The 144,179-nt window shown below is 40.1% G+C and overlaps 1 protein-coding gene across 13 annotated transcripts; it reads left to right on the plus strand.

Annotated features, from left to right (window-relative positions):
- The first annotated feature begins 24,264 nt into the window (after positions 1–24,264).
- Positions 24,265–94,140, plus strand: chl1b (cell adhesion molecule L1-like b). 13 transcript variants are annotated; one of them, XM_044168558.1, is made up of 33 exons: positions 24,270–24,403; positions 47,087–47,252; positions 61,887–62,077; positions 63,666–63,683; positions 64,568–64,676; positions 64,882–65,072; positions 65,664–65,786; positions 67,047–67,217; positions 67,506–67,532; positions 67,712–67,823; positions 68,017–68,198; positions 69,364–69,495; positions 71,095–71,235; positions 72,171–72,282; positions 72,565–72,731; positions 72,812–72,977; positions 73,093–73,217; positions 73,568–73,669; positions 74,117–74,314; positions 74,535–74,605; positions 75,405–75,627; positions 79,443–79,558; positions 79,819–80,023; positions 80,143–80,265; positions 84,466–84,645; positions 85,859–85,888; positions 86,787–86,858; positions 88,954–89,061; positions 89,270–89,431; positions 89,808–89,939; positions 90,925–90,997; positions 91,127–91,206; positions 93,160–93,288. In XM_044168558.1, the coding sequence occupies exons 3-32, from the start codon at positions 61,978–61,980 to the stop codon at positions 91,185–91,187; spliced, it is 3,732 nt and encodes a 1,243-aa protein (XP_044024493.1). In that variant the 5' UTR covers positions 24,270–24,403; positions 47,087–47,252; positions 61,887–61,977; the 3' UTR covers positions 91,188–91,206; positions 93,160–93,288. The 13 variants fall into 13 exon arrangements, with proteins under 13 accessions (XP_044024429.1, XP_044024493.1, XP_044024421.1 ...); XM_044168486.1 differs by lacking the exon at positions 91,127–91,206 and having other exon boundaries at positions 24,273–24,403; positions 93,160–94,140; XM_044168494.1 differs by lacking the exons at positions 47,087–47,252; positions 91,127–91,206 and having other exon boundaries at positions 24,265–24,403; positions 93,160–94,140.
- The last annotated feature ends 50,039 nt before the right edge of the window (positions 94,141–144,179 follow it).

The raw sequence follows: 144,179 nt of genomic DNA on the forward strand, positions 1-144,179 counted from the left end.
GAACAGTGAGGATGCATGATAGATAATGACTGTCTATTGTAACCTTTGCATGATTACAGTATGCATTAGCCATTAGAGCCTGTTAACCCTCATAAACCACATGTTTCTGCAAATGTACGTTTTATAAATGCCACTTAGTGATGGTGTGTACACTGTGTGTGCATTGAGCAAGCTATAAATGGAAATACTGTATGTTGTGGTATTTAAGCTCTGTTAGGGAAGCACTGAGCCTCTGTGAGGTTTGTGTTCAGCTCTTAAAGAGATGTGATCTGACCTTATGGCTCGGGATTGATCTGCGGTAAAAGGATTTTATAGTGATCTCAAATTTGACTGAGTCAGGCAGTCTGTATCATATTTTCAAAATGACATTGCTGTACTTCTCCGCCTTAATACATATTCTGTTGCCGCTTTATTTCATTATTTCAACATCGTATTGACTGGCTGATATTTAAAGCTTGTGAGTGGCTTAGCCATCGGCATATACCAAGAAGGGACTCAATCACAGATTTCAGTGGGATATCATACGTTTGTCCTCAATCTTTCTTGTTCTCTGTGCACCAATGATGTTGTCAATCTATCTGTCTCAAGATGTCCCCTTCTCTTTGGTGTTCATCTGAAGTTAAATTTGCATGGGCCTTTAATTTATTGAAATATTCTTTTAAACCTACCAGATGTCATCCAGTCTTGGTAAACCCAAAGCACGATTAAATATTCATGGTGTAATATTAAGCTAGAAATACACTGTGCCACCAAAGTATGTATGTGGGATGCTGCTGCTTCTTTGCAGGCAGGCAGGCCTTGGGAGTATTTTATAACCATGCCAGGGGAATCTACAGCGCTACAATAAATCAAATGTGTTGGCCAGTAATTATTGCCTCTGCTCTCTCTCAGGGATCGAGGGATTTCACTCATGAGCTTCCTCTCATTGGGCTTTGGAGCACTAGCCCTTGTGTGTTTTGAAAGACAAGTGAGCAGAAAGCTGAATGTCAGTTTAATTGGTGTGTTTGCGGCTCCCGTTGCACGCGCCTCACCAGCTGCAAATTAGTTCCAGGGTGCAACTAAAGGACAAAGGGCTTGACACATTGATATGTGCACACAACCATGATCAGATACTGTGAGAGCAATGTCTGAAGAACGTTGAGTGCTGCTGTGAAAGGGAACGGCTGTCTAGTGATACTCTGTTAAGATATTACTTGCATGATCCTGAGGTGCATGTTTTTCTGCAGTACAGTATGTACACTCATGTACCTGTGGTAGAGTAATAATATAGAGCAATGATGCTAATAATGCTGTTTCCATCAATAGTAAATCATAAGACCTAAGCCAAGGGCATCATGGGATGCTGATATTGCTCCAGAGCAATATCCCTGGTTGAGTGTAACAAGTACAGTACAGTCTTATACCTCAGTCTCTTTGTTCATTGTGGTGCAGTGCAGTGATGTAGGTGCACTTTCACACTCCAGACTTTTGACAGCCATAGCTGGAAAACCTCGTTCAAACATCGATGTGCAGCATCAAGTCTCCAGGAGGCCCCCATCTTTGTCTATTCTCTTTGTGTTTCTTGGACCAGCAAAACACAGTGAGGTGGAAGAGGCTGTTGGACAGAGAGACACAGACACAAAAATCCTGTCCAACTGTGTTGTACTGAATCAGTTAAGCAGAACTTTTCCTGTTATTTTTAAGGTGATTCCAAATACTCTAATCTGTGATTATGTGATAATCAGCTACAAAACGTGTCCTTTCGCTGTCACCATGAAGGGGAAATATTAATAAAAATATTAAGCTCTTTAGCTGCTAAAGCCTCCACGTTCACCAGCTAGTTGCTAACTTTGTCCGTCTGCTGTTTTTCCTTGAATACAGATTCCTCCTTCAGATGGAAATGAGGTTGATGAGAGCGGTGTTAACCAGAACCAAAACAATGAGCTAAAAAAGGTTAAAATACTCAGTAGAGCTAAGGGGAACTGTAAAGTTGGATAATAATTATCTGTTGATTTGTTATAAGTAATATCAGAGGAAGTTTCCAAACGAGTGTTGGTCCGGTTTGAAATCCGGGAGCAGACAGCACACAAGTGAAAGCGTTCGTCCAATCAGGTGCAGCCAGGAAGTGTTTCCTGTTGTGTTTCAGGGAAGGAGAGCGCCTGTCAATCATCTATTGTGACATCTTGAGTTTGCTCAACTTTGAATTCTTACATCTGATAACTCAACCCCTCTAATTTTACATTGTAACAACTTTATAGTCTCATTTGTCAACTTTAATCCAATTTAGAATAAATTAAATCTGTACATTGTACCCACTTAATTTCAGTTGAGTTAATTTAGTGGAATAAGTTATGGTTAATATTTGTTATATATATACTTGTTCATGTTGTCATGCTACCAATTGGAGTTCATTGTTTTTATACACCTCTACATCACTGGTATGATGCTGTGATGTTCATGCAGCAGTGAAGAGGCTGTGGAGAGCAGTTTGCTGTAACTGCCACGCTGCCTCTGCATGTCGCCCTGCTCTGATAATTGGGCCTTGCATTGCAATCGCTTTGGCCCCAGATCCCATCGGCGGGTGACACAGGTTGTTTTTCAAGCTGCTTCTTGGGACAGAGCAGGGCTGTAAATAGTGTAATGTTTCTCTCTCCAGGGAGCACTGAAGTATTGTTGTATTCGCTCTTGCAATCTGGGAGCATCACAACACTATTTTTCACTTGAAAAAACAAAAAGAATGAACCCCCGGCTTGCTTCGTTTTTACATTACTTTCATCCTGCAACAGGTTATTCACCGGTGATATGTCTTCTCTCAGGTCAAGCTGCATTAATTTGTTTTGCTGCAGTTGAACAGAAGATATGAGGTAGGCGTGGCTGACTCTGCGATAAATAAGTACCCAAGTGCCGCTTTCACCACCCCGTTTGCTCCTCTGGATTTACCTCGCTCCCATTGCAGCCGTTTACGTAGGGTAGAAATGTTATTGCTCTGTCAATTTTATCTCACATTACCTGAGCTGCAGGATCTTAACAGCGGTGCAGAGTCTCAACCCAGTTCTGGGACACTGGAGCCATGCCACTGTTCTTCAGTACAGCTGCTAATTAATGTCTGTTTTGCTCAGACATTCATTTTTCTAAACCCTTTTTAAAGGGATGCGTCAATCTGCATTGCATCACTGCATGAATACTAGCAGGATCTGCACTTGGCTGGTGAAGATACTGTTGCATTACATACTGTAGATATTTTATAGACATATTTTGACACATATATTAAATCAAACCGGTCAAGGCAGATGGCTGCCCACTTAGAGCCTAGGTTCTGTTCAAGGTTTCTGTTAAAAGGGAGTTTTATCTTGCCTCCGTCGCCAAGCTTGCCCATGGTGGGAATTGTTGGGTCTCTGTAAATAATATTATAAAGAGTACGGTCTAAACCTGCTATATTTGAAAAGTGCAATGAGATAACTTTGCGCTATACATTTTTTTAAAATTCGCACTATACATTTTTTTTAAATTTAACTGAAAATTATGCAACCCAAAGACAAAGGGTGTCTTGACAGGGAAATAGGACAACAAAACTTCCAGAGATAGACAAAAATGCCTAGCCCCTACATAAAAATAATTCCAAGCAACATCTTACAACTAACATCGGAAGACCGCATACAGCAAGTTCTCAATAGCTGGCTATGAGCTCCTGCCTGCAGGCTGTGGGAGGATAATTAATGTCAAAACAGCACAGTGGTACAAACAGACTTTGGCTCCACTCTCGGCCTGACATGGCTACAACGCATCAGCAGGTTTCAGAGCCCTTCCAGTGTTTCAGTAGAGACACATTCCAGCAGACTGCACTGCAGCAAGCCGCCTCTGACTAGCCCTCTAATGAGGTTGGCGACTGTCAACAGCTAGTGTTTCGGGGTGCTTGCTCCCTACCCACTGCCCTGCTCCCTCTGGGCCTGCCACACACTTTACACTGGCTGCACCGATTAATCAAATAAGGCCTTCTGCTGCTCACTTTAGCATTTTTTTTTTATTTTAAAGCTTGTAGCCCTTGAGAAGTGATCTTGACGGTTGTAATAATTGGGAACTCTGCTGGCCTTGTTAGCGAGACTAAAGTAGGGTGGCGAATGTGCTCCAATGCTGTAATTAAATATTTGCAGCAGCAGCAGTGTTTGTGCACATGCAGATTATGGACACATGCTGTTATCAAGACACATTTATTTTACAAGGCTGACTGAGCCATCTTTCGTTACAGACCACATCCTACAGCCTACATCCTCCTAGTTGCGTGTATGCTTAACACTAAGAGCCAGACTTCTGTACGAGCAATTTTGTTAAATTCCATTTGTTCCTGGATGAAGCGAGGACCAAGAAGTTCTCACTGCATGTTAAATGTATAGATTTGAATTCAAAACATGTCTTTATAATAAGTATTGTTATTTACTGTAGCTGTATTTTGTCTGAGAATGATCCAAGACTGGTGACAAGCGTTCATTTTACTCACATTTAATCCCAGTGCAGTTAATCTTATCCACCATGAAAAAGCCCGATTTCTTCTGTATTGGCCCTATAGCTCCAACTGAACAACAACTGATTGATTTTTCAAATAATTTGAGGTATGTGGTTACAGCACAAATATTTTAGCTGCCAGTCACTACTGACTGTACAGATTTTACAAATAACCCTCCAGCCAAACAAGCTGTTTTCAATTAGTCCAAAGGAACAGATGCTCTCATTCTCACATGGCCTCAGCGCACAAGCAAGTTAAGTCAATCTCATAAAGCCAGAATATGCGTGTCTAGTTTTCTGTTCACAATTCACACGAGTCCACTTGGACCATAAGATGATATATTTTTTATGTTTCCTGCTGCAGAAACAGTAATAAGTAATTTATTTGTAATAAGCACCACCAACACCATCTCAAACTGCACCAACAGAAAATCCAAGGAAAAAGATATCACCGTGCAGATAATTGATCTCTTAACTGCAATCCACTTAAAAGGTGATGATGGGGCACCCCGGCAGTTCACCTAGTAGAGTGCACGCCCCATGTACAAAGCTGAGTCCTTACTGCAGTGGCCGGGGCCCTTTGCTGCATGTCATTCCCTCTCTCAATTCAATTCAATTCAATTTTATTTATATAGCACTAATTCATAACAGAAGTTATCTCATTGTGCTTTTCCTATAGAGCAGGTCTAGACCGTACTCTTTATAATATTAAGAGAGAGGACCACGTAGAATTTTTATATATATATTTATATTAGAAGAGTAATTGTCGTTTTAATATTAATAAATTAGTAATAATAAGAATGACAGCTACAGGAAGAATAATGTCAGCATCAGTAACAGAGCCAATAACAACAACTGTAGCAGTTGTTGAGCAGGAACACAGGGGCAGCAGGTGGCCCCAACCACAGATCCAGTCTCTGCAGCTCTGGAAGCAGAAATACCTGCTGAAAGTGACAGAAGGAGAGAGGAGAGAAACGAGAAAGCACAAAACTACGGGAGAGAGAAGATGTTGAGTTAGTAACATGCAGTAATATCTCCATCTGTATGCATAAAAATGCATACGGATGGAGAGGGAGAGAAGGAGAGAGAAAAGAGGTGCATCATGTAAAGTCTCCCGGCAGTCTAGGCCTATTGCAGCATAACTAAGGGATGGTTCAGGGCTCACCCAAGCCAGCCCTAACTATAAGTGTTATCAAAGCGGAAAGTCTTTAGCCTACTCTTAAATGTGGAGATGGTGTCTGCCTCCCGAACCCAAACTGGGACCTGATTCCACAGGAGAGGAGCTTGATAACTGAAGGCTCTGGCTCCCATTCCCCCACTCTCTCTCCCACATTCCTGTCTGTCTTCATTTTGCAACATTTTTAGATTTAGGTTACTTTATGTGGTGATGTTTCATGTAACGTTATCTTTGGTAATCTAAGGATATGGCTAGCTAGCTTTAGGTAACCCTTTTTCCCCCATCATTTAATAATGATAGGGGCCCTATATTGCAACACTTACTTAAAATGACATTTAAATCATCCTTACACTATAAGGCATTAGATAAATATTTACATTTTAATCTAATCAAAGAGTACTTTACGGTACATTGTAGGGATGCTATTAAAACCCACAGTGCTCGACATTAGACAGACAGCTATAGTAAAAGTTGACATTAGCTAGCGTTAGTGTTAGCGTAGTGTTGACTTAACATTAGTGTTTTTTTGCTGAAAACAAATCTCATAGAGCTCTGATTATAAAAAAATTGCTGAGCGCTACACAGCAACAATGGCTACAGGGAGAAAGGACGACTGTATGATCATGTCAGTATTTTCACATTTTTATATTAATGAGAGTAGCTGTTGAGCACAACGCAGCTGGCTACATGGCTAGCTAGCCACAAGTACCTCAGCAAAATGTTTCATAATAGGGCTAACGTTAGACTGCTATATGAGATGACACCCTCAATAACAGTCACATTTTGGGTCTAAACAGTATAATGAGCAGATTTACAGTAGTTCTGAACTTTAATTTACCTTTGACATGACACATTGGTAATATATTGGGATCCCATGTCGGTAGTTGCTGTTTATTTTGTTTAAATATGCAGAACTGTAATTTTGTGGGTTATTGTTGTTCGGACTATTAAACTAAGATGGCTAATATGTGCTAACGTGAGGGTCTGTTTTTTCCACACTAACTGGCAACTATACCAAGTGATACCAACGTTGTTATACTGTTGGCTCACAAGCCTTGTCAGAAACAGGAACCAAACGTCAGACATCTCACACAGAGATAACCAAAACATAAATTTTGGACCCGTCAAATTTATTTAAATGATTATTTCATAATCATAATATTTTGGGGGAAAAGTTATACTTTTACTCTGCACCTTTTTAAAAGCTCTGTGGATGTTTTTTTTTATATTGGTCTACATAAAAATGTTATCAATATAACCTTTAAGTGCAATGCAAAATACAGCATGGGCTGCATGGCAGGCAGACACAGTTAGTGACTAGCTGGTGAACATGGTGGAGTGTTTAGTAAAGAGCCTGATATTTCCCTCAGGAGTTGTAGAGACCAAAAACAGAGCTAAAATTGAATATTGGACTTTTGTTTTCTTTAGGTGGCCAGAAACACAACTCCAAATGAATAATGTTGCTCCATAACTGCTGGATGTGTAAATGAAAAAATCTTACTATTTGCTAACACGTTAGCCATCTCAACTTAAAAGGAGACGGTATGTCAATGTTGTGTTCACAACTTGTTTTTACTTGAAATGGAGGACAACACAACTGCATTTCCTTCTGTTGGTCATTAACGAAAAACCTAAACAGCTAACAACGCTAGCAATAAAGAGAAGTTATTGGGGTGGAGAAATGTATTGCACTGTAGGACTTTCCATGGATGTTTTGATTCGTTTTGACACATTTCTTTCAGACCCACCTTTCAAGCCTACAGGCAGTGAGAGTTTATTACTCAACTCAGTGGAGTGTTTCTTTAGAGCTATATCCCCCACTCAATTAATTCCACTTCAACAACATAAGCTGTTGTACTCAGCAAAAATAATGCCATCAAAAATCCCATATCAAAAATATCATATTAGTAGCCACGCATTTTGTTTCTGTGGATACCTGTGATACCGGGTAACTGCATGTTGGCTAAATCAATTGTGTCTTCACTATATATCATTAAAGCATTCACTTGAAATTAAGTTCTATTCACTTTCACGGTTTAACTCCAGTGCTGATTAGATTGTGAGTGTCACTGAGGAACTAAGAATTATAGCCAATGGTTTATTAGTACTAGTAGATTGAAACATATGGGTATAAAACAATTTCATAATTACACATACAAATAATACAACAAATAATTACATACAAATGACTAAAGTTGTGGTAGTCTACCGCTACTGTTAGGTTAAAATGGCTGTTTGCACAAAATACAAAATTCCAACAAGGTAAAGTCTATGCATCGACACTAAAAGTGCAGCGTCAACAACTCCTTAAGCAAGTGGTTAATGGTTCACGACCACAGTGTGAGAGTGAGGACAGCACTGTCTGTTGGTCTGTTCAAACCACTTTGGCAACACAGGGTGTAAAGAGCAACACAGTCTCTAGGGCTGATAGTGGGAGCCAGTGTGTGTCTTAATTTTGAAGAAGCACAACTACAAATAGAGAAAAAGAGCAACAGATCTAGAAAAGCTGCTGAAAAAAGGCAAGTATTACAAACAATATAGTTTCTGTCATATACAGTCAGAATGGGCACATACCAGGTCAAACCGGATCTACCAAAATAATATGAAACCTCTTTGGTCAAAACATTTATGCTGTGCCGCTTAACTCATTAATTCATGATAGCCATAAGAGCTTTAAAGCTTTATAGTCTGGTGGTTTTTTTGTAAGAAGAGCTGCCTGTGTCTTGGTTGATAACCTGGATGCTCCAGTCAGCATCAGTAAAAGTGGTCAATATGTGCAGAGGCGTGAATTACATGTTTGGTCTCTCCCTGCAGAGCGAGGGATGCCAAATTGGGGGGCTGGCGGCAGATGGTGTGGGGTGTGAGATTAGACTGGCATTGACACATGGCAGGAGGCTGTGTTGGTGTGAAGTTGCTGTGGGTGAGAGTGGAGTTCAGAGATCTTCTCCATGGGAATTAGCAGTAGCGTTGAGGAGGAGTAGATTTACATACGTGTCTGTATCACCAGCTCAGCTTCAGACAGTGTTTCTCCGGCACCTCAGGGAAAGAATGTTAAATGCAGCATTTTTTTTCTCTTAAAAGAATCCAAACAGTCAGCACAGAATACTGTATGCTTTTTATGCTCCATTTCTCCCTCTGGACTGAACTGTGTGCCAGAAGTTTATATATAACAGAATGAATTACTAAGTAATCACTGACCAGCCCTACTTTGCATATGACTGCGCTGGGAAAAATACACTTCTTTATGTTATTGCTACCATAAAGTAGGATGATGCTGCTGCTGGAGTTCATTAATAATAAGCCCTGCCCATAACTCTTTAAGAAATATGATGTGCTTTATACATACATTGGAACAACTGTATTTTTACTGGGGCAATTAAGGACAAGAACCTTGCTCAAGGGCATGAATAAGAGTGGCTCTTTGGATTCATCTCTCCGGTGTTAAATCACTAGGTTATTGACCTTGTATAATACTCCCTGCTGACACAGTAGAAAAGGACTTTAATTATATATTCAAGAGAAAATGGTTGGGGAAATAATGGGATACCCCAGTGGCAAGGGGATCTCAAAGTCAAGAGGAGCTTGAAAAGAATATTGAATCAAACATCATATTTTTTGATGGTGAGGTACCCTCTACCCCTCTGTGGGCAGGTGTTAAATTATGATGCTTGATCATTTTCAGGGATTTGACCAAATTGACACTGGGTGATATAATTTTGCATGATGAGATGTGGATGTTAAAGAGAACTGTAAAAACAGCCATTTCAACACTGTGAGTACATATAAAATTTAATCCCATGGGTTTTGAAGATGCTGGATTTGCAAGAGGACTGGTTTCAACTGTGTAGGAACAAATACAGCCATAGGAGGGCGACTGAGACATCAACAATGAAAGGTAAGTAGGTTTTGCTGCAAATTCTTGATACAACCAACAGAGGGAAGCAGAGCACAACTTTTACCAGCAGGCTTATGTTGCCAAAAATTGCCTGCACTTTGACATCTTTGATAGTTTCAGTGGATCTTAGTCCATGAATCCAATTTGTGTCAGTCACTGACCACTGAGGAGACATGTGGGGGTATTTTTTCACAGCAATTCACCTTCAAATTCCCATTATCTTCTAAGGATTAAGATGATGTTTGACAAAGTAGACTGCTAAACATTAATCCCTAAGCACATCACTGATCTAACCACTGATGCAAGGTCACACTGTGACACAAAATATTAGCACAGGGTGGATACAAATCCACTTATCAAAGTTTGCAACTTGTTACATCAGCCTATCAACTATTCAACACACCAGAGCACATGTCTAAGTAAAAAAAGCAACAAAAAAAAGATCTAAAAAGAGCACGAAAAGTCATTTTTTTCTGTTTTGAAAGTGACTCCCAGGCCACATCTATGGAACCCCAAAGTGTTCAGCATTACATTAATAAAAAAGACATTACAAAATAAATAAGCATATGAATACATTTTGTAAAATATATAAATAAATGAACAATTTGTGAAACAGTTTGCCTCATAATGACATTTTCCCTTTATTTCATGTCACTTTTCATGACAGTGATCGTCACAGCCCCCTCACCTTTCAGTCAATCACATCAAATTTAGTCAGCTTGCTCCTCTTAGCTAGAACAAGAACAATCCCAAAGTTATTGTTAACAGCAGCTGGTTAATTACTTCCGCTACATTTTGAATCTAAAGATCTTCTTCAGAGAAAGACACACAACAGCAAAAAGCTCTAACCAAAATGAGCTAGCTAACAACGCTAACACTTTCTCTTCACTTTGATGCTGAGTAATAATCCAAGCTCACAATCCTGGATAGGCTTGTTAGGCAGCTCGGTAGGTAGCATGTCCAGCCTTGTTAAGCAAAGTAAATAAAAGGAGATGTTAGTTTCTGTGTGTGTATACTATGTTTATTTACAGCAGCAGCTAGATAGTTGATTCAGGATTACTTTGACATTATTGTTGCTCTAGCTAACAGGTGCTAACTGGCTAAATCTCGTAGCAGTTGATCTTGCTTGTTTAAGAGGCAGAGGGCATGTGATTGACTGAAAGGTGAGAGGCCAGATTGAATCGTGATTATTACACATACTGAAAATTAAAATTGTACTTTTGACTGATAGAAATATGTAGGTTACCTAAACCCATTAGTAAATTAAATAAACATGCTCATAATTAAATATTCAGAATTTACATGATTTTATTGGGAAAATAGTCCAGCCAGCTTTGCAAATACAAGGATTCTAACTGCTAAGTTTTGTAATAATTATTCATTATGTGTACTGAAGTGGGAAATAAGTAGACACAAACACAGGGGGGTGGTTTTCTATACGGAGAAGGGGGGACGAGGTTTTGTGGAGGGCGGACTTCATCAGATTTTCATCTGAACACAAAGAGATGAGAAAGAAACTCGATTACCGGGAGATGGAAGTCTCCTGTCGTGTGACAGTGACAGTGTGGGGTGACTACGACTCAGAGGTGATACCATCAAAGTCCTCCTTTATTTTGCTTGATGAGGAAGAGATGCTGCATCCCCAATGCTGCCCGAGGGCATACTGATGTCATCTGCCTGTCAGACACAATGACAGGAAGCCTCGCTGCTGCCGGGAGCTGTCTGTAAATGAACAAATGAATGGACTGCTGCTGCTGGTGGATTCATCAGGTCCTAAAATGAAATTGGTCAAGGTTGTGATAATGGACAGAGAATGCATTAGCATTTTCCCAGACAGGGCCTACTTGTGACCTGATATGTGCTGTGATATATCCTGTGCTGACAATAAGCTCTGCACTGCCTTCAAATCCATATTGCTTTTCATTAGTGCTGGTGTGATGCTGTTTGGAATTCACATTGCATTATCAGAAGCTGCTCTTCAGTGCATCTGGAGGTTGGTTTGGTGGTGGTGTTGCTCATTGCTTTTGCTCCACCCTTGATCCTCAGAGACACAATGGAGCTGCAAAACAGAAAAGCAGGCAACTTCTTCAGAGTTACGTTTTTGGAGGCTCATGCAAATCACACCAGGCTAAGTGTGTGTGTGTGTCTTTTGAGGACTTTGTTGCAAAGACAGATTTATCAGCAGGGCCTTTTGTGACCGTCCCCAGCCTCCAGCACCTTTTGCTCCAGCAGAGGGAGTGGAGACAAATACGTGGTCTATCCAGATTATACCTCATTTGAGATCTACAATAGCCGCATTAGAGCATTTAAATGGAGTCCTGAGTCGTCAACCTTCACACCGGTGACAGGTCACAGATGCAAGGATTGTTAACTGCCCGCTGCTCGTTAAAGTAAACCGCATGAATGCTTATGAGAGAAATTCTCCCTGATAAAAATAAATCCAAAACACAACCACTCACCGCTGCCAGACAACATTTAATGAGATGCAGCCAGATTGCTAATTGACTTCCTGAATTCCATGTACCCAATATCTCCATGGCAACTAAACCAGCCATCTCTTTTCATACTCGTAGGAAATAGAGAAAAGTTTTTTTAAGCCTCCATTCATTCTGTTCTCTTTTCTTTGCCGAATAATACATTGATGATTACATTTCAACTCTATACTCATTCCAAACTATTAACTGCTAATGTTACGAGAGAAATAATGAGGTTTAATCAGTGCAACACATGATTACACAGATTAGGATCTGTTAGGAGCATGAGTATTAATGACTCAGATGTACAAGGCAGGGCTGTGAAAGGAAGAGACTGTGAGGCAAGGCCATTAAAAGAGAGATAGCAGTGGAGGGAGAGGGAGGAGGAGGAGGGCTCGTCATAGTGTCTGGCTCCCCGCTAACACCAACATGACCCCCTCTGTTCTCTGTCAAAGTGACATGAACCAGTACTGAATCACTACTGCCGGCCTCCTGGTGGCGCCTCTGTGAATCCCTCTCCCTCACTGACACACTGACCCCCCATAGCTCAGATCATGTGTCCACATCAGACGGGTAACAAGATCCAGGATGTCTCGTCCTACTAGAGGGACACAGGAAATAAGCTTTGCAGAAACATGCTGTAAATTGCACAAGAACACGCTGCAGACACCAGCTCCTCCAAACAAACTCTTGATTTGTTTTTGGTTTGCTAAGCTTGGCTTCCTCTGCTCATGTTGGATGATGACATCAGTGTAAACTTGTATTTTAAAAATACATATTATATTTCATGCAAAGTTTTTCAACCCTGGTGTCTGAACCCTCTGTAGGGTCAAAACATTTAAGCAGTTGGGTTTTTAGAAGATTAAAGACGTATATATATTATTGGGGGACTGACAAACTACACATTAAAATAAGAATGATCAAATGATCAAAATTGAATCAGGAAAAGTTAAGATATCCTGACTTTTAGTCAGAGTACGAGTCAAGCTCCAAAAATGTTGGATCCTACTTTTCCTATATTACAACTGTTTTTTATTACAACAACGTCTACTAGTAGTAGACGCTAAAGTAGTTTCTGAAGGCGTCTCCTACAGATGCTAAAGAGTACCATGTGCGTCTGTACATGAAAAATGCAACAGGGTTGTGGTCGAATAGTCTTTTTTGCTTAGGAAGGTTCCTAACTGACTGAAATGACCCGGAAGTGTATAAGTGGCAGCCATGATAAGAGCTGTTTGAATTCTCTAAATGCTAAGGAAAGGTGCTTCAATGCTTCCTTTCGTCTCTCCTTTAGCATAGGATTCACTGGACCACGAAAGGAAAGGAGGTAATGCCGTCCCACGATTCCTTGCGGTAGCAACATTTAAAGCGATACACCATTTGGCCCTTAGCGTAAAGCAGACTTGCAGCAGAGAAAGAGCGAGTGAATATGGATAGAAGTGTGGACGTGATATGAAAACTTTCTTTTATCATGAAGCCAAATGTTACTATACAGTTCTGTGGTTTATCAGTGAAGTGTATGAACTACACTGCAGACTGGAGTCTGGGTAGTTGCTGTGGCTGTTTGACATACAGTATGTTGGTGTTCAAGTTTACTGTCTGCTGTAGTGTAAAACGTTCTCACATTGTTGTAAATTGTTGTTAAAAACTATTAGATATAAGTTATCCTGGTATTCAAATTAATACAAAAAACATGAATATCGCTCACCATTTAGTATGATGTCATTATATAGACTGACCTTTTCTCATTACCCCCAACTGTGACTGACCTCCAGCATCCATGCCTGTATTTCTGTTTATATTTCCATTCCAACCTTATTAATGCAGTAACATTTTTCTCCGGGTTATCAGGTATATTGCTTGCATAAAAAAACACGTAAGAATGTACAAGGCGAAATAAGACATGCTTTTTGTAGTCCTTCGGAACATTGTAGTTTCACCATGGCAGACCCATGTCGATAACATCCACCATTGCATAATTACGTCGCACTAATGTAGGCTTTTCCTAAGTCCTCATGAATTCTCCTACACATCTCAATAAAAAATATCATTGGTTCAAGGAGAAGTGCTTAGGAAAAGACATAGGAGGGACTTCTTGACACAGAACTTTCACCCAGGAGACAGGGATTCTTGTCCTGTGTGAAAACAAGTTAAGGCTATCTTTCATGTTTATATGCTAATAGAAATGAATGCAGGATAAATGTAGGTTGTCAACCACTTAAATCTTCCACTAAATGTTGGCTAGAGTCGCATTACTGCATTAAAGTTACCTGTTAGTTAGCTGTTTGTCTCATGCTAAACCCAGACAGTGAACAATATTTCAGTAAAGTGAATCCAGTTCTTGAATGACTACTGGTAAACAGGTAAAGAACTACACTTGTAGCCATGTTAACTATACACATCATAGATGGCAACAGCTGTAGCCTCAGAATGCGTAGAAGACAGAAAATTAAAAAATGCTTGACAAAAATTTGACAAAAATTTCACTGATGAAAACTAAGCTAAAATGTCTTTAGTTTTTGTTGACTAAAACTGGACTAAAACAAACAATAGTCAAATGACTAAAATGTGACTAAAACTAACCACTAACCAAAAAACTAACAAAATCAGGGGTCAAAATTAACACAAGCTGAGTAGTACTCCCCATGACTAGTAAACTCACTTTAAAATGGGTTTACCATAGAGCACCATGTTAATATACAGGAAATGTATATGGAGCTTCTTCCATGCTGTTATGGAATGGAATACAAAAGATGTCTTAAATTCACATGACAACCCTTTAACTGTGGGGGTCTTTTGGGGAATTTTGGAACGTAAAACAGGGTCATTGTCCAGAAAAGGCAGATGCAATGTCTTCTAATTGCTGAATTTATTTTGCCACTGGCTGAAAATGTTACTTGTCACACTTATAATGTCAGGATAACACAATGATCATTATGTCATGTCATGTGCAATATCTAATGCCAATGTATTCACATAACATACAGACAGCTGCATGTGATTACAAACAGATGAGGAGGAAATACTTGAGCAAATATAAAGTGCATGTGTATTTATGCCAACATGTTCTGTATTTATTTGTTTTATTATCTTAGCAGATAATAAGAGATTGTGTGAATTTTTACTCTTGATTAATGCTCCAGATATTGTAAATATGTGTGGAAAAGTGTGAAGACACTGAAGTAAATGTGAAGGATTATTTCTATTGATTTCCATTGTTTCTTTTTAATTAGCCCCAGGGCTTAAGCCTTGATTAGATGGGGTTCTGGATCTAAAGTTATTGATTTGTTGGTAGACTCCTTTAAAGCCACTCTGCTGGTTATTACCAATCCTTCCCGCTCCCCTGTGGGCAGTCTTTGTCACTCTTCAGAACATGTAGTCACCCCCTTGCATGGCTCCCGAAGACATTTAATTGAAACAGACAAAATAACACCCCTGTTATCCCGTGGGCCCAATTCTATTACCTTCTTATGCACCTCCCCTGAGAGCAGCCGCAAACCAACACCGGTGCGTCATTCACACCTTTAAATCTCATCTTGGAATGATCATACTGCCTGCAGAGCTGGTCAGAGCATGAGAGATGTTTTCCCATTGTAATAAAGCTGCTGTATGACATCTTCCTTATCAGAAACCTAATGATGTTGTTTATCCTCACCATCCATTCACACAATAATGAATTAATATACAAACATCGCTGTGTGTAAATGTGAGCTCCCGATTGTGTTTCCAGAGATCTGATATGGCCATGCCTGTCGACCTATCTGCCTGAGTACAAGCGGAAAGGCAATTATTTGCATGATCACACAGTCATTGTGTTGCATCCAACCACACAGAAATTTAATTATCTCATGGTAAATTCTTTCACAGGAGAAGAGTGGTGACTCTGGCCCATCTTTTCTTGCTGCAGTGCTTTATTTCTTTCACCGCACAGCATGGTCAGTTGGATTTCCAAATCCTGTGTATGAAGATAAGCTGCTCCACGTGTGAAATTCAGGCTGGAAACTCGGGTCTTAGCTTGGTGGTTAAATTGTATTAATGTTTAGTGCACAGCTTTGAAGTGCTCAGCTTCTCCTGTGCTGAGTTGTCTCTGATTTTCAACAATAAAGGATAATACATTTGATAATAGATATGCATTACGGACCCTGGACCACAGTCAAATCAATAGTCCCATTTCAGTGGTCACAAAAATGTTAAGCTGCAACAAACAACCACACTCATGCATGCTCGTAAAAACCACACATGCTTACATACAATGATTACACTCCATCTTTATCAAGTCATCCAGCAGTTATATTACTGTAGGAAGAGAGGGAAAACTTATTCCCCATTTCCTCCTTTGTTAAATGATTGACAGCCGGTTGGCACCAGTCTCCCATTTCAGCTCAGATTTCATAGCAGTAATATTTGGATTGCTATGGAAACAGCTTTCATACTGTGAGCCCCCACCTCCCCCACCCCCCTACATCCAGACACCACGGTATCTCCCAGTCTTTATTGGGTGAGAGGATGCTCCTTGACGCTCTCATAAAGAGTAAATGATTCCACGAAGGCATATGATGAAGCTCTACAAGCACAGCAATACATTGTCTCTGGGGAGAGCGCCTACGCACAAAGCAATCTGCCACAGGAAAACGCCTTCTCCCAACCTGCTGCTGATATTAATTACGAATCGAAAGCTACGGCTGTGCCTCCAGTGCTTCCTGTGTGATGCTGGGAGGGGCTATGAGGCTGGCATCCACAGGGAAGCTACAGATGTTGCTCACACATTCTTATAGTAGAAAGTGGGAGAGGCTCTTGCTTTATGCTGATCTCTTTGCTGCAGGTGGATTGGCAAGAGCCGAGCCTCTGGAAGTCTGGACAGAAAGCCTTCGTGCAATAAATCACAGCTGCCCTCGATGATCATACAGCATGTGCTCAGGCAAATTCATCTGTGTCGACTCCCATGATGTATTCCTGCAATATAGCCTACAGCATACTGTAAATTAAAAACATTGCTCAAATCCTTCATCAGTTGTACGACTGGTTCCTGTAGGAGCATCTTTACAGTGTGTGTGCAATAGCACAGTCTAATGCCTACAAGGTTAAAATTGCCAGATATGATCATATGTCATATGATCAGTATTCATGTGTTTCAGTAAGCCGTGACAGTGAACCAGCATGCACAATACCAGGACCCTAAAATTGAGGCAGCTAAATGGAATTCACCCATCATTATTTTTATTATTTACACCTGCACTTTTCCTACTGTGACGTGTTAAGTGTCTTCTGTGAAAAAAGGACTTTAGTGGTGGTAAGCATTCTGTATGATGGATTGAAGACATGTTTTGATTCTCAAAATATAGGCTACAGTTATACAGAATTTTTTTTATACACAACGCCTACAACATAAGTCAGCACATAAATTATCATTAACTACCTTTTACTTCAACCTAATTAACCATTGAAAGCCCTTTTTTATTTATCTGTGTGCGTAAGTGATTGAACAACTACATTTTTCTGCATGTTTTTATCAGTGCAGTATACATATTTGTATTTGTGGACCAGCAGCTGTGGGTAAACAACTTGCAGCTCGACGCACACACATTTGATAACACAATCTTTCAAAAAGAGATTTGGTTTCCTCTCCAGTGGCTCCAGAGCTGACAAGCGGCGTGTGCATTTTGGCCTGTGCTATGTTGTTCGGTTTAAATTTTTATGGAGAAAGCTGAGAATTTATTTTGTGTTTGGAGTTTGTAGTCAGACTAACAGAGCAACGCATAATGTCATAACTCTTTGCCTTCATGATATTCATGAATATTTCAAGGGTGGGGTCTTGTGTTGAATTTACTGTAAATTTTCCACTTTGCATTGCCTTCACAGGAGAAACTGATGACTTAAAAAGTGCCTGTGTGGCCAGTCATATAATGAAGCCACAAAATGTGCTACAAGAGGCTAGGGGAGGAGCAACTGAAGGAGTTGATGATTCACATCAGTAGACCACCACAGCTGTACAAGGTTCAGTACCGTTGCCTCCATTGTGAAAAAAAAAAAAACGCGTTAACTGTTTGTTTGTGTGAAATGACACTGCAAATGCAAATTAACATATTGGATCATCACCATCTTATTCTCTTAAAGTAAATATTAGCAACAAGGATAAAAACATATAAACTAATGTTCCAAGTGGGAATTAATGTACATGTTAAAACCTTTGAAATGGCCTTTGTATTCCGCTTTAGATAAATAAAACACTGTGCAGCATTGTTATGGGCTGCTGGCAACACAATCCATCTTAATTTTTGATGAAAGCCTATGGCTTGACTGGTATAGAGGGGCAAACAGCACACAGCCTGCATATTTACTTCCAGCTCATTTATTCTCATTATGCAGCCCTGCAGACGTCAATGAGGGGATTTCTGCCCCACAGTGATATTCCACAGAAGGAGAGAAGTAGAGAGAGATGGGGCAACACATGAGGAAAAACAAGACGGAAGCGGGGCGATGGGGGGGGTGCATTCATTCATGCTCTGCCTATGAACTTTGACACCTTTGACAACGTAGGGTCTGTTTTCAGACCCTACGTTGACGGCACCAGCTCATTCTTTCCCCCCGCTCAGTCTCCATTGGAAATTTCACTTTCACTGTGATGTAATGAGGCCCTGCCCTGTCTAGCTGGGGAGCTGCCATGATTTCATATCTTGGGTTTACTTCCCTCCAGTAATTATGGTTTATATGGCCAACAACATGTCACCTGAGAAATAATGAAGTCTGAACATATTATTTCTATAGGAAGGAAAATATCGGAAGAGAGAAACTATTTTTACAGGGTATTTTATAACATGCATTACAAAAGTGTGGGTTGTCCTCCAACCATAATGTGTATGCATAACAATTTAATAGATGTGTGAAAAGCTTAAAAAAAATAACATGTGAGACCTTTCTTTTTAGCTGGTACCGGCTGAAAAATAAGCAGTGTAGTAGAACAATTTTTCTTTACCCATACTGCCATGAGCTCACTGATCAGAAATCACAAATTTGTTTTAATATAGTTTGCATTACAGCTGCTAAAAACATGGTTTCAAATCTTAAGTATTTGTCTGCTTAAAGTTGTAATCCTTACGATTTAAGTCCTGGCTGATTTGGCAACACTTGTGGTTACATTCAATTCCGTTTAATACTGTAGCATATAGCATAATACTCCTTGAGAAGCTACTTTGTCAGAAACACAACAGAGGATGTATGTGTTTACAGTGCAACCAAACAAACTCATGTTGTTTTAATAAAGAAATCGGTCAATAATAATTGCAAATGCGATGTGAAGTACTTTTCCTCACAACAACCTTGCTGAGCAGTTGGAGGTTTACCCTGTCGCCAGCAACTCTTCATCCATCAGCTCACATAGCTGCTCCTTCTTGTTCCAGTACTCCTTTGTAAAATTTTTAAATTAACACTGTCTTGTTTTGTAGATGCATTTTTGATGAATGATCGCTTTCGCATCAAGTTTCCTATGACTGCTTCACAATAAAAGCTGTCCCCGTGTTTCATTAGTTGAATGTATTTAACGTCACGCAGCGGCAGGTTGCATTAGCAGTGACTTATTGCAGTTCTGATACGGCTGTAAAGAGTGAACAGAAAACTGTGACACTGATAACAATGTGATCAAATTATGCTGGATTGTCTGCATGCCTGGTTTCCTGTGAATCTAGCGCAGGAATGGCCACTAACAATTTATAAAGAAGTAATTACAGAATTTAAATACACTGACTGGCTATTGCTGAAACATGCAGACCATAAAAAATGGTTTGATGTCTTGAAAATCTTGAAGATTGTAACTTTAACTTTGTAAAAATCTTCTTAGGCATTATTTATTTAGAGGTCAACACTCCAAGCACTCAGCTAACTTGCTCAGTCAAGATTGTGTGGGTGTGGTTTGATTAGATTTGATTGACAGGGACCTGGCAACATGAGCAAACAACCCATCAATTGTCATCAGATTCTGATTCCTGATTGGTGGAAGGAAGGAAGGAAGTATGTGACAAGCCCACCCACTTAGAACCTGTGAGCGCAGTTAAAGATAAAAGACAATAATATAGAAATCTCTCACGTGTAATAACTAAAACTAGTTTTGGTAGAAAATTGTGTGTAGGACAACATCATGAATGCCCCATCAGAGTAAGAATTGAGATAAATAGGTTTTCGGGGCCTTTAAGAAAGAATTTTCAGGATGGCACCATCTGTAAAATAGGTACACAGTGAATCAATTTACACATAATTCTTTTAACCTGGGCCTCTGCAGGGTCAGCTGAGAACTGGGCCTTAAGCTACGGCATCACATTTACCGCTTAAAGATGAGGCACATCCTGCTGAAAAAAGTGAGGCAGATGTTCCACCAAATCTAATTTGATTTGATAAGAGCACTCACTGTAACACGGAGCACCTCACAAAGATATCTTGTTACATTTATTGCTCAGTCAAGCCATTGTGTAATCTGTTCAGTGTGATTATAATACCCTAAATCAGGTTATTTGGATTCAAGTCAATCTGTTCATTTCCCTTGTTTGTCTAACAGAGAGGTCTTAGTCTTTCCTCTGTGGTGCCAGTTGGATGAAGATGAATCCACTGCAGACAGAACAGGAAAACGACCTGGCTCTGTACTCTATGACTCTGTTACCCGTAGCCCTATTATGACCCCTCCCTGTTCAGGTGTCCTGCATATGTGACCCAGTTAACCATGGGAGAGACCCTGTTCTTTTTGTTTTTGGGAGATATTTGCAAGGAAAACTCTTTCACCTGAGCTACAGTATATTCAACTCCAAACTGTTTAGAATGAAACCATCTCAAGGCATGTATTCAGGGCCGTCAGCAAGGTTATGTACTCAGTATGGTTTTAGCAACTTGGAGAGAGTTTACATTATACAATTAAAAACATACCAGCCCTGTATCCTCGGAATTACGTTCATATTCGTCCATATTGGATGATTCCTCACAATTTCGGTCAAATGCCAAAGTTTAGTGAAAATGCAAGTAGTGTGCTTTAATTGTAGCAAGGTGGAATGTAAGGGTGTCCGAGCTTTCAGGAGAGTTTGCGTCCTGTCACAGAATGTTATAATGTTTGCCTTTTTTTTTAACCGTCACCACAATCTTGTGTTTTACTTGCCTAACCAAAATTTCCTTTTCCTAAGCTTAACCATACCGTAGTTGCTATGAGCAGATGTTGTGCAAAGTGAGAATTTGAAAAATGTTGGCTTTGGACGTGAGAAAATGTTAGCATTAGACATAATCCAAGGTTATGCAAAATCATTAAAAGGTTGGTATTTCATAGTATTAGTAGTATTTCATAGTATTCAGTAGTATTTTTGGACTCAAAACATTTGAATTTGACTACTTGTAGGCCAGCAAATATAACAAACTAATCAACTAACTAAACAATCAATCAATTATTTCTCTACCAAAACTTTATTACTGGCAGTGTGGAGAAGGCTCATTATTTCTAAAATCCTGGCTACGGCCCTGCATAGATTATAAGAAGCAGTAGTGTACTCAAATTAAAAATTAACAGTCGAATAAATTATACCACAATGTAGCTCTGTGGGATGAAAACAAGGCTGGACAGACTGAAACGCTTCACAGACCACAGCACAAGCGAAAGCTGTCTGCTGACACTATTAATTTTTGACCCTCAATCCAGTCACTTGGTACCTCAGTTATCTGACAGATTCAAATTCAAAATGACCCAATGAGTCAGAAATGACTGAATGTGAGTCTCTGAACATGACTGTAAATGGTCAAAGGCCCTTTCCACCTCGTCATTTCCACGTTGGAAATCCACTCTATTTCTGTCTGTGGGTCTGATGTTACTGGATAAATTGATTTCTAGCTGACCTTTACTGCCCGCTCCTCTGATGCAAAGAGTTCTTAATGATCTTGTGCTGTCAGAGGTGCTGAAATCACAGATCCCTACAGAGACTATTAGTCTCTAATACACAGGCTGACATTATGATGAAAGGAGAGAACAGTGTTGATATACAAGTGGTTGACACAACAATATAAACACTTGTTAATGTAATCCAATACAACAGCCATGCAGTGAATACTATGTTGGTGAAGCTTGAAATGTTCAGTTTTGTATAGACCTCAGAATGATGTTGATTAATCCTTATGAACCTTTGAAGTTGTAATTTTTAATGTTGTCTACATTACATTGTAAGATGTTTCTACTGTTCATGGACATGAACATGTTCATGTTTTTTTTTTTTTGGTAATGTAATCTAATACAACATCACCATAAACTATGGCCTCAAAAATGTGTATAGAGTGGAAATTTTATTGGCCAATTTCAGCTTCTCACAGATATAAAGGTATGGCAACAGATAAGTAACAAGAAACTGGAGTACATAGAGATATGTTAATAACACAGGCTTCTCTACTAATCAGTTTACCATAATTTATTATAGTTATGATTTTTGAGAGATTTATAGGCTTCATTTCTATATATCAAAAACACATTTTACTCATTTCATCTTTTGTTAATATTTTTGTAATATCTGTGTTGTTTTAATCAAAACATTATTTGCAGTGAAGTTTACTCTTTAAAATGAAATGTTTTACACTGTTAGTGTTGGTGTGTTTTTGCCAAGTTTATTTTTCAGTTCAAGGTCAGTACATATCTCTGTCACAACTCTTATGTGTCCAAATTCAAGGGATCCCTGTAAAAAAATGTTTAAAGATCACCTTGGAAACATGTCTCTGACTCCCGGACCACCGGTTCCCCCCAAGGCTGCTCTTCTCCCTGTGCACCAACAGCTGCACCTCCAGTCACCAGTCCATCAAGCTCCCGAAGTTTGCGGATGACTCCACCCTCATTTGGCTCATCTCTGATGGAGATGAGTCTGTCTACAGGTGGGAGATTGACCACCTGGTGACCTGGCGCAATCAGAACAACCTGGAGCTCCACGCTCTCAAAACAGTGGAGATGGTTGTGGATTACAGGAAGAATCCAGACGCGCCTGCCCCCATCACCCTGTGTGACTCCCTAGTCGACACTGTGGAGTCCTTCCGCTTCCTGGGCACCATCATCATCCAGGATGTACTTCCTGCGGCAGCTGAAGAAATTTAACCTGCCAAAGGGAATGATGGTGCACTTCTACACCGCCATCATTGAGTCCATCCTCACCTCCTCCATCACCATCTGGCTCGCTGCTGCCACTGCCAAGGACATGGGCAGACTGCTGTGTATCATTCGCTCCGCAGAGAAGGTGATTGGCTGCAATCTACCATCCCTCCAGGAGCTGTACGCATCCAGGACCCTGAGGTGTGCAGGAAAGATTGTGGCTGATTCCTCCCACCCCGGACACAAACTCTTTCAGACACTCCCCTCCGGCAGGAGGCTGTGGTCCATCAGGACCAAAATATACAATATATATAAATGTATAAACACTCATCTGTGTCTGATTTGTATCAACAAAAAAGTTGCAGAGAGAGATTCTTAAAAGTCCGCTCTTACTACTGGACCCAAGATGTCTACTACTTCAATGTAAAGTCCATTCTCAGTGTATGTGCACTGGAGGTTTCAAGTTTCGGAATCACACTTGTGTAAGATGCCTACTGGACCACAATAGGCCTTAGACAGGATAGTGCTTTGGTTGACTTTTCCTAGTAAAATAAATAAATACATTGTAATACAATCTAAATATTGAATAGAAATAACAGAAATTAAAAAATAACTTAAACCAAAACTAATAATAAATTAATAACCAGCCTATAGGCTTCCCCCCAATAGGCATAGGCCTATTACAGAGTATTAGGCTACTACACCACACAAGATCAACAACATCAGCTAGGATCTCAAGTTCACTACTGAGAATAACTAAACACGTGTACATCACGCCAACAATCTACTGGACACACAAGAAATATACATGTTATTTCCTCTCATCCATACTTGAACAGCATCCTCACCAGTGGAGTAGTTTAGTGCTCCCTTCTCCTCCGCCTCCCACTAAAACCTGCTCATTCTGAAGCTTGGGAATAATGTCGCTGTCACTGCTTTGGGGGCTGGGAAGCGCTTTAACCCGATCACAACGTGGGGAAGTTGCTCACAGTTTTTCTGCGTTGCCATGGGGTTATGTAAAACCTATTGACTGCGATAGGGTCCCTTCTTTTCTTTGAGTCTGTCTTTGTGGAGGAGGAGGAAGAAACCGCTATTACTTTTTCTTTACAGAGGCGGAGGGTGGGGGGTGGGGGGGAGCAATAGTAGCATCCAAGGGAGGAGGGAGGTACTCCGGTTCAGACCCACTGCTAAGGAAAGCGGCGTTACGTTAACAGTAAACCTCCCTCTGCCCTCTTCCAGCGGTGGAGAAAATTCAACTTTCTGCACGGTTGCCGCGACATGAGTCGCACCTGAAGGTGAGTTTCCACAATTTCTGTGTGTTTATATCGCTTGAGAAAAAAAAAAAGTCTGTTTTCACATCTCCTCCCTGTGTGAGTTGTTAATTGTTGCACTTGTTACAAATTTTAGTTGGCTTTGAACACAGAGCTCTCATGATTTGAGCCGGTGTTACCGACACCTGTACGGCAGGTGGTTTAGAATTGAAATTAAAAAAAGGGGGTGAAAAGAGGGGAATTTGGTACAAGGAAATGTAGTCACGACTGCTGTTCGAATGTCTTAAGTTCTTCACGTGTGGAATACTAACTAGATGTACAGTTTAGTCATAACCAGTGATGTGGGAAATGAACCAGTGGAGGGCTAACCTAGCTTAACCAGGTTTACCCACCTTGCAGAGGCAGAATTATCCCACTCTTTAGCAGAACAGGTTATCATGATGGTTTCAGACTGTTTTAAATTAACTACACGATGTATTAGAGTTGATAAGTATGAATTAATGTCATTCTGATAAAATAGTTAATTTTTCCTTTTTATATGACTGCCTGTGATGCCTGATAATAATCACAGACTGGAGATCACACTCTTCCATCCTTATTTATCACTACACTCAGCCTGCTTATCACTGGCTCTCATGCTGAATACTGAACCGCAGAACTGAATCACACCTTGTCTTCCAATGTGGTGAAAAGCATTGTATTATTCTCTATGCATACATTTCATCTTGCATGTGATGTGACAGGCAGAGGGATTATTATGAGAGATATCTGTGTAAAAGACCTGCTGATGGTTGAACTGCAGTAATATTTTGTGTGCAGACTGTAATGTACAGAAACTGCAAATGCCATTTCAGCAGATTTATTCTTGTACTGTGAAAAGGTAAGTGGTGTCATGTGGCACTAGAAACAGCCTTGAAAGTCTGTGAAAGGTTGTTTTGCTCTAGAGAATAAGTAAAAGAGAATTTTTGATACATTTTTTTCCATCTCAGCTGACACCTCTGACAAAGCACTAACAATGCATTTTAGAGAGAAAAAATGTGTTTGTTTTCACAGACAAATTACATCCTCTTTCTTTAATCCTTCTCCACACTGCTCTTTATTACATGCATTTCTGTAGCACAAGAGTAAAGCATGCATGACACAAGATTAGAATGATTGATGAGGCTTCAATAAGTGCAATTAAAATTACATTATAGTGACATTTAAAGTTTGGTATTGTGGTTGTTACCTATAGCTTTGGTAATTGATGGGGATGTGGATGGAATAGTTGTGCACTACACTTATGTGCTTGATGTGTTGTATTTATACACCAGATATATCTCACACGGTTAGTGATTCCCTCAATATGAATATTTACAAGCTATGCAAATTTTTCACACACTATTTGGAAGTGCTGCAAATTCAAATGCTGGTTTCCTCAGTGTTGTTGTGTAGTGTCTCATTACATATTATGCCTTTGAGGGAATCCCAAGAAAACAGAAATGTTTCATAGTTTACCCATAATTTGATATTTGTATTCCTTTTGATGCTTTTCTTATTGTTCACAACACAATCAACTTGGCCTATATTGTCTGTAACACAGTTTGTGGTACATTTTCTAAAAATGAAGATTGTGGTAAACACACTCCCACTACCACTCCTAATAGTACTTCTGTTAGTACTAGCAGTGCTGCTACTCCTAATACTGATCCTGCTGTTGCCTAATGTTAAACACAAAGACCTTCTGAAGGTCAGGCTGCCATTAGTGAATGTAATCAACTCAAGCTGCTCTTCAAGAAGAGCAGATCCTATTTATGTTGCCTCCTGTACATCCCATCAATCCAAGCCATGAGCACATAGGTTCTCCAGTGTTCATAGCCAAAATTATCCCATATCAGGTAAGTTGCCTGATATTAATTTCTCGGCCAAAGACAAAAGCCTCTAATGGCACTTGTCATCACATGTGGTCCCCAGCCTCTCTGTATTCAGGGCAGTGGGGCTTTGTGTCCAGAAGTAGGTCGAATGCTTCTCACCAAACAATTTGAGTGAGAGCCAGTAATTGGACAAGCAAAGTGTCGACCATCTCCCAGCCGGTCCATGTCAGCCAGCCCTCTCACCACTTAATATGCAGCTCCGACCTGACGCATTTCATGGACCTTTTTCATTCTTTTAATCATTTAGATTACAAAATGCAGTAAACAGAACATCCTTTGTAGCTGCAGACAGACTCATTCTTCATATGTTAGTGGCTGGCATACTCAGCCACTAACAAATGTTTGCTCATATGTTGAGAACCATCTAGTTAAGGTAACTGTAACTGTTTAGCCAAGTCAGTTTTGTGATACTCAATATCACAAGTTTGCCTCAAGGGGCTTTACAATCTGAACAGCATACGACACCCACTATCCTTCGCCCCTCGGTTCAGATAAGGCAGAGAGAAGCCTGAGTGAAAAAGAGGACAAGGATGAGAAACTAAGGAGAGAGAGAAGGAGAAGAGATAGAAAGAGAGAGAGAGAGAGAGGGAGAGAGAGAGAGAGAGACACACAGCTGTGCTTGTGGGACAACAAACAAACAGAGAGATGCAGTGGTTGTCAGAAGGTTTACAGTGTTTTCGTCGGTCGGACAAAAATGGACTATAAATACTAGGGGTGTAAATCACAAGTTTCATCACGATACGATATTATATCGATACGATATTTGATATATCGATATGAGACGATATATGCCCAATTAACAGTTACATTTATATCTTAGTAATTTGATTTCCCATTTTTTATACATTAAAGCAGGATTTTTGTGTATACCTTCACTCATATTTAGTGTCTCATAAGCAATATATTTTTAACATTAACTCGTTTTTGTCAGTTAGAACTTAGTAATAAGGTCATCACTAACCTATACTTTTAAGTGCAAATGCAGTACAGTCTTCCTGCATCAAAGCTATGGGATATACATTTTTCTAATCCACATCAAAATAAGATATTTCAGTTGTTTGAACAAAGCAAATGTAAACACATACTTCTTTCAAAACTGTCCCAAGATTTGCTCCTGTGTGTGTGCATCATTCAAAATACGTGTCTGAAGAACATAATTCTGCTGTCTCATATTTCGGCTCCAGAGTATGCAGTAGTTCAGGAAAACCGCCGTTCTTGACAACACTGTAGGTCTGTCTTTGGAAATGAAATATGAAATGGCAGCTGTGATACTCATCGCTCTTTTAGAGTTGTGGATCAGTTTTTGCGGAAAAAAGCTGGTCAAAGCTGGTGAGCAGGCAGCATCTGACACATTTCTGCTAGAATGAAGGTCAATAGGTCAATTTAGGTGCCTGGCTAGGTTCGTCGTTGCTGATTTATTCCTGAGAGGAGAGTAAATATCCTCATCGTCTTTTTCTTGGCTGCTTGCCATTATCTGCCTGGTGCTAGCACTGTTTGAAGGAGGTGCGCTTGGACAGAAACGGTGACACAGACATGCAATGGAAATTTTGTTTTCACTTTGCATTGATGATAATGGGTCGTTGATCACTGAATCGATACATTGATGGATCATTACACCCATAACAAATTGTTGTGCTGGGAGAGTACCTACTCTGAAGTTGAAGTAGGAGTTCCAGTTTTTCACAGCAAATTTAATAATTTGGGAATGATCATCCGCCTTTACACGCACATACAGCTGAGTATCATCAGCGAAGCAGTGGAAATTTTTAGCCAAGAGGTGAACTATAAGAAAGAAAAGCAGAGGGCCGAGAACAGAGTCCTGAGGTACTCCATATTTTACATCAGAATATTTTGATGTAGTATTACTATAGGAAACACACTGTGCTCTTTCAGATAAGTAAGACTTTAATCACGCAAGAGCTAGAAGTATACACTGAGCTATACTGTCAAAAGCTGCACTAAGATACAGTAATAGAAGCACGAGGTGGAATCCAAATCCATAGTAAGCAGAAGATCATTTACCACTTTAGTAAGTGCAGTTTCAGTGGAGTGACAGGCCCTGAAAGCAGACTGAAAAAGTTCAAAAAGATTACTGTTATGCGGGGCAAAAGTTGCTGAGACACAACTCTTTCTAGTACTTTTGAAAAGAATGGAAGGTTAGACACTAGTCGGTAATTATTTAGAGACCCTGGATCAATGTCTCGTTTCTTAAGTAGAGGTTTAACAATAGCAGTCTTAAAGATAGTGGGGACAGTGTCAGTCACTAGTGATAAATTCACAATATCTTGGAACTACAATGTTGAGATCCAGCTTCCATATTCCACACTGTTGAGATCAAACTCCCACCAGCACATCAATGAGGCATTACGCAGTAAGGTATCTGGCTCTCTTTACAGCACACAGATTGAAACTCAGTTACACAGACAAGTGATAAAAACACCTGAGCTTACACCTTGCTGTGTTGTTTTCATCTTCTGTGCAAGCATCACAAACTGGCAATATGTTCAGAGGTTGGAAGTGCATTGAAGATATGAAAGATAGAGGCAGACTGATTTCATCTTTACCTGTTCATTGGTGTGTGTTTGCCTTGCAACAGACATGTTTGCACTTACAGTATGTGTGTGCACTCTATTGTCTTGTCTACATGAGAAAGGTAGGGGTTGAGAGTGAAAAAGAGAGACACAGAGAGCCCTTTCTTTGTGCCTGTGCTGTATACACCTGGCCTTTAACAGTGCAGACAGAAAGATGTATCAAGATTCAGTGTGGCGGAGGCCCCCAGCCTCAGTGATACGTGAGTGCAAGTTGAGTCAGGGAAGACTGGAACCTGAATTTTCCATGTTTGATATAGAAGGTATCTGATACATTCTGTCTGCAAATTTGTGCATTTAAACCACTCTAAATTGTTTGTCTGTGTCTTATACCTGCATCTGTAGTAGATGCATCTCTTATCAGCATTAGCAATGTAATTTCTGGCTGTAATTCTGTCTGTTGGATGGAATCTGGAGTATCAGATGGCTATTGGAGATTAGAAAAAGCAGCCGAACAACAGTGAGCAGAACTGTAGCAGACTAAATGTCCATATAAGCTGCTCTGTTATCACCCTGTTTAGAGTGTATTGTTAGTGGTGATCTCTAGGAAGAGTCTCTTACAGTTGTGTGAACAGGTAGGCTAATCCATGGATACAAAGTGTAAACCTATACTCTGATAATGACAAACATTGCACATGTGTTGAGATGTGTGTGTGTGTGTGAGGGTGTTTCCCGGAGTGGCTTGCAGATTCGACGGGAAGGTGTGGAGCCTAACAAGTACCCAGGCCCTAATTGAGGTTCAGCTCAGGCTCCAGCACTACAAGCAATTACAGTGACAACTCATGCTCCCCATGCTGCAGGCAGAGTTGAGAGAGCTGCAGCGCCGCAGTACCTGAGCCCTCCTCTTTCATGTTTGTCACAATGACAACCGGAAAGGCACATTCTAGCCAGTATGTTCTGGAAATGTGTTTGGTTACATGAAATATTAATTTCCTTGCCTGCTCTCTGGCAGTGTGCATATTTATTTACCAGATTTTTTATGATACCTGTGATCAGTTCAGAGAAAAGATAGAGTGGAGTGTTGGAAATGATTCCCTCCATGCAGCCTCTGATGGGGGATGGAGGAGGAGAGGAGATGCAAAGATAAGAGCTGATCGTCAGAATTAAGGCTTACTTCTTATTTAACAGGCCACAGCATTATTGGGGCCACTGGGAGAACATGATCAATGGCTTCTCGTGCTGCACGGACAAATAATCAGTAATGGACAAACCTGCAGTGAGCTCAGTGTTATCTCAAATGTTCAGTGTGTCTTTTCCCAGCAGGAGGGGATGAGAGGTCAGTAGCCAACACTGCCGATGTGCTATGCACACGTCCCCACCTGAAGGTATAGATTGGCCTGTCATTGTCCTTTTTCTGTGGTACCGAGGCTGTTTTCTCAAAGCTGGAACATTTTACCTAGACATGTTGTTATTTTCTGCCAGCTACAGGACTTGCAAGCTTTTCATGTCTTATGATGTCTTGTGTTTACATGTCATCATTCAGAAAAAATAAGAATGTCTCATTATTATGTCCAAGCGACAACATTTACAGACATCTTCCGCTTGTTGTGTTATCCGTTCCTCCAGACTGTTTGTGAAGGTGTTTTTCATGGGAATTTTATATCCTCTTTTGGATTCATTGCAAAGACATTGATATGTACTGTTATTCTGCCTCATATGGCTTTAGAATTGTAATTTTTATGTTTAATTAATCAGTTTAGATTATTCTCGCATGAAAACCATAACCAATAAAGAGAATGAATATGGGGATATTTGATGAGAAGAATTCTAATCCAACTGTGCATTGCTGTCAGCTTCAAACTCATTTTCCAATTGATATTGTCCTGATTCTTGCATGCCCATTCAGATTTATAATACTATAATGCTTATAATGTTAAATCACAGGGTACATATCCTTTAAATTCAATGTTTATGTTAAAAACCTTGGTGAAAAGGGCAACACAACCATAAGATTCTCCGAGGAACAACAAACATGACAGCTATGCCTCAAAGAGTAAAAAGTTATTATAGCGGTGAAATTGCAGTTTGCAACCATTGGAATACCGCTCGCATCACCCTCCCCTTACTAACATACTTTATATATTATATTCCGTTACTGCCAATAGCTCCTCCTAAATGTTACACATTGGACCTTTAAATCACTGGGATACAGGGATGATTTCCATTTCAATCGCGTGCTCAATTTGGGATAACTCATGCATACAGAGGTAAGACGAACAAAGAATGTAGGAATAAAAGTGACAAATGTAGAGAATGGAACAGAGGAGCGCAGTATCATTGCCTTTGTGTCCCATGAAGGGTATTGTGTTTGGCTGCATGGATAAGGTTGCAAGGGGACCCCTGGGACATTGAAGTGAAGGGCACAGAGGATGAGGGAGGACACATGTGACAAGCAGGGGACACAGAGGACGTACCGGGACAGAAGTGAAACACGCCTCATACTATGATGCTGCGATGCTGGTACTATTTACCAGTTAATTTGATGGAATTGTCCATCTCAGTTTCTCACACCCCAAATTGCTTGTTTTGTCCAAATAGCAGTTCAAACCTCATTCAATTTACTATCATATAAAACAGCAGCAGATTCTCATGTTTGATAAGCTGGAACCAGTAAATGTTTTGCATCTTGACTTGATGAATGACTTAGATGTTAATAGATTCTCAAAATTCTTATTGATGAATTTAAGGTCAGTTGATTAATTGATTAATAGATCTGGGAGGACGTTGAGCAAACAGATAAGACCTGAGCTACACAACCTCGTCTCCACCATGGAAACCCGGAAGAGGACAGACTACACAAACACAAAGGAGGCAAAACCCAAGCACACCATTCACACAGGTAACAGACACACACAAGGGGGAGAGAGACAAGAGGAGAGGCTGAATCTCCTGGAAGATGCAGATCCAGATCCAAAACATCTGGAAAGAGGCACCAACAGCCAGGAGAGAGGGAGGTCCTAGGATGCTGATGGTCCAGCACAGAGAAGCCTGAGTAAAAAAGAAAGGATAATAGTAACAGGTACAAGGTAATCAAAAATAAGCAGCTAACTGAAAGTTAAGGGGAAAAGTTGAGTTCTAAGTTACGATTTAAAGGCCCCAACACTATCACACTGTCTAATGTCAACAGGGAAGTTATTCCAGAGGAGGGGGCACAATAAGAAAAGGCCCTGCAGTTAGCTGACTTAGGATAGGACGGAATATAAGGTATAAGGAGATCGGACAGATATGAAGGGGCTTGACCATTTACAATTTTATAAGTCATCAGAAGCACCTTAAAGTATGATCTGACATGGATAAGGAGCCAATGCAGATAATCTAAAATTGGAGTGATATGATCAAATGTTGTAGTTTTAATTATTCTCGCTGCAGCATTCAGAACCATTTGTAGCCTTTTAGTACTGGCATGCAGCAGGCCTGACAACAAGACGTTACAATAATGACATCTGGATGAAACAAAGGCGTGAATTAGGATATCTGCATGAGTCAAGGACAGAAAATACCTAATTTTAGCTATGTTGTGAAGGTGGAAAAAGGCCATCTTGTTGATTTCTTTCATGTGGTGGACAAAAGAGAGAGTAGGATCAAATTGGTGCTAGAGGAAAAGTCAGGGGATCAGGGATGTCAGTAGGCTTTATCATCTGGGGACCATCAATGTCTATTCATCAAATTTCAGTCTGGACCAAAGTGGTGGACCGACAGACTGACATTGCCATCCACTGAGCCACTCTGCTAGCAAGGCTGAAATATACTGTATATGTAATGAATCGGAATTGGTACTTAAAGTTGGATGGCAAATAGACCTTTTTCACAATGGAAATTTTTACTTGAACTCGCTCACCTAAATAGATTGATCGATTGCAGTCATGCAGTGTTATTAATTACACCTGTGCTCTCTGTGTTATGACATGTCAAAATGTCTGCAAAATTATTGCTTGTCAATTAAAGCCACTGACATGTACGGTTTAAAAAATGTGATGTGGTACTGTACAAATCTGTACTTGAGATAATGTATCCCTTAAGTGCTGGGGGGGATATGACGGTAAATACTGTGCAACAGTAGAAATGTGTTCACCAGTAAAGATTTGGCAATACCGTTTCCACCGCAGGAGCTATCCCTTAGTGTCTCTGCTATTTATTCGGACAGGCCATGTAACAAATCAGGGCTTTATTTTCGTGTGATCTCCTGATATTGCGATTCTCCTGTGATCTCGCGAATCCACCTGCCTCACAAGGTAACGTGATTTGGGCAGCAGGACTGCTTACCACGTTCTCACGTGACGTGAGAGCAACAGTTGGTGGTGGTAATGCACCTCTAAGCTGGTTTGCCAACCGTTGGAGAAGAAGACAGTGGCAAGAAAACATGGAGGAGGAGAGTGAAATTGAAAATTACAGAGCAGGAGGAGTTGTTTTTGTTTGTATGGAAGTACCAAATAAGCGAAGAAAATAATCAAATGTGATGAAGTATGGTACGGTATGATTATTTTAAACCATTTCTTAATTGAATTTATAGAACAATCACTGTATTGTACCTAAAGTGCTGTAGTAGTCTGTCTAGAAGTAGGCGAGTAGTATGTGTCAGTGTGACAGAATATGCAGTGAGGGCAGCAGTGCTCTATGTCCAGAGGCTTCCTCTGGGACCTCATTACACCGTGTTGGGCTCCGTTGGGTGCTTTAAGTGGACTGCTGGGAGCCCCAACAAGCCAGTGCAGCTCCATGTATGTTGATTTGGTGTGAACATGCGAGCCTGTCTGCTTTGCATAGTAAGAGCCTGTTTACTGGCTCAGCGAGGCCTGGCGTCAAGCACAGCACTATCCTCCAAATAGAAGATTAGAGAGCAGATCAAGCATGATTAGAATCATGAAACAAAGAGGATGTGCTGCTGAGTGGTCAATTTGCTAAGTGGGCTAACACATGAGCAAGAAGTATAGCCCTTTTTTGTTTTCTGTTGCAGCAGTACCATTGATGCATTTGTCCCAATTTGTCATTTAGGATCCATCATAGCTGGAGAATGTGCAGACAACAAATTACCTTTTCATCCTAATGGGGATACAAGATTTTATTCACAGTATAAAACTTGACAAGAGATTTGCGTATTTTGCTGCAAGTACATAGCGGCCCTTTTTTATGTGTCAGAACTTAATTATTTTCCTCATAATTAACATTTTCAGCAGTTTTTTAATGTTGTGATAGTTTGTGAAAGGCTTTGCAGTCGTCCTTTAGGGTCTTCTACAAAGAGCCAGAACTCAGCATGTCTATTTCTTATTGTACTCACCCCCAGATAGAGCAAATGTTGAGTGAAAGAATCTTGCCAAGCTGGTACGTATCCAAATTAATTCATCAGCTTGGGGGAGCTCCACTCTCCATTTTTACAAGCGTGACCCGCAGATCACCAGCTATGAACTACAGACCTTCTTGACCTCATTATTGTTACAGCTTCAGATTTTTTTGGTAGAAACCAAGACTTCTTTCAGAGCACGTCTTTATGGCCTCATATCAGATTGCAAATGATCTCACCTTGTAACATTTTCTTTCGGTTTACAGCAGAGTTCTACTGAGTATCGGGGGATGGTTTTTCTGGCAAAACGAGACCAGTCATGATGTTTCATTCTGGTTAGGTAGAGCTATTATGATGTTGAGGCTAAAAAAAAATAGCTTGGTGCTAAATTGCTAAGCATTTTAGTCACAAATTGACTCATTCGAACACACAAGAGGGCAGTGGTAGGGGTAAATACTGTTTAATTGCATTAGCTAATCAGTGTAATGCAGGCTCTCCTGAACACAACTAATAGAGGAAGGCTAAATCTGAGTGTAGTGCTCATTATGAAACGCCAACCATTTTAGCATCCATTTTAATTATTTTCCTTTTAGAAAATAACATGCAAACACTGTAACGTAGCATCTTGGTGTAGTAGGTAGATTACAATATGCTTTTACTTTGTATTTGTGAATGTTGTATATGCCCTTGTTTGTTTGAACCTTGTTTTTCTTTTGTTGTATAGTAGAAAATAGATTACAATAGTAAAATGTTTAGTTTCACAGTTAGACTGACCCAAAGTTCTTCCTACAAGTCTTTCAAGGTTTTCTCGAAATAGCATCCATGCTTTGTTCCTTTACAGAAATACAGCTGCAGGGTCTTTCTATCGGCCATGATCCCAAGAGTGAGAAAACATTTTTGTACATTGTGTGTTGTGCAAACTATGTGTTTCTCCACAGCAGAAAGACAAATAGAGAATATTGGTAATAAACTAGTACATAAAACTTAACAAAATGCACAACCTAAGAAGAAAATCTCCTAAAGGGAGGGGTGCAGGAAAATAATGATGACATTGTTCTGTCGTAGAGGCAATGTATGATTAACAGCCAAATGCTAATTTGCTATGTTGGATAATTACAGATATGTTGGGGGGAAGTAATAGATGTTTGTTTCAGTTTAATCCTGCTGATATTACTCTATACGTAAAAATAGTGCCCTGCAGCTCAGTAATAAGTTCTTACATTCATCAGTGTAGAATCCTCTTATCTAGGGTTGCACTTCCTTTCTTCCTTTCAAATTGTTTTAGGGAGACTTTACACTTATTTTATGCTTAGAAAACATTAACAAAGAGCTTGACGAAAATGTCAAAACAACAAATAAGAATAGGACAGACTGATTTTTCCTCAGCAGAGAAAATAAAATTACCTCTGGTGCTTGTACAACAGCCGACATCTAGTTTGGGCTCATTACATTCTGCAGTAGTTCACGCTCTGGTCAGGTTAAAACAGAATTCACATCGGTCTGAGCCAGAATTTTTGAGCCAAAATTCTTAAGTCTGTGTGTGAACAAACCCTACACCATTTCAGTTTGAGAGCTTTGCCAATTTGAAATGGCTTAAAGGCTTGAAGCAATGGCTTTGAGAAACAAAAACAGATCAATAGAGGTGATCCTAGAGAAATCCTACTTTGATATCCTGGGCTTCAGCCTGGAAATGCTCCCATCAGTCTTCATGTGACATGTAACAGGCTTTTTTTTGTCTGGAAGGATGCTCACTTCTCTGTAGCTTTCTGCTGACCCTTTCGGTTTCCTGTGGTGTGTCACAAGCCAGAGGCAGTGTGTCATCTTCCCGGTAAGGACGTCAGGGTGGCCTTCCATTGTATGATTCAACTTCAGCACCACAAGTCCTTGAGATACAGCACTGTAGACAGTTTGTTGTCTCAAACATTGACATTTGCATTTAAATTGACTTCTTGATTTATTTTCTTGAGAGTGACAAGAGTTTTGTCGACGGCTTTGCCTCTAATTCTCTTGCATCTGCCACAAGTACGATAACAGAAGCAGGATTATTATTCAGTGAAATGGTAGTCTAACTTTGTTTCATAGTGTACTATAGCCACACACCAGCCACGGACCACTTGTGTCTCACAAATTCTCTCAAAACTGCAGATTAAATTCTAGTCAGTCATGCGTGATGGCTTTTCTCATGAATTAATTGTAGTAAAGAAAAAAATATTTCTTCATAGTGGAGAGAAAATTAAACAAAGAAAATACAGAATGTGTACCTTTTGAATTTTGAACATTTTACTTACATTTCTACAACCAAGGTGAATACCTCACTACAATAGAGCTCTGACACTATACAGTATGGGGCCCTTTTGACGCTAGATTGCAGACTGACTTTTAATGCAGGCTGACAATTTTTTACATGTGCTCCTACACTAAGATGGGCTTCAATATACCCTGTAGCTCCAGTGTCACTAAAAGGGAATAACACCTGTTTAGTGCTATGTTTTCATTTGAAAAATACATTTATTAATCTGAAGCTCTTTCAAGTCATGTTGATGTCACTTCTGTGATTTATCCACGTAACAAAAATAGTCGAACAAGAGACTGCCAGCTCTGCACGGGTCATGATAATTTAAGGGGCCATGGTGCTCATGCGATGACAGTTTGACACAGGATGTTCGCAGAGATCACCTCAGAAAGCACGTCTAATTGACACCATTAGCCTTGAGGTCTGTCAGTTTCCTGACAGCTGACGAATTCACGTGTGCCTTCCCTCGACTGTAGATAACAAATTCATACCTCCTGTTTTTAAACCATTTTACACCTCAGTAATCCCTTTTATTACAGCTTCTTGCCCCAGCTGAGCCACAGTTTGCACCCTGTGTCATGGATTTGTGATTACCCTTTTCAGAGTGTGAAGTGGGTGAAGCACTCGCCAACATGCCCTCATGAAAGTCTGTCCACAAATCTGATTCCCCCAGGGTGTGTATCCTTGTGTTCTTGTTGAACCGGTGCTGTATAGGCCCCTTGGCTCTGCTGTGTGGTGTAACTCACCTGCTGTTGAAACATTTGGATCATATCCCTGAGCAGTGAGCAGTCCCTTTGCAGTCAAACCAAAGTTACAGATGGCTTTGCTTCCTCCTGTGGTTCACCAGTGGAAGAGGTGTGGAGAGTTTGAAGGTTACGGGCAGGTCTTTCTCTGTTGTTCCGTGTCGAATGTCATTACTAACACACGAAGGCCTCTTTAATACTTATATAATAGCCCCTCTTTTTATTTACCACCTGTAGTGTGATGGGATTTTAGCTTGGGGTCGAAAGTGTGCCTGAAGCACTGCTATTAACCCTGTGCATTATGCCTTTCTATGAAGGGCAGTCCACTGGCAGACATTTCCCCTGTTCATAATAGAACAAACTGCATTCCTTCCAGTGAGCATGGACATACTTTGCTGGCTCTCAAAGAACCTTCATGCTGATTTTGCAACAGTGGACACTCTTTCTTCCCATTTACACAACCCTAATTTTTCAACCCTGTTTAGACCAAAGCTTCCCCTCCTTTGGGTTGGGTTCAGCTATCTCAGTCATGAAGTAAACACCATCCTTCCTCTTATTCGCTACATGACCAGAGTGTAAAGAACTATTCAAATAGAATGGAAAAACAATGAGTCTTCTCAAAGAGAGACTGATGCTCAGTTTGTAAATAGACAGAGGGATTAGCATCACAGTGAAGAGAGGAGGATTTTCCAACAATCACAGCAGTGGTATTTTGATCTGCTACATCAGGGAGATGTAAAGCTGTGCTATTCAGATATAGATTTTTTTCCTCAACATCTTTTCTTAACTTGAGGGTTTTTATGAGGTTAGTTAATGACTCCCCCCACCCCCACAATATTAGTCTAATTTATACATACTTGCTGGTGTTGGAGCTGTAATCTATATTCTCTTCATGGGTTTCACAGATGGTAGAACAGCTGTGGTTGAAAGAATTAGTCAAAAAATAATAATAATAATCTACTAGGTCTGGACCCTCCTACATCGTTTTGTGACTGCATGCTTACTACACCGGAGAGATGGAAAAACACTCTGTATGTGGTGTGAGTAATGGATATTCATCTACTGTATAAAGACTGTCTGTGAGGTGATTCATATTGTATGTAGGTGGAGGAGCATACTGTTGGTGGGAGTGTGTGTATTGCCAGTGGAGTCACGTCTATCTGTCTGTGTCTCTTTTCTGTGAATTGTGAAATGGGGGCCAATACTGATCAAGCCAACCGTAAGCATAGCCCTAGGTGGGGGATTCCATTATGATGCTCAGCCTGAAGAGACCCCACACTGGCTCCCACCAGAACCAGAGGGGGATTTGTTTTGCTCAATAAGGTATAAAAATGTTTTTACCCCCCACACAGAGGCTGATTTATAAGTCTGCATGTCACCGGTTTCCTGCTGCTGTGTTAAAGTAGGAGGTGGGGCCATTAAACTGATGGCATAGCTTTGCTTCTCTGTCACTATCAGTAAACAGCACCCAGTTTGAAGGCTGGGGTTGGCCACTGGAGTCTGCTTAATTTGTAGATGTTTTTTTTTTTCTTTGCACAGACTGCTTACTTTTACAACAAGAGATATAAGGCTGAGGACTTAAACAGCAGTGTAAAACATTCACATGAAAGAGAGAGAGAGCGAAACGGAAAAAAACGGGTTTGATCAAAGCTGTATGTGCTTAAGTGCATCAAAGGGATGTTGTTCTGAACCATTTGGTTCTTGTCTTGGCCCAGTAAATGCAGAAAGGCTGCGATCTACAGAAGAGCATGCTGGAGAATCCTTCCTTGTCTGACCAGAGCCAGGAGCTCCGGTGCCCAGAATGCAGAGCACAGCAAGTCCACAGCCATCATCATTAGAGCTGTACTGCTGTGGACACTAATGGCCGTCCTCGTTCTGCTGCCTCGGCACATTCAGAGGGCTCATCTGAGACTTGAGGGTGTGAACACATGAATTAATTCTAGAGAGATGAATTCACTGTTCCCGCTTTAAAGCAGGATGCAGGATGTAGAAACCTTTGTAGCTAAGAGTGCATTAGTGGTGACTCTCCTCTTTTAAACACACTTCAAAGGAGGCTAATTGTGGAGTTTGTCCTCGTTTATCTTCATTTAAAGGCTGGAAAAGATGGCCTTGTTTACTCGTTTCAATATTGTGAAGGGAGGAGCGGGGATGAGAGACAAACAGTGGTGGCAGTGTTAAGCTGGGGGATGGGGCTGGTAAAATAGATGTGCTATGGATGTGCTATCCCTGGAATCTTAATTTGTTAATAGCCACATAAGCATCTTCAAATGGAAAATATTTCAGCATTAAAAGGTGGGGTAGTAAATGTCTCCAAGCATATTTCAGTAGAATGAAGATTTATCACCTCTATTTCTCAAGAAAGTATTAAATGCAATATTTGAAAATCAATGCAGGGTCATGACAAGGCACATTCATCAAGTTTGTTTATTTCTTCAGTCATGGTGAAAAGCTTCACATGGCCATCTTTTTCCAATTACATGCAAAGACGGACATAGTCTAACCCCCTTTCTGTTGTTTTTGTAGTGGCAGTATAGATTTTCAGCCATCCAAATGAACTCTTTACAGAAAAGCCTGCAGTCATTTTGGTTGGCCCATTCTCTGGTTTTAAGCACAATCATCCTCCAAATGTACACTTTACAAATCAATACGCTTTCACAATAATTTAACTGTGTGCTCCTGAGAGCTTGCGGTAAATTCACTGTATATCATAAGTAGAATTAAATCAGTGTGGATCCTTGTTGTCCTTGCCACTGAACAGGCTGGTTAATTGATGTCATGGCAGAGACTGTATGTGTTGTTATTATTTATTTTATTCTGTGTAAGCCACTTATAGGGTTAACCAAATAGAATGCAGAAATGTACTTGGGTTTCTGCTTGGTTTCACTGGATTTATCAGGATTTTGCCCCAGATAGTATATGATTTATGATTTGGCTTCTGAATCTAATGTGATTCTGGCAAACTGGGTGTCATTGATGATGATTAGCCCAATGGCTGTGCTCTCTCCTACCGATCAATACTCATATTGCAGGAGATCAATCCCCCATATAGAGCAGAGGCTGGGATCCCCAGTGCTGCTTTTTGGCTGGAGCCTGACCAAAACTGGACTTCTAATGGCCAGGAGAAAAATATTTTAAAAACTAAAAATATTAAATATAAATTAAATTAAATAGAAAAATATTTCTTTAGTTTTGATTATCAAGGTGTATAAAGATGGTTGAAAAGCAGGGTATTTTACAGCTAAAGAATAAACATATTCGTCATGTTCTCATCTGCAATATGCTGCTCTGCCAACTTGCATGTATTGTTATACCAATCTGTCCAATAATATCAGCCCTCTGATATACCAGCCTGGCTCTAATGTTTGGTTTTAATCTTATTACCTTTGATTCCTGACCAATGAGGGTAATTCATTAGTCTTATGGAAATGGCAAAACCAAAAACACAAAATTGGGTATGCTGGCAGAAGGCTACAGTCACTTGTCCAAGGTAGTTACATTTTTGTTTAATCTCTTGAATGTCCTCTGAAAAATGTGTCCTTTGATAGTCTTGCTATTTACAAATGCAGCCTCAAAACGGTTGCCAAGATACAGATTCAATGTGTTTTTAGGCATGCTAGGATTTGTTATTAGGGTACGGAAATAAAAGTAGAAGGTTGTTCTATGGGAACATAATCTTTTTCTCTTGATGACACTTAAACAACACTTTCTTACCCCCCTGCTATCAATCAGCACAAGTATCAGAATTGAATGTGCTTCTTGTAAAATAGAAAAATATCACAAATTTCATACAAAACATAACAAAACATCTCCAAAACTAAATGTATTGACATGGGTTTACAATTGCTTGTAAGCGAGGTATACTGTTTGTAGTTCACTTGCATTTTGATCAATTCTGTTTTTCAATAACCTCATTGTGGATTAGCAGCTGAGCAATCGGGCACTGCAGACAAGTGGTGATAGAAAATCTCTCTATTGAGAGGTGTACGCATGTTGCTAAGATGCAGTGTACCAACCATTGTTTATCATTAGATGGGGCTGAGGAGGAATATGCATTATGGATGATGTAGTCCTTCTAAATGTAACACATAAACTGTTAAAGGCTGAAAGCTATATGTCAGACAGTGAAGAGCCTGCCTCTGACTGACCACAGATCCTGCTGTGACCACAGCATGAGATAGAATCAGAGATAAATCAAAGCCTTCGTTAATGGAGCCAACAGTGGAGAGGCATTCTGCTGTCTATCACCAGCTTCCTAAAAAGCAACAAGGTGGAATCAGTTAAGCACTTTTGTCTTTATGATATCTTACTGCTGTAAGACAGTGCCACTTAAAGTGTATTTAGGGTCTGTTAAAGGAACATATATTTTCTTTTGGATATGTGGTCGATTTTGTCCTCTGTGGCAGCTAGAAAAGGTCATAAATGAGGCACAGTCTGCTCTTATTGACTTGTTCTATTTGTCACACAGTAACCTTCTAGTAAGCAAACAACATTTAGCATACAGTATTTGTAGCTACCATTCCATGTTTCAAACTTTGACAGGCACCGGCAGCAAAAACACATCAGTGTTTCTTGAAACTTTGTGAAAAGACAGGAAAAGGGTGAATATTTTTACTATATATTTTTTTATTTTATCAGTGGCATTTTTATGTCTACATACTAATAACTATAAAAGTAAAAAAATTGCATAATTACTGAATAAAAACAAAATGTTTTCTAGGAAAATCTACTGTCAAATGCTCTCTCCATGCTGTCCCAAATGTCCAAAACAGAGCAATTCCTAAACCTCCCTTTAATAGAGTCTTTCAGGGAGGCACAGGAAGAGGAACAAATGCCCCTATTCAGTAGCGTCCAAAATGCTAATGCCTCCGGCTCTTAACACGTTTATAAGGGTTCCCATGTCACGACATGGCATAGTCCTCCCTAATGGTGGCTGTGGCTGGGGAAAAAGCCAGACACATTACAGAACATGACAAATATGACAACAAGACTGCTGGTTTCCTGGGGAACAGGGCATCTGAATCCCCTGTTTTCCTTCTGGAAGATGCACACAAGCGAGTTATATCACACTGAACATTGACGTTTCTTTTCTTCACAATGACTACAGTCACTGAAACCTCTGTTTTGTACCGAGCATGGCCCTTGACATTTAAAATGTCTATAAAAAGTTTCTGCCATTGTGTGGTTTTGTTACAGCCCTCACATACTCTTTGTGGATTTGTTAAAGGGAAAAAAGAGGCAATAAAGTGACCGATACCACAGGTGCTGTCATTGGAACAGTTGGCTATTCCAGTGGGTGATATTGAATTCCAGTAACTATGTGCTCCCATATGTAAATGATGGTAACACAAGGTTCTGTATTGGAGAAACTTTCTGTAATCAAATAAATGAAGGGCAGGCATGGGCTTAGTGATTGCTTTGGAAAGTAATTACTCCTTATCTGTATGGGTGCTGGAAGGCATTCTGCAGAGCCAGGCTCCAGCCTCCACGCCAGTTTGGATTGATATTATGTCAATTGCTCAAAAGGTATTCCTTGAGTGATATTCTGGTCATCCTGTGGAACTGGTTCAATGTTGTATTGACCAGTTTGAATGATTAGACAACAGAGTACATCAAACTTTTCTCTCAACTCTTAATTCCATTTTCAATATGTAATTTCATGATCCAAAGCATACAGCCGTTTGTTGACAAGACAAACACTGGATTGACATTATTGAACTATTCAGAGAATGAGATGGAATCTCAAAAGACTACACTCTCAATAGCTATTGATGTTTTGATAGCAAGTACATGATAAACATTAGCGTAAATTGACAGTGCAATGCTAGGAAAACAGAGTGACAAGCTGCCATCAAGGCTACTTTTTGGCTAATGTGAAAACGCCTGTCACGGTCGGGTGCCCACTTTGTTTCTACTGCCACAGTAATCCCTGCCTCATGTTACCTTACATAAAAATGATTCCAATCGTAGTAAAACATACAGATTCAAAATTTGGGAAAAACAGCACTAGTATTGGATTGTTACTCAGTATCAGGAGATACCACGAGTTAAGGTATTGTAATCGGAGAGAAAAAGTTGGATCGATGCATCCCTAGTTTTTTTATTTTTTTATTCGTCATTTTAAATGTATTTTCCAATATTCTAAATGAATTCCAATAAATGTTAGTATTTGTTTTATAAAACCAGCCAGTATGCATTAGGAATTCTGAATTTAAGACAGTAGTGCACATGTTTTCCACCCTGTCTAAATGCTGCTGTTCAAAGCAATCTTTTAGAACTATTTAGTCAAATAATGAAGCATTCTGCCATGAACAAATGGACTGCTATTATGCCATGACAAAGATTGCTTACCATTGCTTAGTCAATGCTGCATCCTTTTTGATGAACCACCTTTGTTGTCATTGATCCACAGTTCTTTTCTTATGTAATACTGAGTGTACACATCATCTTTACCATTGCATCATTGACATTGCTTTTAATGTACTGACATGTGCATCAAAATAAATAATAAGATTGAGGTTGTTGCTACCTTTTAGTCAAATAGAGCTCTTCACTTTTGTGGTGTTTGCCTTTGTATGGCCTGTTGTGGAGCTCACAATGTTGTGTGTTCAATCATCAGTTAACCTGATTATCCAACCAACACACGGAGGTCAGCTGCGTGCCCGGCTCGCCATCGGCTAACCTGTTACTGGGGTCCAAACCACAAAACAAATCTATATTGCACCAGTGTTTGCATGCATGATTACAATACACCTTTATTTTAGAGATACAAATAGCATGCCAACACTAATGATTTTTAACTACATTTCCTTTGGTCACACTGTCCTGTTGTACATTCGATTTTATGATTACGCAAATTAGATTCTAATCCCACTCAGTGCAGATGCTAGACTGCAGCTAAACGCTGTAGTTGCATCAGTACTTGAACATATACACCAGAACATGAGGACACCAGTCTCCTTTTGCTCTAACCACTTGATACCTCTCGAGACTTGAATTAACTCCCTCTTTGCTCAAATGTAGAGCTTTTTACTGTTATTACCTCTCAGCCACCCACAGCTTAACCCTTTATGCAACATCAAACATTGAAAACTAAATGCATGTTTTGCCTGTATTTTTCAAAGCTCCATAGCTTAATTTGTTTGTATGCTCTGGACTGTCAAAACTTGCTTGAACAAAATTAATGTTTGATAAATGGAAAAATTAGAACTGCAGCTAATGTCACCACTCATGACTCATAATCTGGACACAAATTGTATTGATTGGTCTACAGAGGGGTGCTATAATTGACTCCTCCAGAGCTCAACCTCACTGTGCTGTTAGTTATTGAGCTATAAGCTGATGTTGTGTGCTAACAAGATGTTATTTTTTTTATAATGAGGGGGGAAAACATTATAAGATTTTCTAATAAGGATGTGCTAAACAATTCTTTTTGCCCCAAATTCTTATCTGAGCTCTCTAATATTGAGTAAATTGTGCTTTTATTTTTCAAAAAACAATCTGGGGGTTTATCTATATGTATTTTGAATATAGAAACCGGTGAAAACCATTGCAAAAAACATTTAATTTTAATGTATTTTAATGTTTGTTAAAAAGCTTTGTACTTACTACCTTATTATTCTCCTTTCTTTTACGTGAAGAATATTCTGAGCTGTCCTCGCTACAAGAGGACCAACATTTGGATGTGCAGGGACATCAAATCTCGATGAAAATCTGTTTAAAACAATCTCTATACTGTAACACTGGAAATGGATTTTAAAAAATGGTTGTCAAGCTAAGTCACAAATTGGTGTAATAATAAATGCCAATATGTGGGAAAAATGCAGCAGTTAGTTCTCCTCTATGTGACTTTTAGTACAACAAAGAGCAGACCTCCACCCACACACAGAAAACACAAAGCTATATTCTGTCTTCTGGCAGCGCTTTTGATGTTAGCTTGACAAAGGCACCAACTCCAAAAGCCCCTTTCACTGGATTTTTTATGCCCCATGTGTCCTTTCAAGTTGTGAAAAGATAACTTTCTGGGTGTGCCTCATGTTTTAGTTTGAAGCAGGCATTTGTTTCATTTGTTCGAGCATCCTTTCAAGTGGCACCAGCTCTTAGAAACATTGTGAGCTTTAAGCTCTTGATTTGGTGAGACACTCCACATTTGTCATAATGGTTTGATGTTGGGTAGATATATCGGCATATCTACATTGTCCTGTGATTACATTTTCTGTTCTATGATTTGTTCCACAGTTATATCATTGTACTTAACAGTAAAATAATGATGGAAACCAGCCATTTTTATGATTGGCCATTCAATATTACACCCAATAAGAAAACTGTACCTGTTTTGCCTAAAGTCACCAGGTGCTGCTTTATGCTCATCCATAAATTTCTCAGGTACTCTAAGCTGTCCATGTTTTCCCAGAACATGCCTTTCCAGACACAGTGGATAATTTATATTGATTGATTGAAGTTTTATGAACCACTACTACCCTGAGCCCCAAGTATCCCGTGCTGTGCTTGATTTTCCTGCAACATATGTAGCAAAAAAATTAGGGATGCACAGATTGTGAAATTCTGGGCCGATACAGATACGATGTTTAAAATTCTTATTATTATTTCAATTTGGCCGATAGCCAATGCCGATATCAATCTTTTTTTGATGTTGTTTATATCGTTTTTGTTGTTATTTATTTCCCCTTTTGCGCCAGGGAAACAAAGAAATGTTCATTATAAAAAAATAATTGAACTGTTTTAAAGTTATTCAGCCCATTACACTATCTTATCAAATTTAAACAACCTTTAATATAACCTTCGTACGCATGAAAAATATTCTTTGAAAAAAAAAAGAACTGCTTCAAAATCCTTTTAGCCTGCTATACAGCAAATACAAATAACCAACACAAAATTTAACCAACTCAAAATTTTGCCAGCACAAAACTGCCATCGGTGAATGTCATCATATTTGCCAATATGCTGATAGCAGTCAACAAGGTGCATATCGGCCGATACGTTCGGCTGATATATTGGTGCATCCCTAATAAAAATATAACTAGACACTGATCCATCAAGTGAAGGCAGAAGGGATATTTGCCTAGTAGTACGGTTCCTGGTGTGATTTACAGAATTGCGCCTGTGGGCTTCTACATGGGCTAATTGGCTATCAAGAGAGGCTCTTAGAATAATAGGGCTACGGGTTTCCCACCACTGCATGCTTCCCATAGTCAAAAGTAAAGACAACTAAGAAATGTGTGGTACTGTTGCATGGTAGCACATTTTATCAAGGATTTTCCACTGTTGCTAAGGCAAAGTATCATCTAGACAATATTGTCAGCCCACACACACACTGAAGTAGACCTGCCAGTGTTCTTTTTATGTGCTCAGTGAATGGCCATGAGCATGAAGCTTGAAAAGTTGTGTAGCCAGCCTATTGACGAGCATGTCTGTGTAAAAACACACACACACACAGACGAGGCCTTGCCCTTAACTTCCCCAACCCTCCACACACACACACACACACATCTTTAATTCGCCTCAAATATTGGTCTGCCTCCTCATCTTTAGCTGTGCGTCCATGTGAGATGGATCCCACCGACATTTTCCACCACAGGATTAACAGTGTAGCGCGACGGGCTGCTCTGCCTCAGTGCTCCTGAAGGGCTGACCCCGAGATGTGTGTGTGAAGAGTGGGCAGCAGGACACTCCTTAGAAGGCTATTAGCTCTTTACTGCTTATTATGAGTGGGCGTGCAACTAAATTATCTGCCCTGCTTTCTCTTGTCATAGGACTATAGGTGGAAAAAAAGCTTGTTTTCCGGAAATAATTAATCCTACTTGTTGGCATAATAATATTGAGGAGAGCATGTTGCTAGTGCCTTGAGTGTTTCCTCATGAAACCTTTTCTCTGACAGGTGGGCTGCTACTGATACTAAAGGATACTAAAAGACAAAACCCTCCCCAGCCACAGCCTGTTCACCCTGCTGCCGTCAGGAAAGAGATGCAGAAGTATCCGCTGCCGGACCACCAGACTTCCCTCAGGCTGTGAGACTGCAAAATTCATCCCCAGCACTCCCCCATGTAAAATACTATTATTTCTAAGACTTATTATTTATTCACCGATCTACTGTATATCATATTTATTTATAACGTTTTTTTTGTTTTTGTGAGTAGCAAAAAAGGGAACTTCAACTAAATCTCGTTTTACACCCCTGTGCTGTAAAATGATGAATAAATCAACCTTGTATCCTTGTATATAGATCATCATCTTCTCATTTAGCTTCCTGCCTGCAGGACCTTTCAATCTCATTACAACTGAGCTAACCTCTCTGGAGAAGGGGATTTGATTCAGGCAAGAGTGTGCATTCGTGTGAGCAGGTCTGTGCATGTGTGAGTGTATGTGTGTATGTTTGCGCACATTGTGTGCCAATGTGTGTATGCTGATCCCTCCAACCATTTGGAAGGCTGTGTGTCCAGGGTGTATCTCAAAACAGAGCCAAGCCTGGTTACCATGCCTACACATTTTACTAAGAGACACTGCATTTATCTTAATGAATTCATTTTCAAGCTTATGTTTGCCTCTGTATTCTCTGTCAGCTGTGTACACACTTTAAATAGCTATAGAGTAGAGGCCTTTTCCATTGGTAAAAGTGACCTGGGGGACCTAGCTTATTGATTCTTGGGTGAAACATGATTAAATTGAGGTCTAAGTGGACACTTCATCTGAACTTGTCTACATGAGAGAAGATAAGAAAGTATAGGGGCCAGTCTGCTTTTGTCCAGGCTCTGAGGTGGTTAAATTAATTGCTTTTTTTAATTTTTTAGAAATAGGTTGACACATTTTTGTTGATGTTTCCAGTAGCTGTAAGTGAAAAATGGGGCTAGACAATTTTGGTTAAACATATAATCTTGAAACTCTTGTCACAGTGAACAATGGTTATTAGTCTTGAAGATTAAACATATTTTACTGCACTTTTGACATCTTGCAAAATTTGGAACTTTAATCATGTCAAATTACAAGGACATGCTTTTACTGACATGCAAATGTTCTTAATAGTTCTAAATTAAATCAAGAATATTTTACATGATGATTTGTGCAGCTTGTGTGACAGAGTGCTTGCTTAATTTCACTGTTTGTTATATGTTGTGTTTGCTTGCTTACTTTAGGTGTTGTGCAGCGCAGAGATGGAACAGACGTTGTTGTGCACATTGTGTTCAGTAGGTGTGCTAATCACGAGTAGAGATCCCCTGATCACTGCCATGATCACTGAGTGCACCATCTGTGATACTCTGATGGCCGGCAGTCTGGCTGAGAGAGCTGGATAACAGTCTGGTACAGTCTCTCCTGTGCTCTCCCTGTCCTCAGAGGGCTGCAGTCAGCCCTCCCTTCACACTCTCCTCTTTTACTTGTCATGAAAGACCTGGAACCTCTTAACACTTGCTTGCAGACAATTCTTAATCTACACCACTATGACAATATTAAACAATTTGTATAGTTCAGATAAACCACAGAATGTGTGCAGCCCCCCTTGGATGTTTTTGATTTATCTGTTTTTAGAGATCTGTTGTTTGATCAGTTTCTCTGTAGTGTGCCGCACTGAATAAATCAGCTGTCAGCGCGGATCTGGAAATAATTGAGGAGACTGTTAAAGTGCCACGGATAATGGAGAATTGCACATAAATGTGGGCAATTTCATTGCTGGAATTTTGTCTGTTTTTTATTTGCAGACACAGGTCATAAACAGTACCAGTCACATCTCTGGCAATAATCCACGGGTTCTTGCTGAGTTCAAATAAATTTTTGTGATGGAATTCCCAAACTGTGACCTGAAGTATAAACACGCTCATGTAGCATGCACTACACAGCTCTACAGTGCATCAACCCAGGACAACTTTTCATCAGTGCCTAAGTGATCGGTTTGAAGATAGGGACACCTGTTACCATGACAACTTATAAGAAAACCATACACAGAAATGCACTGGTTTTCATACTGATTCAGAGCTCAGAGTAAAAAGCACATGGTAGCAGCCCACGACAGGTTGCCCTGCTTTTCTCTGCCAGTGCCAGGTTAGAGGCTTATTGACCGTTTTTGACAGATTGAGTAACAGACGACTTTTTGGTGAAATGGGCTGTGTGCCCAAAGTTCAATTAAAAGCCTCACACTGTGTGTAGCCAGCATATTTGCCAATTGGTGGAAAACGTGTAAATGAGTCTTCATGCCACCTCAGCAATCTACATTAGTTGTCCTTAAGGGAGATTGATGGCTCTACCTTAAAAAATCCTTTTAATGTTTAACAGTTATCTTTTCTGAACAGGTTGAAGGAGATTTTTAGGCATCACGTGAGCACACGCTTTGGAAACACATAGCTACATTTTGAGGTTTTAGTTGGGGCAACATGGCTTTAGTTTTGAATGGCCTGGTGTTGTTTGTGCTTTCCTCTCATTTGGTCTTGTCTTGCCCAAGAGGGGCAGCAGGTCAAGAGAGCATTATTTTTGTTCCCTGACACAATACGGCTCTAGACCTCCGTCTTGTAGCGGTCAGATAACATTTAGCGATTGCTGCTTGAGTGAGATAGGAGATGTGTCATAAATTAAAGATGTTGTAAACATTTGCCGTGAAAACGCAATGGATTATCTCGTTTTAAATTGAATTTCTGAATGAGTCCCACCCAAGTGAATTCAGAGTGCATGCTCAAACCATATCAGACTGGGAAATGTGACAAATGACATATCAGGTGCCAGTGAAGCATGGTGACAGCAGAAAATAAGCCGTTAAAATTTATGAGAGTTTATTGAGTTGCACGATCTGCTTACACTTTCTCCCTGACTTCCTTTATGGCATTTTAACAATTGGTTCAAAGTGTGAATAAATGTTTGCTTTCTTGCCTCTGTAAGTCATGTCCAAATCAGTGAATCAACTGGGCTGGAAGTGTGAACGAGCCAGAGTAGCGGAGAGAAAGGGGAAGAGGCTTTCCCCCGGGGCAGTGCCCAGGACAATGTCAGGTTTGTCTGGCCCGAGTGCATGAACACTAAGCTTTTCGGAACTGGCAGCCCGCCCCGGTACCTACCCATCTCCCCCGGCTTCCAGAGCTGTCCAGCCCCGGAGCACTAAGCATTTGTGCAAAGTTCATAAGGCTTCCCTCTGTTTGTGTGGCCATAATGGCAGCTCCATCCTGTTGTAGCTCAAAGAGTGCTTATGGGCTCTAAGGGCCTTGCGCTGGCACTGCAGAGGCGTGTGAGTGTTCTCAGTTACTGACTTTGGCTGACTGCTCTCATTATGAAAAGACCAGTGTCTCCCCGACACAGCTCCAAATCTCAGTCTTCAGTATCAGCATTTTCTTCATCGTTTTCTCCGTCTGCCTTTTAAATCCAATTTGCTAAATGAAAACCTCAAGCTAGATAAAATTAAAAGTCAGTCCATTCACTTCAGTCCAATAATAGCAAATCTGCAAGTTAAATCAAGATGATTTATATTCAATATAAGAGAAAAGGCAGGCAATGTAATTAGTTGTCGTTGGCTGAAATACATTTTTTTTCCCAGTCAAATTAATATATTTAAATTGCCCATAACAAGCTGCTAAATGACTAAATATATCTGTCCAGTCCTATAAAAGGTACACAATCTCACCTCCACCATTTCCCAACTGTCAGCATTTGTGAGGCTTGACTGATAATAACCTTGTTATTTGTGGCTGCAAGTTCCGTTGAAGCAGCCATGCCTTTGGTTGGTTTTTCACTGCGGTTACAACCCACATCAGCATAATTCAAGCATGACCCTCCTCCCCCCTTTCATTTTCTGCCTTTCTCCCGTTAAAACCCAAGTCTCAGACTAGAGTCCACACCATACATCATCCAGACTGGAGGTGCTTCCTCCCATCCCCCTCGTGTGTCGTGGGAGAGAGACTGTGTTTTTTTTTTGTTGGGCTGGTGGAAGGGTCTTAATGACAGCCTCAGCACTCTCTGTGCACTGAGCTTTCTCCTGACATGTCACCCAGCCTCTACTCAAGTCCATCTGTAAAGTCGTGGAGTGTGGTCCCTGTTCACCAGCGTGGAACAATAAGGTCCAAATGAATCCAGTCACATACCAAAAAAAAAAAATCTAACAACGATTCATTAAATCAAATGTCGTTTTACAGTAGTAAGAGAGGAGCATGCTTCAAAGATCCAACAATGCTGGACTAATGCTGGGTGATCTTCAGTGGTATTAGCAATTAAGGAGATTGTCACTGGCTGACAGAGGAAGATTGCAGCAGGAGCAAAACTCAACAGATTTTCACACAGCAGGTGATCTGTGATCCCACCTAGTATAATTTTCATAGTTTTCCTTCAGTTGATCATTGCAAATAAACACTTTTCATTGAGCTTTCAGGTGCAGCAAACATCTTTCATGACATTGAAGGGGGCTAGATGGAACTTGCATTCCTCCACTCTCCTTTGTACACACCCGGTGAATAGCCTTTAGATTGGGCTTTGTGAGAATGATTGTCAGTGGCTTAATGAGCGTCTTTGCCAAGCTAGAGGCTTTGGCAACATATGTGACTACAGTGCCTCTGTTCCTCTGTGTCTCTAGTCTGTATGACACAACACAGTATGGGCTCAACACTCCATTTTTCTGTGAATCAGATTTTTTTTACTCTTGGTTTCCTTTTCTTGTGGATGTTATTACCTGGAACGGAATAGCTACTCATCTCATGGGGACCAGAGCTGAGAATGAAGTAAAATCTTGTAAGTATCGGATAGTATCAAGGGATGTCTATAAAGCTGTTGCAGCACATTTGGGTTAAGCATGTTTTGGTCTTTCCATGTGCAGGAGATACTCTGGGAGACATTCAGTAGATTTTCTTTCTACAAAAACGCTGACGAAAATCACGGGCTTATGAGTCACATTGTGAATGAGTTGACTTGCCATAGCTACATTAGGTTGTTTTCTTGCATTTTCTAAATGTAATCTACTTTAATGTGAAAACTGAGCTTTGTAGCATATAGTAGAACAATCTGCTATTACAGGTTTTTATTAATAATTGTTTTATTATTAGTAGAAATGACAATATTTTACGATGTCTGATACACATCTGAGTATGTTGATACTTGAATTGTGGAACATTCACAAGTGTTTCATGGGAGATAGAGTATGTGACAAGTTAAAAGTAGCATTTGTAGTATTTTCAGCCGTAAATTTGGAATTCTGCCAATTAAATAAGACTGAATGTAAGGAGTATGCAAAGCATGCTAAAATAATAGTTCCTTTAGTAAGTAAGTTATAATAATAAATAAGGTACTTCTGTATATTGACTAAACAAACAAACATACAAAATAAATACACCAGTTCAGTGATCTCAAAGCTCTAAAGCTCATCTTTTGTTTCACAGGATGAATCAGGGTTTAGATCAGATTCAAAAAAATTCTAAAGTCATGTTCAACTGGACTGGGTGTATTGCACTGTACAACAGACTAAACATACAATACAGTACAGTATGTCAGGATAATTTCTGGAACACTCACTAAACAAATACAGACTATATCCATGTTTACTTAAATACATTCTGCCTCTTGCCAAAGCAAATTTACTGACACTGAACAGTAACAGTACATTTATTTTGGACTGAATATTTATAGTATGATGATATATAAAATGTATAATATTTTTATTATGAGATAACTTATTTCAGAGTCATTAATGTTAATGTTAGATAGTTTCTAAGCTATGAGCTACTATAGCTTTGAATTGTACTGTAGTTACTGTATCTGTAAGTGTAACCAAATTAATTTGTTTCAGTTAGAAATGTTGGTCTTGGAATTGGCATTTTGCTTTCATTGGTTTACTGCCTTAAGAGAATTGTGTCAAAGTTAGCTGTTAGTTAAACATTTTATTAGTTTTAATTTAGAGAGGAAAACACAGAGAAGCAGAAAGCAGAAGAATGATGCCCCATGTCACCTGTCTTGTCTGAGATTGATGATGTTATCAACCAGTGAGTGAACTTTATTATGTACACCTAACTGCATCCTCCAAAATAAAGGTTTATGATGTTCAGTTTTTGTTGAAACTGTTTTAGAGAGGTGTTGATTCAACTGTGTGATCATTTTGGAGGCTGTTGATATAAATGATGATAATAGAAACACCTGTCAGTATAACACAATGCAATTCAACAGCACCTCAAACTCCAGCCTCCAAAACAATCATATATTTGAATCAGCACCTGTCTAAAACAATTTAAACAAAAACAGAACATTACAACCTTAATGAAGGTAGGGTTTATTGCAGGACTGTTGTATTAGACTGCACTAGTTTTGGCTAGGTGTACCTAATAAACTGGCAACTGAGTCTATACGTTTTTAACCTGGTAGCATGTGATGCAACTTTGATAAGCATCATTTTGAGTCATTGACACTGGATTCTAGAAATTACTCTAAACAATAGCTTTAAAATTGTTACAATTGGCAGTTATATCACATTTTAAGAAAAACACCATTAGACTAGTACAGGGGTTCCCAAACTTTTTCAGCTCGAGACACAAAAGAGAGATTTGGTGTCTCCCCGGGACCCAGACTTACAAAAATACATCATGAATTGCCATAACATCTACATTTATAAACTACTGATAAAGAACACACCAAACTGTGAATATAAAATTCATTATAAAAGTACATCACAGCAAAAATCGAATTTGCTGAGTGTAATGTTAAGTTTTTCACCACCTCTTAATGAACCCGCACTGTCCACTGAAACGCTAAAGGGCTTTTAATTTGAAACGGATACAGGTGTTGAGTTTGTATTAACAGCTTAATGCAGTAACTTTTAACAAGGCAAACGGGAGTGGATCAAAACTAGGCTTCGTACTAAAATGTTGTAGTGACGGCCCACATTTCCCATCATGCCATCATGTTTGTTAAGTTAGCTGTTTTATGTTGCAAATGCTACTTTTTGTGAGTGTTTGTAATGTGTCTATTCAACATGGTGGTTTATGTTTATGTTGTCATTTTCATGCTGGTTAATAGTTTTAACCAATAGTGAGGTGGCTGGTACATTTCCTGACCCCAGTTGTAATTTTTCTATTGTGTTTAAAAGTTTTGTAGCCACATGTATTGAATGGTGATGGGAAAGAGCTGAGTCCTTTCTTTTCTCAGTATTGGCTCTTTTGGCTCCCATGCTGCCCTTAATTAACGTCACTTCTACTGGTCGTTGCTTAAATTACTTTTTTATTTTTAGCAAGACATATATATGTGAGATCCTTCATCTGCAATACATTGAAATTTTCTGTCACATGAGTGTTAAAAAGTGGGATATGTCAAGAGTAACTACTACTAATGAAATAGTATGGTTAATAAATAATTGCACAACTCGATACAGACACATACAGTATATTTCAATTAAATTTGTATGATGTTGAATATCATTAAATGGTTGACGTCACAGAGAGCTGCTTTCTCTTTCTCATTCTGCCTGCCACAATATGATAGGGGTGGGCAATACAGGTTTGGTTTCGATCTGATACCAAGTAATACAGGGCCAGAATCACCAATATCAATACCAATATCAATACTTTTTACTAAAAGCGGCTATGTACTTTCATGTAGGGGAGAGCAGTGTGTCATGATTTATGAGTTGAATGCATCATCAATAGGCTAAAACTGAATACATTTTCATGACCACTAAATGATTTGCCAGCTTAGGTTAGCAATAATTGTAAGGTCATTTTTATTATTAACTTTAAGGTTATTAACTTATTAATTTTACGATTACCACTACAATTACATTACATTATTATTCTTTTAAAATTCTAGGTGGTATTTGCATTATGCTTCCCTCTCACCTCCCCCCTTCCCTCTCCCCCACCCCCCTTCTCTCTCTCTTTCTCTCTCTCTCTCCCTCTCTCTCTCAAAACCTAACACAGCAGCGGCAGATGGCTGCCCACCATTGAGTCTGGTTCTGCTCAAGGTTTCTGCCTCTTAAAAAGGAAGTTTTTCGCCAAGTGCTTGCTCATGGTGGGATTTGTTGGATCTCTGTAAATAATATTATAAAGAGTACGGTCTAGATCTGCTCTATAGGAAAAGTGCAATGTGATAACTTCTGTTATGAATTGGCGCTATATAAATAAAATTAAACTGAACTGAATTGAAGGTTAGCTGAGTGGAAGAATTTTCACCTGCCACCTGTGAGACCCGGGTTTGGTACACACATTGCAGTTAGCAACATTTTCATTCACAGCTGTGAAATAGCGCCAAACAATGATCGTCTTTTGTTCAGCCATCTCTGCAATTATATGATTAAACTAGTCACGGCACACTGCAGGTGCGCGGTATGTATGTTGTTAGAGTGCACACAATACGACAGCAGAGGAGAAGCAAAGAATCCATGCACTAAGATAAAAAACGGAATGTTGTTTGCAAAGACAGTTCTACACTTGATTAAATGCAAGAGAAAAACTTTTTTACTAGTTTTTATTATACCTATATGGTATATAAATACCATAGTCAATAGTAACTAGAATCGATCTTCAAAACGAGACGTAGTATCTGTAGTATCGATATTTTGGTATTGATCCACCCACCCCTACAATATGACCAATTACACTTATCAAACAGAGGTAATTAGAAATAAATGCCTGCCTCCAATACAAGCCTGCTTCAAATAAAGGCCTTCTGCAGTTGTGGTAAATAAAAGCCCTATCTGAGGAAATACGGTATGCATTTACCAATTGGCAACCCAATAAAAACAGGTCCGTGACCCATTTTGGTAAACACTGCTCTAGTAGATTAAATGACTTATTATGATGGGTTTATTCTTATTGTGTGTAGACTGTGAGCATCCAATGTGAATAGTGAGATTCTGCCTTGTCATATTTTAAAATCTTAAATCTAGAGTTTTGGTCTTGAGCTCATTCCATTCGATTTGTCTCAACACAATGTCAGCTCAACCCTATTAAGTGATGGAGAGGCACAGGAACTGGGCCACATATCCGACAGCTGTGTCAAACAGCTTACCCAGAGTAACACTGTCCAGATGCTCGGCTCGAGCACGGAACAGGAAATTCAAATGCTGAATTACAGTCAGCAGAGAACCCCTCATTTCACAGGCTGAAATTATGATTTTGACTATATGTATATTGAACACCTGAAGGGATTAAAAAATGGATGAAGCAGCAAAGGTATTACTGTAAAAATGTGGTTTTGCTGCTGCTCTTTGTGCTGTAGGGACATCAGAAATTCTTGGTTGTTGACAGAAATAAATTGCTTTGGGGTCTGATGGAGGTAAGGATTTGGGATATAAGAGCCATCGATCATGTCTTGCTGTGGCACAGTTTCGTCTGGGGAAATTGCCAGCATCAGTCAGACGAAGTGAATGAATGTGGAGAGGAGCACGCTGTGTTAGTTCACACAAAATAATATTCCAGTCCCTGCAGTCTAACTTGTGAATTCATCTCTCTGCCGGCTACTCTGCAAGGATCACACACTAATGTGATTATTGTCCTGGGCAAGCCGCACGCCTGTGGGACTTCAAAGAGAGCAGATCAGAGGGAAAATGAAAAAAAAATTTGTAAGCTGTGATGCACACAGGTGCAGTGCACTTTTTGAAACCTTTTCTTTTGCACTAAACATATTAACAGGTTCAAAGTGAGGACTCTGACAGCATTGGTTGTATAGTTTTAGTTTACATAACACATACATTCTGTACGATTTATTGTCATCTCATGTGCTCTGGTTGATCAGTTTAAGAGTTTTCATTCAGCATTTACATGAGGCAACAGACTAGAATTAAAAGTCATAATCCAAAGCAAAAATAATGGTTAGCTTTTATAGGGAGGTACTACTTAAGGTTTTATTCAGTACAGTTTTTATTCTTGTTTTGCCTGAATATTCTGAGTAGAACTTCATATTTCACTGAGACAAACAGCTTTCAGACACACAAAAGAGCAGCTAATTAGATGCTGGGGAAAGCCTTCACGCTCTTTGTTCATGAAAAAATTGAAAGCTTTTAGAAAAATGCACATCACTGACAAGATGAAAACCTCTAGTGGTTGGAAACCTCTTCAATTTTTTCTTTTTTCAAATGAATTACATCATACATACACATACAAGTGCATCAAAACTTACATTCATATACAATTCGAAGCCAGTCAACACTGTACATACATTTAGATACAATACTAATTAAAAATCAATTTATAGATGAAGAATGAGAAGTATACAACTCATTCACTTGTTCCAGGATGTCCAATCCCAGGTGGGGACATTATCATCCTGCTGTAGTACTGTATGTAGTTACATATCGCTCTGCAGGGTCACTGCAGGTTATATGTGGAGTATCCCACTCTCTCCCAGGTGAGGAGAGTTCATGAGGGTCATTCTTCATTATTTCATATAGACCACAGGGGGTTACAAACAACACAGTTCATCAGTGCATCCGCTCTGTATCTTGATCAAATTGAGCTCCATTCCTCCACACTTGAGAGCCTCTCCTTATTCCTCCACCCTCAGCCTCCTCCATCCTTCTCCTGTCACTCCTCTGCCCAGCTCTAGCCTCCAGTCCCCTCATCCTGCTAAAGCAACAGACCCCTGAAATATTAATGGCGGGATAATTGAACTGTCATGCTTTCTGAAGTGCAGTAAAATCGAGCCAAATCTCAATTAGACAAGCATATTATCCAATATTGCTCCCACTTCCTAATCTCATTTAGTGTCTTTTTTCTACTGCTACTAACATATTAATAATAAATGAATTGCATGGCAAAGATTGTAGTAGAATACGGATAGTCATTGTCAAAGGTCAGAATACAATGTATTTCAAATTGTAAAGAGCAAAGAGGAAAAACAAAATCTCTGAACACAGAGGAAAAGTAATTCCACATAAAAAAGTTATACCACTTATACAAGCTTTGTTTTTCACCAAGAGCTTGACAGAGTGTTAGATTTGCAAACTAAATTAGCAACTGATAGGACAAAAAGAATAAAACTGCAACAGAAAAAGCTGAACACTCATTACACACATCAGAAGCAACGCGAGTCAATTGCCGCTTAGTGTTAATCAGCTCGGCCTTTGTTTTAATTGTTCTTGAATGATCAAATGGGAATCAGTGTGGAGGCATTATCAGGACTGTGAGAGGGGAGTGTGGAGCTGCTGTCTTCCCGTCTCAGGTCTTTAGTGAAGAGAATATTTTAATCCAGCCTGACAAGACGAGGATCTGCTTAATCCTATTACAGGCTTGTATATAAACTACAGTAGGCCCACACTTCCCTGCCTGTTGTCTTTGTGTGAGAAAGAAGCAGATGGTGCCAGCTCAAGAGCCTACTGTAGTGAACTTTGAATGGTTGCGCTTGGACCCCACCACGTTACTAAACAACGCACCCACAAGTGTGGAGAATGCTCTAGGAAACTACTTGTTGTTGTGGTACTTTTTTCCTTGAAATTTTACTCATATGATCCTTACAGCGTGGGATTATATTTTGGTATTTTTTATTCACTGTTCGCCATAGAGAATTTTCTTGATAAGAAACTTAGAAAAATGCCAGTTAAAGTTACATTCTTAACAACATACAAACAACCTATCACATCCTATCACTCAGAAATGAAGCTATTTCCAACCAATTAAATGGCATTTTTTTAGGAACTGACAGCCCACTTCCCCAAATAAACACAGCGTGGTTGGTTTAGTCAGCTAAACACACCACATACTATTGTTCCGGTATCAAAAATCTGACACGGGAGAGAGATGAGATTAGAGTTGTCCTATAGCTTAAATATAGTTTGTTTGATCTTGTAAATATTTAAATAGTTCGTTTGATCTTCTCCCGCCCTGTGTAGATTTTTCAAAAACTTCTTTACAAATATACAATGTCCCTGTAGTGAGTTTGTGATTATTTTGCTAATAATTTCTCTACCTTATCTCTCCATTGCTGCAACCAACAACCCCTATGCTTTATGCAAATCAATGCGATGGAATGCGATGCAAATCAATGCCCTTAAAATTACTATAAAATAGTTTATCGCAATTATTGCTGTGACAATATATCGTCCAACAAAAGTAGTTATCGTGACAGGCCTAACAATGTGCTTTCACCTCTAATGGACACATCAAACGTTTCTGCTGTTTTAATGGCAAATGACATGGTGCCGATAGATACTGTAGAAAATGAGGGATTTTAACTGATGCAAAACTCTCCCAAGATACAAGCTTCCTGGCTGTAAACATATCACACTGTGGGTTTCAGACTGACAAGATTAAGAAAATATTTAAGCTCAACATAAATAGCGATTGAATTTATGTCATGATGTACTGTGTGGATATTTTTAAAACTTTGCATGTAGCTCCTGAACTCCTGAAACTCCTGAATACTGGCTGGGTGAATTAATGATGATGGGAAGAATTAGGTTGCAATGTCTTTGTATGAAATTGGTCTATATTAAAGTGATTTGGTCTTGTTGACAAGGAGAAAGTTTGTCAGAGTGTGCTCTACATCTGTCACTCAGAGAGAGCTTTAAAGTACAGAGGCAGATTTCACTTGGCCCACATCTCTTCATTTCCCTGTCCGTACCCCCTCCACCGCGGAGCTTCTCTCCCCTCTGAGCCTTGGCTAAGTAAGGTTAGGGTTCATATTGGCCTTCCCACAGTGAGCAGCTTTTAACCTCCTGCCAGCTTCATCAATCTCAGGCTGGTGTGATCGCTGCTGAAAGGGGCGGGGATTAAGAACAGCCTGCGGTCTGTAAATCAGACGAGCTTGAGGGGGCCCCTCTCATGTGCACCATATAGGTCCAATAGGCACCATACCCTATAACTTCAGTGTAGACATCAACCCTCCCAGCAATTAAGCCCTAAGAGCGGACCTCCCTCAACCAGATGGTCAAGCTGGTTCTCAATAAATGTTTAACGAGGGGAGAACAAATTAAATCAGAAGGCAAATGATCAAGCACAGTTTGAACAAAGTGTAATCCATCTAAGGTGGTGTTAGTAAAGGATTTTGGCCAGCACAATAGGACGATGGGAATACATTGTCTTGTGGGGATTGTAACCCCCCTCCCTTTCCTCTTAACCAGGCCAATCAACCTACCAACAAAGCACAAGCCAATTAGCACAAATCCCTTACCTTTTGATTTTAATCTGTGTTTTGCAACATAAATCAGCATGTCTGGGAAAGACTGAAACAAAGGATCCTAAGGCATTTTTGCTGGATGACTTATAACTCTTAAACACCAGTCTTCAGTTGGATATAAAATCAATAGGCCTGAATTGGGATTGAGTGGGGTGGATGTATAGCACACTCTTGAACCATGTTACTGATGCTGTAGGTGGGTGGGGCAGGGGTCACAAGTTGGTTCAGAAAGGCCAGTATTGAGTCACAGGCAGAGTTAATACCATTACCATGTGACATGGTTGAAAAGATCAAAGTGCACGTTCATCTGAAAACAGACCGTGCCGAATGAATGAAATGGACTCTTTTGTTCCCTGATCGGTTATTCAATTACATCACTTGAACAAGAGTTTGACCTAAGTGTTTCCTATAGAATTTGTTAAGGCAGCAAGAAGATTACAAAAGAGCCAGAGTTGGATTCAAGCAAGATTGTGAAAAGTGAGCTATTTTCTAGACATTGCACAGCTGGTTGAGCATTCACTAGTTACTGTACACCTCATGTCTTGGTTACTACTGCCTAACAACACACACACACCTCCTTTGACATCAATTGGATGCCCTATCAACACTGATGCAGTAATTGCAATTACTGGAGCTCATTGCTTGTTAAACCAGTTCTGTTTTACATAAACACCAGCAAACTCCCAGTAGATCAATGGCCTTATGATTTCACATTTCTCTAAAACTCTAATGTTTTGCTGTTATTTTTGATTTTGTTATGGCGTGTGTTAGTTGTTCAGCTAATTACTCCAGCATGACCTACCGAGTTGGGTGACAGCCAACACGAGAAAGACTAATGAACTGATCCCCCAGAGGGTTTACAGAGCACTGCTACAGACACTAAAATTCCAATACATCGCTCTTTTCCTTCCTCCTTCTGCACTCTGGACTGATGTGCTCATTATGGTCCAGACTCTGGTCTGTTAGCTGGAAAATGATCCAGTGCCCTGTACTCTGCAGCCTGTTACTGTGTGAGTGCAGACAGCTTACTCTCTCTGACTGTTAACTATGTCTGCTATTCATGCCTAACACCCCTCAGGCAGCAATATTTGCTGCAATAATAGATAAACGTGTAGCTGCATTGTTAATCTCTTTGCGTCATTGTTATCAGAAACATGCAGGCACAGATTAAAACAGCACAGTGATTAAATCGGCTAAATAGTATAACTTTGATGATAATTTTGATTTCAATCTTGGCTTAGTTTTGGAATAAATGCCTTTTCTTCCAGTAATTCTGAACATCTGCCATGCATTAATAAATCTGCAGGCTTATTTCCATTGTCACATGCAAAATACACTTTCTGCTACACACTTCCACAGACATCAAACTATAAAACAATTTGAATCCCAGGGGGAGGGGATGATAGGAGGCTTTAATGTGAATATTTCTCTGTCACACCAAAATTTGAACTAGCTATCAACTCTGTTGATGCAAATGAAAAAGTGCAGTGTGCCTGGTTATGCCTGGCTGAGCAGAGAGTAGTCGGCCTCCCAGTCACGGGGGATTTGTTGTGTTTGGGGTTTGCCTTTCTGTCTGCCAGCGCGTGGGTGGATTCACGGGGCCTTCTCTGTCTGTGCTGCTTTCACAGGTACTGCATCTTCAGCGCGGCAGAGAAATGAACTGAGGACGCAGGAGAGAGCACTCGTTTCTTGAGGACGTCCAAGATTTACCGTGAAGCCATGAGGTTGCAGAGGAGCCTAGGATTAGTCGCCGTGCTATGCTTGATCACCTGTATTTGTGCCTTTTATATGACTACAGCCCTTGACATCCCCCTGGAGGGTGAGTGCTGATTTGTACTATGCAGGAGGGTACACAGTTGTTTCAATGTTGCTGCTGTCAGCATTTCTCATAACGACTACTTTCCCAACTAAGTCCCTATTAAAACAAGAATGACACCATTTTGTTGAATATCCAGAGAAACAGGGACATTGTTTCTGAAAAGACAACTTTACTGTATAGGTTTTAAATGGAAATTTTCAATGCTGTAAGCACCACAAACAAAATTAACTTCCATTATGTTACGGTGGAGGCATCAATCTCAAAATCTGGGTAAATTAAACCAAAACTATCTGGATAGATGGAGTGATACTGTTAGAGGTATGTATGAAACAGAGTGAACCAGCCCTTTAAATCATTGCCCTTTAAAACATTGTAAACTAGTTCAACTTAAAAATGTAAGCTCCCTCCCTGCCTTCAAAATGTGTTAACTGAACTTGAATAACTTGTTCACTCAGCTCATGAGTTGTGAAAATGTTAAAACCAACTGAATTAAATTTACTGAACTTGAGAAAAACACGTTCTAGTAACTTAACACGTCTTTTAATACACGCACTTGTATGTATATACATGTATTAAAAGACACACGCCAAGTTTCCATCATGTATGTTTCCTTTAAATTACAAGATACATAAAGAAGGTTTCTGGAGAATTTTAACCCTCAAACAATGCATGCTAGGAAGCCTGCTAATATGCTGATCAGGTTTGTTTAGAAACTAAATTTGACGAGTTTAGTGAACAGAACTCAACAGTACGTTCTTTCAAATCCTCATTTCACAGTCACAAGACTCAAGTCAGAAGACCTCATGTTTAAAAGTTCTCATATTAAAATGGCTCTGAAAATGTAATTAAATTAAAATAAAGTAGTAAGTAAATTCTAAACTTGAAATAAGTAAAACCTGTGTATTTATATAAAGATTAGTTGTATCCACTGAATTGCTGTTTGATGTTTTACAGTCAATTCAACACGAATGGGCTAAATTTTGACATAATAGACACTTAACTGTACTTACTGTTCTTCAGGACAGTTGTAGATGAAGCAAGAAGACACAGCAGGGTATATAAACAAGGAGATGTTATGTATAAACAGTCTTACAATTGTTTATGCTCATCTACAGAGAACTTGTCCTTGGTTTAACTTGAAGTGCATTTATCAGAAAAAAGTGTGAATAATTTAGAGGCTAATAAATCACACCATAGAGAACTGTTACAATCATCAAGCATTCTGTGACTGGAATATATTTACAGCTATTATCTTGTTTGAATCAGATTTATTGTTTCTTTTGTGTTGGATCTGCGTGTATCCCAGTTTCCTTGGAAACGCATATCAAACCTCTCCCTCTAAATTATTCAGAAATATCTCTTAAGGGCTTGATAAAGAACACTTCAAACAGGTTTTATGAAAAGGCAAAAGCATTTTTGGGCTCACTGATGTCAGAATATCTTTTTGATTGAATCTTCTGTTTTGCATTACTCATGTGTATTTATAAGGGATTGTATAGAAATGGCTTGTGACATTAAAGGGATTATTCCCAAACTGCTGACTGTTTTTGTTTTGTTTATTTTCCCCTGGCTGCCATGGATTTTGTAGTTTTAGGTCATGTAAACAGTAAGTTCACTCTGCCATACTGTAGCTGGTATTAGTAACATCCTCGGCTCTCTTCTGTTAATCTCCTGGCTCGCTGTTGAGCACAGCAGCAGCTTTACTTACAGCCATATGTGTTGGATCTGAATCTCATGTGTCATCAGGCATGACTCCATAATACTGGTATTCTAGCTTTTAGGATTCACGGCATGTCCTCATTTTCCTTTACACTTGGTCACTCAGTACTATTAATACTCATTGTATTGTGTTTTTCCATGCTTAGCACATGTCACAACTCTGTCATCATACGATCATACGAGACCAAATGAAAGAGAGTTTTATGCCAAAATAAAACCAATCTAACAAAATGATTGATTCATTTAAATGGTAAACCAACTCTATAGACAAAATAATTAAATGTAGTTATTTTGTCAATATTTTAATATTGTTTTGGGATAGAACTCTTCATATAGAGACATTCAATAAGTAACATCATAGTGCAGTAGTTCCCAACCTGGGGGTCAAGACCCCAAAGGGCCCCAAGATGACTCTTGGTGGTCACAAGATGATTAAAGGGATAAGAAAGAAAGACATTTTTTTTGCTTTTTTCTTTTGAAATACTGCACACTTTTAATACTTCAGGCTTCTTAAAATCCTTCAAATGAAACAATCTGAGAAGTAAAAACTACTCGTGAGTTGAACTTCTCACAGGTACAGTATGTAAGGTCATATAACCTGCGATGAGGGGTCAGAAGTAGACATTGCTTTGTTTGAAGGGGTCATAAGCCACAAAGGTTGGGAACCACTGCCTTAGTATGATGTTTAATATGTGATACTTCTGAATAAAGCTCTGTATTAAGGCCTCTGTTGTGTTCTCACATTTTCATGCTTGTTCGTTTGTTGCCCAGTTGAGCAGCTGCCCACCATCACAGCACAGTCGCCCAGCTCTCTCATCGCCTTCCCTTTTGATGAAAGCTTCCCCCTGACGTGTGAAGCCAAAGGGAATCCCGAGCCAGAGTGAGTACCGAGCCTTGCTGCATCACTTCAGATGGGAGGAGGAGAGGATGGAGAGCTTGTTTGCAGCCAGACAAGACACCAGTAACAAACAACAACAACAGTTTGCCATTAACATGTGGTGCTTTGGTTTAGAACTTTGGAAAATGTGCATGTTGCAGTCTTAGCTGAAGGACCTGACATTTTAATACTGGCTTTCTTTATGTAGATTCAGATGGACGAAGAATGGCCAGGAATTCGACCCCTTTCTAGACCCCCGGCTCATGAAAGAGGAGAATTCTGGGACCTTTGTGATACCCAATAATGGGAACCTTACAGAATACCAGGGGACCTATCGCTGTTACGCCTCAAACAAACTGGGGACCGCCATATCGAAGGAGATTGAGTTCATTGTGCCCTGTGAGTAACATACATCTGTGAGTGTGTGCATGTGTGTGTGGGGTGCTCTGTTACATTGCTTTCAGAGTGATTCAGGGCCAGCAGTCCTATGTAATGACTGCACCTCTCCATTATGAGCTTTTTCATTGTATTGGACGTGGCAGAAAGTCATTGAGGCTCCCGAACACTGCACCCTTCGCAGCATCACATCTATAGCTCTGTATTGGAGAAAGCATCGAATGTGATCTAGCCTTTCCATCATTTCCTTCGCTGCATTTTTCATTTTGTTCCCAAACACAGTACATAAATTCTCAGAGAAAATCCTCTCCAACGTGGACTTAAATTTGGCTAGGCTTCAACCACTCAGCAGTGGTGACAAGCCACACACAATTGTAGTAGTAGTGATGTCTGTTTTGTTTCTGCAGGCCAAGAACTGAAAAAAAAATCCCATAGAATTCAATCAGAGCTCAGAAAGCACATGCTATGCCTACCACGAAATTCAGAAATAATATTACTGCCATCTTCTGGAGAGGAAGAGAACTGCATCATTTATTTTTTTCATTCATGTCTGGCTTCATTTACTCACTGTAGGTTCTGACTTTTTTTTTCTAGATGTTCCAAAGTTTCCTAAAGAGACACTTGAGCCTGTTGTGGTGGAGGAAGGCCAGCCTTTTACCTTAAAATGTGACCCACCTAAAGGAATACCTCCTCTGCAGATCTACTGGATGACTATCAGTAAGTGATACCTCTTATTTATGATAAATTAATATGCAGTTAAGTTCAAAATACAAATGTAAACATATTTTAACAATACAACTTTTATTCTCACCCATGAAATGCTGTATATAGGTATATTTAGAATTCTCCTCACCTCCTGAACTGATTAACCCCTTAAACCTCACTGATCTGAAGGTGGGTCGGCCATTACAAACTCATTCTGTGCAGACAAACATTGTTCAGACCCACATAACTTAATTTTAAATTCAGTTGAAGATCCCAAAGTTCCCACAGGTACTAAATATATCAGGCTGAATTCTGTGGAAATGTGTATAACGTGAAGTCTTGGTTTTGAATATTTCACTCTTAAACATCATATAGCTTCAATGAAGAGCTGGAACAAGCTGAAACAAAATATACTGTATATGTGCGGAATACCGTTTTTTCCAAATGTAAAGCCACCTAATGGCAGTGATGGAAGAAGTATTCAAATCCTTTACTTAAGTAAAAGTATTATACAACAATGTACTCCATTACAAGTAAAAGTCCTTCATTCAAAAACATACTTAAGTAAAAGTGTGGATGTATTATCAGCAAAATGTACTTAAAGTATCAAAGTAAACATACCCTTTCTGCAGAAAACTGTCCCCTATGACTGATATGTATTATATGTGACATTATTAGATCTATACTGATGCAACGATGTTATAGCAGGTTGAGATGGAGCCAGTTTGAACAACTTTATATACACAAAGGTAATTTAGTCCAACGATTTTCAACCTTGTGACCCCCTCCAAATGGTCACAAGATTAATGTGAGGGGTCGTGAGATCATTAAGGTACGAAAGAAGAAAAAGCTAAATTCTGCTACACAAATTCATATATTTGTTTGAACAAATTGACTGTTTTATGAACAGTCACAAGCCATAAAGATTGGGAAAGGTTTAATATATAAAAATGCATTGTATTTTATAAACTTAGCTATTAATATAACTATTCGTATGTAAAATCTTAATCTGAAAAGTAACTGGTACCTATAGTTGTCAGATAAATGTAGTGGAGTAAAAATTACTTGAAAATTGTACTATAGTACTTGTGTAAATGTACTTAGTAGTTGTAGTTACATTCTACCACTGTTTAATTGGGAAAAAAAACTTTATGTTAAGGTGTTAAAAAAGAGGTCAGTTATGTCAGACTTTCTCATGGCTCAGAAATGTTTGGTTTTAAGACAAATTACCAAAAACAGAGGCTATGATCTATATGCTCTTTCTGTGCTCAGATCTTCAGCACATAGAACAGGATGAGAGGGTGTCTATGGGCTTGAACGGAGACCTTTACTTCTCTCACGCGGTGGAGAGGGACAGCAGGAGAGACTACTGCTGTTTCGCTGCCTTCCCAAGAATAAGAACCATCGTTCAGAAGACCGCCATGTCTGTCATTGTCAAGACAAGTAGGTGTCACTCCAGCTTTCTTTGTCTTCACTTACGTGCTGTTGTCCTTCTTCAAATCAGCATGGTGTAAATTTTGATTTGTTTTCAGAACATGTTGATCATTTCCAACATGTTCATTGATGTCCATATTCATAGCTGCACTTCAAAAGCCATCCAAGTGTCATGCTGTCTTGTTTATGTGCATCTCCTTGGTTTTGTGTTGTGATTTTGATCTTGGTGATGTTTGTCACGTTTTCATACTGTTCTCATGTTCATTTTTTTTTTTGTTTCAACCACCTCCATTTCAGAAAAAAGTGACATGAGTCCTGAAACCGGTAAGTTTTAAGTTTTTAGAGTAAAACACAATTGTGCTGTGCATCATCTATAAACAGCTGTGGGTACAAGGCAGACGTGTGAATATAAATGTATAAAATATATAAGTGCAGCCTTTGGGAAACTGCATTACATGTCTGATTTCTATTATGTTGTCTAATTCTCTGCTATACTTCCTTAGCTAATGCAATCCCTGAGAGAAGACCCTCTCTTCTGACGCCCTCTGGTGACAGATCAGAGACACAGCTGGTCAAAGGAGAGGACTTGAAATTGGAGTGTATTGCTGAGGGATTGTAAGTAATACTGCCTGAGTTTCTTATACATTTTAGGATTTTGACTATTTTTAAAACTGACGTGAATGTAAAGCTAATTTGCTTTCAACTTTGTAGATTTTAGATTTACTCTATTCATAAAAAAAAACATTTTCTGTCATTTATAGTCAATAACGTCCTTTTTTAGACTCACTCTTTGTCCCCTTTCCGATAGTCCAACTCCACAGGTTGAGTGGGTGAAGATTGGTCATCGACTTCCCATTAAAGCAAAACTGGAGAATCATGGGAAATTGCTGATTGTTCCGAGAGTTGAACAGGAAGACAGTGGGAAGTACATGTGCAAGGCAAAGAACGCGCTTGGAGAAACTGTACATTACTTCACAGTGACAGTAGAAGGTAACTACAGCGTGCTGTGACGTTACAGTGGTGTTATCACATCTAACTTATTTGAGATCATTTAATAGTTGTCATTTGAATAATAGACTGATCCTTCACTTTTTTTTAAAGAAACATATAGAGCAGAATTAGTAGCTCTAATAAAATGGTATTTGACTATCCTTTAAAAGGAGCAAGATTCAGTTCAGTGGTGAAAGAAGTACTCAGATCCTTTACTTCAGTAAAATTACAAATACAACAATGTAAGTATTGTCAGCTAAATGTACAATTTAAAGTACTCATCCTGCATAAAATGTGAGTGATATATAAGAAAGAAGAAAAAAAACATTTTGATACACAAATTTGTATTCATATTTTGGACTTTCCTTTATTTGCTTTTGTATGAAATACTGGATAATTTGGGCCTCAAAAAGTTATTTAATCATTAACAATGTGTTGCATTTTATAAGCTTATCCAAGGTGTTGTATGTAAAATCTTAATTTCTAGTAACTAAATATAGTACAATATTTCCTTTTGGAATGTAATGGAAGTACACAATGTCCTTAAATACAGTACTTGAGTAAATGTACTTTCTATTTATTTTAAACTTTAAATGCACTTCACTTTCCACCACTAATTAAGTTTAGAACACATTGTATGTGTACTGTAGCTGTTAAATAGGATGTTCTGTCAATAAATAGAAAGGACCATAGTTATATGCACATCACTACAGATGCAAAGCTATTATAAATCATCATTTGATGAAACATAGTGCCTAATACACACCTCCAGTACCTGATGATGATGCAGCTAGGAGTGAAACATTGTCTCCTGAGTAAACTTGGAGTCATTGTGCAGGTGTTTAGTTTTCTTATCAGATATCTACATATATATACATGCATGTGAATAATCACAATGTTATACAAATGTATAATATATATATAATAATGCCTATTATATGCCAACAATGATTCTGGTGAGACAGTAGGCTAGTGTCTCTTGTACCTCAATGTCTGTCTGTCATGGGTAGACCTGTAAATGTAGCATTTATTGTAGCAGGACTCTTGTCTTGAATACACATATATTGCATAGCTGTGATTGTGTCCACTCTCTGTAAATATTTAGCGTCTTTCTTATAATGACACTCATCAGTTTGATAATACCATGCTGACTGTGTCTTCGCAGAGCCTCCAGAGTGGGTCTCTGAGCCTGAGAGTCAGCTCAGTATGATCGGCTCAGACGTGCTCATCAGGTGCTCTGCCAGTGGGACTCCTCAGCCGACTATAACATGGAGGGTGAACGGGGTACCTCTGCGGGGTCAGTCCGAAAAGTCCACTTCGCTATTTGAAACCTTTCTCCTGAGGGCTAGTCCTGATGACTGGGCTATTTTAAATTAACACAAAGGCTAAATGTTGTTTTGCCTTGCTTGTCTTTTTGTAATACAACATATTACATAACTTATAACATGGGGAGAGTGCGTTTAAAAGTGGGTGGGAGAGATAGCCCTAGCTTGTTGGACTAGGGGTATTATTCTTCAGCTGTGAGAGGTCCTGGGTTCAAATTCTAGAGGAGGGCTGTTAGTGTGAATTCTCCTACTAGTGATCAATAAAGTCTTATCTGAAAGTAGATTTTGATGTAAAATTATGAAGAGAAAAATACTTTTAGCATATTTTATTAAAGAGGAACTCTTTGTTTACAGGTCTTGAAGAATACTACTGCTACTATTTGAAACAAGTTGTACAAAACCTTTCGTGGCTCCCGAGGGAGTCAGCGTCGGTTAGGGCAAAGTTTGAAAAATAATAAATAAATATAATAAATAAAATAAAAAAAAATAGGCATCAGATTTTGAGGAAGAATGCATGGAATACAATTAACTTTATCTCTTGTTCTGCTGCATCGACTTTGATCCTTTTTTATTAAAACTATCCATCGTGAGTCCGACAATGTTATAGTATTACAATGCTAAATCGGTGGAGTACTCTTTTAAACATAAAACACGATATGGAGTATTAGCTTCAGCAACAAGCTTGAAAAGATTCAGTTCTCTGTGATTAAGACTGTGAGAGGGGATAAAATACAGTTTACAGTTTAGATATTTAGCAGACAACCTGCAACTGCAACATTCAGTAAGTGCACTGTAGATGGACTGTTCTTCACTATTGACAGGCTAAATAATCAGACAGTTTAGATTGTTGTGAAAACATCATTCAACAAGTTATTAAATGAACTATAATAGAGTAACAACCCCAGCAGCTGCCTTTATTGTGTGTGTTTTGGGGAATATCTCTCTGTCTCTCCCCACTCTCTCTTTCTCTCTCAACCCAACCGGTTGTGGCAGATGGCCGCCCACCCAGAGCCTGTTTCTGCTCGAGGTTTCTGCCTGTTAAAAGGGAGTTTTTCCTTGCCACTGTCGCCAAGTCCTTGCTCATGGTGGGAATTGTTGGGTCTCTGTAAATAATATTATAAAGAGTACGGTCTAGACATAGTCTGCTCTATATGAAAAGTGCCCTGAGATAACTTCTGTTATGATTTGGTGATATATAAAAAAAATTGAATTGAATTGAATATGCAAGATACAAACTCTCAGGGGAAAATTGAACAGTCAGGACAATTACTCCACCATGTGCGTGTCAGGAGGGCGAAGAGTCAGTACGGGGCAGAGAGATGGCCAGACTGACGCAGGCAAGGGAGTGGCAGTTGACCAGCAGTTGCCAAGTGTGGGGTTGAATGATCTGAAGATGACTGAACCACTGGTAGCCAGTGAAGTATAGATAAGAAGAGGGGAATTTAAACTGAGATTTTGAGTTCAGTTACCCTTAACTATTACCTGTCTTTAATCTACATACAGTGTTGCAACATGAATGGTGATGATCTAAAACTTTTGTGTTTGCTGAATGCATCTTTGTTCTATTACAGAGGCCCCTGCAGCCAACAGGAAGGTGTTAGATGATACCATAGTTTTACATAATGCCAAAGCCTCTGACAGTGCAGTCTATCAGTGTGAGGCCTCCAACAGACATGGAACCCTTCTGTCCAATGCAAACATCATGATTATGAGTAAGTACGACAGCTTTTAGTTCCGTGAGCCACTGTTTTCATCAGTTTAGTTTCCCCTTGTTTTTATCAAGCACATGACACAACACAATCTAAATATTTTTTTATAAAAAGTGTTTGTGACTAAGTGTCAGACCTTGCAGTGAGTCATTGGGAGACTGCCGACTGATATGTCAAGCTAGAGAGCTGGTGCTGATGTTGGCATATGCCCATAAAGCAGTTAGAAGCCCAGGGAAGGAGGGCTGTCGACAAGCTGTACTCCTTCATTCTGGCTAGTGGTTCTCCCTGTGGAGCAACAAGCCCAGTTCCCTGCCATTTATATGCTAACAAGTTCCCCCGCAATTCCATACTGATTTCAGGGCCATAAGACAAACATGTGCTGGTTTACAAGTGCAGATAAAAAAACGAAAAGACAGAATGTTGTGGGGAGTTTGTTCTCGGTGACACAGGAGTTAATAAAGCTGGACAGTCTCTGAATGCTAAGTCCCAGCTGCTGCCTTTGTAAACAATTAGGAGAGACAGACCATTTTAATGGGAGGCTTTGGCTACAACTGATAAGGTACATGCGCTCGGCTAACTCATTATTCCATTGTTTTCTTCTTTGATTTCATTTTCACATTGACACATGTCTGACAACCTGACAGCTGAAGAATTTTTTGACACAAAGGAGCCTACAATTAATGCATAGGGAAGGCAACAGTGTTGTCGCCTCATTTCACCAGCCCTGCCTCATTCCTTCCTGTTTTGTCTGTTTTTTAAATCTGCTAAACTCCAAACCTGATCTTACTCAGTGTTGTATTTACTGCCTTAAAGTCCTGAAAGTACAGTAGTTAAGGGCCACACCTAAGTTCCTCCATGGTGGAATATCCAAAATAGGGCATCCTGATTTTCTATCAGCTGTAGATTGATGATTAGATTCTGCTGCATGGTCTTTACAGATCTGCCCCCCATGATTTTGACCAAGGAGGGGGAGGATTACTCTGCTGTGGAGGGGAAGGGAGTGATGATGCACTGCAAGGTCTTCAGCTCTCCTCCTTCTACTATCACTTGGTAAGTGTGCAGTTTGCTCTTGTCTCCCATACACCAGCAGAGAGCAGTACGTCTCAACTGGTTGATAGATAGAGTCCTGTATGCAGTGTGTTTCTTTATGAGTGACCTGCTGTTTCTTTAAAACACGCCAAAGTAACCCTGTCAATCTAATCAGCAACTTTTATGTCTTCTTTGCTGCCACAGTGCAGTATTTATCCTTTTAAACTGCTGCGGTGTCCATGTTTAATTTGGCCTGAGAGAACTTTGAGACTTTATTCTGTGTTTGTTCTGAATGTTTTCCAGGAGCAAAGACGACTCCTCTGAGTCTGTGGAGGGACTGAGGTTTACCGTTCATGACAATGGGTCGATGGAGATCTACAGCGTAGAGAAAGACGACATTGGGCAGTACACATGTTTAGCTAAAAACACAGAGGGATCATCTGCCATCGATGCCATGCTCTATGTGAAAGGTAAAAAGTTTTACCTGTAAAAGTGTTTGCAGTGGCTCCCAGTCCTTGAAATGTAATTAATACGGTTGTGTCTATGGAAGATCCCACTACAATAGTTGTAGCCCCGGAGGACATGCAGATCTTAATAGGTACCACGGCACAGCTCTCATGCCTCGCAGAGTACGACAAGTCCTTCAGCAACGACTTTGAGCTCCTGTGGGAAAAAGATGATATGGAGATAGCCCTCAACTACACTGAGAATTCAAGGTAGCATACTGAATGAAATGTTTTTTACAGCATTGCAGACTTTATCCCAGCTGGAAAGTCATTTTACGTTTCAGTTTTGTCAATCAATATTGTGTCTCCATCTTCCTGTCAACAGATACTTTATGGAGGATGGTATTCTTCAGATTATCAATGTAAGCCATAGGGACCAGGGTGTGTACACATGTGTGGCACGAACTCCAGTGGACCAACACACGGCCTCAGCGCTGCTCATGGTGTTAGGTGAGCTAACATATTAACAATATTTCTTCGCCAGGCCAAAGGATCAGAGACCCCTACTGCTGCATTAATATATGACACATTTATGAACGGATCAGTATGTCAGGAGGCCAAAGCAGAGCATTAACATGCAGATCGTGGCTTTGTTAGTGCAGTGCTGTGTCTGACAATCACCCTTGTTGACATCTTAAAGTCAAAAAGAAAGAGTGGTGGCCTATGCAGCGATGCAGCTCATTCCACATCCTCTGGGTCTCAGGATGATTTGATTGAACATTAGTTCCCTTGGTCTTTTTTGCTGCAGAGATTGATGTGCCTGTGATTTTCTAAAGCCATGTTGTTGTGATGGTTTTCAGATGTCCCTGATGCACCTGAGTACTTGGTACTGTCTGAACACAAGAGCAAAAGTGTGAAACTGAAATGGATCCCTGGGGATGATCACAACAGCTCAACCACAGGTAAAATGAGCATCTGTGTGTACAGTTCAGTTCAATCCAAATCAATTTTGTTTATATAGCACCAATTCATAACATTAGTTATCTCATTGCACTTTTCATATAGAGCAGGTCATATAGAGCAGGTCTAGACCGTACTCTACAGGTGTCAGTACATACAGTATAGTACATACTGAATCAGTGTCTCTCTCAGTGAACAATATTAATATGACATACACACTTTTTGGGCATCATTCTGTATGGAAATTATTTGTTTGATACCATCTTCTACAATATGAATCTATTATTGATTCATCCAAGCATGAATTATGATTAGTCTCCCTGAGGAATACACAAGCTCAGAGCAGGGTTTGGGGAGTTTTCTGCACAGCTGGTGGTTAGATAAGCAATCCTTTGGCACGAACCATAGCAGTGAGGGACCGCTCTGATTGTCTTTCTGCCTGTCAACAGAGTTTATTATCGAGTACGAGGAAAGCCAGTGGGAGCCGGGAAACTGGAAGGAGCTGCTCCGAGTACCTGGGAACCACAACTCGGCTGTCCTCAAACTCCATGGCCACGTCGACTATCGCTTCCGTGTCTCTGGTGTTAACACTGTGGGGAGGGGTCCTCACAGCAAGTCCACAGAGAGATACAAAACTCCCCCAACAGGTCTGAGGCATCCTCCTTTCATTGTTTATTATACTTTTTGATAAGGTCATCCAGGCCACTTGAGCTGCCAACACTGCTGCTCTGTGAACTATAAAACACTCAGACCTGCTACATAATTGATTCCATTTTTGTTGAAAATCTGCTCTCTTGTGTGCTTATTTCACTGAAGATTTCTTCCACTAACAATGTCGACAAAATCTATATTCCTTCTTTTCTACAGCCCCTGACAAGAACCCTGAAAATATCAAAATCGAAGGTCATTTGCCACATGAAATGGATATCAACTGGGGGGTAAGACATAGAGTTTGGTCTTTATTGTCCTCTTACTGCAAATGATGTAATGTTGGCAACCTTTACATACTGAATTTTTCACATTTGTTTCAGTTTTTTAAAGAGAACAGAGATGAGCTTTTATCAGTGTTTCATAGGCAATTACCAATAGGAATTTACTTAATTTATTTATTTAATAGGAAATGGCCCACTTTTGATATTTCATTCTTTAGTTCAGATCTTTAGAAAAGCCATTTTCTGGGATCACTCTGAATGATCTTCCATTGAAAGCTGCTCCTTTTCTTTGATTAGAAAAAGAAAGGAGAGCTATGACAAAGAATTTGTCTTGGCGTATACAGTAATATATTCAGCTTTATTGTAGAAAGAGAAATCTCACCTTCACTTATTATCTGGTTGCTCTGTCATGGTAACATAGCCCCTGAATACTGCATTCATGAGTTCTCCCACTGTTAATGATTTGCTTTTGTGGATAATGGTATCTCATTCTATTTCTCACCGTCCAACTTCTGTGAAGAGATAAATCTTTTCATCTATGATGTCTTAGCAAGCACTTTATCAAAGAAGAGCCATGCTGCTGGAACAGGTCAATTGTTCCATTGTTTTATTAGATAGCAGGATAAAACACCAGTGTTCCAAGCACAGTTCACTGGGCTAGCTTGTCATTTTAATCCCACGGAGGCAGTGACATTGAGCGGTGAAATACAAGAAGCGTCTTATGCAACTGTGGAAGTCTCTATGAAACCCTTCACACCATTGTTATTCCTTTTTATTTTTGGTTTCTTTTCCTTCCATTATTCAGCCCTTGTTACCCATTGAGCACAATGGTCCCGGTCTGGAGTATAAGGTGAGTTACAGGAGACAGGATGTAGAGGAGGACTGGAAGGAACACATGGTGAAGAGACACTCGTTTGTGGTGAAGAACACTCCTACCTTTGTGCCCTATGAGATCAAGATCCAAGCCAGGAACCATCAGGGCTGGGGCCCCGAGCCCAAGATAGTCACTGGCTACTCAGGAGAGGACTGTGAGTAGTGATGTTTGTTGACCTGATGTGATTTTATGTAAAGCTGCACTAGTTAATATTTTTTATATTAGCAATGGATCAAATGGCTATGAGAAATGTGAAAGGCGTCGCTCATAGTGATGAACCAGCAAAGAAATATAACTGAAGTTATTAGTTATATATATATATATATATATATATATATATATATATATATAACTTTGTCCTTCACCCCCCGCGGGTGGTCTCGTCCTTCGAGCTCGGGTCCTCTACCAGAGGCCTGGGAGCTTGAGGGTTCTGCGCAGTATCTTTGCTGTTCCCAGTACTGCGCTCTTCTGGACCGAGATGTCTGGTGTTCTTCCAGGGATCTGCTGTAGCCACTCCTCCAGTTTGGGGGTCACTGCCCCGAGTGCTCCGATGACCACGGGCACCACTGTTGCCTTCACCTTCCAGGCCTTCTCCAGCTCTTCTCTAAGCCCTTGGTACTTCTCTAGTTTCTCATGTTCCTTTTTCCTGATGTTGCCATCGCTTGGTATCGCCACATCAACCACAACGGCTTTCCTCTGTTGTTTGTCAACCACCACGATGTCAGGCTGGTTCGCCATTACCATTCTGTCAGTCTGGATCTGGAAGTCCCACAGGATCTTGGCTCGGTCATTCTCTACCACCTTTGGAGGTGTTTCCCACTTTGACCTCGGGGTTTCCAGTCCATACTCAGTGCAGATGTTCCTGTACACTATGCCAGCTACTTGGTTATGGCGCTCCATGTATGCTTTTCCTGCCAGCATCTTACACCCTGCAGTTATGTGCTGGATTGTCTCAGGGGCCTCTTTGCACAGCCTACACCTTGGGTCTTGTCTGGTGCGGTAGATCTGGGCCTCTATTGCTCTGGTGCTCAGGGCCTGCTCCTGTGCAGCCATGATGAGTGCCTCTGTGCTGTCCTTCAATCCAGCCCGCTCTAGCCATTGGTAGGACTTCTTGATATCAGCCACTTCAGTTATGTTCGGTGGTACATCCCATGTAGGGGTTTGTCCTCCCATGATGGTCCTTCCTCCAGCACGTCTTCCTCTGTTCCCCATTGCCTGAGACATTCACTGAGCACGTCATCTGTTGGGGCCTTATCTTTGATGTACTTGTGGATCTTGGATGTTTCATCCTGGATAGTGGCTCTCACACTCACTAGTCCACGGCCGCCTTCCTTACGGCTAGCGTACAGTCTCAGGGTGCTGGATTTGGGATGGAACCCTCCATGCATGGTGAGGAGCTTTCGCGTCTTAACGTCTGTGGTCTGTATCTCCTCCTTTGGCCACCTTATTATTCCTGCAGGGTATCTGATCACTGGCAGGGCGTAGCTGTTTATTGCCTGGGCTTTGTTCTTGCCATTGAGCTGACTTCTTAGGACTTGCCTTACTCGTTGAAGGTATTTGGCCGTTGCCGTCTTCCTTGTTGCCTCTTCGAGGTTGCCATTTGCCTGTGGTATTCCAAGGTACTTGTAACCATCCTCAATGTCTGCTATTGTTCCTTCTGGGAGTGAGACCCCTTCTGTGTGGACTACCTTCCCTCTCTTTGTCACCATTCGACTGCACTTCTCAAGCCCGAATGACATCCCAATGTCAGAGCTGTAGATCCTGGTGGTGTGGATCAGTGAGTCGATGTCCCGCTCGCTCTTAGCGTATAGCTTGATGTCATCCATGTAGAGGAGGTGACTGATGGTGGCCCCGTTCCTGAGTCGGTATCCATAGCCAGTCTTGTTGATTATTTGGCTGAGGGGGTTCAGACCTATGCAGAACAGCAGTGGGGACAGAGCATCTCCTTGGTATATGCCACATTTGATGGATACTTGTGCAAGTGGCTTACCATTGGCCTCAAGGGTGGTTTTCCACAGCCTCATCGAGTTCGCAATGAAGTCCCTTAGAGTCCTGTTCGCATCGAAATGGGCGAGGTGCGATATATATATATATATATATATATATATATATATATATATATATATATACAGTTTTTAGCATCTTTCAACTCATTGTTTTGTTTTCCCATCAGCAACGCTGCTCTCATCAACCTCATTTCCAGCCACAGAGGTTGATGAGAGCAGAGTGGCGGATGGGAAAACAACACGAGAGACGCTAAAGCGCAACTATTTTCAGCAAAAAAGCTCTTATAAACCCATTACCAGCCAAGCACCGAGTGGCAGACAAAGTTAGCGACTAGCTGGTGAACATAGTGGAGCATTTTGCATCTAAAGAGCCAGATATTTTCCACAGAAGCTGGAATAGACTCAAACTAAAAGGAGAGTGAATATTGGACTTACATTCATCAGATGCCAAGAAACACAACTCCAAATGAATATTAAAGTGAGACAATGTAACTTGTGAAAAAATAAATAACACAATTTTCCACTAAAAATGACTTGCTCTGTTATGACCAATAGCTTATGATGGCCAACGTTGACATCATCACGCAAATATATATATATATATATACACAGGATTTTAAAACAATTAAAGAAACAAATAAGTCAACCTAAACTTAACTGATTGTAGCTTTTTCATTAGCTATAATTATTATTATCATTGTTATTATTATTCAAGCTGCTATCATCTCATCAATATGCATCCAAATCTACCTCTGATTTGAAAAACCTTTAATGAAGGCTTTTGTCTAGACAGCTGAACTTAAGTGTCATGAATAGAGAGGACCCAGACACTGGAATAAGCTTTCTCTTGTAAACTTTGTGTATTTTGAGAAAAAATAATAATACTAAGTCTTTACGGACTTTATGGTCTTCTGTAAAAGTTGCCTGGATTTGTCGCCAGGTGTTTTAAACAAGAAAGTCGCTAAGTAGGCAACATTGGCCATAACAACTTTTTAATAATATAACATTGTTCTTTAGGAATGTAATTAAAATACATTTGACAAAAGATGCACTAAAAGATGCCTGTATATCAAATCAAGTTAAAATACAAAGTGTTTCCTGAAGAGCAAGTGCACCGTCTAGAGAAAGCTAGACCTTTGAATATTTGAATCTTTTTTCTTGTTGCCATTTTCAGTGAAAAGAGATTACAGATAGTCCTGGTGGATTATGCGTCTAGAGTTTACTGACTTGAACTTGCATGGTTTCTGGGTATTGAAGTTTACAAACTTTCCACTCACCTCTTGCTGCCATTTGTATCTGCCAGTAGCAAGTGTAGCTTTAGGATATGTGAAATTATGGAGAAAGATGTGGTTTGTGGAGAAAGATTTTTTCCCCTCTCTTTCTGCTTAACTCGATATTTTCAGCTGCAGTATTCAGGTGGACTTTGTGAAATTATTTATTTATAAGCTTTGTAATTTTGTTGAAATATTTTAGACTTGGAGTTTGACTTTCAGTTTCACGGTTGTGTACTATAGCAATTACAGCTTCTCAAGAGAAAAGCGGTCTGTACAGAAGTTTACTGTATTTCCTGTGTTTAGCTTTCTTCTGGACTTGCCCCCAGGAAGTCACCTCAGGTCATGACCCTTCCCTTGTTGTGTCCTCACTCAAATGTGGTGTTATTAAATGCAGTATTTATGCCCTTTATCTCAGTGGTTTAATTATTGAATTAGCTTATGTGAGTGTAGGTAGAGTCCACTGATCTCAGTCCTTAATAGGTGTTCCTGTAAATAGGTGATCACTAAATGTAGCTAGTAGTTGTATAGTATTTTTTGTCTTTTGTTCGTTCATTTCTGATGTAGCTTTTAGTTGTTTTTAGGATAACTCAAACTCATTTATCATTGTTACAGGTCTTCCCTGACTGCTCTGTTTTTCCTTGACTTACTTTCAGCTTACTGTAGATTTTAATGTGCGTTTGCCTTTGCAGTTCCCTCTGCTGCGCCTGATGATGTAGCTGTGGAGGTGATGAACAGCTCAGTGGTCAAGGTTAGCTGGACACGTGTACACAAGGACAAGTTACATGGACATCTGGGAGGCTACAGGGTAATACCTCAAATACACACCTTTGCTTTTAGACACAGCTTAAAAGGAATGGCCCTGACCTTGCTCTAAACGTTTGCTTCTCTCACCCTACTCTGTCTCCTTTACTTGGCCAGCTCAGTGTTTTCCTGCACAGACCACCAGAAAAAAACACAATATCTTATTCGGCATTTTTTCACACATATGCATATGTATGATGTACAAAGTTTGATGTCTTGCAGCCGCTGCTGAGGATGGCTCTGTGTGTCTCTTTCCCAATTTAGATAAACTGGTGGCGTCTGCGCAGTCTGAGGGACTCAAAGAAAAGCCACGGAGACAAACACACACTAACATTCCCCGGGGACCGAAACAATGCTTCAGTACCGGGACTAACACCCTTCTCTGAGTACAGCCTCATCGTCATGACCTTCAACGGGCGTGGCAACGGCCCCGGCAGCCATCCCGTCAACTTCAAAACCCCAGAGGGAGGTAGGATTGTGGAAAAACAGCATGGAGTGTATTGATTCACAACTACTGAAGGGAAAATCTAATAATAGCCAAGGAAACTGGGTTGCTTACTATGTGTATTACCTTCTTTGCCCCCACAGTCCCAGAGAAAAATCCTGTTTTCAGGGTCACAGATGTACAGAAGCATACTGTCTCTCTGGTCTGGGCCCCGCCATTGGAGCCTAATGGGATTCTCACCGGGTATCTCCTCGAGTATCAGCTCAGTATGTATCCCTACACCTCATGCTTATACTTAAAGGTCCAGTGTGTAACATTTAGGAGGATCTATTGGCAGAATTGGAATATAATATTCATAAGTATGTTTTCATTAGTGTATAATCACCTGAAAATAAGAATGTTGTGTTTTCATTACCTTAGAATAAGCAATTTTTATCTACAGAGTGGAGCGGGTCCCCTTCCACGGAGTCCACCATGTTGCACTGCCATGTTTCTACAGTAGCCCAGAATGGACAAACCAAACACTGGCTCTAGATAGGTCCACCGTAGTTTCTTCTACATGCTTGGAAGGGGAGAGTGAGGCGAGGAGTATTCAAATGGTTGTAAACTACAATTCCATCGCTAGATGCCACTAAATCCTACACACTGCTCCTTTAACTAGTCTCTATAGACAAATATCTGCACATAAATGCTAAATCGTCGTCAGACGATAGCCAATGGCTTCTGAGATTGATATTTAACTAACTCAGATAAAATGTTGATGAAACGTTTTTTCCTTGTGTTTGATCCCTCGGTTCCCTTTCAGCTTGTATCCTCTTATGAAAAAATAAATTGAGTATATACAAAAACACACAGGCCATATATTTCAATTTGGAAACAGTGACTGCATATCAGAGACCTCACTGTTTTAAATGCAGAGCCTCTACCTCCATATTGTATTGTATTGATACAGACAAGTATGTACAGTACAGGAGTGTATTGGTAAAAGAAGGGAGGATCTTTGGCTTGCTGGTGATTGTCTAACCTATGATTCTCAGCAAGGAAAGTAAAATCATTGTGCTGCTCTAATGGGGCCAGGGTCATAGTGAGATCAGAGTGTGTGTATAGGAAACATGTCAGGGTGATGACCTGTGTGTCACAATCATGGCTCAGCTAGTGCTGACCAAAGCCACTGTGTCATAGTCTGTTAAGGTCCAGTTTTACTGACCCCCATCCTCTCCGCAGGGGACATTTTCACCATAGCTCACAGTCCCACGGGATGCCATCACTGAACACATCCCACGTGTGCACACACTTTGCTGTCCTTAAACAAAAGTCATAACGAAGCCAATGAGTAACTTCCAACAACATCTTAGTGCCCCATTTCCCGGCCAATTGAGTTTGATTTTGCAGCTGCACAAGAGGGCCAAGTGTCATACACTATTTCAAGAGAGGACGTTTTCATCGTGCCACAGCAATAAAGCTGATGGACTTTGAAGTGTGACTTTTTTTTGAAGTTCCCTCGAAGGAAGTCATGTGCGAAATGTTGAGGATAATGTAGCCAGCTGTCAGGGTATCATCAGTGACACAAAGGGAATCTCAAGCTGCAGCGCAGTCTGTAATAGCTTCACATCTCACAGGTTTCACAGGAAGGCCTGTTGTAACAACATTTAACACACTGAGCATGCAGGAATACGAGGGTGTTTAAATGGTTAAACTAACTGGCTTTGAAATGGCACATTTGAGCGAAACCTCATTTGATCATTGCATTAGTGAGTTTATCAGTACACCGGCCTGCTGATAGATGGGGAGCAATCCGTCTAGTAGATGTGAACACGATAGAGGTGTGTCCTTTAACAGTACATTTTGTAGTGATGATAGCTGTTCATAGAAAACTTTTGTCAGTATTCTTTTCTAAATCACTAAATAAATTCCATTAATGTTTTACTTGAGTTTTAATTTTCTTTAATTGTCTTTTACTTACTTAAAAATGGGAAGAGTAGGCCAGTAGACACTAAACAACTACAAGCCTGCCTCTCAGGAAGCTAGTCACACCACTTGACGAGGCAAAGATAAGTGTGTCACAAATGTGAAGTGAGGGCTCACACTCGATCCATTCGGTCACAAATATTTCCTATTTGTTCAGATGAGTTTACTGTTATACACTTAAATTACATGTTGCATTATTTTTTGCTGTGTGGCAGAGTTGCTACAGTTTACATTTACACTACAAATGTATTTTAAAATGAAACACTGAAGAATGAATGTAAGGATTCTTCATTTGCAATAGTATATTTGTGCAGATTGATCTCAACACATTTCTTGGCACATTGGGCTTGCTTGTTCTAGAGTTACTGTAGAGCAACTTATTAAGAGTGGGCCAAGTGAAGTTTGCACTCCAGTTATCTGAAATATCTACATGAGTGGGAGTTAAAAATGACCTTGACTTCAATTCATTCTGTTTTTCTTCCCATTTGAGCTGAACTCATTAACTGTCGGGTCATTCTCAGATTTCAGTGATGGTCTGTTTCATACTACTCAAGGCCAACTATATTTGGCCCAATAGGGCTGAAGAATATTTGGAAATATTGTTGTCTGAAGTCAGTGAAAGAACCAAAGTCTGCAGCCTTCAGCCATTTCAATCCATAAGATCATGTGCACCAGCTGTCAGGCCTGAGTGTTTCCGGATAAGTGAGAAACTATCCATCCACAGGATAGAAACATGATGCTTATGCTTCTCTGTAACAGTCTGGATTGAATAATTTACCAAAAATGGACCGTTTTTTTATCCCTAGAGACAAAACAAAACAAAAAAAAAATAAATAAATTGTCATGTCAGATAACAGTGGGCGGTGTCCTGGCAAAAAGAGAAGCAGACCAATACATTCTTGTCATTGTTTCTGTTGCCTCCTACCAGAGAGATGTAGCACCTCTTTCACAGCAAAGGTCACATCAACACCTGCCGTGTTTGTTTTTGTTACAAAGAACATAAATGCCACCTCCCTACCTACTGAGCTGCTTTACGTAGTGAAAAATGAGATCTCATCACAATGTAGACAGACACAACACAAATACATTCTAGATGTGCATGCACAGGACAACAATCTGTTTGTTAAATGCAAATAACATTTTAAAGGGGGTATTAAGTCAAACAAGCAAATGACAAGTTGTCTTTTTCTAAAGCCAAAAAAGCAAATGCGCAAGCCAAAATGACAAGTGATATTTGCTGTCTTTGGCATCGCTGAAATGTCGTGCGATTGTCAGTATTTTAGTTTTAGTTTTTTGCTCCAAAACAGAATGCAAGCTGAAAGTTCAATATCTCAGTGTGTACAGGAATCACTCAGTCACTAGTAAAAAATAATTTACAACAACCTCATACTGTACCAACAAAACTTTGTAGGTACAAAGGATGAAGACAACAGGTTAGGGTATAAGGGAGTGACAATTTTATGGTGTCATTTATTTCGAAATTTTCTTTTCTTTTCAAAAAATAACTTTGGGAAATGACATTGTAAAACATTTTTAAATATGCAATAATTACTGATTAAATAAAGTTTACAGTATTATTGTTACTGGGGAATAAAATAGTATAAAACTGGAAGGGTGTTCCTTGATAGCTGTAACTATGTTGCTGTTAGGTGTATATTTGTGAAATGATGATAAAATACTGGCAAACAGAAATTTAGTCTTGGAATCCATTAATAAAAACCGATGTTAGAATAGAACCAGCTTTAATGTCCTGTCATATCATTATATCATGAACGATAAAGAAGTCAAACACATTATTGACATTTATTGGACAACATGCAGCATAAAGAATAGTGTAGCGAGCTATTCATCACTTACAAATCACATGTCAAGTTTCTCTCTGTTTTTATCAACCTTTTTTGAAAAGCATGTATGAGTAATTCTAGCTGAGCTAAAGGCCGTTACCTCTTAAATAACTTCTATTGCAATAAACACTATAAAATGGGACCAGGATCAATAGATAGTGTAATAAAGTGACTATACATGGAATTTACTAACTCAAGTGGATTTAATGTTACTCTTTAAGGACAAGGGGTTGAAAACAAGGGAGGAAGTTCCCTTATTACAATGTGTACGGGATATGCAGTGTGTAAAATGAAACAGTCCCTTCTTTTCCCCTTTTTCAATGTATTTACAATCTAGTAACAGGGTATGAGCTAGGGTAGGAGCCAATAGGCGCTCCCTTTCAGTGACAGTAAAGTGACAGAGAAGGCTCCCTTTTTACAGTATAAGAACGGTTATAAGGACTGTAAAATGTTCCTTGTTTTTCAATGTAATTACAAAGTAAGTTCTAGGTCCTTCCTAAATGCAATTTGTTACCCCCTTGATCCCTGTACTTCTTCCTTTACCTACCGGTAGGTTCCCAGTATGATACCCCTTACGTACAAAATATTTACACGGGTATTTATGGACTGTAATCTAAAGCATTAACTCTTTTTTTTACTATGTTTTACATCTAGTCAATGACACAGAGGAAGTGGGGCCACTGCAGACAGTAGACATCAGCAAACCTGATACCACCAAGTGGATCCTGCGCGACTTGGAACCTGTGAGCAAATACAAGTTCTACCTGCGCTCCTGCACCACGGTGGGCTGCGGGCCTGTTGTCAGCGAGGAGTGCACCACTACCCTGGAAACAAGTGAGTAATGGAGGGTTCAGAAAGCAATTGACTAGGTGGTGTATGTGTGGAAAAGCTTGTGGGTGTGGGTGAGTGGGAGGGTGAGTGTGTTGCTTCCTGTTAGAGACAATGAGAACATAGACGAGCTTTGAGGTGCAGAATTGGCTGGGCAGAATTCTGGTGACAAAGCCATTCCACTATTTCAAATGGCATTGAACTAGTGGAGTATGATATATGCCTGGGCAGCCAAGCTTTTCATATCTCCATGTAAGTAATTTTTGTGGATAAACAATTTCATATGGGTGTAGTGGAGGTTTTCATTTGTCACTGTCATGAGAGAGCAAGTGCTTATTGACTGGACGGAGAGCGTGAGCTATGAAACAATCAGCTAAGAAACAAAATTGCTATGAGCAGGAGGGAAACTGAAGGTTTTGATTCTGAATTGTGTAATCATGAAAGAGTTGGTGGGTAAGTAATCATAATGAGCCGGCTTGTAGCATGTAATCTTTTCTTTTCAATTACATATCATTTGTTGAGGACAGCATGCCATACTTCAGCTGGCTCAAACTCAAGTCAAGCTTCTGTGAGATTACGGGCGGTGGTATGAATGATTGGATGGGAAATTAAACAGGAAACTGTACTTGGATTCACCTGAGTGTCAGTAAAAATGGACTGCAGCAACAGATACTGTCAGCATAAATAATTGGGTGGCGTTTTTAATACAAATGCACCCCAAAGAAATGAATGTCATTCAAGTTGTGTTATGCAAAAACACACTGAAAGACACTGCAGGTGTTGATTATGCAAGCTATTACTTAGCATTTACTTGAAGAATCCTTACAATCACAGAAAGAAACTTAATTGGCTCTTAGGTGTTGTTTATTTGCATGCTGAAAAGCCAGGGAGAAGGACACATTTTTTATGTATTGAATTGCAATTTTGTAAGCTTTTGTAAGCTATTACATACGTGTGTGGGAGACTCTAATGATTTGAGCATGTAAGTTATTTGTGGCAATTGTACTATCACTGTGTGTATATATCAGTGTCGTTTCTGTTAATTATCCTCTGCCTGCTTTCTCTTATGCCACTAAACAGTGCATTGCATTGAGTGTTACCTTTGATCATGCTGTGTGTATTGTTAATGTGAATGACTGTGTAAACGTCTGCTTGCCGATACATTGCTTGCCCCTTCTGTCTTTTTCTTTCTTTCTTTTCTTTTTTTTTTCCCCTGCAGCTTCCACTTTGGCTCCCACTGTTGGCCTCAGTATGTAGATCTGTGTTAATGTAGAAACTGTGACACGTCATACCTACACATACAATCTCACACTGCTCTGACATACTGTTGATAACATTAATACTTCATTTTGGAATTATATATTTCTAAATTTGCTGTATGTTGGTATGACATGTTTAACAGTCATGATTATTATTTTAGGTAGTGGATGCATGCTTTAGATTTAGAAATGTGGACAGGTGTGGATGTTACAGGCCTGAATAAATCATCAGGTTTTGAGTCTCAAACTGTTCGACACATTTTATTTTGCCTGTACAGAATCAAAAAGCTCCAAACACTCGGCTCCTCTGCACATAATTGACCTTGTCTGTTGTTTGCCCTTGCCATTAGCAGAGAGCACGCTGATGTCTCCTTTCATTAGAAAAATGTCAACTTCTTCTTAGATAAAGTTTGTGGCTTCCTCTCAAATAGCAATGATAATAAGTAACCTAATTATAAATTCATATTAATCTCGGCTCATTAGTGACTGTAAACGAATATTGACTTTTATCCTAGCAACAGGAGAGTCAGTGCAACTTGTCTAACTCAAGCTGAGAAAATAAATGATGCTTTAAGAGCCAAACCCAGGAAGAGCATCAGACACGCCACGCATTCATCTTTCTTCCTTTTTAATGATGTGCACAAAGAAAATGAATTCACTTTTCACCTTTAAAAGGCAAGATCAAGTCAAATTAAAAATCACAACACCTCACCTTGTGTATATTGTGTATGTATTGATTCTACATTATGTTTCACTGTAGACATGTAGTCATCATGATTAGTTACTCATTTTAGAGTTTAGCTGAAAATAACATGCGTGCTAACAGTAGAACGTAGCGCCCCGAGCACTATCCCAATTGATAACCACAAGGTCTGTCTTTCTTTTCAGGCAAGTCAGCTTCCCCCTCACCTCCAAGCACTCCAAAGTCCCCAGTGACCAAACCCACTCGTTCCACCATAGGTAGAGCTGCAGCACATTCTGACACAACAAGCATCAAACCACAGAGACAAACAAAAACTGTGAGATAAATATGTAAAACTATGAAACCAAATACATGTTCATGTTTTGTCAGGACATTTTGCTGTCGCTAGGTGACGGTTCTGTCGTTTCCTCAAAGTAAAGTGATAACACTAAAACAAAAAAACATACAAAACGGCTCTATATTATGTAGACTAATTAGCTATTTCAGGGTTGTTGTTTTTCTGTAGTTTGTATTGTTTCCAGTGGAAACGAGGGTTGGAATGTAGAGTAACAGCCCCATTTTATTGTTTGTTATAAGCTATGTGCATACTGATGAAAAAGCTGGTTTTAATTTCTATTCTGTACCACAGGGGAAATTTAGGATACTAGATCTATATCCAGACCCAACAGTGGTGCTGTAGAGCGCAGTCACTCGAAGGGGACAAATATGTCTAATTGTCAGTGATTGATTTGTTGGGCCCCAGCCACCCCCAGAACACGTCAGTGTATTGACCCAACAGTCACCTGACATTTCCATGTAATCTTCAACTGGGTAAATAGCAACACCGCTCTGGGTCAAGAAGTTGTCCGGAGCAGCATGTGAGCTGAGAGAAAATAGTGAGGAGAAACATCCTCCTGGGCGATGCCGAGGAGGTGTGAGCTCATACTGGGAGGGTGATATTTACAGGACACTGAGATAAGTAGATAAGCGGAAGCTGTTGAAAGCTCCTATATCAGAATATTTTCTGGCCTCTCCTTATAAAAAAGCCTCCTGACTTTGAAGGGGCATCTTCCAGGGCATCAGCTCCCTGCTGGGTTAGCAGCTGCTTTCTGCAGCATTTAATAGCAAGCTGAGGAGCGCGGTGACAACACACGGCAGCCAGCCTTGAGATATTTTTAGTTCAGGGGCCTATCTCATTTGAAGTCATCGCGCAGTCCCAATGACTGGAATTACCATAGTTGCAGACTAATCCATCAACATTAGTCAGAGAGTGTCATTTGCAGTGGTTGGGATGGGCAGCACAGACACAGGTGTCCTTGTCTGCTAAATTATCACCTGAGCAAATAATGCACCTGAGCTGGAGACACAGCAGAAGATTTGCATGTTTGCCATGGGGAAATGAAGTGGATTGTGCTTTGTTGACTAGCTTAGACAGCTGCTGTCAAAGAATACTTTTCCCACTAATGATACACATCTCTCACTACATTATTAGAAATGTCTAATATAAGGCTACATTACATGATATGTCTAAAGCTAAGGTACAGATTAAATTTGCTCTTGCTTTCAAAGCAAATAACATAGACAAAATGATTATTAAAGACCACTTATAATTAGATAACTCAAAGAAAAAGAGTAAAACCAGGGCTGCAGCTACAGTACCGCTGAGACTGAGGTAACGTCCTCTGTGTTGCTTCTGGGAATTAAATTACATATTGTTGGTTTCAAGGGCTGATTCTGATTTTTTGTTGTTTTTTGTTTTATTTTTTTTGTTGTAAATATTAGAGCTGTAATCGTTTAGTAATTAGTAACATTTTCTGGTTTCAGCTTCTCAAATGTAACGATTTGTTGCTTTTATCTATTTTATATCATTATGGATAGTAGATACTGTATATATATATATATATATATATATATATATATATATATATATACACGTTTTTGAGTTCAGTTGGACAAAACAAGACATTTGTAGGCCTGACCTTTGGACCTGGGAACAGGTGCTGGGCATTTTTCACTATATTCTGACATTTCATAGACTAAATGATTAATCAGTTCATCTCCTTTAAGATCTCTGTAGATCTCCATTTAGCTTTGCGGGCTCCACCTGTGATTCCATTTCCATATCCACATTACTCTTATTATTTTTGCTGTTGAGGTATTCACCCTATGTCCCTCTCTGGCAGATGTTTGATGCCTCCTTACACTAGTGTTAGGAAACATAAGAGCACGCTCGCTTCTTTCATAGACGGTGAAGAGCAACATCCTTCATCGCATAATGACAACACTCATGATTTTGCTTTGATCTGCATTGTCCTTTACTAATCCTTCTCTGCCATTTCTGTTTTTTCTCATCTTCTCTCATTTCTCTGTCAGTCCCGGCCCTGTTGAATGTTAGCTCAGCTGTTAGTGACAACTTTGCAAATATCAGCTGGATATGTGGAGGAGAGCACACTGAGTTTTATATTGCATATATGAACAACCGTAAGCTCATATTACCCTTTTTCTCTGTTAGTTTCTGGACGTTGTTAGAGGGATTTTAAGTAGACTTTGTAGGTGAAACATTTAATAATTTTAGATGTGGTGTGTCTGAAATGGTCATTCATGTATTTTCATTCATATCTTCACTAAATTCAATAGTTGTTTTTTTTCATGAGTACTAACCCATCCTGATCATTCACCCTCTGCACAGGTGAGGGTTTCTGGAAGATATCAGAGCCCTTAAACACCTCTAAGACTTTCCACATCATTGACGGGCTCGAACCTGGGACTGAGTACACTGTGCGCCTTATTCCTAACAGCTGGGTTGATAATTCTAGTATATTTGAAGATGTTTTCACGACCGGGTCTACAGGTGAGGAGGGAAACCAAAATAACTCGAAAAAAGAAAGAAAAGCAGGCGAAACTATTTGACCTCTCATTTATAGAGTGCAGGTGCACCCAGCGTGTCCTTGAGCAGTGACTCAAGACATAATGTGTGGTCCTTTGCAGTGTCACTAGGATTTCATTTAGCCACACGGACTCACTGAGAGGAATTACATTTGTACAGCGTTCCCTACTTGATTAATTAGACAAGCAAGATTAGCTGTTTAGTATTAATATTGGACCGTTTCCATCAGCAGTGTGCCCTGCCTTTGCATCAGATAGGCTTTGTCAATGTAAACATTCAATCAAGTGTCCTGATGAAAAGGCCAAGGGGTGTCAAAGTCACTGCGTATTGTTCTCCTCAGGTCTGGCCAGCATCCACGGAGGAATATCCACCCAGGGCTGGTTTATCGGCCTAATGTGTGCCATTGCTCTCCTCACACTCATTGTGTTGATCGCCTGCTTTGTCAACAGAAATAAAGGAGGGAAGTATTCCGGTAGGTGCTCACTTACATGCACACACGTCCTTGTTTGAATACTAATTGCCGCTTTGAGCATCATTGTATTTCCATTTGGTTGTTTGTTGCTACGAAAGAAATTACCAATCATCCTAGAAGCCATTACAGGAATATGTAAGCTGATGTGTTTTTTTTTTATTCAGGCCACACAATTATTTTAATGCAAATTTATACAGAAAATTGGCTTGTGCATTGATAGGGAAATTAGCATTTCTACTGTATGTCCAGCATTAGTATTTTGCATTATTTAGGCAAGCTGCTTTTTCCAGCAACAATCTAAACAAAGTGCAGCCCACAGCGAGACAAAATGCAAATGCTGTGCACGGGATGGCTGCGCAGGGAATGATGACATAAGCTCTGTGGTATCTCAATGTTATTCCTCCTATTGGGGACATGAGAGTCCTTATCGGCTTTATTATTCACAGCTAATGACCATCAGGTTGTCGCCTGGGCAGCGATCGCTTCACTCGTCAGCAGAAAAAAGAGCGAGACGCAGCTCTCTCCTTTGTTTTCTCATTAAGTTCTCATTATCACCCATAGCTCCAAAAACCTTTCTTTCATTTGCCCAAACCATGATTTTTGTTTCTGCTACATCACATATAGAACTATACATTTTGATTTGTACTGTATTTAATATTTTTATCATGAATTTAACATTTATATAAAAAATAACGTAGATAAAAATATTTTATACAAGGTAAAGTTTGATTTTTTATATAAAATAAGATTTATATTTAGAACAATTATATAAAAATGTATTTGAGCTTCTTTAACCATATATTTGACATTTTGCAATATTTGGTAAGGCTTGCACTGATCTTTCATTCAGTGAACAAGTGCAGAGAATCAGGGACTGAGACTCAAACTTATTCAAACAAGGTAACAGTCAGGGGACACAGTGAGCTTCACTGGCAGCTGTCTCTTGTGGAAATCACTGATTTTTTTCTCTTCATTTTGTGAGCAGTAAAAGAAAAAGAGGACCTTCACCCAGACGTGGAGTCCCAGGGCATGAATGACGACACATTTTGTGAATATAGGTAAGTGTAACTATTTCACCACCTCACTGCAATTCACGTGCAACATTCTATGAATTTTTCTTCTGCTATCGGTCATTTCCATCCTCTTCTCTCAGTAATTCTCTCTGTATTCCTCCTCTTGCTGAAAAGACAACCCAGCATGCACGAGGTTCACATGGAGCCTTACACTTCTTCTGTTCAAGACATTTGATGGACTGAGTAACTGGAAAGTATGTGATAAACAGCAGTAGCATCCCTGAGCTGTTTACACATCAGTGTGTGTCAGGGTGGTAAAATCCCTTTGTAGGGCCGTGTGATCTTAGATACAGTGTTGTGTTGGTGTTTGTGATAGACACTGCATCATAAACGGAGCCACAGTGCCGTTCAGATGTTGCCATTTTTTGTCCGGATGGAGCTAAACGCTGACTGTCCAGCACACAGTAGGAGGCTAAAACCAATCAGTGTAACTGAAAGCAGCTCATCTCCAGGGAAGTAATATCTGGGCACGTTTCATTAATCCTTTAGTTGTCCAATTCAAAACCGCAGAATGAGCCCCAGTGTAATTCTCCAATCAGTGGGCTCTCCAACTAAAAGTTTTTAGTAACTACTAGCTTGTTTTAAACTAGTGATTTACTATGTTCGGTTGCACCATTAAAACTTAAGAAATGTCTTAGCCAGTAAAGAATTCAGTAATGTATAAACCCGTTGCTAGGAAACATATAAAAAATCAAAAACAACAATGTAAACAGGAAGTCACTTTAGCTTGTAACATGACTTCCAAAGATACTTCCCCCCATATTTAGGGGGACAAACAATATATTAATGTTGAAGGGATAGTTCAACATTTTGGGAAATACTCTTATTTGCTGATTATTCTTGCTGAGTGTTTGAAGAGAAAATCCACACTACGCTCATGTCTGTATGGTAAATATGAAGAGTGGTATCAAACTTCTCATATAACTGTCGGCAAGAAAGTGAATTCAAGCTTATTTCCAAAAATGTCGACCTATTCCTTTAACTGACTATACTTTATAAATGTAGGTATGACTTTGTTTTATTTATGTATGCGTACATGGAGAAATATGTTTGTTTTAAAGTATTGTAGCGTCCCTTAGTAAGAAGACGACAAGACTCGCTGACAGCTTAGTAGAGAACAGTACTGCAGCCAACACCAAAGCAACGAAACATTTAACCGTGCTGTTAGCTCTGAACTAGCCACTCACTAAAGCTCTCGCACAAAGACTAACTCCCCACACTAGCAGGAAAAACAACAAACTCTACCATTCACAGTTAGGCTTTCTCACACAAATCACTGTCATAGCTAGCTGAAATGACTGACAGACTCCACAAGGTTTACTGACACCCTGGAAATAACAGTAGCAGCACTTAAACAGTCCTTTTTATCCTTAGCGCTCTAAATGAACTAACCTCTCTGAACACTGTGACACTTGTAACAGTAATTCTTAACGTCACCTAGTCCTTTTACAGTATAAATTCGGTGGTTAATATCCAGTTCCGCTAACTTAACAGACATCATTTGGTCATTTAGTCTAATTTTTGTCATTTGAAGTATGTTGTGTTATTTTTGAAGGGGTTCAGTTAGCAACGCAACAGTTACACGTCAGTAACTAATATCCATGTAAGTTTATATGGTTCAACCTGTTTAAATTTAGTGATGCATAAATCACCACATAATAAACACTTGCATTATAACTAGGCTAAGTTAGAACTTCAGAAGATCACGTGGTACAACCAAGTTTATGTCAAAGGCTCTAATGTCACCAGGAAATAAAAAAGTAACTTACTTATGAACCTAATTACATAAAAGCACATGATATTTAATAGTCTCACAGTTAAAATGCATCAAAGGGTGCCAGCATGTGCAGCCTCAATAATGAGCACCGTTTTAATGTCCCCCTCAATATCTCATGTCTCTTCCAGACCTCACTTTGTCATATGCATTGATACATGTATAGCATAATGATTAAAATTGTCTCAACATGTGCGTCTGTGTGATTATTTTCCATTGGTCAGCCAGAGGTAAATGCTAATGTCAGTCACAGAGACTCATCGTAAAGGCAGTGATAACTCCAGCCTCCACCCTCTCGTCCTCTCCAGTAAGCCATAGAGTGAAGCCATGGGTGAAATGAGGTAATTCTAAATCCACTGTGCCTCTCTTGCAGTGACAACGACGAGAAGCCACTGAAGGGCAGCCAACACTCGCTGAGCAGAGAGATCAAAGCGGGGGACAGCGGGGACAGTCTGGTGGACTACGGCGACGAGGACGCTCAGTTCAACGAGGATGGTTCCTTTATCGGCGAGTACGCTGGGCGAAAAGAGAAGAGAGTGTCCGCTGAGATCAAAGCCACCGTTCAGACCCCAGCATGAGGAGCAGAACCGCCATCCATCCTCCCCCGGACAACATTTTCATTAAACCTGCTGGGAGGAACAAATGAAAGAGGAAACAGACATTATCCATACCGAGCACAAGTTTTGTGTCAAATGTAATGCGTCATTGCCAACTGCACACTGCCACCCTCATTTTATAAAGCTCTGTTTTGTCAAGTTGCAACAGAATGACCATTACTAAATACTGTGTATATATAGTGTATATTGTTTGTGCGGAGTGTCTTTTTTTTATAATTATTATTACACAAAAAAATTTAGAGGGCTTGGATTTTCTTTTTTTGTATCTCCATTACTTCAGCTGCAGTACTGTTTGTACAAATGTTAGGACAATTTTACTCTTCATTGCACATCATTATACAGTATGCAGCTTTGCCTCTGATGCCATCTTGTAGCAGACCACAGATTAAGTGGGGATATCAAGATATTTTTCAATTGGAGCAAACATTACTGACATTTTATATTTGAATTGGATTCATTAAATATGATGTAAGATGTGTATAAAGGTTGCTTATCAACTTATTTTTTTCAGTGGTTTTATATCTGACAAAATAACAAGGACATTTACATATCATAAACATTGATTCTTGAGTATTGCATCTCCCTGTGATGTTAGAAGAAAATATAATTTAGTTATAATGTCTTGTTTAGCATTTAGATCCATTGGATAGTATAAATTACAAACTTCAGTCTGTGCTTACTGTAACAGTCCATTACACAGAAATTGTATTAAAACTACAAGGACAATTACAGTTGAATCCCGTTTATAGACTAAATATTTCACAATGCTACTGTTGCCTATAGCTGGTGTTTCAAATGAAGTTTCTCTGAAAACATGATTGAGTTATGCGAATAGCCACATAGTCTTTCCAAGAGTTTGATGAGAAAATTGATACAACTTTCATGTCGGTATGGTAAGTATGAAGCTACAGCTAACACAGGGTATATGCAGGAATCCTGAAGTTAAATTTAATACCGTTTAAGATCCTTTTCATACATTTTAAGACCTCATCGTCACTTTGAGTTGAATGAATTGAGTGACTAACCCAATGCAAGGTTTATTAGAATATCAGTAAATTTGATCGTTTGACTAAAAACTAATCATTTTTCATTATCATTACAATATTGTTTTAAAAAAAGAGGTTGTAGTCACATTACACTACATTTGCACGAAAAAAGTGAAACAAATATGCTCACTGATGAAGTAAATGTAATGTCCTGAAGTTATCTTTCATATTTTTGTGTGCTATAACAAATAATAATCACAAAATAACATTTGTTAAACAAGGTTTATAGTGAAGGGATCTGAACTACGATTTGCTCATCCTCCCAATGTGAGGGTGAATCCATAACCAGCTGTAGGGGCGGGTATCATTAGGATTGTATTTTTATCGGCCCGGTTATTTATCATTACTCTTACTGGTTCTTTTTCATTACTAAATTAATAAATTGGGTTTTTTTAATTAGCATTTTTTTAAAAGAATAAATACATAACACGATTAGAATTGATTTATATTTTAAATATAACTAAATATTGTTTCTAGAGCAGTAACAGTAAAGTTCACAACAGCAAAGTCACTATATACACTCAATATCTCACTGGGGGGGACTACCGTCTCAGCCAGCAGCTAAGTTTACAAGAATTTGCCAAATTTTAAGATGTGGCAAACACAGTTAGGCTACATACAGGTAACTTTCAATTTAGCTTGTTCGTAACAATTAGCTATTAATTAACAAGCACGCTGTGGTTGCGACAACTGCGGACAAAGCAGGTGGAAAAATAGCTTTTCGACTTTTTCTACTCTTTACTCGAGTAATGTTACCTTCACTTCCCTGGTTCACTGTCTCCACGGTGGACTCTCTGCTCTGCTGTCCACTGGGTGTGTTTGTGTGTGCGTGTGCGACCATAATAAAAAAAAAAATCACATCCCTGATACATACTGAAAAAAAGCTACAAAATTTAATACCTCTGAAAATGGCGTTTAAGACTTTTTAAGGGCCTTAATTGTAGCTAAATTGATTTATCAACTTTTGATACTTTTTAAGACCCTGTTGGTTAGTTTAGCAGAAAAACTAGAAACAGGGAAACAACTAGTCTGTCTGTTTCCAATGGTAACAAAATCTGCCTAAAAGCACCTCTACAGCTCACTAATTAACATGATATATGAAGTATAAAAAAACGACAATTCACAAATTCCCTTGTAACTTGACTGCTACCTGTAGCTTATATTAGCATACATACATGAGAGTGGTATCAATCTTATAATAATTTGTCAAAATATCAAACTATTCTTTTAGTGGTAATCCAGTGATTTAGTGTTGTACTTCCATAATGTTGGAGGAATTGTACAGAGACATGATAAAAAAAAAATAATGGTAAAAATTGCTGCAGCAGAGGCCAAACTATCCTGACTTTTAGTCCCAAGTGTGGGTCAAGCTCCAAAAATACTAGAAACTACACTTCCCATGATTCATAGGCCTATCATTAGAAAGATCCTATCAGGTAAACGCCCAAGTCTTTCAAATTCCATACCCCCAGTCGCGTTTGAGCGGGCTTTGGCTGCATGCTGGTAAACAGTCCGTGTGGAGAGCAAAACTGGCGGAACACATTGGCCGAAATGCAATCTTGGAAGCCATCGGCTATCATCTAATGACGATTTAGCTTTTTATCAATCTTGGAACCCTAGAGAAAAGCTTTTTCTAAATGTATCTGCATTCAAATCGTCGTCAGGTTTTGAGACTGCTACAGACTCAGTCTGTAAACAATGACCGGCGCACAGAAGACGAAGTCTTGGCCCAGATATCCGTTATCCGGATGTCCGCTGGCTACACCAGAAGCCCCAAAACATTGGCCCCCAGAGGCAAAAAATTAACAAGCCTTACTCTGTTAATTTCAATATACTGCCAGTCAAAACACAATCATTATGTTATTCAGCGTTAACATTAGCAGCATATTCAGAAAAATTGCAATTGTTTGTAAAAATTCAGCCATTGCATGTTAAGAATGTTAATTGGTGTTTTTTGATGTCATTAAATTGCTTTACTTTCTTACGTCCTGGTAATGGTCTGGTTACCTGTTTGGTCACAGTCATCACTTACAGAAGATAATTTATGTTCTTGATACCTACAGTACTGTTTGTATGCCCCAACAGATGAATAGATGACTTACAAATCTCTGCCTTTACCTCTAGTCAGCAGTGAAATATGACTTGAGAGAAAGCAGTACCTGGTGAAACATCCTCATTCCCTCTGAATAAAATAGAAGATGTTTGACAGGTTGTTCCCATTTGCAATATGACTTTAACAAATGTCATGCCAGGGTCAAGTCTCTGTCTGAGTTGAACATCTTGTGTGATTACTTTGGCTGCAGGAGAGAATCATGAGAAATCAAAGGAGTGGGCTCAGACAGGCACTGGATCATGGAGTGAGAGCTGTAATCATGTCTGATGGTTGATAGTAGGGAGTGGAAAGTGTCAGTGTGAGGGTTCTCACTGTGTGGGTCACATCTGCCTCAGATACTCTGTCATCACTCAGCCAGGTTTGCCTTAGCTGCAGCAGTTAGAGGCTTCAGCTTTCACATATACGACCTTCAGGTGTTGTTAATGGACCCTCTGGTAGCCATGTTGAAGGTCCTCAGCTCTTTGGCAACAATGTGAACAGCTGGACGTGTCTCTACACATGCAATCAGTGTTGGGGGAAGCTACTTACAGATAATTAATTCTGCAACATAACAATTACTTCTCTCTGGAGAGAAACCGAATTACATCACAACTAGAGAAATACAGATTGTATCTCTAAGTTTCTTAGAGAAAATACTTTGAAAAAGACAATATGATACAAAAATCTGTAATAGGCTACAAAGTTAAAAGGATTTGTTGGATTTGCCATTCTATCTTACAACACTGACGTGGCCACATGTACATTGAAAGAGTTATTGGTCACTGTAATAATTCCTGCTGTCCATACTGGCTGTGAAGTGCTTACTTTCTAGCACAACTTGAGGTGGGGGACAAAATTCTTTGTAGAAATGTATTCTAAAGTTCAACTGAAACTAAACTCATTGTTTTAAGTTAGACTTGAAAAAATCAAAACCTGTTCAACTTTATTACTATTATTAGTATTTTTGATGATTCCCACTATTGTGTTCAGACAGAGCGCAAAGCGAATTTTAGGCAGCGCGATTGCATACATGAACATACAGAAACAAGAGGATAACGAGAAGAAACTGGAGGGAAATAAAAGAAAGAACTGGAGTTTCTGCTGAGTTCTGAGTTCAGTCAGAGGCTGAGCTGAAGACAAACACACAGGCATAGCCTACTCATACAGACATGGTTGGTGTGTACGTTGCTAGCTAGCTTACACAGCTAACGTCTGTACAGTTGATACATTTGGCTAGTTGGGGCTAATAAATACAAACAGTCCAGCAACACAGCCCACGTGAGCAGCGCGGCTCAGGCGTGGCAGCAGCTGCTTGTCATCTAGAGATTTGCCGTGTCGCCTATTTTTTCCGCGTGATGCGTGCAGTTCACAGCAAAAGTAGACAGTAAAAATTATCTGTTGATAGTCATGTTAACATCATACCAGCAACATTACACCTTCCACTATAGTTTCAGTTATTGAAACCAGAACATCTCCTTATACGGTTGATTTGGCACCTATATTGCAAATTAAGGTCCCGCTCTTGATGTAAATTTGATTTTTCAATAAGCTCAACCCTGGAAACATGTAAAACAGAAACCTGAAAACGCCCCTGGAAGTGGCTTTTAAACTGCAGGCCAAGTGAAGAGGGATTGCTGTATATTTTTTATTTATTTATTTTTATTATAATTATGTATTTTTTACAATTAAGCACACGATTCTTAACCTTTTTATATCTAAACTAAATATAAATGAAATTTACAATGAAATGAAACATTCTATTATTGATGGCCATTATCAAAGGCAAATTCAATGTAGAAAGTAGCAGTGCCACAGCATGACAGCCGCAGCAGTTCAGTTCAGCGAGGTAGCCGTCACGCACAGGAAGAGGTAGGCGGTGTGGCCCAGGCGTAAACCCACAAGCCAGCTAAAATCTTTTTGCAAATTGTGCTTTCTTCTTTATTAAGCATTCTGACATGGATACCTGCAAGGAATGTCAGCTTGATTTTAGTGACCATCATTCAGACAACTGTGCTCCAGAATCTACAAGTCCAGCTGGGGATATTGCACTGAGCAGCTAGATACATGAAATAACAGTATGCTAGGATTTGTGGATACAGTTAAGTTAATATCTCACTATTCACTTATGATTGATATTGCGTACATTCAAGCTCAGGTTCAGCACCAAAAATTATGGACTGCAACTGCTGCGCAGAAAGATGTTGCAATGCTAAAAAATTAAAATGCAGATGCAGAAAATATTTTGTCAGTGGAACTCTTGAAAACTTCTTCTTCCTCAGGTGGTCGGGGAGGTTAGGCATCATTCACACAGGAGGCCACCCAGTGCTTTTCCATTAGCAGCAACCTTCACAAGCAAAATTACGTCTCATTCAGCTTGGTGGATGTCTACAGACAGAAACTTGTTGTGGGTTGTGGGAAGCCAGAAAAGAGTAGTGGCAAGAAGGAAATGGTGAAAATGGAGCTCGGGTCCACTTAAATTTCAGACGTAAAATCACCAACACCAACAGTTTTTAGTATTCAGCATTCACTCCCTACAGGCCTCCTGTGTAAAAGCTGTCAGTTAAATGTTGGTAGTTTGTGGCTACACAACGAACAGATTCACAGCAGTTACAACATATTCTAGCAGTGTCAAGTTTTCACAGAGGGGAAAAGAAACCAAATATCCATAGAAAGTGTTAAAACCACTGCAGCATAATCCATGTATCTACTGTCCATCTGCACAGCATGTTCCAAGCACTCATATAGTCAACTATATATTGCTTCTTTTACATTACATTATATTATATTTATTTAGTTGATGCTTTAATCCAAAGTGAATTATAATAAGTGTATTGTTCTGTTTATAGCATCAATTTCTTTAATTGTAAGCACTTTGTTCTTTTTTTTAATGTTAATGTGAAGCACACTGAGTTCTGTCTTGTGAATAAAATGTGCTGTATGAATTAAGTTTGCCTTGCTTTGTCTGCAAAGTGTCAGGAGTATAAGAGTGTGTTACATCAGACATCTCTGATTGGCAGCCATTGCACCAGGAATCTTCTGCTTTTCTGTTTCATGATTGATTCAGTTTTAGATCGTTCCCACAGTCTCTGTTTCATCTGCATTATGCCTTGAGAAACACACCTCAGTGGTCTGGTTTTGTATTATATCACCTCAGAAAAACTGTACATATTTTAAGTGATAACCAGTGTCTTTTATGTGTATTAATACATTTACACTATATTGGGGTTTTTTAATCTGTAATTACAATTTTATTTTTCTTTAAATTGACCTGTTTTATCTGACCATGTTATTTAAGTGCACTGAAGCGTTTTCTGTATTATTTATACAGGCAACAAAGACAGTTGTTATAGTTATGCCACCTCACAAATGTAGGTACATGCAAACATGGAAGAAGCAGCTCTAAATACATGAAGTAAAGCTGTATTTACTATTTAAGCAATATTGAGTATTTGATGTGCACCGTTTTGCTACGGTTTCTGGGTTGAACAACATGTTTCCTCGAAACATGTTCCTTGAGGTACATTTTCTTTCGTTTGGTGGGTGTGTCACAGAGGTGTTACCCAATCAGCTGCGATGTGTATATAAACCAATCCGTATTAAGGCAGTGCACTTGCATACACAACAGGGTATTCAAGGCACCACCATTTCCGTTTAAATGTTTTGCTACATTTTGTCAGGGCTGAACACAGGCCAAGTCTTTTTCAACCACGGCTTTTTAGGGGTCCAAGCAGCGAATCTCGCTGCTGGAGCCCTATTGTTTTTGTTCTCATTATTCTTTCTTGCAAATGCCACCCACTACTCAGGCATATAAAATGACACTCACTGACCTCAAGGTGGCGCTGTAACAATCCAATTTGTATTTTCACAATTATCTCGAAATCGGTTTGACTTAGAGTCAAAATTCTTTCATCATTTTAATCTCTCAATTCATCTGCATCTTTGCTCCAATGGTCTTCTGCTTTAAAAATGTTAAACTTTTTCTCAATATTCACTAAATCCTATTTTCGACATCTTGTCAGAAACCTCTGGGCCAATCGTCCCAAGACTTAGTCAGGATCATCTACAGACTTCACTGATCTTTTTCAATACGTCAATCTGTTTCAATCATACAAGCCAATTAATTTTTATCAAAATAGCAACAAATGTATTCATGTGAAACACGTCTTCACCGAAGGTCATAAGCTACATCCAATGTTTCTGAAAGTAGATTTATATACTTCAACAGAGCATTAGCATATAGTGATGACCACGATTATTTTTTTTAAGAAAATCAAGAGTTTTGCTTCTTCGTCAGTTAAATGAGAAACAAGCTTCCAAATGCTCGCAATCTGCTTGGACCACGATCATTGCTGCTTGCGGCTACATTTTTCTTTTAAATCCATGACTGAAGAATTGACATAGCAATTTTTCACCACCTGCTCCACATCACTTGCTGGTAAATAATTACTGTTTATAGATATTCCTGGGTTTGGTGATGAGAATGAACAATAAATAAATAGATAGAAGATAGTTTAATGATACACAGGAATTTTATGGGGAAAATAGTCCACATAAGACATGACTGTCATAGTTTGGGGTTTTTGTTAGTTATTTCCTGTTTTATTTTGGTAAGCGTTCTTCCTCATCTAACTTCACTTCCTGCCTTTGTGTATTTTCCTGCCAGTTTTAATTGTTTGCCCTGCCCTGATTAGTTTCACCTGTGTCTTGTTATCTTCATTCACTAGAGTATTTAGTTTGTGTGTTTCAATCTAGGTTGTCTTTGTCCCAGGTGCAAGTGTCCTAGCCATTTCCCAGTGGTTTTTGGACTTTCTGCTCGTTTTTTGGACTCTGGATTTCCTGCCTGCCCTTTTGGATTTTTGGACAGTTTTCCCTGGTTTAGACCTTGCCTGCCTGACTTTCAGTAAGCCTCTTTGTGTTAACACTTAGCCATTAAATCACTGAACTTCACCAGCTCTGCGACTGTGTCTGCATTTGGGTCCTATTCTCCTGTGTTACCGGTTACCCTGTTTGACAATCTGTGACAGTGACGATAAATAACACTAATAAATAGCATTTTGTATTATGTATTATCTAAGGAGAAGACGGTTCTTCCACTTCGAATGTTTAACTTTGCATCAGCAATCACTAACCCTCAAATCTATGCAAAACTAGGTCTTTTTCATGAGAAATTAGGATTAATCTTGAATTCTACCATTAAATGTTTCAGCTTCAACAGGCTACACGTTCATTGGTAGTGGAGCAGTTTATTTATTTTCCTACAGGTAGATGCGAAAATCAATATCAAGTCCATGTCTATGCATTAAGTACGGAGCTGGAGTCAGGATATAGTTAGCTTAGCACAAAGACTGGAAGCAAGGGGAAAAAGGTAGTCTGGCTTTCCTTAAAGTTCGAAAATAGACCATAAACACCTCCTAAAGCACGCAAACCCTTTGTATCCTGACACAAACAGAAATGTAAAAGACAATTTGTGGTTTTAGGTAAGTGTTATTTCTTGACAGACAACTGTGTATCTATCTACTCAGCACTTTTGTGCAGATTGCCAGATTTGGTTAATGAGCACAGTTTAAGTTTTCATTTCTGTAAAGGCACAATGGTACCAAACATGCAACCTCACTGTGACACAAGACTCCAGGAAGCACAGTCACTGCACCTGGCTGTTGTTAACCAAGAAATAGTTACAGCATGCAACTCCCACGCAACTATTTTATTTCACAAAAAACATTCAAAAAAACTTTTTGGGAAACGATAAAAACAACAAACAAAATCATGTCAAATATGACAGCTTTAGTCTAAACATTTTCCAAAAGTTTTGTCTAATCAACTAAACCATTGATAATGCTTAAGACCAAGTGTAATTCATTAGGTAGAGTTTAAGGCCAACTGGGGTTTCTAAAATTGTATCTTCTCACTGTTTTTGTATTTACAAGCCTTGCAGTACCAGGAGAACCTGATGATATGTGAATGTTACTATCAAATCAACACACATTGTCCATTCCATTGTGTTGTGTGCATGGGGTCATATAATACATTTTGTCTGATGTATTCAGGTTAACTCATGTGACACCCCTGAAGCAGTAGCACTTAGGTTAGGTGTAAGAGGATTTGACTATAATGTGAAAGCCATAAAGTACAGTAGCATATATTTAACCAGTCTTTTATGCATTATACCCTACATATCATTCCATGACCCCAGTCCATTAAAATGGCAATGTCAAAGACTTAAAAAATGCTCTATTGTGTGTCCGTACCTCTAATGGAATTCACAGTGGGGAACAGAAGCGAGCCTCTCTATGGGCATGCCATTTGTTGAGTGATGAATAGAGGAGAGGGAGGGTCAATGACTTAAAGCACAAGGTGGACTTTTAAGAGCTCCAATGACGTGAAGCCTTTTTTCAGACAAAGCACTCCAACAGTGTTTCATCGAAATCAGAATTATAAATAATACAAGACTCAAATGAATGTCAGAATTGCCTCGAAGGTCCCGCACTGGAAAAAATTGCTGCATTAAGTAAAGAGGAAAAATGGACTCCTTCCACTACCACATAAATTTCTTCCCATGTTGCCAAAAAACGCCATAAGGCCGATATCACAAAAGCAAATGAAACAGTGGATCCAATTATCATTTCACAGTGTAGGAGTGATAAAACGTCTGCATGCTGTTGCCTCATGCCAGATGACTTCATATTCCTTGATAAAGCAAGACATATTACAATCTCTTTCTTCAGTAGGCAGGCCTCTTACTGGCCTATTGTAGTCTACATCAGAAATTATAAGTGGAAATTCAACCAGTGGAGATCTGATTCATACAGTCAGGTAATGAGAAATCCTGCGTTACAGTGGCAGCAAGGGCTCTGCGCTCTAAAGCACTGATTCATTTGGAGCACCGCTGAATTTCCAGTGCCAGCACAGGCCTGTGACTCTTTCAAAGTGCTCAGGCATCTGGGACATCTGAGGGACTGATCTCAACATATCACACTTACGCTGCAAATGAATTGGTCCCCCAGGTCTCCAGAGCTGTCAGCAACTCACATTATATGAGAGCTTCATTCATCAACACATTTTTCCCTGTGAGCAGCAACTTTTGAAAAAAAAGTAGGAAAGAAATGTAGAAAAACTTTTTTTTTAGGACGTCCTTTTTTGGCTTGCTGAATATCCATGTGGCATTATGGAACATTTGTTGAGCTAAATCATTAACTGATGCCTGATGCCGGTTTCTATATTTTCGCAGGCAAGGTATAATACCCATATATTAGGCCCCATGCAAAATTTACTTAATTTGCATTGACATATATGTTTTGCCAGTTTGATGATTTTACAGTTTAGAAGTCTGTCAAGTTTAAGAAGAAAGATGCATTTGGTTATGTACACTGGGTAAGACTTTATTTTATGTGTTGTTAATTTCCTGGAAAGAACTGTGCAATTTGGTACTAATTATAAGGTAAATATTCATTTCACTGAAGGAGAAGCACCATTTAAAACCAATTGGAAACGTTATGTAGAGTTTTATTATATTGAATTGTCTACCTCACATTTTTTTGCATGTAAAGCTGATCTGCTGTGCACTGACTAAAAAACTTGTTGTGTTAGCCATTCATTTGAATTATTTAATTGGAAGTGTACCTGTTGAAGACTGTCTTTATTTTCTCTATTTCTCTATTTGTCACAAGCACAGGGACACCTGTTGGCTCTGTAGGCGAACTGGAGGGGGTCGAATGAGCTGGGCAGGGATGAGCAGATGAAGTCCTTCACCAGCCCCTCAAAGCATGTCATCACCACTGATGTCAGGACCACCGGGTGATAGTCTATTAGGGCATGATGGCTGTTGTTCTTTGGCACAGGGATGATGATGGACTGCTTGAAGCATGAGGGGACGATGGCTTGGGCCAAGGATGTGTTGAAAATGTTTTTAAACACAGGGGATAGCTGGTTAGCGCAGGTTAGATTTCAGGACCCTGCCAGAGATGCCTTTGGGTCTAGCAGCTTTTCTGCTTTTTGGCCTCCTTAGGACCTTCCTCACGTAGCTCTCAGTGACAGAGAATGGGGGTTCCCCGCTGACGGCAGCGTTCTCAGAATTGTTCTCAAGAACAGAATACAGAATAAGGCAAATCACTCCACTAGAAATAAAGAAAATTTACATTTGATTCTAGAAAATTATTGAAATTATTGGAAGCAGTTTGAATTCATCTCATTGCACTGAAATATTTTATTTTCTAAAGAAAATAGTAGTCACAAATAACTAGATAAGACGATTTTTGCCGTGCAGGGTAAAAGTCTTTTCTTTTCAATGCCGCCATCAAGCTGCTTTAATCACTGAAATGTATCCAAATTTTTAGAGCTCAGTTAAACAGGCACCTAAATATACACTTCTTCAGACAAGGAGCAGTTTGAACATTCAAGCATTTACATAGCATTTATTGTATGATACTTGAGCGTTGACTTCCTTGTGACCCTGCTTGAGAAGCAGTTGTGAGGGTAATGATGATTACACAGCAACGTCAACTGTCTGGGCCCAGCACTTGATGATGTGTAATCCAAACTCTCAGGCAACACAACACTTTCTTTCTGGGGAGGTGATAATTTACTGGAGAGGTGTGGGAAGCCTGGAGTGCAAGAATATCCTCTCAGTATTTGAGAGGGGCTGTGAGTGGGCCAGCACAGACTGATGTATCTAGCACAGACAGATGCTGAGTGTGGGCTTGGATGCCACCAATTTGGGAATGTAGGCTATGGGGGAACACATGGCAGGGCAAAGGTAGCAGGGGACCCAGGGGAGGCAGGCAGATGGGCCTATATTAGACATGTCAGATAGCTTTGCTTCTCCCTGGACACAGCCCAACACTTTCAGGTCAGAGAGTGAAGCATCGGCCTCTACAGATCCAGGTGGCTCCATGTTGGCCCTCACTTCTCCATTCATCTGCAGCCACGTGTTCACGCCTCTTTCTGCACTGTATTGACGAGCAAACTGAAGAGACACCTGCTTTTTCTTCTTGCAGGAAAGCTAAGTGATACTTTTTGATTTTGGTTCAATAATGTATTCATTTTTGGATGGACTACAGTGACAACATAGTTACAGGATAATGGTAAACATTATCTAACATTAGCCACCATAAGTAACTAGTCATACCAATATCCAATAGCCCAATATCACAAATCACAAATTTGCCTCAAGGGGCTTTACAATCTGAACAGCATACAACACACTCTATCCTTAGACCATTCAGAAAAAACCCTTTTACAGTGAAAAAAGAAAGGAACCTCAGAAAGAGCAACAGAGGAGGGACTGTATGATAGCAGAACTATTCACAAATGTGAGTGGAGAGTTCTACAACTGTATCTAAATCTGTGTGTGTGTAAAAAAAAAACTCCAAATCTGTGAGATTTGAGATTTGAGAAGATTTGCAAATGTGTAAATGTGTAGACTACAGGAAGTTGTGCATTTAGTTATTATATTTAATAGTCTGGGTACTTTCTGTCAGCTATGAGGGCAATCATGTCAGAAAAAAACAACACTAGAGTGCAAAAAAACAAAATAACCCCCACAGCAATAAGCTGTTAACATGCATGTTAACAAAAAATAATTACACATATTAAAGTGGCTATAGTCAATATTTTTACAATAACCATGTAAATGGTGCAAATGCAAATGACAATGTGAAAACAATAGGGTCGCTCATAGTGATGAACCTACCGAAAATCATCACCTGAATCTGCAGCTCCCCTTTTTCCTCCTTAAAGGAGATTTTAGCGAGTTTCAGCTCATTGTTTAGCTGTCCCACCCACAACGTTACTGTTTTGGTTCACTCTCACCGCTCTCATAGCGTCGTTTATCAGATAAGAGCAAGGAGTTGATAGAGTCAGTAGCGATTTAAGGGGGGATGATCCCTTGTTGGCAAAATGACAAAAATCCGTCCCCCTTGTTAACTTGCTCAAAAGATGCTCTGTGCTTTGTTTTGTAGTGATGCTTCACATTGCCGCTTTTAATAATCGCAATGGTCTCGGAACATATGAGACATACTGGTTTCGAACTGCCTTTGGGAAGATTGAACATGTAAGAGTCTGTCCATTCTTGATTAAAAGCTCTGTTTCCGCTGTCTACTTTTCTCTTTTTAGAGCACGCCATGTGAAATTATTTCTCAGACTCATCTCGTCTCTAAAAACGCTGCACCGGTTAAAATAGAAACGCTCTGTCAAAATAAAATAAATCTCAACAATTTATCGATATTCTCTACAGCAGACGAGGGGAAAGAAGAAGTGCGGCAGCAGCATGACAGAAGCCGGGTCAGAAATGAACAGAGCTTGGACCAAAAGTGCCCTTGAATATTCATAAACTTTTTTTTGCTGTTCTCACAATTTACAAATCGCATGAATAAGTGCATATTGGACTTACATTCATCGAGTCGCCAAAAACACAACTCCAAATGAATGATAGTGTTGCTCCGTAACTGCTGGATGTGTAAATAAGTCACTGTTTGCTTTCCCCATATCAACTTAAAAGGTGATATATAAATGTTGTGTTATCAACTGGTTTCTGCAGCTTAACCAGCTAAAACACTGCCTCTGCACTTATTACATGTAATGGCTAGATTAGTAGATACAGAAAGTCAAAAGTTCAAAGGATGAGTATATCCCATAAAGTTCCTCCACAGTAAATACTTCCCATATCTGTGTAATGTGACCTGATACACAGAGGGAAAGGGTAATCCAGGAATTGCCCACAGTTTATATTCAATAACAATGCAATTTCAGAGCTGCTTCTATTATTTATATAAGTGCTGTTAAGGGCACTGAACAAATTTTCTTTATTGTCCAAATGGCTCCTTGCAAATCCAGCTTCACTGTATTTTGGTTTGACAATTATTACCCTGGATACAATGTCATCTGCATAGGACACTTCTCAGTGTATGTGTATGGCAATACGTATGTTAATATACTATATCTGTTGTCATAAGTAGTTCAGTGTATTAGCAGTTTAATTTACAGGCCATTTGGGGAAGTATAATGCAGTAGCCAGATTAGAATATGTGGAGTTTTGATGCATACATCCTTCAAATTGCAGTGCAGCAAGGAATACTGGGAAAATGGAAGGTCTAATGATAGGGTGAAAATACTGATGTTCAAATAAACAGAGCTAATTGTGCAGAACAGTCTTTTTAAACAAGAAATCAATCCAGCATCTTCTCCAGCGCATGTGGTCGGCTGCTGCAGTTTCACTGTCAACATACCTACTGCACTATGTGGCTAATTCTATTCCCATCAGATGAATATGGCTATAGAATGGTCCTTTTAATTTTAGTAATGTAATGTTATCCTGCAAAAACTCCTGTGTAATCAATCAGACAAAGCCTCTTTCTGACACTCTGCTTGGAATGAGGCGAGGTGTTTCCCCCTGGGCCCCGGTCTCAGCTCAGGGTAAGACTAATGACTCTCTGGCTTTAGTGGCCTGAGCCTTGCTGTGGCCCTTACCTCTGGCACCCAGCTGCTGCAGTACCGACGAGAAGGCTCCTCTGCCCTGATCCAATCAGGTGAGGACTTGTGCTATCTGCTACGAGTTCACCTGTGCTGCCAACCAGCTGCATGGACTGCCACACTGGGGGCTGCGGCCTATAGAGGCTCTGAAACGAGCCCCTAATATGGCTCCTAAAATGCGCTCCTATTTTGAGAGGATTAGGATCACTCATAGAAATGTAGGCTCTGTTGCGTCTGACCTTCAGGAGGAAAAGATGAAACAGTAAGCAAAGAAATAACAAATACGATTTTATTTTTGCTGACACATGAACCACAAAATGGCCATAATAAATCTGCAGAGAACAGAAGGGGGATATGTCCTTTACTCTCTCTGTTTCAGAGTAAAATGTCCTCAGGTAGTGGCATCCTTTCCTCCTGACATTAACATGCTGCTCTGGCCAAAAATTTGTCATGCACAGCGTCTCCTCCACCAATATTTTCTTCCATTATGCCAGAACCGAAGAACAAATGCAAATGCGTGTTGAGCATATAAGTATTGTTCAAACTCACAGAAAGATTCCAGACAAGATGCCAAGGTTTTATAAAGATACCAAATATGTCACGCTGAACTATGGGGGAATGTGTACAAAATGTCCTCTATGACATCTATGACGTTTTCATATTATGTAGGCATCTTGGGTTAGAATATTAAATTCGGCAATGTCAGCATCATAAATCTTCATCTATCTATCTTCATTTACATGTGGGAACAAGCAGATACAGAACACATATATTATAATATGACAATGTCATTTGTACTAACTAGTTATTATACATAACTTAAGAGCTATTTAAAAAACTGCACTAATCAATATTTTTATATTAGCAATGGATCAAATTACTTACTGTGTAATATGAACAGTGTCCCCCTAGTGATTAAACCACAGAGAATTTCCGCCCAACTCTTGCCGTCTGCAAAGGTTTTTAGCCTCTTTTAGCTTATTGTTTTGTTTTTCCAGCTTACAAACTCCACTCTCTTTAACTTTGTTTCCAGCAGCAGCAGGCAGCTATTTTCAGTGAAAGAGCTCCAATAAACCCACTGTATGCAGCTAAAGAGTCAGATCATTTCTTCAGGAGTTGGCTTGAAACCAACAAGTTATCTAGATTAAACGACAAAATACGTATTTGTCCATGCCCTCTAGAATGACACAATGAAGCGTTTTCTCATGTGACACCCTTATTATCAGGACGACATCATTTGTCAGTACCTTTCAACACTGTTACAAAACACTGCTGAAAAAGAAATCAGTTTTATAATGTGACAACACTAATTTAAGTTTTGGTTTGGTTAGGTTTAGGTACAAAAACACCTTGGTTAGGTTGAGGGAAAGATCATGGTTTGAGTTAAAATGACTACATTGTTAAGTTTACAATAATAAATGTGATTAAGGGTTTGCACTATCTTGGTCATGCTTTAATGGTCACGTATTATGCAAAATACACTTTTTCATGGCTCTTCAACATAAATATGTGTCCCTGTCTGTGTGTCTAGAGACTCCCAAAATATGAGAAAAGTCCATCCTCTCTTTTTTTCACTCACTCCATCTATCATAAAATGTGTATTCCAAAAAGCTTTACTTTAAGGATTAGAGGGGTTGGGTCTAGTATATGGAAACACATCTATGTGCACAATAATGCCACTACTGCAAATATTGTGTGACATTGCATTTAGGCAGCAAAACGGATAACTCCCTGTAATAATACATTTGACAGGAGAAAAAAATATGTCTTGTAGCTCCAGAGGAAACGTGGCTAAAAGTATTGACAAATGGGGTGGTTTGCACATGGATTTGTATGCAGGAGCTCATAGCGATACTGTGTTGGGTCCACAGTGAGCCTGACTTTGCACTGCAGTGGACAGCCAAAAACTACACCAGCAGTGCCATAGGAAAGACTATTTTCAGGAATGATGACCTCGTTGACATTGATCTTCTCTATACGAGAGGAGATGAAAGAAGCTAACAGGTGATGCTTATCTGATGTTGGAGCAGATTATCTGATTTCATTGTCTAACTGACCGGAATCCTGCTGCTACTGTTTTGCTTCTGCAGAGCTCACATATCTTAACTTGATCTCGGTGTATAAATCAATTTGAGGCTTTGTGTTTATTTTTGTGCCTTGAGAATGTTCTCGCAAATGTAAAAGGTTAATCCATAAAAGTATAGCCTAAACTTCGCTGATGACGGAGGAGATATGATTTTACAGCATCATCAGAGCAATAATATATTACTTGGATGCTTTCTTGGTCCAACAATATTGGGAATATTAAATATGAGTTGTATTTGTAACAAAACAAAGAAAAAATCATGCCACAAGTCAAAATAATATTACAATGCCTGCTTTGTTGTGAAAAATCAAATAAAACCCTTTCCTCCAAGAAAGATGAAGTTCCATCTCATTGATAAGGTAATGATGTATGCCATGGGTCAGGCAGGGAGAGGCGATAATGATGATAGTCATTTAACATATTTAGTGGCATACACTAGATTACCAGCTGCAATTTTATGGTTGATTTAGAATCACTTTATCCTCTTTTATAGCGGGGATTTCAGAATCAAATGTGCATCAGCCATCCTTTTATCATCTCATGTTTGCTGAGCCAGCAAACATGAGATGAGATGACCAAGATGACTAGACAAATAGCTTATTGCCATAGATAAAAAAAGAGTATTTCATTTCAATTGAATATAAATGCTTTGTTTTCAAAAGTCTGTTTTCAAAGGGAGGCCTCCATGTTCTGCTGGATTCTTGACCAGTGCTCACCATTAGCCTTTGCAGTCTTTACAAGGCTCCGTCTTAAGTGAATATGCATAAGTGAATGTGCATGAGCTTGTGTTGAGAATGTGATGTGCAGACTTTAACTGACAGAATGTGGTTGGACCATCTAATGCATATTGTATTAGGGATGTCCCGATCAAGTTTTTTTTCAACCCCTTTAAAGGGTAACTACTCCCTCAAATTCAACTAGAACCCTCTCTCCCAGTATATTTAAACAAAACTAGGTCGAAGTCTAGTATATGGCTGGACCATGTATGGTCAATGTGCTGTAGCACTGTCCGTGCCTCACCGTAAAGCTTTGTTTATTAACTTTGACGTCGTCCATGAATAGATATGATATGGACATACTTGAGTTTACAATTAATTTAATTCTTCCTCGGCATTGAAGGGCTGTGTAGCAGAGTGTGCAGCCGTGTTTGGTCTGTGGTGTTCTTCTGGTAACACTTGTCACAGAATGTTTTGTTTGTACGCCCCGTAGCGTTTTGGAGAATACTGTATTGGATTGCACGTTGAGCACCTCTGTGAGGTGTCTTGTGCGAGCATGAACAAAGCTTAAAAGCCTCCTGAGGACGTAATTGAAGACTGTTCACGTCTATTAATTTTTAAAGAGCAACAGCCAGTGGGGAAACTTCAACACTCGACCGACCAAAGGTGTAACTTCATAACTCAGTCAGGGACAGACTTTCATGTTTATAGGGCTGGACCCCGCTTTTCTGCTGTCCAGCCAAAAATGCAACAGAGGAGCGAGGGAGCTTGAATGTAGGAGGTGTGGCCCTTATGGCTACATAGTGTGTGATGCCAGCATTTAATGATATTAATTTAATATTTTTTAAATTGTGTTGTGTAAAGTCACATACACAGAAATACAGAGAAATACAATTTGCAAATACTCAATACATGATACATGCACACACACAAACACAGAGGAGGACAGACCTGAATACGCCACATCCGATTGAGTATTGGTGTCGTTCTTTGAGCAGCATGGCGTCTACTTTCCCGACTTCTCGACATGGAATTTATTGTGATACACTATTAAATACACAGTTTGAATAAACTAAAAGTGAATTTTAATCACGTAGTATTAATTTGCACTTAGTAATTCAATATGCAGTAGGCTAGTATGAGTTGCAATTTAATGTAGTCATTACAAGTGTGTCAATATGCTTTAATCATTTTATATCAAAGTATGTTATAAGTTAATTGAAATGCAGTGTTCCTGAGTGGTGTTGGGACTCCACAGATGAATTCATTCATTTAGGTGATTGTTAACTGCATTCTTTTTTGTCCCACAATCCTGAGAGCCATTGAACGCACCATTGGTCAGTCTGACCTGTGACCCGGATGTAACCAGGTCAATAAAAAGGACAGAGATGCTTTGTCCTAACTCTCTTTCTCCTGGAAGTCTTCACTGCAGCGGATGGCTGTGGCCAGCTCCCTCTCAGTGTGGTCTGCTCACCAGTAGACACCCACCTGAACTCTCTCCGCCTGGCTTCGCCGTGTAATCTGCTCGGAGCAGAAACACACAACAGAACCAAAGTGTCCTGATCTACCAAAGCGTTGCGAATGCCTCTTAGATCTCTGCAACAAAGTTTAGCGCAAACGGCTGCCACACACAAAGCCTGCCAGCTAACTTCAAATCCTAACAGGAGCACGAAGCAAGTTGACATCTAGCTGTTAACTCTGTAAGGACAAACACAAGCGGAGCGACTGGCTTCCTCTGACCTCTACAAGCGGACACTGCACAGCAAAAGACACAAACAGAGTCTTTGCATGCTAACTAATTCCTTTTAACTTGGCACTGTTATCCTAAACAGATCATACACATAAACCACTAATTTGACTCAAACATAACCACACACCCGGCGGGGAGAAAGCTCCTGCTTCAGATGTTCCTTTGTTTCTGACCATGTGGGTTCATGCTTGTGCACACTAGACATACGGAGGCAGTACAAAGAAACATACACACTTTCCTTTTGTCGCTCACCCAGATCTCCGCACAATAAAATAAGAGAACAGTCCAACTAGCCAGCAGCAGTAGAATGCAGTGTTGATGGTGGCTTGGAGTCCAGTGATGGTAAAAGCTGGGACAGGAGAGATGAGACCACAGTGCTGCTTGCAATTTACATTTGTAAAACCTATAACATTTTTATGTAAAATTAAAATACATTTTTACAGAGTAAGTTATGCCTATTTTCAAATTGCTCTGTATTTATGTGGATATGACTTTACACAACACAAATAAAAAATCCATGTTTGTGGATAGTGATATATTTGTGGATCATGGTACACATTTTTGGATTGTCTTCTGTGGGTTACAACTATTAAAGTCCAATAAAAACATCCATAGTTATCTACTATAAAAATGAATCTGGAGTTATATTTTTCAATCAGGACTGTGACATTGATGTGTTTACATTCTTGGGGATGAACAGAAGAGGTCATGTAGGTGTCAAAACACCAAATGAAAATGCAGATTGTACAGCCTCCGTTTTACCAAACTCAAGGTAACTCCTGCCTCCTGAGGTTGATGCCTTTTGTTTTTAAATGGGTTAAAAGGTTTGCAATATCTCAATGCCTCTATCTTCTGAACACTGAAGAAGGTCCTTAAATACAAACTACACTATAACTAACTATACAAGGTGTATAATCAAGAGAAATTTCAATTGTGTTCTGGGATTTTTCAAACATCTTACATTATTCTGCTCACTAGTATACACATTAGAACACAAGAGTGCACAAGAAAAAGTCTATGAAATTGAACGAGCATTCAACCAAACAAAGATGATAACCGAACCGAAGATTTTCTAGCACTCCATGCAGTTTGACCACCAGCATTAGCATCTAAAATTACTGTATTTTTAGAGATACAAAAACCTTCTTGCCTTATTCTTTTACACCCATCCTATTTGCCTAAATCACCAAGGAGGACTACAAAGCTTCTGTAGGACAGGACAGGACATAATGGGACAGAACAGGACAGGATACCATAATAATCCGAAAAGGGGATTTGGTGTGTTACATCAGCTAGGGTACAGTACATAAGGGGCACCAGTAAATGATAAACAATGCACATAAAAGCAATAAAAAAACTAAGATGCGAGAATAGAAGAGCATAAAACAGGCCCAGGGGGGCATGTAAGTGACTGTAATTATCTTATTTAGGAGCAGTAGTATATGATAAAATTCACCCTCTTTATCCTTGTGAAATTTGCATGCCATGCATAGAAACTAGAAACCTGCAAAAAGTGCAAAATTTAAGTTTACGACTTGGTAGCAGTTAATGGGCAGACTTCCTACAAGTCTCATTGAGGATTTTCAAATGGTGGATCCTACTGTTTAGCCTCTGGATCAGACTTTGAATCATATGTTCCTATTTTTCCCAACTCCTGTTTGCCAGGTGAGGGTTTAATATTGCAGCTAAAATGTCAATCAGAATACTACACATGGAGACCCCCACAGAGAAATTATGGCCATGGACACATAAAAAAGGTAGCAATCTGAGCATATTTATTAGACTTGGACTTCCTACCACTGAGATGAAAGACAGCCTGGACCTACATCAGCAAGACCCTTTCTCTTCTTTGATGGTATACTATTTATATTTTATGACCTTGTACAGTATGTTAAAATCCTAAATATTTTAATGATATCATACCGTGTTTTTTATACTGTTTATGGTCGACATGTATTCGCATTATGTAATTACCTCTCTATATAGTAGGGTTTTTTTGTTATTGGCGGAGTCCGCCATTCCCTCCATGGATTAAATTGCCTTCACATGCAAGAGGGATTCAGAGGAAACAATGAAGCGTGGAATCCAGCAATACTGTTTTTACTTTTATTTGATTTATATAGTAGCGCAGCTGTTTACTGTTTACTCTTGTTACACCATGTCAGAGCTGTATGACGTTACTGCTAATGCTAACAGAACATTTCCAATTGCTGCTTTACATTCAATAAAAACAATGTATTTGTCACTGAGGTTAGCAGTCTGAAGTATTACAATTTTAATGTTGAAGTTGTATTGCTGTACAGTTAATCCATCCTGCTACTGTTGGGATGAAACTTGAATTTCTATGTTTGAAAGCCTGGTCTAATAATCCACAGCATATGGCTAAATTTGTATCAGCTACAACTACACAATCCTGTAGTGACTCCTACAGTTACATGTTTAGTGTCTGCCACAATAATTACAATCCCAGAAAGGATAAAGCAGTAATACAAATAAGACTCTGACTGCATCTATTTTACAGAGTAATACCCCAAACCCCCAAACTCAATTTTCACTAACTGGCAAAGTAAAAAATACTTCACTAGGATGACAGGTAAGGTGTCAAAATTCCAAGGGAGAATGCCATGTGTTTGCCCAGCAGGTACGCACCGCATTGCAGAGAGTGTGTGTGGAGATATTGAGTTTGCGTTGCTGTCATGTTGCTGCGTATGGAGGACCGGAACTGCCAAAATCAAACGTAAATAAATGTCACAATAAATAAATTAATATGCCATTAAGAGCACCAAAAATAATATGAAAATTGATAAATAAATGAACAAATTCATAAATAAAATGGAAAATTTAATGGGAAAGGAAATTAATATGGGAATTAATACAAATGTAAATTATACAGAAACAAATTAAAAGAGAAATATCAATTTGTGTCACATTTTATAAATTATTTAATGCCTAACTTAATTTTAATATTATTTTTGGTGCATTTAATGGCATATTAATTCATTTATTGAGTTATTTCTTTATTTAATTTGGATTTTGGCAGTTCCGGTCCTCCATAACTGCAACTGGGTTGGCATTACCTTTTTTGATGTTACTAAGCCTTTAATACGATTTGGCATCTTAAACCTGAGGATAAAGAAAACATACAAGTCTTCAAGTAAAAATGATTTAACTCATAACAAACATCGTATTAGTCATTGCTTAAGGTGTTTGTTCTTTTGTCAATTCAAATGCCATCTGGGTAAACACAGTTCCTGCTGCCCATCTGTTCAAATAATTTTTTAGTTAATTTCAAAGACAACCACAGTGCACAAGTTGGCAGTGTGCCACAACATCACAGCCAGCAGGCCAGTTGCTTCTTTGTGCGATACCCTACACAGAATGTTACTGTAGATGTTAACTATTGGATAATAATGATAACCAATATGATTGGTGTCAGAGATAACTGTATAAGAAGTTTTAAAATAATATGTCAAATTAGAGCCAAGTGAAGCAAAGACACGAAGTGTAATAAAATATTCTCAACTCAATGTTCACTTATCTTACCATCTAATGTATATGACGCTGGCTCATGTGACATCACATGTGTGATGTTAGTCAGGTGTGAACAAGTAGCAGTTCGGTGTCATGAAATGTTGTACACAATATCTTAAAGGATAAGGCTGGTATTGCAACCCAGTCTCATGGCAATTTGTGAAATAGTCACGAATAGTGATGGGCAAAGCAGTTCTTTTCAGTGTACTAGAATCATTAGAATAGTTCATTAAAAAGATTATTTCAAAAGATTTGTTCACCGAATCGTTCACTGCTTGACCGGAGCTCCAAATGCATAGTCCCACTCACTAAACTGTGTTCAGTGAACATGCACCGTTCCTTTGCAGGGAAAGGATCTAAGACAGTCTCGTTTTTCATATTGCAGGTTTTACATTATGCATTGTAAACAACACTAACACACACACACACGGTGTTTACACTGGAAAAGGTCCCCAAGAGGTAACAAAAACGTTCACAGACACTCATACGCTCCGTTCAGTGATTGTATCCTTCTAGCTGTCCTCTTTTCAAAACAGTGAGGCCGGGCTATTCAATTACAAATTCAACTGGGCCAGATTTTAAATGCAGGAAATGCAGATGGGCCAGACATTCTAAGCATCCTATTTTAAACCTTTTTTTCTCTTTTTGGTAATGACAAATTTTAAACAAATGCAAATGTATGTAATAAAAAATAGCAGGCATTTGGAGAGGGCGTTAAAATAAACAAATACTTGCCAGTCCAGGCAGGGTTAAACTGACAGTTTTCATTGTCAAATTTACGTTTCAGGGTTGCCAGAGACATATTTTCAGTAGAGCACTTCCCTACTTGTGACTGTCAATAGCCAGATGGTTTGAAAAGCTACTAAATGTGGTCGGAACTCACGTAAGAAAAGGTTGATTTGTGAAAGATATGATTGGCGGTATCGCTACATCCGTAAACATCCTGCCCGATCGGTACTGCGCATGTGGAACTCTCAACAGAGATGATAAGGAAGCGAGATGGCTCACTCATTAGCTATTACCACATACTATATATGTAGTTTACTTATTTTTTTCATATATCAGATTTATGTATGCCGGGCCACTTGGGGTTTGCTTCTGGGCCAGATGTCGCCCCCGGGCAGCCAATTGAATAGGCCTGCAGTAAGGTTATGTGTCTGTGTGTGTGTGTGTTAAATGTTAGCGAATCCATAAACTATATATCTAAAAAATTTTATATATTGCAGTCCAAGACCAATGTTGTTGAATTATTGCAGCTAAATGTTAGCAACCCGAATCAGGTGTGTGTTTCTTTGATCAAGAAGCCTAATGTTGCTGTGGTTTATCAGTAAAGTGTGTGAACTACACTGCAGAATGGAGTCTCTACAGTAAGCAGACAGATAGACCCGTGTTATATAGGCTCGTCTCTTCTAAGAGATGCCTGTATCACTGCGCTGCATTATTATAAACTATGATGAACTGGTCGTGGGTCACATCTCTCGCCCACGTCCATGTGCTGTCTCTCCCTCTTCATCTCCTTCCAGTTCTCATGCATTAGTTCTGTGTTGTTGACTGTGGCTGCTTTGACATACAGCATGTTAGTATTCAAGTTTGCTGTTTGCTGTAGTATAAAACGTTCTCAAAGTGTTGTAAATTGTTGTTAATAACTATTAGATATATACTGGCCATTCAAATTAATACAAAAAACACGAATATCAGAATCAGAATCAGAAATACTTTATTGATCCCAGAGGGTAAACTCTTTCGTTACAGCTGCTCACTATCACATCAATGCACACAGGAATAGAAGTACTAATAGAATTCTTCTTCTTTTCCTTTCGGCTGTTCCCTTTCAGGGGTTGCCACAGCGAATCATGTGCTTCCATCTAACCCTGTCCTCTGCATCCTCTTCACTCACACCAATTAACTTCATGTCCTCTCTCACTACATCCATAAATCTCCTCTTTGGTCTTCCTCTAGACCTCCTGCCTGGCAGCTCCAACCTCAGCATCCTTCTACCAATATATTCACAGTCTCTCCTCTGAACATGTCCAAACCACCTCAATCTGGCCTCTCTGACTTTATCTCCAAAACATCTAACATGAGCTGTCCCTCTGATGTACTCATTCCTGATCCTGTCCATCCTTGTCACTCCCAAAGAGAACCTCAACATCTTAAGCTCTGCTACCTCCAGCTCTGCCTCTTGTCTTTTCTTCAGTGCCACTGTCTCTAAGCTGTACAACATCGCTAGTCTCACCACCGTCTTGAACACTTTTCCTTTCATTCTTGCTGATACTTTTTTATCACACAACACACCTGACACTTTTCTCCATCCGTTCCAACCTGCTTGCACTCGCCTCTTCACCTCTTTTCCACAGTCTCCATTGCTCTGAACCATTGACCCTAAGTACTTAAAGTCCTGCACCTTCTTCACCTCTGCTCCCTGTAACCTCACCGTTCCACCTGGGTCCCTCTCATTGACACACATGTATTCCGTCTTACTGCAGCTAAGCTTCATTCCTCTGTTTTCCAGAGCAGACCTCCATTTCTCTAGATTTTCCTCCACCTGCTCCCTGCTCTCACTCCAAGCACAATGTCATCCGCAAACATCACAGTCCATGGAGATTCCTGTCTAACCTCATCTGTCAGCCTGTCCATCACCAGAGCAAACAAGAAGGGGCTCAGAGCCGATCCTTGATGCAGACCCACCTCCACCTCGAACTCCTCTGTCACACCTACAGCACATCTCACCACGGTCTTACAGCTCTCATACATGTCCTGCACCACTCTAACATACTTCTCTGCCACTCCAGACTTCCTCATACAATACCACAGCTCCTTTCTCGGCACCCTGCCATACGCTTTCTCTAAATCTACAAAGACATAATGCAACTCCCTATGACCTTCTCTGCACTTCTCCATCAGCATCCTCAAAGCAAATACTGCATCTGTTGTACTCTTTCTAGGCATGAAACCATATTGCTGCTCACAAATGCTCACCTCTGCCCTTAGCCTTGCTTCCACTACTCTTTCCCACAACTTCATTGTACGGCTCATCAGCTTTATTCCTATGTAGTTAGCACATCTCCCTTGTTCTTAAAAATTGGCACCAGTACACTTCTCCTCCATTCCTCGGGCATCCTCTCACTCTCCAAGATCTTGTTAAACAAACTAGTCAGAAACTCTACTGCCACCTCTCCTAGACACTTCCACACCTCCACAGGTATGTCATCAGGACCAACTGCCTTTCCACTCTTCATCCTCTTCAACGTCCTCCTCACTTCACTCTTGCTAATCTTTGCTACTTCCTGCTCCACACCAGTCACCTCTTCTACTCTTCGTTCCCTTTCATTTTCCTCATTCATCAACTCTTCAAAGTACTCCTTCCATCTTCCCATCACACTCCTGGCACCTGCCAATACATTTCCATCCTTATCTTTAATCACCCTGACCTGCTGCACATCCTTCCCATCTCTATCTCTTTGTCTGGCCAACCTGTACAAATCCACCTCTCCCTCTTTAGTGTCCAACCTAGTATACAAGTCCTCATATGCTCTTTGTTTGGCCTTTGCCACCTCTACCTTCAAGAAGTACTAATAGAATAGAAATAGAAATAATAAAAAGGTCCGTAATGAGACAATTATTTCTAGTAAGAAATGTGTGAAATGTGCAAATCAAAATATAATACACTATAATACAGCTAAGATAAATTAAGTACAAAAGTGGATAAGGTTGATAAGTATAGTACGGTATAACACAGTGTAATAATATAAGTAATAAGTAATAGTGCAATAATGAGTACTTACTTAAGTGTGGCAGATTAACCTGATTATTAGACGGTGGATATTGCACAGCAGTAACATAAGTATTAATAAATATCAATAAACAGGGTATATTAAACTGAAAACAGTATATTGCACAGGAGTATTAAACAGAGAATATTGCACATTATGTCAAGTATTGCAGTGATGTTAATGATCCAATGTCCAGTATAGGGACTAAGGGTCATATAGACTGACACTTAGAGGGAGGAGTTAAAGAGTTTGATGGCCACAGGCAGGAATGACTTCCTGTGGCGCTCTGTGGTGCATTTTGGGGGGATGAGTCTTTCGCTGAAGGTACTCCTTTGTTTGACCAGCACGTCATGGAGTGGGTGGGAGACATTGTCCAAGATGGCATGTAGTTTGGCCAGCATCCTCCTCTCTGACACCACCAACAGAGAGTCCAGCTCAGTTTGTTGAGCCTGTTAGCGTCAACCTGGGGCAGCAGGTTGAGGGTAGCGGCTGCAACAGCATACAGGATAGCACTGGCCACCACAGACTCATCCTCAGCATTGTCCGGCAGATGTTGAAGGACCTCAGTCTCCTAAAAAAGAAATATAGGTGGCTCTGGCCCTTCCTGTAAAGAGCTTGAGTGTACTTAGCCCAGTCCAGTTTATTGTCCATTTGTACTCCCATCCCAGGTACTACAATGTCCACACTGACCCCCTGGATGGAAACTGGGGTCACAGGTGCCTTGGTCCTTCGTAGATCTACAACCAACTCCTTTGACTCTGTCGGATTGAGCTGCAGAGGGTTCTGTTCTACCCACCACAGCCCTGTACTCAGTCTCATCAAAACTTCTAAAGGTGGCAGGACTCTGTGTGGTAGCTGAAGTCTGTGGTGTAGATGATGAAGAGGAAGGGAGAGAGGACAGTGCCCTGAGGGGCCCCAGTGTTGCTGACCATGCTGTCCAACACACAGTGCTGCAGATGCACATGCTGTGGTCTGCCAGTCAGGTAGTCAACAATCTAGGACATGGGGGGCATCCACCTGCATCGCTGCCAGCTTCTCACCCAGCAGGGCTGGCCAGATGGTGTTGAAAGCACTGGAGACGTCAAAAAACATGATCCTCACCATGCTTGCCGGCTTGTCCAGGTGGGTGTAGATGTGATTCAGTAGGAAGATGATGGCGTCCTCAACTCCCAGCTGGGGCTGGTAGGCGAACTGAAGGGGGTCCAGGAGGGGAGACTCAATCGTGCACCATTTAGTTTGTCATATACTGTATATCATAGAAAAGGTTTCAGTCGTAGTCATCTGGACACTGTTTTCAGAATCAAGACGTTTCAGCTCCCATCCGGAAGTCATTCTCAATTGTGAAAAAATGGGACGGGAATTAGAAATTTAAGCTTCTCTGTGTTACATAAGCCCTGCCCTCAGGAAGGAATTTGCCTGAGTATCTGTTAATAGCTAGTTTCACCTGAAACTGACCTAATAGTTTCCAAGATGGCCCAGTAATCAGTAATCAGGCCTATTGTTTTCTGGCTGCATCTACTTCATCACTGTTAAGTACCTGATTAGCATGTGATTGGCGTGACCAAGGTGATAATACACTCAGAGTGTATTATCACTCTGAGTGTATATCACCTATCCGGATGAGAGCCGAAACGTCTTGATTCTGAAAACAGTGTCCAGATGACTACGACTGAAACCTTTTCTATGATAGAACACTCCTGGACGAATGAGGGACTACACCGTCTTTGTCACATATAGACTTACCTTCACTCAGCACCCCCAACAGTGACTGACTTCCAGCGTCCATGCTGTTTACTGTACAAAAACACAACTTTATAACTTTATTTGCTGATTTTGGTGAAACTGGATCATATTTTATGGAGAAAATATTTTATATAGTTTTCCCTTGATGTCATCCGGCTGCTCTGCCTCATCTCTTTGTGATTTACAGATTTACAACAGACAGACTTGTTGCTAAAGTAACTGGTAACTGTGGCCAGAGATGGTTAGAAAGATAGATAGAGCATCTGTGCTGCTGCTTAGCTAGTTAACTCAGTTAGCCATTCAGCTAGTGGTCCTATTAGCTGACTCTGCCCCAGACTGGGAGCTCTGAGCTCCGGGGAATGTTTGCTTACACCGTTAGCACAGGAGCTTTGGACCGGCACGAGGAGGAGGTTTTCAGGCCTGACAGGGAATACAGTACTGAGGTAATTTACAGTGGCTCTGACCAGGACTGTGACTTCAGGGATGACAAAGACATGGCGGAGAGAGGAGAGGCGTGGAGCAGGAGAGGAGTGAGAGGGAGGTCGAGCATCAGTCAGCGGCCACCTCCAGAGGCCTGAACAGGGTGCCAGGAGCCAAACCCGGCGAGAAAACCAAACTCTGTCAGTCTCGAGGGCTGCTGAGCCTCCTAGTGCCCGTGTGGCTGGCTCTGGTTCTGGTTCTCTCCGGCGCCGCTCCACGCCAGCATTCCATGTTGCATGCCCCCTGCCCCATGCCTGAAAACCTCCTCCTCTCAGTGGTCCAAAGCTCCTGTGCTACATTATCATTTTAATGTAGTCCCCTATATGCTTTCATAATTATACTGCAACCTGAGCTTATCTGGACACTTTATGGCTGACTAAAGTAACATAACTACCCCTCACACACCGGGAAAGACTCATTTCCCACAACAAACCAGCTACACTCTGTCACACACACAGGTTACCCACAAGACCACCTTTCTTAAAGGGGAAGACTTGTCTGGTAACACACAGGTGCAGTCAGACTGTGGGTGTGCTAGCCAGAGGTGGAAGAAGTATTCAGGTCCATTACTTAAGCAAAAATATTAATACCAACTTTGAAAATACTCCACTACAAGTAAAAGTTATGCATTCTAAACCTTACTAGGGTCAAAGTGTTTAAGAATTATAGCAACATTTACTTTGAGTACCTACTGCACAGTAAAAATGGTCCCTGTCAGTGTTTTACTATTATATATGATGTTTTTGGATTAATAGTACTGCTGTATTAATGTGTATGTTGCATTTACTGCTGTAGATGTTTAAGGTTGGGCTAATTTGAACTATTTTATATACTGTTGGGTAGTTTAATATACAACAATGCATGATGTTCTACAAGATCATCATATGTTTTCAGAATTTACGGCATGTTATACTTGAGAAAATATTATTAGATATTATTATTTTAACATGTTATAAGCCGTATTGCCCAGCCCTAACTGTATGCGGACTGATCATGCTTACTGTCATGCATAGTCCCGCGTGAGCTACACAGAGGTGTTTATGCTCAGCTCCCTATCCATTGCATTATTCTCCAAAACACCAGGGGCATACAAACAAAACATTCTGTGACAAGTGTTACCAGAAGAACGCCACAGACCAAACATGGATGTACAGTCGGCTATACAGCTCCTCAATACTGAGGAAGATTGTAATTTATTGTAAACTCATCTATTCATGGACTGCACCAACAAATATTTTGCTTTAAACAATGGATAAAATTATTATATATAATGTCAGGAGAGTTGCTTGTAGTTACAAACCTACAGAAAATTACAGGTTCCTCTGAAGTTCTCCTTAGTGCTACAAAACATTTTAGCGTCTTTCAGCCCTGGTTTTAAGGCCCACACTTACTGTTTACTGTTCTCTTCAACCTTGTTTAGAACAGCAGCAGCTGTTTACAACAAAAAAAATCTCTGATAAACCCAATGTATGTTATCTGCCCAGCACTAAATAGCAGACTGTCAAAGTTGGCGACTAGCTAATGAACACAGTGGAGCATCAAGGAAGATAAATACCCAAATATTTTCCTTAAGCATTGATGGAGACCAAAAAATCATAATATTGCAATTTTATGCCTGGCATATTTGAAGATAATGATATTGTTACAAATAACATAACTACATCTCATCTAAATGATAATTTTGAGTCATGTGTTTTTTCTGTGCATGCAGACAGCTGGGATAGTAATGTGGGTCATTTGAAATTAGGAATTGAAATAACAAAGGATGCTCACACTGGGACAAGCAACGGCTCTATTCAGTTTTGTCTAATTTAAGTGAAAAGTCTTTCATCAGCTTTCGATTTAATGAATGAGAGAGTGGCTCGGGCTGTGTGCTCTACTCCGATGCCGATGCACCAATAGTTGGCCAAATGGCTGTGGGCCTGGTGACTACAAAACACAGTAAACAGAGCCAGAGCTGCCGCTGCTTCACACAGCCAAGCTTTCCAAAGGTCCTCCTTACACATCTTTCATCTCCTTTATGGCTTGATGAAACTGTAGAGAATGCACAATAAGGATGGCGTTAATAGTTCATACTGTACGCTGCAAGACACAGTTGTTTTTTCCCCTCATTTTTGAAATATGGCCCTTGTGCACAGCAGTTCCCTGCCTTATATCAATATGGAGGGGTTCATATTATGTAATGTTGTAGGTTTTAAGCAGATAAACAGTTATGAGGAGTCATCAATTAAGATGTCTAAAACATTGGACTAGAGAATATATATATATGTTTCTGGCATTTTACATGATTTTTATTTCATTCTTGCCTTTATACCTTAGACAGATATTTAATTTATTTATTTTTTGTCATTAAAAGGTAGATGAAAAAACATTGTGCTCAACCAAAGACAAAACAAGAGAGAGCTGGGGTGCATGCAACCACAGTCAGGATCCAAAAATACAAAAAAGGTTTGCAAAACCAAATCAATTAAATTGCTCCTTTAATTCAGTTCTCTGTCTTTAAAGCTTATTGGAGTAAAAAGCACCGACATTGCCTTCTTCAGTGTGCAATAGTCATTCAGCTTCATGGCTGAGTCTTTTAAACCATTCACCAACAATTAGTGTCAATCAAGCCATCACTGCCAATTAAGAACATGAATCAGTCTTCAGACTTCTGTTGTTCGTCGTTCGAGAAAGCAAACGTTCTGTGACTCATCTCCAGAGTGTTGGCAGAGGTGGTAATCAATACAAGAGACTACTATTTTAGTGTGAAGCGTAATGGATTTTCACATTAAATGCCATGTCTCCAGTATATTTAAATTATGAATTTGACCTGTCTCCTTTCCTGTAACAACCGGAACATTTATATTTTTCTCATACTGTGATATTTTCATTGTAGTGTACTATATAGACATGTCTGTTAGTTAAGTACTTTCTTTTTTTCTCCTCCATATTGGTTAAAGATTGTTTTACAATTTCCCATATGGCTCACATGAATGTAGGTTAGTTTGCTTGTATAATCTGTTTATACTGTAGATTTGTGAATGTATGTAAACTTTTGTTTCGGTTGATGGACTTTTAGGATTAAATGTTGTGGGCCCTGTGAAGTTTTCACAGACACGTCTTACCAGAGGTAGCCACTTTGTGCATTTGTTGGTTGGGTTGATTGACACTCATTGTTGGTGAAAGGTTAAAAGACTCAACCATGAAACTAAAGGGCTACTACACACTGAAGAAGGAATAGCTGGCATTTGCTGCCATGTGCTTAACTTCAAAAACTGATAACTGAATTAATGGATCAATTTAACAGATTTGGGTGTGCAAACTTGTTTAGTATTTTTTTTATCATTGCTGCACATATGGCTGCTGCTGCCATTAGTGTTGTCCCACTTGAGAAAAATCTAGTTATTTAGGTGACAATGGTAAATGCTGAGTTCAATAAAGAAATAACACTACAAAACTGTAATATGGCTCAGAAAATAATGGTGTTCTCTCTTGTACTTGTTTTTTTATGTTTGTTCTGGAAAGCAGTCTGACTAACTTTGACAAACACGCTTTATAAATAAATTGGACTTGACCACAGCCTTTTGTTGCTAAGCAACACTTCCAAAGTCAACCACCATTGTGCATTTTACCCAAAAGAGAGCAAGAGACAGACACAAGTTTGACTGAAACAAACCATGTAATACAAAAACAAACACGGGAAAGTGTGTTCTCTCTACCACAGCCTCTCTCCAAATGAAATGCTTGCCAGGAGACTTAAATCAACTCAGCTGGTAGCACAGATGCTGTCCGTTCCCTTCTCACGGTCGCCAAGGCAGGGAGCACCAAACCCTCTGTGAAGCCAATTTCAAAATGGAGAGCTGTGATTCCAGCTCAGGCTCCTGCTCGATGGGTGACATGCCCCAAATTTTGCTCTACACAAACTCAACAGAACCCATGTGATGAAAACAAGGGTTTTATCCTTTTCATTTTGCAACTTTTATTTCAGACTCTCCGTACCTTTAGAGTGGACTCTGCTCCATTGTGTATAACATACAAAACACAATTCATCAAATCTAATGACATGTGGAACATTTCTACGAGAATAATACATAATTCTAAGCATAATTGCATCATTGCCTCAAGATGAGGCATAAAACAAAATAATAATTTTACAATACACCTATTAAACGGGTGTATTCACCAGATAATCACTGCCTGCAGGTTGAATGAAATGAGGTTAATTAGAAGGCCACTGGAGAATGGATATATAATGAAATAACAGAACTTGAGAAAAGTTCATGTCATGACATGTTGTGCAAGTTGGGAATAATAATAAAATATATAAAAATATTATAAATAATAATAAAGTTGACAAACTTTGGACAAGCACTGAATTCAGAAATTTGGTGGAAGATTATGTCTGTTGTTGGACTTGATTAATCTGGGGGGGTGGGGGGGTTTAAGGGTGCCATACAACAAGTAGTTTCACAATCTGATTGGTCAACTAGACCAGCACACCATGCTCATCAATAAAAATATTTGTCTGCCACGTGCGTGCCTCTCTTGTTTGCAGTAAACTGGAGAGCAAACAGTTTTGTGACCTCAATGAAAATGTGGTTTTTAAAAGGTTAAACGCCAACAAATATGGATTGAAGCAGAATATTTTGTTAGATAAAAACATGCTGTGAATTTTGGAAATGATTATATTTTTTCAATAAATTTTGACTTTTGGACTTTACAACGCTCTGGAGCGACTGGAAATGTATCACATGTTTCTAGATGCTCTGGCATCCTCCATCCTCTGTGCCAGTGAGTCAGTGACACGGCACTACTAGCTTAAAAATACTTGGAAAAATTTTTTAGGCAGATATCTTAGTTACAACAAGACTGAGCTAGCAAGGAAGTTTTGTGTTTATATGTGTGGTATTTATTCTGTTTGGGAAATCCCACGATCTCTAGAAAGCATTAGCTAGTTGGCTGGCTGACTCAACAGGGACTGGAAATAGTCTCTGTTGCTAGGTCGTTACTAAGGGTCAGCCTACCTGCTGGAGCAGTAAACTAGGTTTCATTGCATCAGATTCTACTGATGTGACGTGATTGTTTTCCAGTTATTAGTTTTCCAGTCAGACCCCATGTGTTTCCAGGGAAATGGTGATAACACTTTATTTTGAGAGTGAATTGCCCCCATATATATATATATATATATATATATATATATATATATATATATATATGTTTGTATGTGTGTGTATGTGTGTAACTGTTGTATAATCGCAATATAATCAATCATCAATAATGATAATGATCATCATACAGAAGTATTTTTGAGACATTTCAAACCTTAAATAGAAACTTTTTAAATATGTAAATAAGACATAAGGTTGGACATAAAGGCATCGTGAATAGCTTTGCGAGGTATCAGGAGTATAAAAGACTGAGGACAAAAAGTCTAAATAAACAATGCTTTGGAGAGAGCATGTCAACTTTTTCAGATTAAGAGTCCTCAGGTTCCCCAGTGTCATTTTTCATTTTTCTTATCTTCTGCACCTTGAAGGCTGCCAGAGAGGAGAAGTCTGCAGTGCTGCGCTCCAGGAAGGCTTCAGTGGTCTCCAGAGAAAAAGTCTTCGTTTAGTATTGAACAGTCCAGTAACCATGTCTTTGAGCTGTCTCTGAGGCCATTGCCTCCTCTCTGAAACTTCCAACTGCAAGTTTTCTGTTGTGGGGAAATGTTATAGCATTTTCTCAGAATCTCTGCAGATATCAATGCTTTTTCTCAACAGTGTCTAGACTTTGAATTGCTTGCCCGCAAATGTCATACAATTGAAATTCTTCAGGATCTGTTGACAGTCGATTTGAGGAAATATAATTTTTTTTTCGTCAGGGATGTTCACTGTTTTTATGCGACTGACACTGGGGAAATGGGCAACGCCTTATTTGCTGTGTGGTGGGATTTTTCTTTCGCTGACAATTTTCACAGTTTTGAATTCTGCACATCTAAGTAAGCCTGAACCACTTGATAAAAGCAGAAAAAAGCAATTGCCAGTGTCATCTGCAAAATGGGGTTTGTGATATATAGGCAGCTATTTCTTATCCACTGTCTCTTCACTTACAGTATGTGTAACAACACAGCCTTTTTCATCGCAGTATGAACGCCTGTAAATCCTGTTAGTTTTTCCAAATCATCTCTGACAGTTTCTATCAAGTGTGGATATATAATGCAGCTTTTATAGTTCAACTGTGTCTTGTGAAAAGCCCCAGTGGCTTTCTGCATTTTCAAATGTAATCTCTGACCCTCTTTCAGATGGCAGAGGGTAAAGGAAGGTAGAAAGAGGATCAAAGATATTTACCCTGAATTGTGTCTATTCTCTTTTCAGCATGTGGAGAAAATCTATTTTTAATTTGTCTTTTACAAGAAAGGAAAGAGTACAACACATTGTCAGATCTTTTGAAGAACCAATTTCTTTAAAGGAAAGTGGGCAGCTCACTCACCTTCCATTGGAATAGTCATATTTACATACTCCTCTTTTGTCATTCAGGTATGAAAACTACCCACTTTATTCCAAACTGAATCTTTGTTCCTCTTGTTGGACTCTTCACTTCTTGTGCATCACAAGATTTTTTACAGGAAAGATGCCAAATGTTTACAGCAACAAATGTGAAAGCTTCAATGCTCAATCACTGCTGTGATGTATTTTCCAGCAATGAAAAATGGAGTAAAAATAGCCACAGCTTGATTGACCAAGAATTGCATGGCCCCTGGGCACACGTGTCAGACCTTACATTCAGCTGCCCTGGCAATGTTGTGTTTACAGCTTTTTCTGCTAAGCCCGAGTGGGAAAAAAAGTTGTTTAATGTAGGTTTAAAGATGCATTGCATGGTTTATTTTTCAGCCTTTTACCTTTATTTGATAGTTTTAGGAGAGATCCAGACAGGAAACGTCAATGTGGGGAGCTTTTTTGACAGCATACTGGTCTCTAGGTGAGATGATGCTGTGAGGCTGAGAAAACATTGCGAAACTGGGGATCCATCATGGTTGCACACTGCTGCTAGACAAACCAAATAAAGCAGACCAGGCTATCTTCCCTGGATTAGCACTCAAAACTCTGGATACCCTAGAGCGGGTGGCTTAGTGGTAGAGCGGGTCAGTAGAGCGGGTCGTCCACCAATCAGAAGGTCAGCAGTTTGATCCCGACTTCTCCCAGCCCACATGTCGAAGTGTCCTTGGGCAAGGCACTAAACCCCAAATCCCAAATTGCTCCTGAGGGCTATGCGTGTGTGTGTGAATGAGTTAGTTCCTATGAACTTCCTTTGAATGGGGTGAATGTGATATGTAGTGTGAAGCACCACACTCCCACTCACCACCTTTGAGTAGTTGGAAAGACTAGAAAGTACAGTCCATTTAGCTTAGAAGACAAGTGGACAAGTACTTCTACAAGCTGTTCGTCATGTGTTCACCACAAAAATAACCACGATGAGACTGGTCCACCGAAACTGACAACGGGACCACATCTATAGAGGTGTGCTAGAATCCATTAACAATAAACTCTCAATCCTAGATAATTTTAGAACTAAAATACACCCAGTCACAAATCGAAACTTTACAGGTGGACCATCATCATCAATACATACTCAATACCCAAGTGAAGTAAAAAAAATATATATATATATACTTCCAGGGCTGCAGCATGCGCGGCAATCTTATATTCACAGGAATAACAGAACAACCTCAGACAACCCAGAACAAGCAATAAAAGACACATCAATAACATAACCTTTCACCGTGTTCATCACAATGGAGCCAAAATTCAGCAGACCAAGACCTATTGCCAAATTTGAACATTTCAAAAAAGGAACTTGTTAAAAGCAGAGGAAGGGAACTTTAAAGGAACAAATAACGGGATGAATAACCAATACCAGCGGGAAATCCAAGACAGGCGAAAGAAGCTACTCCCAGTTCTCAGACAGTACCGTAAAAAGGGAAGTTTCACTGACGGTTGACTATACATAGATGGCCAACTTTACCAAAACAGCAACATCACCACCTGGCTATAACGTCAAGGTCTGGGATCCCACATCATGTTTAACTGAGTAAAAATGACTCAAATCTAAATAGACCCAGAACTTCAGAACATCTCTCTTGCCGTCTCTCTCTCTCTCTCTCTCTCTCTCTCTCTCTCTCTCTCTCTCTCTCTCTCTCTCTCTCTCTCAATTCAGTGGGGCTTTATTGGCATGGGAAACAGATGTTTACATTGCCAAAGCAAGTATGAAATAAAAACATGTACATAAACAGAAGAATTGTGCTATTAAAAATATACACAGATAAGTAAAATAAGAAAAATAATAACAATAATAAATGCAGACTTACAGTCAAAAAATACAAATATACAATACAAATTATATAATTACTGAAACTTTTTTTTAATGAATTTTAATGTGTGTGTGTGTGTGTGTGTGTGTGTGTGTGTGTGTGTGTGTGTGTGTGTGTGTGTGTGTGTGTGTGTGAATGCATATGGGTGCTGTGTGTGTCTAGGTCACTCACTGTCCCTCAGGTTGTGGCATGTTGATACATATTGGGCAGCAAGATGCTCCTGGGAGTATTTTTAATTTTGAGAGGTCATTTAGCTCATTGAAATCTGAGATTACAGAGTTGAACTTTGTTAAAGTAAATGTTCCTTATTTCATTGAATGTTTTACATTGTAGGAGGAAGTGCATCTCACTGAGCCTGTACTTGGTTAGGATCTGTCTCTGTTTTCAATCTCTGACAGTAGAGAGATATTCTGCCAATTCATAATCTCTTTTTTTAGGGCCAGATAACATTTTACATTATACGTTATACATTTGTATAACATCTACTTTGGCTTTTAGTTTCTTCTTTCCAATGTTCCAAATAGATTTCTTTACATAATTTGGTTGGCACCAACTGACATAGGGGACTCTTTTTCTGGGCTCAGCTCTTGGGTTTGGAGGGCTTTGGAATGGAGGGTGTCTAGAGGGCTGGATTTAAGGTGATTAAAACATTTTAGTGCTCTCTTTTGAATGTTAATTATCAGTGGGTATCTGCCTAATTCCGCTCTTCATTCATTTGTTGGTGTTTTTCTTTGTACGTGTAAAATGTATCTGCAGAATTCTGCATGTAAAGATTCTGTTGGATGTTTGTTCCAGCAGGTATAGCTATATTGACTGAGTGGACCCCATACTTCACTACTATACAGCGCAACGGGCTGGACGACACTATCAAATTAGTGATGGGAAGTTCGGCTCTTTTCAGAGAGCCGGCTCTTTCGGCTCAGCTCCCAAAGAAGAGCCGGTTCTTTTGACTCCTGAACGGCTCTTAATTTAGGATTTTTTGTAGGCCTTTATTTTACCATAACTTTGCAAAAAATAATGGTTTGTGTGTTGAAAACCCTTTCATGTGCAGTGTTTTTATGAGAATCCTTATAATTGCCTAATTTTGTGCATTTATTGTGTAACCCTAACCCTAACCCTAACTTGCAGTGGACTCCACTCGCAAGCTAACGACACTGAGTGGAGTGCCGCTCACTTCTCAGCACCCCCCTCTCTGTTTTTACTTAATGGTATGATCCCATATCCTCACATCTGATTGGCCGCGTTGCCATTGCTGACCAATAAAAACAAAGTTCTGCCTTGAGCAGAGCTCAGGCTGAGCACTGAGGTAAGCAGCGAAAGGCTCTCACTCGATGCAAGCCGGCTCTTCTGATTCACTACAAAGCATCGGCTCTCAGAGCCGCATCTTTTGCGCTTGACACATCACTATATCAAATATTTTGAGCCAAATTTCAATTGGAATCGAAAAATTATAAAATTCTCTCTTAATTACATTTCGAGTTCTTAGGGCTTTTTCTTTTAGTGCATTTACTGTCACATTAAAACTCCTTGATGCTGTTATGGTTATACCAAGGTAGGTATAACTCATAATATGTTCAATGATATGACTATTTATAGTAAACTGGTATTTGTTCTAACATCTGGGGCGTTTTTGAAAAATCATGACATTAGTTTTCTTCATAGTGAGTGAAACCAGATGTTTTTGTACATGAGTTTGGGCTATGTCAGTGCATGGACAGTGCATGATCAGAGCATGTTACAGTATATACTTGGCTTTTCATAATTGGATGAAAGTGTTTTTATCCCCTTTCATAAGTCAACAGACTTTAGGAATAGACCAAAACCTGTTGGTGAGGTGTGAGTGCTTGAGAAACCACCTTATTGTTTTTGTTATCAGGATGGAAGTCCTCCGTATGCAGTTGGAAGCGAGAAGTTGAGTACAGTGTTCATGGGTGTGGCTGAATGTACGGAGGGAAATACCCTGGAATCCACACATTTCAAGTAAATGGAATGACATCATGAAAATAGGGAGAGGTCCCACTATAGGATATTTGGCTACAAGTGTTTTGATAGATCTTGTTTTTATGTGTGAGGGATTGAATTACTATTATTACTTACCTAGATATTGGTCAGGATGCTGTTAGTATTTACCAGTAATAGCTACTCATTTAACACTGCTGGTAAACTTGATTTGAATGACAGATCAACCGGAAGATACTTCCCCAACTGAAGCAACTGGTCTGAATGACAATGTTGTTAGGAAGCCTAGATCTCTTCCTACAGATTTTATACCTTCAGCAACTTTTGGTCATCAGATCCCCTGGTATGAGAAGGTGATACATTTCTTCTATCCACAAATAGGAGTAACTGCTTTAGCTTTACTTGTAGATAGTTTCCTATTTTATACTGTGGTGTTTTGCAAATGTAACTGTGAAAGTTTTCTCACTCATTAAGGACACTTTAAAGTTTCATAGACTGACCTTGTTGTAACACCAGCAAGCCTTGGATTTTCTGTTAGCTAAAACTGGAGGTTTATGTGCGACTTTAAAATTTGACTGGTGGTTCTTATATGACTTTAATTCCAGATGCTACACATAATTTCACAGATGTTATCTCTGTTTTTCTGGTCTGCTCTTCATCCTAGATTCAGCCCTACTGACTTTCTGTCATGAGTGGTTGACTAATATTTTTGGATCATGGGTAGCAGGTATACTACAGTTGGTTTTGCCTGTCATCGGGACCATATTGTTCATCTTGATAATTATGTGTTTTTTGAGTTGTGTCAAAGCCATGATCCATAGGTTTGTCACTGCCTCACTGACTGCTGTAGTGATACAGCCTGATGTGAAAGTTAATGTAACTGTGGGGACATTGATGATGAAAGTTACCTCCAACAGCTACAACTTTACTTGGATGAAACTCTTGCTTAATAACTACTGTTGTGTTTTCATCATGCTGCTCAGATAGCGCCACGTCCTACCGGTAACGTTTGTGGTTCGAGTTGGCCTGCATGGGAGCTACACAAACGAATAGCACAGCAAGTGATTTGGAGAAAACTAGCGGTTCCATTCAGCTATGAGGGAGATATGCAAAATGTATGTCTGGTCCACAAGCTTTCCTTGGCCAGAGAGATTTTGTCTGTGTGGTCAATTCTTCCCAAGTAATTGGAAAATCAAGGGGTTTATGGTTGTCTTTACTTGTTTCTTCTAATGTTTGGAGTTTTTCCTTTTATAATACAACATAACTGATCTGAATTAATTAGATTTATTGGAATGCCTTTGTACACATTTTCAAAATGTGATCTCCAGATGTCACCATTTTGGATGGGTAGTGCTTATGGTTGCTTTGTGTTGAAGTTGTTCCATATATGCCAGAATTGATTTTGATTAATGGCGTTCTCAATATCTTCAAGTTTCATGTAGGTATAATTGTCTAAAAATAATAATCTAAAAAAGGACCCAAAAGCAGGATGTGGAGAGAGAGAACTGGAAGTTAGTTAAGACAGTTTTTATTTGCACAATGATACAGTGATCACTTGTAGGTGAGAGCTCCAGAGTAGGCGAGGGAGGTGGAGGACGCTGAAGCCGGTGGCAGGACTTCCGCTGAGGCTCGTGACTTACTGGCAGGACTCAGAGGGCAAAGGCAGTGAGCAGAGTGTGCTGGAGGTGGCTTGAGTAGCATGGCAGGCAGAGAGGAGAAGGTAGCTTGACTGAAGACTGAAGAGATTCTGGTAGATCACGCAGGCTGAGATCACCAACAGGCAATGGATCTGAAGCAAAGACAGAGTCAGACAGGGAAAAAAAATATTAGCAAACTAGAATACTAGATTGGGTCGGGATTTGGCCAGCGAGACAGACAGGGGACTGACAAGGAACACAGGGAGGGGAGAAACACAACAGCACACAAGGATAGGGGAAGAGATGTGGCTGAACTATGACAATAATTTAGTTTTTTGTTTCTTTGTTCCTTGTTGTTTTTTGTTTTATTCTTGTATGTTTATATTTGTTTAAAATGTCATTGTACCTAATACATATGGCTGGGCTTTTTGGTTTTTTCATTTTTCTCAGGTCTTTTCTGATGGCCTTTTAACAGATTTCCATTTTTGTTTTATAAGGTCAGCTTTAATAGCTGCCGTATGAAATATCATATTGATATCAATGGCCTTGTTTACACCATCTCTGGTAGGGACACATTGATTTTGGTCATATACTGATATGTCATTCATCAGATCAGGTGAGTTCAAGGCCATGATGAATTTGTCTTCACTGTCTGGGGCCCATCTGTAAGTAGAATTTAATTTATACAGCTCACTGGGTTCCCTTTTGACCTGATAGTTTAAAGAACACATTTATTTAGTTGTGGTCTGAAAGGGGGGGATTGCTGTCTGACGTTGAAGTGGTCCATGTCAGTGAATGCATAGCCTACTACACTAGACCCAAGAGCTGGGCAGTACGTGTCCCCTTTGAACCTACCGCAAACTATTACAGGCTTAAGGCCCGACAGAGATGCACCTCTCTGCCACTTTGATTTATTTCAGAGGCAAGGTTGTTCCGATGGGTGATGGTTGGTGTGCTAAAAAGGGGAGACTGACCAAACACATGGTTATTGCCCTGTGGGTCGATGACATCAGGTTCAATTCCTGTTTGTCCATTCAGATCTCTAGTTAGAAGCATGTTTCCCTACATGGGCCTGGAAATATGCAATTTCTGAGTGGAGGGTTTCAAAAATGTCTTCTTCAAAATAAGGAGAATCTATTGGGGGTATATATATATATATATATAGCAAAGAGATATAGATTTCTATCAGCTGGTTAATAGAGTGCATTAGGGTGCCACCCTCCTTGAGCCACAAAAAACATCATTAATAATAATAAATTATACAAATTGTCAATATTTGTGTTTGAAATATGGAATGCACCCAGTAATATGTGTAGAATATGACAGGAAATCATCTGTGCAAAAAATATATGCTTTTCCAAATGTCCCCTCCGCCTGTCTACATGCTGGAGGAGCACAGCTAACTTACCATTTTTAAAGGCACGTCAAAGACAGTATAAAACGAGCTGTTGGACTGCATGCTGTCAGTGCTATTCTGGAGGAAGTAAAGAGCGTTGTTTTTATCGCCATTCAAGCAGAAAAGACAACTGACATTTCTATCCACTGCCAGCTGGTGCTTGTGCTAAGCTTGATCAACGCCAATAGTAACATCCAACTGCAGTTTTTCGAGTTCATTACCATGCAGAACGCAACCAGTGACATCATTGCTACAGCACTTCTGGAGAGGCTAAGCACCATACTCCCAAATGGACAATGAAAAACCAGGTATCGAGCAGATGTACTCAAACTTTGACTGGTAGTGTACATTTGTTCATGTTCTGCCCCAGTGTGGTGTTTATGTGCTGTGTGCATAATTGACATTTTAAAACAAATTTCAAATAATTCCATGTAAGATTGATTATTTTTATTATTTTAATGATTATGTTTATTGTTTTGGGTTTCCTTCTGTTAACTGTTTTGTATTGGTTATCAGGGACCCTACAATTTCCATGCAGCTAATGTTTATATTCCAAGATAATAATAACTTTATTTATATAGCACCTTTCAAAACAAAGTTACAAAGTGCTTTATAATAAAAACATATAATAAAATCAAATAATCGATCTAGAACTTAAGATAAAAATTAATTAATAAAATAATTTAAATAATTGCAACAAATACCATCTCTGGCACAGTGGCACAGCTAGTGCGCTGCCCGAAGCCATGGTGGAAGACATGGAAACGACCAGTTGGTTGAAGTTAAATCACATACGGCCCACATGCTTGCTTGCTAAATGCTATAACCGCTAACTGTTGTCATGCTATTGCTACCTTAACCAAAAGCTAATGTTAGCTACATGCTAACGCCAATGGTGTAGAATTGTGGTGTTCCTAAAGACAAGGGCTGGCTAAATTGATTGTACAAAATGATATATTGTTAATGTTGTTGCAGTGAGACACTGCACACCAGTGTGTAATCTTGCAACCACCAGCAGCCCTCGTTCCATCTCTCCTGTTGAAGCGCACAAACGCTGTGTTTTGCACATTTATATTTCTGCAGATTAATAAATTGTTGTGGAACTAAATGTGTTTATAGTGGCTGGTCTTGTATCTGAAAACAAGTATATACTGCTATACATGTAAAAAGACGTCAGGCATATGCTTGTGTTACCATATTCTAATATTTACAACACTCTGAGGAAGCAGTGGCTCTCAATTTCACCATTATACACCGGTAAGCTCAGTATTTAAAACAGGTGAGAGTGCATAGGTTAAAATAAGCAAAGGTCCTTATGCTGAATTGCAGGTGATGTGTTTAATAAGTTAAAACAGTAGAGCAGCTTTGTGATGTAACTTCATGGGTGTAATTTGCCTAATTCAATTCAATACAATTAATTAATTTATTTATATAGCGCCAATTCATAACAGAAGGTATCTCATTGCACTTTTCCTAAAGAGCAGGTCTAGACCGTACTCTTTATAATATTATTTACAGAGACCTAACAAATCCCACCATTGGGACAGTGGCAAGAAAAAACTTCCTTTAAGAGGCAGAAACCTTGGACAGAACCAGGACTCAATGGCGGGTTGCCGTGTTAGGTTTTGTTTTGAGAGAGAAAGAGAGAGAGGGGGGTTTGTAGAGAGAGAGAGAGAGAGAGAGAGAGAGATTTTGGGGGGTGGGGATGGGGGAGAGGTAGGCACAATGCAAATACCACCTAGAATTTTATAAATAGTAGAAATGTAATTCTAGTGTTAATATTAATAAATTAATAATAATAGGAATGACAGCTATAGGAAAACTAATGTCAGTATTAGTAACAGAGTAAATAACAACAATTGTAGCAGTTGTCGAGCAGGAACACGGGGGCAGCAAGTGGCCCACAACCACAGATCCAGTCTCTGCAGCTCCGGAAGCAGAAATACCTGCTGAAAGCGACAGGAGAGAGGAGAAAAACGAGAAAGCACATAACTACGGGAGAGAGAAGATAGTAACATGCAATATTGGGATTAAAATGCATATAGATGGAGAGGGAGAGAAGGAGAGAGGAAAGAGGTGCATCATGGGAAGTCTCCAGGTAGTCTAGGCCTATAGCAGCATAACTAAGGGATGGTTCAGGGCTCACCCAAGCCAGCCCTAACTATAAGCTTTATCAAAGAGGAAAGTCTTAAGCCTACTCCTAAATTTGAAGATGGTGTCTGCCTCCCAAACCCACACTGGGATGTGACTCCACAAGAGAGGAGTTTGATAACTGAAGGCTCAAGCTCCCATTATACTTTTGGAGACTCTAGGAACCACAAGTAACCCAGCATCCTGGGAGCGCAGTGTTCTAGTTGGGTAATAAGGTACTATGAGATCTTTAAGATACGATGGTGCCAGACCATTAAGAGCTTTGTAGGTGAGGAGAAGGATTTTAAATTATATTCTGGATTTTACAGGGAGCCAGTGCTAGCCAGAGAAGCTAATATTGGAGAAATATGATCTCTTTTCCTAGTTCTTGTCAGCACACGTACCGCAGCCTTCTGGATCAACTGGAGAGTCTTAAGGGACTTATTCGGGCAGCCTGATAACAAGGAATTGCAGTAGTCCAACCTAGAAGTAACAAATGCATGTGCAAATTTTTTAGCATCATTTTGAGACAGGATGTCCCTGATGTTACGTAGGTGAAAGAAGGCAGTCCTTGAAGTTTGTTTCATGTGGGAGTTAAAGGATAAATCTTGATCAAAGATAACTCCACGGGGGGTTTCACAGGTGTAGCCGAGGATACCGTTGGTTAACTGGCCGAGCAGGGAGACCACTGGTTAGCTGGCAGAGGAGGGAGACCACTGATTAGCTAGCAGAGCAGGGAGTCCACTGGTCCACTGGGCGCCGGTGATCAGCAGCAGGTGAAAGGCTGGGAAGCCGGAGCACACACATACTACAGACAAACGGAGGACACACAAAACACACAGGGAGAGGGGAAACTGCACTGGAAACTGCAGAGAACACATGGCATGGTGGCTAACTATGACAGTACCCCCCCTTAGCGGGAGCCTCCTGGCGACCCTCCGGGCTTATCAGGATGGGATTGATGAAAGTCCCTTACCAACCGCGGGTCGAGGATGCGAGAGCGTGGAACCCAGGAATGCTCCTCCGGGCCGTATCCCTCCCAGTCCACCAGGTATTGAAAACCCACATCTGCACACATCCAGTAGCCGCCTGACAGTGTGGGCGGGTTGGTCATCAATGACCCGGGTGGGTGGAGGGGAGGGCACAGAGTGAGGAAGAAACTGGCTTTAACTGAGAGACGTGAAAAGTGGGGTGGACTCTCATGGAGCTGGGCAGTTTGAGCCTCACTGCTGAGGGATTGATGATGCGTTCAATGGTAAAGGGACCAATGTAGCGTGGAGACAGTTTCTTAGACTCTGTGCGTAACGGAATGTTTTTGGAAGATAGCCAAACTTTCTGACCTGGTGAGTATTGTGGTGCCGGAATCCTGTGTCGGTCTGCGATCTGGCGGTTCTTCTCCGATGATTGGAGTAACGCTGCCCTGGTCTCTCTCCATATCTTGCAGCAGCGGCGGAGGTGATGTTGCACTGAGGGGACTGCTAACTCCTGTTCCTGAGCTGGGAAGAGTGGGGGCTCATACCCTAAGAAAGATTCGAAAGAGAGAGACCAGAAGCAGTAAAGGTAAGAGAATTGTGTGCATACTCAACCCAGGGAAGTTGGGAGCTCCAGGAGGATGGGTTGGTGGCAGCCACACAGCTTCCAGATCTTGATTGGCCCTTTCCGTCTGGCCGTTGGATTTGGGATGGAATCCAGAAGAGAGACTGACGGTGGCTCCCAGGGCTAGACAGAAAGCTTTCCATACCTGAGAGATGAATTGAGGGCCTTGGTCCGATACGATGTCTAGTGGTATTCCATGGAGACGATAAACCTGTTGGACCAGGATATCTACAGTTTCTCGAGCCGAAGGGAGTTGGGGAAGTGCAATGAAATGCACAGCTTTTGAGAACTGGTCTACAATGGTGAGGATGGTTGTGTTGCCCTGAGAGGGAGGTAACTCGGAAACAAAATCTACGGCGATGTGGGACCATGGATGACTGGGAACTAGGAGGGGTTGAAGTAATCCCGCCGGTGGCCGATGGTCCTGCCGCAGGCACAGACTGCACATTTGGCCACGAAGGCCTGGGTATCCGCTTCTATGGTAGCCCACCAAAAGTGGCGTTTCATCAGGGAGCGCCACGCCTGGATGGCATGCGAAGCGGGAGTTATTGGGACCATTGGAGCACCTGGGAGCAAGCAGAATCAGGAACAAACAGGCGATTTGGGGGCCCATCGCCCGGGTCCAGTTGGTCATGCTGTGCCTCCCGGACCCCAGACTCAATCTCCCATGTCAGGGCGGCCACCACGCATGTTGACGGGAGAATAGTGTCAGGTTCAGGGTCATGGTCCAGGAGGTGGTCCTGGCAGGATAAGGCGTTGGGATTGATATTCTTGGAGCCGGGACAATAGGTGAGGGTAAAGTTGAAGCGCCCGAAGAACAGGGCCCAGCGTGCTTGGCGGGAGGTGAGTCTGAATATACTCCCAGGTCTTTGTGGTCCGTCCACACAATAAATGGCTGCTCTGCTCCCTCCAGCCAGTGTCGCCATTCTTCTAATGCCAGCTTTACGGCCAACAGTTCCCGGTTCCCAACTTAGTAGTTCTGCTGAGCAGGGTTGAGGTGTCGGGAGAAGAAGGCGCAGGGATGGAGCCTTTGGTCGGAGTCGGAGTATTGGGAGAGCAGTTGCTTGCAAGTTGTGGGGATCGGCCACTCCAGAACCGCTTTAACCTTGGCAGGGTCTGGTCTCACTTGGCCACTTTCCAGGATATAACCAAGGAAACTCACAGAACTGACGTGGAACTCACATTTCCCGGCCTTGACAAACAATTTATTCTCCAGAAGACGTTCCACCAGTGTCCACCAGAAGTACCTGGTGGACACGGGTTATGTGGCTGGCTTTATCCTGCAAGAAGATGAGGATGTCATCTAGGTAGACAAAGACAAACCGGTTCAGGAAGTCACGAAGTACGTCATTAACGTCATTAAGGGCCTGGAAGACGGCTGGGGTGTTAGTGAGTCCAAAAGGCATGACCAGATATTCTAAATGTCCCAGCGGGGTGTTGAAGGCGGCCTTCCACTCGTCTCCCTCCCGTATTCTGACCAAGTGATAGGCGTTCCGGAGATCGAGCTTGGAAAAGATGGTGGCTCTGTGATGGGGTTCAAAGGCGGAATTGATGAGAGGTAGGAGATATTTATTTTTGACAGTGATCTGGTTGAGGCCTCTGTAATCGATCCACAGACGCAGAGTCTTGTCCTTTTTGGCCACAATAAAGAAGCCTGCCCCTACTGGTGAGGAGGATTTACGAATGAGACCAGCATGGAAAGACTCCTTAATGTAGCTCTCCATCACTTCACGTTCGAAGGGTGGAGCCAGGGATAAGGTCTATGGCGCAGTCATAGGGACAGTGTGGTGGCAGCGACAAGGCGAGTTCCTTGTGGAAAACTTGCTTCAGGTCATGGTATTCCTCTGGTATCCATGACAGATCCAGGGGTTCCAAGTTGGGTGGTGTAGTGCTGCCATCTGATGGAGATTGAGCCGATTGCAAGCAGGTGGAGAGGCAGTAGGGGCTCCAACTCTGAATTCTCCCTGTGGACCAATCGATGTGTGGATTGTGTTGCTGTAACCACGGAAACCCCAGGACCAGCAGAGTGTTAGGAGACGAGATGAGTTTAAACTGAATAGTCTCCCGATGATTCCCGGAGAGTACTACAGACACGGGGACAGTGTGATGGGTAACTTGGCCCAAGGCACTGCCATCCAAAGCCTCCACTGTACGAGGTGACCTTAGGGCTTCAGTGGGAAGGCCAGTTTGTTGGACCAAGGCTGAGTCAAAAAAGTTACCCTCGGCTCCAGAGTCTATGAGGGCTAACAGGGGGAGTGACTCTTGTCAAAAGTAGAGGGTAGCCGGGACTTGCAAACGAGGCGGCACCGGCTTACGGGGGTTGTTAAGGCTCGTCAGAACCCCCACTGCGACTGACGAGCCTGTTCTTTTGGTCTCACCGGGCAAGTCCTCAGAAAGTGGCCCCTTTTGCCACAGTACATGCAGTCCCCAGCCGCCCATCGGCGGGCATGTTCCTCTGGCATCAGGGGGGACTGACCTAGCTGTATGGACTTGGATTCAGGAAGTGCCGGAGGTTACGGCATGACCCCGTAGTCTGGGCTTGGGTCCCCGGTCTTGCATCAGGAGGAGAAGCCGGGTCGGCGAGGGGGAAGCCATGGGGACCGGAGCTGAGAGCTCGGTGGTTAGCCTGGAAACTTGGTGTGTGAGTTGTGTGATCTGGGTGACCAGGATCTGGGAGCTATCAGAGAGTGCCCGAATGACCTGTTCGTGTTGCCCAAGGAGAATCCCTTGGCTGGTGAGTGCTTGGTGGAATGGCGCCCCTTCCGGGTTTGTGTCTGCTGGGTCCATTGTGACCAGATCGTTCTGTCGTAATGTATGAGTCAGAACCCACAAATGCAGAACACAAGGAGTGAAGAGATAAGTCATTATTTATTCAGACAAAGGTAAGTGCAAGAATATAGTCTTTTCTTGAGGGGGAAAACAGAGCCGTCCACTACGGCTCTTGAGGAAGCGGTGAACCCAGTCCTGGATGGACTGCTCAGAACCAAGAACGGAGGGTGGCGATGTGAGGCCAGCCACGGATCCGTAGAGTCGCATGAGCTGGCTCCGAGTGGTATGGGGGGTTTCACAGGTGGAGCCGAGGATACCGTTGGTTCGCTGGCCAGGCTGAGAGACTGCTGGTTAACTGGCCGAGCAGGGAGGCCGCTGGTTAGCTAGCAGAGCAGGGAGTCCGCTGGTTAGCCGACAGAGCAGGGAGACCGCTGGTGTGACAGGGAGACAATCTGACGCTGGAGATGAGGAAGACCCCGGTTTTTATGCTGTGGAGACTGATGATGATGATTGATGACAGGTGCACTGGTGATCAGCAGCAGGTGGAAGCCTGGGAAGCCGGAGCACAAACACACAGACACATACTACATACAAACGGGGGACACACAAGACACACAGGGAGAGGGGAAACTGCACTGGAAATTGCAGAGGACACACGGCATGGTGGCTAACCATGACAGATAGATAAAATTTCAACCAGCTTAGTGTGGCTCCTTTAATGCCAATTACATGTTCCAGTCTCTGTAATAGGATGTGATGGTCATGTGGTGTCGAACGCAGCACTAAGATCTGACAAGACAAGTACAGAAACAAGTCCATTGTCTGATGCAATTAAAAGGTCATTTGTAATTTTCACCAGTGCTGTCTCAGTGCTATGATGCACTCTAAATCCTGACTGGAAATCTTCAAATAAACTATTGTTATTTAGAAAGTCACACAACTGATTGGCGACTGCTTTCCCAAGGATATTAGAGAGAAAGTGAAGAATTGAAGAAACTCATGAAGTCGTTACTACTGAGCGCTATATTATCTGTAATATTTCGAAAACTATTAAACACTGACTCAGCCTTCAGAATCCTTCACAGTCATAAGCATTGCCTGCCCATAATCTAGGGATGCCAGTTTAGTTATTAGTTAAATGTTTATAACCACACAGATTATAACCACAAATATCCACAGAGTACATCAGCTGCATTTGGCAAGTGTTAATTTGTGATTTGTACTGTTCCCTACTGATTGTACAATAACCAGAGCCAGAGAGATGCTCAGAATGCAGAAAGAGTCTTGAGTGGCTGTAATCAGTAAAATATTACTTATGTGCCAATTTAATCATTTGTTTGATGGCTGTTTTCATTTTTAGAGCTTTTCATGGTTCCTCAAATAACCCTCAAGTCATTTTGATACGTAAGTATAATTGCCATTAACAATTTATACTATTGCTGAGTTGATTGGAGTATCCTATAACTCAACATTTTTTTTCTTTTGCCTTATAATTTGCGTCTGGCTTTTCGGTCAGCCTTCAACACTGTTAAAAACTTGTTTGTTTGATCTCTGTTATTTTGTTCACGGAGTGTCATCGAGGTGTCATCAGATCATCCAACCTTAACACAAATAACACTATGAGTGTCTGGCATATGATCATTTCAAATATTGAAACCATATTTTACACATACCATATGGGCCTTCTACAAGTAGAATGTATTTCTTTTAGGGATTCGTGCTACTGAAACTGTCAAATACATACTTTCACCAGTTGTGGCAACGCTTAAACCAGGGACATGGTTTTGGAATTGCTCAAAAATCTGTTTTTAGCTTTTGGAGTGTGCAAAGGGACAGACTGTCAAAACATAACACTTACTATCACATCATGTAGATTGAACTTTTGCACATGCCATGAAAAACTCATTATCGTACAGAAAAGGCACTAGAAGAGGTGTATATGTAAATTCTGATTTGATGTCAAAAAATGCCTGAGGTTTTGCTCAGATTGATGCTGCTGCTGTTTTTCTTTTTTTTCTGTTAGCAAGCTGCAAGTTTGGAACTGTTGGTATGCAGTGAAAAATTAATGCAAAAGGCTGACACATATTTTACCTGGACTTCACACAGAGCCCAAACACTAGAACTGAGCTAAGCTTGGCAATAATCCCTCATTGCACAGGAAAAATGCGTGAGTGAACAACTAAGGTAATGCCACGCTTAAATAATCTAATTCATGATGTGTACTCTGTGTAGGACCTTGTATTGAATTAGTTGAGCTTTTGAGTTGTATGACAT

The sequence above is a fragment of the Siniperca chuatsi genome, linkage group LG2 (genome assembly GCF_020085105.1).
Source record: "Siniperca chuatsi isolate FFG_IHB_CAS linkage group LG2, ASM2008510v1, whole genome shotgun sequence".
NCBI classification, from domain to species: domain Eukaryota; kingdom Metazoa; phylum Chordata; class Actinopteri; order Centrarchiformes; family Sinipercidae; genus Siniperca; species Siniperca chuatsi.

Bases quoted from the DNA above. Each gene is read 5' to 3' on its own strand.
- chl1b (XM_044168494.1), top strand. From the start codon at position 61,978: ATGAGGTTGCAGAGGAGCCTAGGATTAGTCGCCGTGCTATGCTTGATC. The intron at 71,236-72,170 runs GTAAGTACGACA...TGGTCTTTACAG, and splicing joins TGCAAACATCATGATTATGA to ATCTGCCCCCCATGATTTTG. The intron at 73,670-74,116 runs GTAAAATGAGCA...GCCTGTCAACAG, and splicing joins TCACAACAGCTCAACCACAG to AGTTTATTATCGAGTACGAG.